Here is a 110,748-nt window from a genome sequence, read left to right as displayed (position 1 = left end):
AGTTCCAGGGGATTCTGAACACCTCATCTGGCTTCTGAGGGTACTAGGCATGCACATGGTACAGAAATATACATGGAAGCAAAACAGCCATGCACACACACACACAAAAAAAAAAAAAAACAACCTGAATCCTGCTCTTCTAGAGGACCTGGTCTCAGTACCCAGCTCCAACATGGTAGTTAGAGTATTCAGCCAAGTGTCTGAAACAACAGTTGTGAGTGATCTGACACCCTCTTCTGACTTCCTCAGGCTCCTCCCTATACACATGTATATCTCTGTACACAGTTACACACACATAATATTAAAAGAACTGCTGGTGTCCAGCTTGGAGCTGGCTCCCACACTGATCTTGGCTTGTAGGGTTAAGTTCTAAAGTTGGTTGGCATTTTTCAAAAGTAGCTCATATACATCATAACTATCACTTTAATAGATGATTCGTTGTTTCTCAGCAGTTAGAGGCACATTTTCTACACCTTGAGAAGTAAGGTCATGCTGCATATGGTGGCACATGCTTACTATCCCAGTTCTCAGATGGTTAAGGCAGAAGGAGGTTCCTGAGTTTAAGGCTAGCCTGAGCTACATAGATCCAGTCTCAAAAAGATACCACCACTACTAGCAACAATGAAACTAAGATCTTGGTGTGCAAGTCAGAGTGCCTGGGCTTCTGTCTTGTCTCAAGATTGTACTGAGGTTGGAATAACATACATAGGAACCTTAGGACAGCGCCCTGCCCAGTATTCATCCAGTTGTATAAGCTGTGAGCACGCATGCTTCACAGCATCAGCATCATCAAGGGTCCCACTGTACCCTTGGCTGTTTTGGAACTCAGAAATCCCCCACCTCTGCTTACAAAGGACTGAATTAAAGGGGTGTGTTACCACACTGCACCCCACCTTCTGTTTCTTATGTAATGTATATAGGTGTTTTGCCTGTATGTGGTTGTATGTGGTACCCACTGACGCCAGAAGAGGGAATCAGATCTCCCAGAATCGAGAGTCTCAGGTCCTAGGAAGAGCAGCCAGTGGTCTTAACAGCTGAGCCATCTCTCCAGCTCCATTCTGTTACTTGAGACAGAAGGTGACAAACAAATTAGAATGAACCTTCCCCTCCCCCTCCCCTCCTCTGCTGGGCTTTCTGTACACTAGGCCAGTGTTCTATCATTAAGATTCACCTCTACCTCCAGTCACACTTTTTTACTTCCATTCCATTAAATTTTTACCATCAGCTGAGCAATGTGGCACATACCTGTGACCCCAGCTCTTGGGACTAGGTGAGTTTTGAGGTCACTCTGCGCTTCACACTGAGACCTTGAGCCCAGCATGATGCCTGTAACCCAGCAGAACCAGGGAAGGCTGAGGTCAGGCTGCTGTGTATTACAAGTTCTAAGACAGTTAATTTTCCAAATAATTAATTGTAATTGTTTTCCTCTTGCACCAATTAGAGGCCCAACAATGTTGGAAATTCTCAGTGTAAAATTGGTATAAAACATATTGTATATTTTCTCTCTCTATGTCATCCTGATTGTCCTGGAACCTGCTATGTAGACCAGGCTAGCCTCCTGAGTGCTGGGATTAAAGTGCACCACCGTGTCCAGCCTACTAGTTGTTCCCTTCTCCGAGAGCTTATAGTTTATCTTCCCTGAATGTTTGCTTCGGTCCCTCTTCTCCCTCCTTTCCTTCCTTCCTCTTCCTCCCGAAGAACTACTGCAGCTCTGCCTACTGTCTCGATGTCAACTAATGTGCACCAAGCCAAATACAAAGTCACAAGTGTTTTTCCTCAACAAATAAGAAAGAGGTCAGACCAGAGTGGGCTGTGATGGCAATCCCAGCACTTGGGAGGTAGCAGCCTGCGGAGCTCCATGAGTTTGGAGTCATTCTTGAGCCTTGTCTGCATCACAAGTTTCTGTCTCAAAAACAGTAAGATAAATAAAAGACAGAAATGTCAAAGCAGAAAAAAAATTGCGTGGAGTGATCCAGCACATGTTTTACAATAATGTTACATAGCAACACAAAGCTATGAAAACCAGAATGTCACAGCTGGTGGGTGGAGAAGACGCATAAGCTGAAACTTTCCGGGACAATGAAGATGCTGCTCTGCCCCGTGTTTACAGGACTGAACAGATACTGACCCATGGAGACTGAATACTTCCTATTGCAAATCAGTTTTAATTCAATAAAGTTCTGAGAAATGCTGTTAAGTCTTAGAAGATGCTGCTGTGAGTCACAAGTGGCTTACGCACACACACACACACACACACACACACACACACACACACACACGTACACACATCTTTTGGGCAGGACTGGTAATCCGTGGTTATAGGGTATGTATGAATCCTGGCTTCCACTTAACAACATGACAGGGAATCTCAGAGTATTTTCCGCATCTGTACCAAAGGAAAAAACAGAAAACAAAAAAACACGCAAACCTCATTGGGAACAATCCTGCTTTTGTTAATTAACTAAAGGACTAATGAAAGAGATCTTAGTCTCCAAAGCCCTAGATTGTCGGAAATTTTGTTTTGAGATACCTGTAAGAACAGGATGTTTCACCCGGAAGGTTTGGGCAGAGGAGCATCCTGGGTTTCTAAGGCAATTGTAGGAGCTTCAGATAAGAAATTTCCAATGACAGCATCCCACATTTATCTCCACACGGTAGTTTCCAAGGAAACAGTATCTGAGCCGCCTTGATAGCTCAAATCGGTTGATAATCCCTTTGCATGGGCCAGCATGCTCTGAAGAGATCAGAATACTGGATTCTAGACGACCCATACGCAGTGGGAGCACTCACCTGGCAGGCTCACCCTAAGGGCTGATCCACAGTGTGGCAGAAACCAAACCAAAACAAAGAGGTGAAGCCCACGCCTGTTTCTTTTAGGCTTAACTTCCACTCCCTCTTTTCCTCCCCAAACATAGCTTCCTTTTTCTGTGTGACTGGTATTAGGCGACACAGCCCATGGTCCGTGCAGTGTGTGGTTTCCCTTGCAGAAATGAATGTAACTTTGTCAGATCGACAGTCGACTTCATTAGGCGCACATTATTGTGGAGATCACTGTGCGTTAAAAAATAAAAAATGTTTCCAACGCATGGCAGCTAAACAGTACTTAAGAAATGATCGAGTTTAGGGCTGTCTGTGGTGGGAGTATAGCTCAGTTGGTAAATTGTTTGCCTTGCAAGAATAAGGATCAGAATTTGATCCTCAGCGCCCTCATTTCAAAAGCCTGACAGATACATATAACCCTGGAGCTGGTGAGGCAGAAACAGGCAGATCCCTGGTGCTGATTATCGAACCAGTCCAGCTTACTCAGCAAATTTCGGGTCAGCGGAAAAAGATCCTTACTCAGAAAAAAAAAAAAAAAAAAAAATTGCAAAGAGGGCAGAGGCTAGGGAGATCTCCATTATGTTGCTAAAGTGCTGTTCAAAGCATAAAAGTTGGGTGTGGCCCAATTCCCTTCAATCTCAGTGCAGGGAGACAGGATCCCTGGGGCTCAGTGGCCAGCTAGTTTAGCCTGAATTGGTGATTCCAGGTTCAGAGAGAGTCCCTGTCTCAAAAAAGATAGAGTGATCGAGGAAGCCCCCTGACAAGCAAATCTTTAAAACATAAAACATTAAAACGTGAAATAATCAAAATTTCACATTAGAAATCCCAAGTCAATAATCAGCATTCTCGTACAGTGTCAGGTTTTTTTTTTGTTTTGTTTTGTTTTTTGTTTGTTTGTTTGTTTTGGTGTTTTGAGGCAGGGTTTCTCTGCATAGTCTTGCCTGCCTTAGAACTCTTTCTATAGACCAGGCTAGCCTTTAACTCAGAGATTGTCTCTGCGTCCTGAGTGCTGGAACTAAAGGCATGTGCCCCCACTGCCACCGGCATCGGGCTGCCACCACCACTTAGCTACTGTCAGATTTCTTTGTTTTGCTTTGAGAATGATAAAAGGAAGTACCCAGTTACATGTTAAAATTATTTTTCTTTCTTTTGTAGGCAAGTGCTATACTTCTGAGGTTATATGTCAGTTCTTTTTTCTTTGAGACAGTTTTAGACAGTTCAGACTAGTTTTGACTTTGCCCCATGACCAAAGATAACTTGGAGAGTTTCTGGTCTTCCTCCTGCCTCCTCTACCTCAGGAGTGTTAAGATTGCAGGCATGCTTCACCAAGCCTGTTGTTTGTTCTAAAGTTAACTTCATTATTTATGTGAGTATTTGCCTACGTGTATATCTGTGCACCACCAGTGTGCCTGGCACTCTCGAAGCTCGCTGTGGATCCTCTGAAATTAGAGTTAGAGATAGTTGTGAGCCACCATGTGGATGCTGGGAATTGAACCTGGGTCCTCTTCGAGAGTTGGCCTGGAACTCACTGTTTAGCTCAGGCCCACTAGGAACTTGTATCTTTCTTGCCTCCCTGAGATCTGAGATTACAGGTGTGCAGCATTGAGCCCAGCTGAAAGCACGTATTCTCTTAGCATGGGAAATCATGCATAACCATGCAAAAATGATGACCGTAAGTAGACTTTTTTAATAGCCTGTAAGCTGAGCTACAGGAAGTCACAGGATGAGGTCAGTGTCACGGTCTTTTGCAGCTAAGTTAGGAAAGACTGGTTTTCTTCTTTTTCTTTTTTAATTCTCTCCTCTTCCTCCTGTGTGTGTGTCTATGTGTGTTGCCTATGTGCCTATTTTGCTTATGTATTTATCTGTGCACTATGTGCTTACCTGGTGCCCTCAGAGGCCAGAAGAGGGCATCAGATCCCCTACAACTAGAGTTACAGACTATTGTAAACCTTTTTGTGGGTGCTGGGAAGTTAACCTGGAGCCCTCAGGAAGAGCAGCCAGTGGTGTTAACCACGGAGCCATCTCTCCAGCCCCGGGAAAGTTGCTTTATCTGAATTCTTTACCTCTTGTTCTAGGATCTTGTCAGGAACTTGTGCTCTGCAGATCTCTGGTTCTGTCCTTATCCTCATTATTCTGAATCTTGTTCAGAATGCTCTCCATAGAGCTGAGGCTCCACAAGACTGATTCTCAACAAGTAGGTAACGTCTCGGATGAGGATATTGCAGGAGGACCTTGGGACATCTAGACCTATGTCAGCTGCTCCATCCCACTGTGAGACAAGGTCTAAGCTTGGAACCATATCCTAAATGTATTCATAAGATAAGTATTTATTGAATATTCAGTATTTGCAAGGGGCAGTTGTGTTTCTGTGAGAGATACACAGATGAAACCACTTTTAACTTTATATGGATGAGGGAAGCAGTAATTGTATTTTTAATTTCTGGGAGAAAATGACTTTCACCGAGTTTCACTTTAAATAGCATCAAATATTAAAAAAAAAAATTAAGTCTGTTTTACAGGTTTAAAAAAAAAAGTACAATTTAGGGCCCTAGGGAGATGACTCAGTGGTTAGACAACTTGCCTTGCAAGAGTGACGTAAGGAGGTTGGATTCTCAGAAATGTCCATCCACCTGTCATTCCAGCCTGTGACAGTAGAGACAGGATCCCCACAGGAAATTCTGGGCTTGACAACAAACTCTGCCTCAACGACTAAGGTAGAAGAGAGAGTAAGGGTGATTCCTGACATCAGTTTTTGACTTTCACACACAGGAATACACAGTGATGTGGAAAGTTAAGAGTTCTTTGGAGAGTCAGTTGTGCTGGATAGTGTTTCGCTGGAGCAAACATGTGAAGGGGTGTTTTCCTGAGGTGGACACATGTGAAAGACTAAGGCAGACTTGGGAAGGAACGTTCCACAGGAGAGTGTTCTGGTAAAGCAAACATCATGAAAAGACACATGATGGATTCCTTGCTAACAACATGCATGTACTGGTCCACCTTACATGCATAGTTGAGCTGCATTTGTTGGGACTCAGAGGACTCCAGCTGATTGGATGCTGAGGCAAGGCGTGTGGAGGACGCTTAATGTTCGGTGAGTATAAATAGGACTCCACCGAGTGATGGAGACGGATTGGCTTGCTGGTACGGCTAGCTGTGTAATGAGCTGTGGGTCTCGAAACTTCGATGATCTTCATGTCCCTCAGAGAGGCACAGCCGAGAGCTTCTCCTGGCACTCCTCCTGGTCCCTCCTGCTGACTGGAGCCAAAGCTGAGGCCTGGCTGACTCTGCTAGGTCACGCCACTGCTGCTGATTCCTGTTTGAACTGGACTGCTGGTGTATCCTTGAAGTGTTTGTGAATGGATCAAGCGGCTGCTGCCTGCCCCTGGTGGGTGGTAGGCTACAAGAGACGTTAAAGCGTTTAAGAACCATCATTAAAAATGAGATTTGAAAAAAATTAAAGTTATACACACGTGTACCCAGAGGAATAAACAAGTGCAACCACCAGGTGGCTGCTGGGATTTGAACTCAGGATTTCCAGAAGAGCAGTCAGTGCTCTCAACCAATGAGCCCTATCTTCAGCCCGAGGGAAGAATTTTTAAAGGGGGAAACTGCAAAGAGACCTTGAGCTTTCCCATAGGCAAGTCAGAAGCTGTTTTGCTCTGCCTAGATTAAGTAGTCAAGATGACCTGGATACCCGCATAAGCAGGTTACAAAAGACAGAAACAAAACAAAACAAACAAACAAATGAGCAAAACAGTCAAACTGTAACAAGTAAATACATGGTCATGGCTTTACTTTTCTGTGTGTGTGTGTGTGTGTGTGTGTGTGTGTGTGTGTGTGTGTGTTAGTTAGGGTTTCTATTGCTGCAAGGAAACACCATGACCAAAAACAAGTTGGAAGGAGTTTGTTTATACACCAAAGAAGTCAGGAAAAGAACTCAAATGGGGCAGAAACCTGGAGCTCATGCAGAGGCCGTGGAGGGTGGAGGAGTACTGCTTTTGGCTCGCTTTTCCATGACTTGCTCAGCCTGCCTTCTTATAGAACTGAGAACCATCAGCCTAGGGATGGCTCCACCCATTGTGGGCTGGGCCCTCTCCCACTGATCACTAATTGAGAAAAATGCCTTATGGCTGAATCTCATGGAGTCATTTCCCCACCAGAGGCTCCTTCCTCTCTGATGACTCTAGCTTGTGTCCAGCCAGCATAGTGGCTTATTGAGTCAGGGTCATTGGGAACTTATCTTCCAGAACTTGGAGTCATCGATAAATGGCTAGTGAGTACCAAGATGGAAGCCTAGTATAAAATAAAGGGGTTTTGGTTTTTTTTTTTTTTTTTTAGGAATTATTTATTTTGTGTATATGAGTACACTGCAGCTGCTGTCTTCAGAGACACACCAGAAGAGAGCACTGAATCCCATTACAGATGGTTGTGAGCCACCATGTGGTTGCTGGGAATTGAACTCAGGACCTCTGGAAGAGCAGTCAGTGCTCCTAACCACTGAGCCATCTCTCTAGCCCAAAATGGAGGGTTTTAAATTTTATTTATTTATTTATTTAGTCATCACACCAGCATTTGGGAGGCAGAGGCAGCTGGATCTCTGTGAGTTCCAGGCCAGCCAGGGCTACATAGTGAGACTCTGTCTTGAAAAACAATAACAACTACAAAAAAAATTTTTTTAAAAAGACTTAAAAGTACTATCCTACTGTATAATCAGCCTATTTGTGGAACCTACCCTTAAGAGACTAAAATATAAATTACAGAACACAAAAACCAACCTACCTTATTTGCCCTATATGTAGATTTTCCACATAATCCACTTTTACAGCCTAAATTAATACGTAGCTGCAATCCTACGTGCCCTCCCATGCTCTTGACATAGAGTGATTCATGTGTGTTGTGACAATCATCAGCTGAAAACAGAAGAGGCCAAAACCGGCCTTTGAAAGTGAGAATCACCATAAATTGTGGCAGAGGCATTTGGACAAAGTGTCTGTTATTCCTTCTCCCAGTCTTTTGGGACTGTTCAGAGAGACAGGGCAGCAGACCTTTGTGACAGACAATGGAAGACACAGGGAGGGTGAAGTTGAGGATTCAGCTTCAGCTGCTCATTCTTGGCTAAAGGACACAAAGAGGAAGTGTTTGATTTCTGTCCTTAATGTGACATCAGTATATTATTAGTGACTCAGAGTTTAGTAATGCATTCGAACTGACACATTTTAGGCCCTCATGTGAGGAATCTAATCTGTTAAAGCTGTGCAATAAAACTTAGGCGATATTAGGTTTGTGTGTGTGTGGTTGTTGTTGTATGTGAATGGTGCATGCACATATATATGCAAGTGCTTGAGCCTGTGTGTGCCCACTCAGACGATGGAGAATTTCTTCTTCTCTTTCTCTTTGCATTGCTGCATTGATACAGGCTCTCTCACTGATCTTTGGCTAAGCTGGCTGAGTAGTGAACTTTGGAGACCCACGTCTATCTGTTCCCTAATGTCTGTTTGCAGGCCAGTGCAATGATGTCCACCGGTTTTTTTTTTTTATATTTACTCATTTTATGTATGAGTGTTTTTTGCTTATATGTATGTATATGCACCACGTGTATGCTTGGTGCCTGAAGAGGCAGGAAAAGGAAAGCAGATCTTAGAGTTACAGTCGGTTGTGAACCAAACCTAAGTGTTCTGGGAACCAGTCAAACTCAGGTCATCTGCAAGGATCTCACTCTTTTTTTTAAAAAAAGATTTATCTATTTATTATATACAAGTACACTGTAGCTGTCTTCAGACACACCAGAAGAGGGCATCAGATCTCATTACAGATGGTTGTGAGCCACCATGTGGTTCCTGGGAATTGAACTCAGGACCTTGAAAGGGAAGTCAGTGCTCTTAACCAGTGAGCCATCTCTCTATCCCCAAGGCAGAGTTTCTCTGTCCTTGAAATATTGGGGTGTGAAGTGCTGTTCGAAGAATGTAAATATCATATTTGTGCCCTGGGGATCAGAGATAATTTTTTTCTTGCAACTTTCTCAATAACCTTTTAAATCAGAAAACCTCTTCTTCCCTCTCACACAACGGGAGTCAGGCAGTCATCTGCCATAGGAGGGGGGATTTGATGTAGGAGAGGTTGGAGAAGGCAGCCCAGTTTTCATAGGTGTGGTGCACATTTCAAATTGGTGGGCTGGCAATCAAATGCGATCTAGCTGGCAACAAATCTCATGACTGAATTCCGCAGGAAGGGAATGCTTTTTATTTGGTTGGTGTGTGTGTGTTTTCCGAGACAGGGTTTCTTTGTGCAATCTTGGCTGTCCTGGAACTCACCCTTTACTCCAGGCTGGCCTCAAAGGAAGGAAATGTTATTGACAATGATCCAGAATCCCTTAAGTGGGTAAGCACGGAGTACACCGCGCTGGCGGTTCCTTTCAGCAGTAACTTGTTCTTGTTAGAAATTCAGTTGAACAGTTTTCACCATCGAACTGTGTCGGGACAGCTACAGTTGTACTGGTCCAATCCCATGTTCCTGCATTCTCCTCCGTTTTGACATGGGTTGCAGGGTGGCTGAGCAGCAGGATGTGGGAGCGGCAGGATACTGACGAGAGTGTTGGCGGCAGGCAGTTCGTTGAGTGCGGAACGCGCCGTCTGTAGGCGGCTGGCTGAAGAAGTCAGGTTCTGCATTGGCTACACAGCTGGAGGACTCCGGTCTAGCGAGAACGTTCACTGTCAGCAGTTTGAAAACTCCCAAAAGACCTGCCTACCTCCACTTCCAGCAGTACCCACGCCCAGCGGGATGGGTCGCGGTTGCGCATACGCGCCGTAATGGGCGTGGTCACTGCGCGCGCAGTCCAGGGTCCCTTTCCCCGCCCTCTCTCTTCCCGGTTTTCCTCTCAGCTGCTGGGCCCGGTCAGTGGCAGCTTCCGGTAGGAGCGCCGTGAAGCGCGACCCCGGTGTCTGCTCACTGTCCTGTCCTACGATCCCTTAGACATGTATCGGAACCCCGGGCCGTCGGGGCCTCAGCCCCGGGACTTCAACAACATCATCCAGACATGCAGTGGCAACATCCAGCGGATCAGCCAAGCCAGTGAGCGAGGGGACCTAGCTGGGAGCGGGGGGTGCGGCCTGAGGGACAGGCCTGGGTGAAGCTGCCAAGACGCGGAGCCCGGTCAGGGCCTCATCTACAGTCACACCTGAGGCCGCCGCGAGCCTCCACTCCGGACGCGGCGAGCTGCCTTCCCCGGGTCGGTCAGGCTTTGGCCCTTTAGGTCCACACCCCTGTCTTCGGCTTTGTGAATTCACGGTGTTGGGGGTCAACAGAGCCGACAGCCCGAGAGTTGGAGGGAGTGTGTGTCTTCTCCAGGACTCTGCAGTCTTGACTTGGTGCAGTGGTCAGCCGAGTTTTTCCCGTCATCGTCGTCTCCCCACCCACCTTGTTTTCCTCGGTTAGGATCAGAGGTTGCTTACTGGTTGCGATTTTAGGTTCACATTCTGTTCAGCGGTTGGGTCCTCGGACATCAGCAACTTTCAATTAAGGGAAGTGGAGAATGAGTGCGTTTGGGTGACTTAATACACTGTGCTTCCTGTAATTAATCTGGAAATCAGTCAATGACTGGTATTTAAGGGATGGGAGGACTCCTGTTTTATGGTAGAGAATGCACTGGGAACATTGTAGTTTAGGTTGTTTTTTGTAGCAGAGGAGTTTTTCAAAAATTCAAGGATGAAGATTTCATTTTCTGCCTTTGTTGAGCCACTTTTGGCCACAACTACATACTAAGTAAGAGATGCAGAGTTGGTACAAGTCAGTTTGTAACTAACTGCTTTCCTTGAAACTCCCTTCTCATCATTGAAGTCTAAGGTTGTAGCTAGAGTCAAATACAGGCTGTTTTTGGGCATCAGAATCGGCCCAGAGCCTTGTAAACAGAACGACAGAAGCAGTTTTACTTTAAAAGTGGTGACAACCATCTGTGTTGTTTATTATTGTGTTTTTGTGAATTTACCTATACTCTGTTAATAGGTAGAGTCAGTTCTGACTTACAATTATAGCCTAAAATTTAAAGCATAAGCTATCTCTGTTCTGGAACTCACCCTGTAGACCAGGCTGGCTTCAAAATTAGAAATCCACCTGCCTCTGCCTCCCAAGTGCTGGGATTAGCGATGTGCACCACCACACCCAGCTTGTCACTTGGTTTTAAATCTAAATGTATACTGTAGAATTTGAGGGGTAGATGGTTTCAGGTGGGAAGGGTTAGGCCTGGGTATTTGGAGGTAGGAAGGATATTCAGCTTGTTAACCCAGATATTAAAAACACAATAATACTGCTGATGACTAGATAGTATGGTATTTTCTGTCCCAGTTTCCTTTTGTTAAGGAGCTGTAATACAGGTTAAATCAGAAAATTCTTATTCAAGGGGCTGGCAAGATGGCTCAGGTAAAGTGCTTTCTGTGTAGGCCTGACAACCTGATTTGAGCCCCAAAACCCAGATGAATGTGGAAGGAGCAAACTAACTCCACAGAGCTGTACTCTGCCCTGCACACACTCATTCATACGTGTTCCCTGGCACACACAATGTGTGTTTACATTAGTTTATGTGTATATTCCACATATCGTACACACAATAATAAAAAAAATTAAAGAAAATTTTGTATTAGGCATTGGTGGGGCATGCCTTTAATTCCAGCACTTGAGAGACAGAGGCAGGTAGATCTCCGAGTTTCAGAGGCTAGCCTAGTTTACAGAGTTCCAGGACAGCCAGGACTACACAGAGAGACCTTGCCTTGAACAACCAGAAAGGGGGAAGAAAGGAAGAAAAACGAAAGGAAGAAAGAAAGAAAAAATGTGTTTTTTCTTCTTAAAAAAGATTTATTTACTTTATGTATATAGTACACTGTAACTGTCTTCAGACACATCAGAAGAAGGCATCAGATTCCATTACAGATGGTTGTGAGCCACCATGTGATTGCTCGAAATAGAACTCAGGACCTCTGGAAGAGCAGTCAGTGCTCTTAACCAGTGAGCATCTCTCCAACTCAAAATTGTATTTTTTCAAGACTGAAGTTTTCTCATTGAGACTAACCTAATTTGAATGTCTATATATGGAATATTTCATATTTGAGTATTAAGTTTTATAGTAAGCAAGGAACTGATACAGATTCTTTTAACCACAAATCTGTGTTTACTTAAGTCAAAATTAGAATTAAGACTGAGCATAGTGGTACACAATAGCATTTGAGAGGCTGAAGCAGGAAGATTAGCATGATTTTGAGGCAAACCTAGATTACCTAGTGTGTTCAAGGCGATCCTGGGCCACGTCATGAGTCTCTTTTCAAAAGGAAAAAGGGAAGGAGGAACAGAGGAGTTTAAAAACCAAAGCCTAAGTATGATGAGTCAGGTCTGTAATCTTGGCTCTCAGGAGATCAAGGCAAGACAGTTTCTATGAGTTCAAAGTCAGTCTGAGCTATAGAGTGAATCTTAAAGCAAAACAACAAAACAAGGTGGTGGTGGGGAATAGGAGTCCTTGGTGATAGATACTGATTTAGCTGTTGATTAGGCATTGGACTCAAGGGGATTCTTAGAGTCAATAATTAATAATGTTACTAGCTATTGTTTAAGTACACAGTGTGCTAGGCTATATGAAAAGTACTTTACATGTAATATTTTAATTTGTAACAATCCTGTTGAGTAATTACAAATATTCCCAGTTTGAGTTAGAAAACAGATTGAGAAAAGTTAAAGAATTGCCTAGCTAGGGCTTAGAGATTAAGAGCACTGATTGTTCTTCCAGAGGTCCTGAGTTCAAATCCCAGCAACCACATGGTGGCTCACAACCATCTATAATGTTATCGGATGCCCTTTTCGGCTGTGTCTGAAGACAGTACATTCACACACACACACACACACACACACACACACACACACACACACAATTAAATTAAAAAAAGAAAGAATTATCTAGCTGAAAGTGTGTGTGTGTTTTTCCTCATAATATGCTCATCTTCCCTGCTAGATCGTTAGTTCGTTTAAGGTAGGAAACATGGTTCGTTCATCTTTATTTTTCTACTGTTTACCTCAGTCCCAAGCATCTGATGAGTTCTTTCATTCAGGATTCAACAAGCATTCTTTCGGCACTGAAGTTCACTGGTGATGAGCAGAGAACAGTTGCTGTGTGGCACTGTGTGGATGTTTGCATGCATTTACAATAATACCAAATAATAGGAGGTGGTGCAAAGGAAAGGGATCATGCCAAGTGCATCGAGGGAAGGGAGAAGGGATGCATTATCATTCCCTGGTGAGGAAAGCCTCTCTGAGGAGGTGACTTATTTTTTCCAAGACAGGGTTCTCTGTGTAGCCCTGGTTGTTCTGGAACTCACTCTGTAGACCAGGCTGTCCTCAAACTCAGAGATCCACCTCCCACTGCCTTCTGAATGTTGTTGGGATTAAAGGTCTGCACCACCACTGCCAGGGTAGGATGATGTTTGAATGAACAGATACCAGAAAGGAGGGAGCTTTGTGAGTGGTGGAGAAAGGCCCTGTGTGCTGAAGGCAAATGCAAGGACTTTTGCATGACAGAGAATAGCAAGGAGGCAGATGTGGCTGGATTAAAGGTAGGGAGCAAAGTAGGAAAAGATACCAGAGATGTAGCCGGAGGTGAGGACACATGAAGCTTACTAATTGTATTCAGTTAATTTGAGTGAATGTGGTCTCTCTGTCATTTTGTTTGTTTGGCTTGTTTCAGACTTGGTGTCTCTGTAGCCCTGGCTGTCCTGGAACTTGCTCTGTATATCAGGCTAGCTTCAGACTCCACCTCCTGAGTGCTTTTTTTTTTTTTTTTTTTTTTTTGAGACAGGCTATGTAGTCCTGGCTGGCCTGCACCTGGCTGTGGGCTGTGAGACCAGGCTGGTCTAGAACTCACAGAGACCCACCTGCCTTGCCTCCAGAGTGGTGGGACTAAAGGATTGTGCCACCACACCAGGCTCTACATTATTTGCTGAAAAACTAAGAAACCTTTGAGCTTTTAAGTGTTTGTGAACTAAGTTTGGATCTTCCCTTGGCTTCTTGCTAGTTTTGTAATGTTTCTGTGAATTTGCCTTTATCTCTCCTGTTTCCTTGTCTGTGGTCATACTTATTTCATAGGGTTCTGAGAACTAACTGAAATAATTTGTGTGAAGTGTTAAAACAGTGCCTGCTACAAAGTGGGCTCCTGTAATCCTCACCCTTGGAAAGTGGAGGCGGGAGGCCGAAGTTCAAGACCAGCCTCAGCTACATAGCAAGTTTGAGACCAGCTTGGCTATGGGAGACCCTGCCTTAAAAAGACAAACAGTGCCTGCCACTTACTGAGTGAATACATAAAACATGTTATCTGTCATTTGGTTCTTTTTTCTTAAGCATAACAAGACAATTTTTTTTCTCACAGTTTAATATCTACTTATTCTATATCCCTTAATCAAGCCAAGCTTTTTGACCTTGTCCCTAGAGCAGTACTAGTTTGGTGGGATGAAGAACCATTTGTGGTACATTTCTCTTTAGGTAGTGCCTGGCACCGCAGTGGGTGTGTTGGCATTCAGTATGTACTTAATTGATTTTTATCATTGCTAAGTACATTCTTCCTAGTCTTGAGTTTGATAATAATAGATGTCCTTAGTTGAGTGATTTATGTGGTAGATGGCATTCTAAACTTAGCCCATATCATCTCTTTTCATCCTTACATCAACCAAACGAAGTTTCCCTTGTTACTCCCATTTCTCAGGTGAGGGAACAGGACAGAAAACTGCCATCATTTACTCTAGATCACTCAGCTAGGAAGTGCTGGAACCAGGAGTCAAGCATAGGCAGTCATGTGGTCCTGCTTCTTCCACCCCTGTGACTCTGTCCCTTGAGACGCACAGTCAGTAGGATCAGCACGTGGAGTTCAAGGCCAGCCTGGGCTAAGTTGCAAGTCCTGGGATATTGTAGCCTACATAGATAGTTCCAGGATATTCGGGGCTACATATCTTTCAGAGTTCAGAGTCTGTGCTCTTAACAGCCACATGTGCTGCCTGCCACTCTTGTACAAAGTGGAAGATTACATCTGTAGTTGTTAGTACACAGGCTTACTGTTCTGTTTAGTGACTGGATTTTTGGTGTGTCTGTGTCTGTCTACAAGGTCTCATGTAGCCCAGTCTAGCCTTTAATTCCTGACTTTCTCGTCTCTGTCTCTCAAGTGTTGGGATTGTTGATATGTACTATCACTCCTGACAAACGGTTTTCCAGAAGTTAAATCCCAGCCTTCAAGAGGCTGAGGCAAGAGGATCAGGAGTTTGAGTCTAGCCCATCAGGAAATGGAAATTACTTTCTCAATTTATAGAGACCCTATCTTTATAATGGAGGTTGGGAATGTAGCTCAGTCTCAATAAATGTGTGATACATAAATACATATCTATGATGTGTATGGTAGATAGTTTTTACAATTTCTATGTAACATCATAGTATAAGCCTAATTTTGTGTGTAGAACATTGAATTGAATTCATTTTCATGATCAGTACTAAGACCTTGTTTGGTCTAGATAGTTTTTTAGGTTTGTGGATTTCCTTTATCTTATTTATTTATTTATTTATTTATTTATTTATTTATTTATAGTTCTTTTGTTTTTTGTTTTGGTTTTGTTTGAGACAGGTTTTCACTATGTATTCTTGATTGGCTGGAAACTCAAGAGTTTTGCCTGCCTCTGCCTTTTAATTGCTGTGATTAAAAAGGCATGTGCCACCACACATGGCCTTGTTTTATGTTTTAGTGCAAGTAATGCTTCTTACATTAAATATGTTTGCATATGAGTGTTTGCCTGTGTAATATGTATGCCTGGTACCTTATAGGTCAGAAGATGGGAGTCAGCTGGAACTGGAGTTACAGATGGTTGTGACTAGACATGTGTGTGCTAGGAACCAAATCCAGGTCCTCTGCAAGAACAGCATGTTTTTAGTGGATTGAATTAGAGCATTAGATTGTCTCAACGAGAATTTTTGTTATCCATCAGTGTGATAGAAAATTCAATGTGATTAAATAGGTTTGAACTGTAGTTCATGGGGACATTTGGATTTTGCCGATATCTGCTAAAAGTGGATAAGAAAGAAGTGTTTAAGGTAGAATTATTCTTGGTGTTGATGTTAGCAATAATGTATAATAACTGATTTACTTCATATTTTTTTAAAAAGAGTTTTAGCCAGGACACACTTTTAAAAATGGGAGGGCAAATGAAAAGTTTAAACCAAATGTAAAGTTTCTAATATTAGGTAGCATTTTATAGGAGGTACTCAATTGTCTTTATGTAAGATATTTTTAATTTTTTATTTTATGTGTATAAGCATTTGCCTGTATGTATATATACCGTACCTGAAGAGACCAAAGAATGTAGTGTGTTGGATCCCCCTAGAACTAGAGTTTTAAGACAGTTGTGAATTGTCATGGAGGTGTTGGGAATTGAACCTGAGTCCTCTGAAGAGCAGCAAATGCTATACTTTACTGAGCCATCTCTCCAGTCCATATCCAGAGTATTTTACCAAGGGTGGAGATATAGTTCAGTGGTAGAGCATATGCCTAGCATGTGTGAGATCCTTGGTTCACTCCCCAGATGTTCTACACATGCAAAATCATATTACAAAATGTATGTGTGGACCTACTTCTTGTGCTGGGGATTGAGCCCAGGACTTTACATATATGGTAGGCAAGCATCTACCACTAAACCATATCCCTAACAGTAACCTGTCAATCAAAAGGGCTGAAGAGATAGCTCATTTGAGGATCTGAGTTTGGTCTTCAGAACCCAGATGTGGTACTTGAAATGCCAGGGAGACTGAGACAATTGAATCCTTGGAGATCAAAGGCAAGCCAAGGTGTATGGTACTTAAGGGATGACACCCAGGGTTGTCAACTGGGCCACACACTCCTATTCCATTCTCACCCCCAAAATAAAACTTTCATTTGCTAGAGTTCTTAGAAAAGGAGTGTTCAGGTTTATAGACTTGGCTCAGGGGTTAAAAGGATCTAGGTTTAATTTCCAGAACTCAGATGGTGGCTCACAACCACCTGTGACTCTAGTTCCAAGAGACTGATGTGTTCCTCTGGTCTCCTCAGGCACTAAGCACACATCTTCCAAATGAATAATTTTGATATTTTAAGCACATTCAAGTGAAAATAAATGTCTGTGTAAATGTTTCTGTTTTGTGCTTTAATTTTGGGAAGGTTGCAGCTCTTGGGTGTAAGAGACCCACGCCAATGGTCTCTAGTCATTAGTCACAGTTCCTCATGCAGTGCTTACAGAAAGCAGTGTGCAAGCCTTAGTGTCAAGTAAGTGAAAGACCCTGTCATCCTTTTGCATTGGATTTTAGGGCATCTGATGAATCTGGATGGAAACTTAATAGGAAGATATTTCAGTGTTCAGAAATATAGAGTCAACGAAGGCTACATTCATTCTGGTGCTTAGTAAGCAAATGGCTCCACAAAGTCCTCAACCTGACTTCCCCGAACTCCTTAACTAGGAATTCCATGATATTTCAACAAAGGAAACCAGATAGATTGGGGGTGGGGGGCAGTTCTATGTCACTTGTAAGTACACAAAAACCAACTGATTATTGACTGTTTCTATTTCTCAGATCTCGACAGCTTCCTAGAATATTTAATGCTTTGATGGTAATGAATAGCTAGCTACATACCTTGATACACCTTTAGATATTCTCAGTTTACCCTTTTCCCCTTCGCATAAAACAGTTTCTCTGTGTAGCCCTGGCTGACCTGGAACTCACTCTGTAGACCAGACTGGCCTCAAACTCAGAGACCCACCTGCCTCTGCCTCCCTAGTGCTGGGATCAAGGTGTGTGCCACCATGGCCTGGCACCAGCTTACTTTCAGAACAGTTTCATTCCGTAGTCCAGGTTGGCCTTGAGGTTCAGATCTCCCCCATCCTCCTGAGTGCTGGCTGGCATGTGTATGCTGCTGTACATGGCTGCCTGTCTTTTTATTCATTTAGCTTTATTTATATGGTCTTTTGAGACATTCTTGTTTGTGTAGCCATGGCTGTCTTGGAACTCACTATGTAGACTACTCTGGCCTTCAACACACAAAGATTGGCCTGCCTTTGTCTCCAAGTGTTGGTATTAAGGAAGGCATGTGTCTCTACGCCCAGTTTACACCTTGCATTTATTTATAAGATTAAGAAAGTCACACTGAGACTATCTCTGAGGCACACATTCGGGTTACAGAGAAACTCCGTGATTACCCACCATGCTTCTGGGACTGGGGTGTTTGATTGTAATTGACTTTGGGACTCAGCAGTGTGGGAGGACTTGGATATCATTTAGTATTCAGCAGTAGCAATGTTTAATGAAAGGGCTGGGGATGTAACTCCGCTGACTCAGTACCTGCCGAACACACACAAATCCTTAGGTTTACTCTCTAGTACCACAAAAGTTGAGTGTGATAACCCATGCCTGAGATCACCCTAGTGTTCCAGAAGTAGAGGCAAGAAGATCAGAAATTCAAAGCCATCCTCAGTTATATAGGGAGACTGATCTTGGCTAAGTGGAACCCTGTCTCAGTAACTACAAGATTTAATTGGAAACATTGAAAACTCCACACATGTAGTAAGCCTTCAATAAACAGTTAAATCTGGATATAATCACCAAGTTCCGTACATGTGTTAATGGTTAAGTATGGCTAAGATGTTAAGTCTTTTTATTTCTAATTTACCTTGACTCACATCTTTTGCATTAACATGAATGCTGAGCTGGAGAGATGGCTCAGCGGTTAAGAGTCTTCCAGAGGTCCTGAGTTCAATTCCCAGCAACCACATAGTAGCTCACAACCATTTTAATGGGATCCAAGGTCCTCTTCTGGTGTGTCTAAAGACAGCTACAGTGTATTCATCATATATAAAATGAGATCTTTAAATAAATAAAAAAATGAATGCCATAAAGTTGAAGGGAAGAGGCTGACTCAGTCAGAATCCTGGCACCCACTGAGTGCCTGGCACTCTGCTGGACTCGAGTGAGTACAGAGGCATATATATTCCCAGAAATGAGAGGGTGCTGGGGAAAGGAGCAGGTTTGAATCAGGCTATCAGTCTATCTGGAGTTAGGTTAAGGTAGTGTCAGATAAACAGGGTGGGGCAAAGTGGAACCCTGGGAAATCAGACCAGCCCTGTGTGACTGCATTCTATTTCCTTTAAGACTTGGCTCTTGGAGAGCAACACTATGTGACTCAAAGCATCTACTTTTGGAACCAGCCCTGAGTTTGAATTCTAGTTATGGCATAACTCATCCGTGCCTTGCCATTTAATTAAAACCTCATTATAATTGCACAAGGTCCTCTATAACCTGACTTCCCACTACCTCTTTGGCCAGTACTTATCTTTTGCTCACTCAGCTCTAGCACCCTGGCCGTAACACACTATTGGAGCTCCTTTTGAGGACTTTGCCCTAGTTAATCACTCTCTTTGCCAGGACTACCCCCTCCCCATAAGTGCATTGCTCTGCCCTGTGTTTTCTTTAGGTCTGTGCTTGTTTATCTGGCCACTCATGTGAGTGAGTACCCTCTGCCTGCTCCTTCACCTGCACTTTAGTTTATTTCCTTTGATAGGATTGTTATCGCCTGATGTGTTTTTATTATCCACCCTTGAGAATGTAAACTTCCTGAAGCAAGTGCCAGCTAATATATAGGACAACTTGGAGTAAGCACTGTTCTCTGAATGAACAAGTCAGGCCTGTCACTCTTGAGCTGCTTTTGCTCACATGAAGCAGGGGCATGCTGATGCTTTATAGCATTGGTTAAGGTCAAACAGGAGCATGCCAAGTAACTAGCCCAGTGTCTGCAAAATAAAAGCCCAGTGTTCATGTCTGCTCCTCCTCTCTTTTTGAAACAGAGTTTCATGTGACTGAGGATGGAAGTTGTTTCCTTCTCCTATGTGGGTTTGTTTCTGGGTTCAAACTCAGATGTCAGACTTTACAGCAGATATCTTTATCCACTAAGCTGTCCAACTAGACCCAGAACGATAGATTTTTAAACTTCAAACTTGTAGTAAGTGGACATCCATTTTGCTTAGCTCTGGAAGCACTGCATGTCTATTACCTGTAGACAACAGCACTGGCTTCTTCACTTGCTTAACTAAGCCTGTTCTTCTGTAGTCTGATAGCATAGATGACGCTTTGACATTAATCCAGAGGGAACAGGAAAGGTGCTTGCTCACTGAGGAGCTACCTTTGTTTGTGCTATGTTATCTGTAGAAATTCTGTTGCAGCTTGAAAATATTTCATTTGTTTTCACCCTCCTCCACAAGATAAGTGAGAGTAGAGAAGGAACCAAAGGCTGTGCTCCATCAGCTAAAAACCAGCCTGGCAGTGGTGGCGTAGGCCTTTAATCCCAGTACTAGGGAGGCAGGATCTGTGTGTTCAAGGCCAGCCTGGTCTACCACGTAAGTCCTAGAACAGCCAGGGCTACACAGAGAAAAACTAAAACTAAAACAATAAATAAAATTAGTTGTAAACACTACTTCATGTGGACAAACTAAGAATAGTCTATTAATGAGTTCTGTTCTTTAGGTATCATGAGTTTGCTTGTGTGAGGTCCTGGGTTCAATTCATAAGGAGACAAGACAGACAGACACAGGCACACACACACATACATATGCATAATATACAACTATATCCACCAACTTGGTAAATCTTCCCCCCACCTTTTATGACAACCTAGGAAAGAAAATAGGAAGCAAGGCAAGAGGAAATCAAGGGTTAGGGTTAGGGTTAGGGGTCTCTGTGTTGCAGAAACTAGTGCAGAACAAGTTTTATCACAGGGATAGGAAGGTTCCAGGCAGAGCACTATTAACAAGTTCCCTACTGAGAGGCCTAGACCCCTATGGGCAAGGGGTTAAATGTCAAGGATTTGAACATGAGCATTCCCAGGTGACCAGATAGCTAGGGAAAAGAAAGAGCTGAATAAAGCTGTGTATTTGGCTGTAATGCCATATGAGCAAAGAACACACTCCACTGGAGTCTGTATGCCTGGGATTGGGTTTTTAACTGTGTTACTTTTTGTATGTACATACATAAGATGCATGTATTGCCTCACATATCCATTTCAGACCATTGCTATGAAAGTTAGAAGATGTGTGCACATTTTAGTAGAGTACTTGATACTAGAAGTGCTTAATCCATGTCCACCTGTTACTGAAAATAAATGTGCATTGTCTTTCTAAAAGCATTTGCCATAGAAAAACTAGTTTGTATTGGTGGATAAATTTTGTTGTTGTTTTTGAGACAGGATTTCCTGTATTCCAGACCAGCTTTGAATTTGCTATTTTTCCAAGGATAACTTTGAACTTAATGGCATGCACCACCCTGTTTTTTTTTTTTTATGTAGTGCTCAACACAGAACTTCATGCATGCTAGGCAAGATCCCTACCAATTAAGCTGTATCCCTAACCCCCATGGATTAAGATTGCTTGTTAAAAGCTGGTATAGTGACTCTCACTTTAATGTCAAGGAAAATGTGACTAAAAAAAGAGAATCAGTTGTTCTCCCACTAGACCATTTATTCTTTCCCTCGTGATCCCTTTGGGTCACTGAGAATAATTTTTTTTTTTAATTTATGGCTGGAAATCCAACTAGATTAAATTGTCAGGAGTCTAACTTATAAGATGGAGACTCTGTCTCAGAAAAAATAGTCAAGATATTGTTGCAGATGTTGTAGCTTTGAGACTTTCCCAAAGGTGATGAATGCTTCCTTGCCTTTTTATGCTACTGGGATGGAGCCCCAGGCCTTGGGTATTTGCACTGCCAGTTTCCTGCCTTCCCATTCCCAAAAGGGTAAAATATTTAGTGTTGTAAACATCTAGAAGAATTATTTAGTTCTTTGGAGAAGATAACCAAAACCACCTTCAGTTTAATGAACCTTGCAAAAGCACTGTGGAGGAATGTGTTTGTCAAGATTCTGGTTTTAACATGGTTCCTGTTAGTTGCACATGCATAGGGTATGGGTTGACCAGTGCTCTGCAGAATAGGATGTGCATGATGAATGTGTTTGTTTTTTTTTTTTTTTTTTAAATAAATCTTTCCCCCTTTTTTCTAGCTGCTCAGATAAAGAATTTGATGAGCCAACTTGGAACGAAGCAGGACTCAAGCAAACTCCAGGAAAATTTGTGAGTAGCTTCCCCAGAAGGTTGAGTTCTATGAGGGCCCTTTGAAGACATGGGCTTTCCTCAGGGCAGTGAGGTCAGAGTGGGAGAGATGATGGTTAGGTGGTAATAGCTGGACCTGGAAAAGGGGAGCAAAGTATATTAATGGGTCCAGATTTCTGCTGCCTTGAACTGTTTCTTTTCTTGGTCTGGTTTGCAGAGTAGTTTAGAGAAGCAGAGAAGGAACTCTCTCTACTCTTCAAGTGCCTCAAGGAGCTGTCTCAGTATAACCCTGTGTTGATCTTTCTGTTGACACAGGACTCCTGATGACTTTAGTCTACTTGGATTTCCAACTCTGAATAAGAAAAAAAAATTACTCTCAGTGACCCAAAGGGACCATGAGGGAGAGAATGAATGGTTTGGTGGGAGAACAACTTTTTTTTTTTAAATCACATTTTTCTTGACTTTATTTTTGTTGTAAAAGTTCTATTCTTGCTGTGTGTGGTGGCTCACACCTTTAAACCCAGCACTGGGAGGCAGAGGCAGACAGATCTCTGTGTTTGAGGTCAACCTGGTCTACAGAGAGTTCCAGGACAGCCAGACTACAGAGAGGAACCTTGCTTCAAACAAACAAACAAAAACTCCCAACAAAACAAAACAAAAAAAAAAAATTCTTAGGGGTGGAGAAATAGTTCAGAGGTTAAGAGCACTGGTTGTTCTTCCTGAAGACTGAGGTTTAATTCCCAGCATGGACTTGGGTGCTTCACAACCGTTGATAGCTCTATTTCTGTGGGGTCTAGCTCTCTTTTCTGGCCTCTGTGGGCACTGCACATGTTTGTGCACTGTTGCAGTAAAAATTGTATCTTTGGTGCCAGAAAAATGGCTCAGCAAATAAAAGTGTTTGGAGCCCACATGGTAGAAGGAGAGCTCTAAGTCTAGAAAGTTGTTCTGTAATGGCAGCATATTTCATGTGCATCCTGGTACACCTGTGTCCAAATACATCATGGGACACCTGTACACACACACAAACACACACACACACCCCAAATAAAATGTAATTTTTTCTTAAAGTTCTGTTCTTTATCTCCGATGGGCTCAAACTCACAGAGATCCACCTGCCTCTGCTGGGATTAAAGGCAGTCGCCACCATAGCCCAGCTCTGTTCTTCATCTCTGAAGTCTGTTGAGCAGCATTGTTTGTTTCCTCTAGATGTCCTGAAATGAGCAAGTAACTGTTAGCACAAGGAACTATTCTAAGGAGAGGTGACATGTCTGCATGTTAGAGTTTCTAGGATGCTCTGGCTCCTGATTGGCTCCTCTTGTTATCTCTCTGCTTTTCTAATCTTAGAAGCCTGCTTGCAGTGAAAAAACAGTGTGGTGTTTTTTGTTCTAGGCACTAAGACTGCTGCAACAATAGACCATAGACCGAGTAGTTTATAAACAATCACCATTTTATTTTTCACAGTTTCTAAGGCTGAGAAGTTGAATGAAGATCAAGGCTTTGACAGATATAGTGTCTGATGAAGGCCCTCTTTTTCATAGAGAATGTTTGGTCTTTGTTTTTCTTTTGAAATGGTTTCACTCTAAAGCCTTGGCTGCCCTGGAACTTACTATGTAAACCAGACTAGCCTGGAACTTCTAGAGATCTGTCTGCTTCTGCTTTCCAATTATAGGGATTAAAGGCATTCACCATCACACTAGCCAGATGATACTTTTATTATCGTGTCCTTGGTGGAATGTATTCTTGTAAGGCCCATCACAGGCTAGTAATTTTCTAATCCCACCTCCTAATATCATCACTTGGGCTAGGAGCTCAACATGAATTCAGACCACCACATATGGCTTCTCTGTCACCCCAAAAAACCTTTGTAGAAATTGCTGAAGAGGAGAGGAAGCCATCACCCAGCTTCTTTATATGTGGTTTTTGGTTGTTACTGTTTAAGGTGCTAGAGACTGAATCTAGTATCTTGTACAAGAGGTAAGTGCTCAAAACAGCATAGGGCCCAGATGCCAGGCATAATGATGAAGGGAGTGGACAGCAAAGGAAAAATCTGCACAAAGAACCAGGTTTTAAGCAGGAGCTTGGGATGGATCTTTGGAGCTTTTTCCTAGGTATGTAGGAAGCTATGCTTTTAATAGTTTCATCTAACCACCCTAGTCAGTGGGACTGTTATAGGTGCTGACCATGCACAACTCCTGGGAATTCAGTAAGAATTTTAGAGTGAGCTCAGTGTGTTAAAGTCATCAAGTTTGGGTGTAGGTAGTAATTACTCTTCTGTTTCTATCAGAATACAGACATGCATTTCTTCCCTAATAGTTGAAATTCCTGGTCTGTGCTTCCTTCAGCAGGTTTCATTGAGTGAGCATCTTTCTGCTCAGTGGAACTGCTTCAGTAATGGTGAAGGCCTTTCAGTGGGCTTGTGAGCACAGCACTGAAGCTATTCTTCTAATGGCTCTTCGTTCCTTGTGTGGAATTCCTGAGCACAAAGTAATGCTAAGAGAGCTCTGAAGAAGCCACAGCATGCTGACACCTGTCTTTTCTCTCCTAGGCAGCAGTTACAGCACTCCACAAATCAGCTTGCCAAGGAAACAAATGAGTTGCTGAAGGAATTAGGGTCCTTGCCCCTACCCTTGTCTGCGTCAGAGCAGGTTGGTATATTTTGGTTTGTTTATTATCTAGAAAAGGACTTTGTTCTGGTGGAGTGGTAATATATGGAACAAAAGCTAATAGGCTTTCTTGATAGACATTCTCTAACACTTAATTTTCTTACCACATTCCCCAGTTTCATTTCTGTTGCTGTGATAAAATACCACAACAAAAAAAACAACGTAGAGGAGAATTGACAATTCTAGACGATAATCTGTTATTGTGGGAAAATGAAGGTACAGGAACTTGAGCAACTAGTCACATCTCATCCACATTCAAGAGGAGAAAAATGTGTGCTTGTTCTGTTTTCACTTGCTGTGCTTAGCTCCAGTTTTCTACTTTTTTTAATAAAAGTATTTTTATGTATGTGAGTACACTGTCGCTGTCTTCAGATACAGCAGGAGAGGGCATTGGATCCCATTACAGATGATTGTAAGCCACCATGTGGTTAGTGGGAATTGAACTCAGGACTTTTGGAAGAGCAGTCAGTGCTCTTAACCAATGAGCCATTTCTCTAGCCTCCAGTTTTCTACTCTAATACAGTTCATGATCTCCTACCTAGGGAATGGTGTTGCCTGCAGTGGACTGGATTCTTCCACACTATTCACTTTAGTTAAGACAATCTCCTATAGACATGTTGACAGACCAACCCGATGTAAACAATCACTCATTGAGTCTCTCTTCCCATACAATTATAGGTTGTGTAAAGATGACCATTAAACTACCCATACAGAGAGACAGTATGACTATTATGGCAGTAATGTCTGTACCAGGTATAGCAAAGTGCATGGCATCCATCATGTACTGTGCGTGTGATGGCTACTGCTATTATTAATAACACATTACAATGTATTTAGCCAAGAAGGAATCTCAGTGTTTGCATCTCTAGGCTTTGGTATCAGCTGGGTTTGCAGACTGGGTCTCTAGTTTGTTTTATGCCTCATATTTATACATTTTGACTAAATAGCTTTCATATTTTGCAGTCCCTTTTGTAGCTCAGGTCATCCATAGGTCTTAAGATAAAGGGATGCTTAGGGAAGACTTCTTTTCCAGCTGGAGATGTTCTGTCATTGAGTGCCTACCTGGCCTGTATACAGGGTTTGTTCCCTAGCATTTTAGTACGTGTGTCCTCTGGTTATTTCTGTGTAGATGCTTTGGTCCTTACTCCTGCTGATACTTCAGTGATAGGCCTGTTCTCCTTCCATCCATTTTCTTCACCTTCCTTCTAGACCATCCCTTTCTTTCTCCTAGCTGTGCACTGAAGGAGTACACATTTGCCAATAGCTTTTATAGTGATGACAAAGGACTCTAATGGCCTGATGCAGGCAAAGTCTTATAAGTGCTTGAGAATGAAATATTAGCCCCAGCAAAGTATAAATAGAAAGTTAGGTCTGCTACCAAAACCTTTGTCTGCTGTGTTCTGAAGCCAAAGACATATTTTTGGATTGTGCATGCTATTGTTCCCTCCATTAGCCTCAGTCTTTAAGGACACAAAATAGATGCAAACATGCTCTCCTCAGTGAAATACAATTCTGTTCCTGTCCTGTTGTGCTGACTTCCTTTGCCTTTCCATATCTAATCTGGCTCAGCCCCATTGCTCATCTTACCGGCGCCCTATATGTTATGCCAGTGGCTCTTAGGCTGTGGGTTGTGATCTCCTTGGGAGTCACATGACCCTTTCACAGGGGTCACATATCAGATATCCTGAATATCCAGATATTTACATTGCAATTCATAGCTAGCAAAATTAGAGTTATGAAGTAGCAATGAAAATACTTTTATGGTTGGGGGTCACCACAATATGAGGAACTGTGTTAAAGGGTTGTAGCATTAGGAAGGGTGAGAATTACTGTGTTAAACCAAATGCTTTGCTTTCTGTTTCCCATGCATACATTCTGTTAGTAGATCGCTCAGCTGCTGACTACTGTGGCCTTTATTTCACCTGTGGTGTCCAAGATGAGTTTCAGCCCTCTTCCCTGATTCTTTCTCAAAGTTGGCATACCCCAGAGTTCTTCCCTCAGCCTCTCTTCCCAGGAGCCTCGCCTGTTTACTGGTGTCAGTGTCATCGTGATGATGGCATCCAGAGGGTTCCCAAACTTATCTCATTGTGCTGCCAGCTACTGTTACCTTGTTTAGCTCTTCTCTCAGACTTACCTGTGGTGCTGGGAATGGAATCCAGAGCCATGCACATGCTAGATACCTGATCTGCTACTGCACTGTGTCTCCAGCTCTTGCTCTCCCCTCTTGAATATATTACCTTCCTGTAAAGTACAGTAATAATGGCCTTATTCTGAGTTTCTCATTCAAACCTATGAAATAAGTTGAATGAATATATATATATCCTTATAGAAATAACTGACAAATAAGAACTAGACACTTATAGCTCATAGAGCACTTAGCTGGTCCATGCAAGGTCTTTGGTTCCAGCCCCAGCATAGGGGAAAAAATGTGCCTTTGATTTGTCCTAAAGAAAAAAATTTGAAGGTAAATGTAAATTACTAATTGTTACAATGAGACTCACTTTAACTTTACTGAGACTCAGGTTAACTTTACTTATAGAGATTTAAAACTGACAATAATGGAAGGACTTTTTACATAAAATGTAGTAAATACAAGTTTATAAAATAAATTCAATTATTAAAATTTCTAATTTTAAAGAGTATAGTAATGTAGAAAGTATGATTTATTTTAAAAATGGCATTTTGGGGCCAAGGGATACTCAGTGTGTTTTCTTGATATGTATATATAAGGCCATGTGTTTGACCCAGTGAGTAATTTTTATTTGTTTATTTGTTGGTTGGTCTTTCTGTGTAGCTCTGGCAGCACTAGAACTCTATCTGTAGACCAGGCTGGCTTCAAACTCACAGAAATCCACCTGCCTCTGCCTCCCAAGTGTTGAGATCAAAGGCGTGCTGCCTGCCATGCCCAGCTTCAGCAACTTTAGACAGCAAGGTTAGGGGTGACGTTCTTTCCTTCCTGCAACAGTCCTCCTGTCTTTGCCTAGAGTGCTGGAATTACAGCCCACAGAATTTTCTTTTGGGGGTTGTTTGTTTAAGACAAAGTTTCACTGTGTGTCTCTGGCTGGCCTAGGACTGACTTTACCAGGCTGGCCCCCAGGTGCTGGGATCAAAGGCCTGCATCACTGTGTCCAGCCTGTTAAAATCTTTTCAATGCAAAGATTAAAATCCCAGAAAGAAGAAAAATTTTCTCACCTAAAGTGGCTTTCAGTGTTGCTGTCACCTCCCCGGGTTTGAAGTCTGAGTCATTCTGACTGTACCCTCTTCTTCCATCTCTAGTCACCAAGTCATAATGTTTCTTATACTCCTTTTTGTTACCCAATTACTGCCATTATGTCCTCCTACCTATTAAACCTAGATTGTAGCAGTAATTTTTTTTTATTTCTCATTCTAGCTAGCAAATGTGACAGCCTAGTTTCTCTACATTAGTAGGTTGTCCTCACCAGGCAGTGTCCCCCATCAGTTGCTGTTGGTCCGTTCCTCAGGGGTGACCTTGTGTGCACGTTTGACTTTTAGAACGCCTCCTTTAAAGGTTTTTTTTTGACGATTTATTAGTTTATGTATGTGACTACTGTTGCTTTGTGTGTATTCTTCAGACACACCAGAAGAGGGCATCAGATCCCATTACAGATGGTTGTGAGCCACCATGTGGTTGCTGGGAATTGAACTCAGGACCTCTGGAAGAGCAGCCAGTGCTCTTAACCACTGAGCCCCTCCTTTTTTTTAAGTTATGATATTTTTCAGTTTTATGACATAGGAAAATAAGCTATTCACAAAAATACAGTATTGGCTGGGCAGAGGAGCACATGGCTTTAATCCCAGCATTTAGGAGGCATAGGCAGGTGAGTGTCTATGAATTCAAGGACAGCCTGGTTTTACAGACCAAGTTCCAGGACAGCCAGGGATGCACAGAAACACCCTGTCTCCACAAACCGTTAAAGAAGAAGTGGAAGAGGAAGAAGAGGAGGAAGAACAGGAGGAGAAGAACAATACAGTATTTAAGTCAGATGTGTAGCCCAGAGAGTGGTCTCAATTTATAGTTAAGTAGTGTAGTGAAGATAACTAAAGGTAAATAAAGTCGGGTTTTTTTTTTTTTTAAGTTTTTTGAGATTTTTAAAACTTTAAAAAGAAAAGCTGTAAAGGAAAATAATGGTAATTTTCAGGAAAACTAATAACAGTATAGAAAAGTGGTTTTAATTCCCCCTCCCCCTGCAAAAAGCCCTGAAAAACAAAAAAGAAACTAGATGCTCTGAGCTCAAAGGCTTTACTATGCATTTGGATTGTCCAGGGACCAAATATTTCAAATTGCAATTCCTTTTGAGTATTGTAAATGCCACCTAGTTCCCAGGTTCAACAGTGTGCTTCAACCTGGTCTGTAGGATAAACTGGGAATTTGATTCAGGAAAGAACAAACGCAGCATTAAGCGGGGGGAGGGGGTATTTTATATTAACTTTTGTACTATGAAATCTCTTAAGTATATAATCAGTATCATATATAATGCTTTTAATCAGTATTAACCCAAATGATTCTGAGTTCACTTGCGATTTCAAGTTTCTGCTTACTTTCTTCAGCGCCAGCAGAAGCTTCAGAAGGAGCGGCTCATGAATGACTTCTCGTCGGCCTTAAACAATTTCCAGGTTGTGCAGAGAAGGGTATCTGAGAAGGAAAAAGAAAGCATCGCGAGAGCGAGAGCTGGATCTCGTCTTTCTGTAAGTTCACTCCCAAGAGAAGGACCAGCCAGAGGGTGCACCCCAGCACGTTCCCTTTCTCCAGCAGATAACATGCTGTATGTTCTCGTCCAAACTGAAAGGCAGACTTACTTTCTCCCATTTTATACTTGTTTCTTACTCAAGACAGATTGCCAGAGTGTTGTCTTATAGATCTGGTCAGAGTGGAGGGATGTCACTCCTTAGAACTGTGGCTAAGGCAGCTCTTGTTTTGTGTATCTCTGGCATGTTTTTGGATAATAGCAATGACAGCCATCTGTTTTTTAGGCAGAAGACAGGCAAAGAGAAGAACAGCTCGTCTCATTTGACAGGTAAAAGTCACTCGGGATAGTCACTGTGAATCCACACCTTTGTGGATTTTTTTTTTTCTTATGTTTATGGAGGTTTGCTTGCATGTAATTCTGTTTAGCATGCATATGCCCAGTGCCGACAAAGACCAGAATAGAGCTTTGAGTCCCTTAAAATTGGAGTTTTAGATAGTTGTGAGCTACCATGTAGGTGCTAGGAGTCAAACCTGGGTCCTCTCTAAGAGCAAGTAGTGCTCTTGATTATTGAACCATCTCTCCAGTCTCTTTGTGACTATTTTTACTTAAAAATTTAAAAAAAAAAAAAAAGATCAGGGCTGGTTGTAGTGGCACTTGCCTTTAATCCCAGCGCTTGATAAGCAGAGACAAGAGGATCTCTGAGAATTCAAGGTCAGCCTGGTTTACATAGTGAATTCTAGGACAGTAGGACAGCGAGAGCCACATAGTGAGAACTTAACTCAGGGAAAAACTAGAAATAAGATCTGGAGATGAGCCAAACGTGGTAATGCATACCTGTAACCCTAGCACCGTGTGGGATGAGGCAGGAGGATCAAGAGGATTGGAGGTAGCCTAGGCTACTTAGCTTGTCTGTCACATAAGTAAGTAATGAATAACTAGAGTTGGAGAGATGACTCAGTGGTTAAGAATAATGGCTGCTTTTGCAGAGGAACAGGTTCCGTTCCCAATACTCACATGGTGGCTCACAGTTGTCTGTAGTCTGGTCCAAGAGGATTCAGTGCCGTCTTCTGGCTACCAGGTGCCATGCCTGCTCTATTTTTTTTTTAATTTAGTAGATAGTACATTTTTCTCCTAAGTGTACTCACAACTATCTAAAACTACAGTTTCAAGGGATCCAAAGCTCTTCTGGCCTCTGTGGGCACCAGGTATATACATGGTGCACAGAATTACCTGGAAAAAAAAAATCAAGTTGCAAACATTTTATTAGGTTTTAGTTTGGTTTTCTCTTAAGTGGAGTCTATCCCAAAGCATAGTGTCAAGGAAATTCCAGATGTGGTTCTGGTAGATGAGTCGGTGAAACCCTATTTGGTGGCTTAGTGTATTTTTCTTCCTTCATTTAGTGGGCCTGGCACCAGCCCTGCTATACTCTGAGAGTTTCCTGGAGAGCCAGGTCTGTGTAATTCATTGAGTTAAACCTCTGGATATTTTCCTTTTCTAGCAAGTCCTAGCAAGACTGCAAACAACAACAAAGACCAAGGCAAAGAGGTCTATCCTTTATAATCACGCCTCGTCTCAGTTTTACTTTCTTTATGTCACATCTTTGCCTCCGGATGGGAAATACAGCCACAGGGATTTTGTACTGATAGCAGAAGAGTTGGTTCCTGAGTAACATCACCTAGGTTCTGCTGTTAGTAGAGGTGTAGTTTTGTCTCCTCATACATTAGAGAGAAGGAATCAACTGAGTGCTTATCTCCCTGTAGCCATGAGGAGTGGAACCAGATGCAGAGTCAGGAGGAAGAGGCAGCCATCACTGAGCAAGACCTGGAACTTATTAAAGAGAGGGAAACGGCGATTCGGCAGCTGGAGGTGAGAGGCAGGCTATGGCCTTTGTTTGGCTCAGGTGTCTGCAGATATTAGGGGATTTTCTTTCACCAGATTAATATGAAAAGGGCTGAATTGAGTCTTTCATATGATCTCCAGGAGAGAAGCTTGCATGGAAAACAGGAAGGCAGGCAATACTGTGTTGATTCCTAGAACCTTCCCTCTCAGTGGCCATCTCCAGGTTAAGCAGGGCTGTGTGGAACCACAGAAGGCAGGCTCTAGTCTGCACAGCCCAGCAGAAGGCAGATGCTTACCGTTTAGGCAGGCAGGCATGGTTATTGAGGCAGTAGCTGAAAGTTTACATCTGATCCACAAGTTGAAGGCAGAGAGAGAGTGAAACTGAGTCTGGCTTGGACTTTTGGAACTTAAAAACCTACCCCTAGTAGCCTCTCTAACAAGGCCACACCTCCTAATCCTTCCTAATCCTTCCTGAATGGCCCACCACCTGGGACAATACTTAACCAAACCCCACCATATGAGCATACATTTAACAGGTGCCAGTCCACTGTTCTTTCACCTGATTTATATTAAGCTATGGCTTATTAAATATGAAAGTAAAAACCTGAACATAGAGAATCTTAGCTCCATTATTGCTGTGAATACCATGCAGTTGAGCCTAACAATCTGGGAAGTTATTAAACTTTTTCAATCAGAACAGGATGTCCTTTGACCCTGCCAACTGTTCTCAATCACTGAAGCTGTTTGTCAGTTGGAAGCTGTTTATAAGGCATCATCCACGTGACACAGGATCTAGTAGTTTCCTGGGGAACCATCTCCTTGGTTGTTTGTCTTCCATGTGTTCCCCATGCTGCACAGTCCTATAGAAGCCATTTAAATTACCAGTCAGAAGTCCTAGTAGTCACTGGCACTGGTCTGCTCTACCTGGATCTGTCACACTGAGCAGGTGTCCACACAGCACTCCAGCTTCTGCTGATACCGTTCAGGCTTCAGTGAGCTTACTAATTCCCAGGCAACATGTGCAATTAATATTGCTCAATGAATGGGATTCATGACTTTTCTTTTACAGTATTAGGAAGGCAATAGATAGTTTTCTATTTATGGAGAAACCGTTAAAGCACATGTGATTGTTAATCTTTACAGAAGGAAAGGAAAAAAATCTTCTAACGTGTTGCTTAATGTGAGCTAATTGATTGTTTTTAATCTCCCTTAGGCTGACATTTTGGATGTCAATCAGATATTTAAGGATTTAGCTATGATGATCCATGACCAAGGTGATCTGATTGGTATGTACTATTAATGCATCTAACCTTAGGGTGAGTACAAAGAACTCAGTAAGATGGGTCACTATAAACTTAATTTAGGAATATATTTTTTTAATTACTGAATTCATTTTCTTATACAGTCAACTGTTGAGATTAAAGAGGGTGGTTTGTAGTGAGCCCTGTTCACTATTATAGCCTGCAAGTCTGTTAGAGAAAGAGCTGTACCGCTCCAGACTCTTGCGGGATTGTGCGTTAGTCACTTTTTTTAAAAGCTTTTAATGTGGAAGTGATCTCAAATTTATAAAAAGCTGCAAAATAAAAACAGTATAAGGAATATTTTATATATCTCTACCCAGAATTTTCTTAGTTAATAACATTTTGCCCCATTTACCTTGTGATGTACCCCTGTGTGTGTAGATACATAAATATGTGCTCTGCACACACACACACACACACACACACACACACACACACACACACACACACACACACACACCCCAGTCGTTTTTCTTGAACCCTATATAGGTGAATTGCATAATTATAACCCCGTGCTATTAAATATGTCAGTATTTCTGAAGAATGGTGTTCTCTTACCATGTTAGAAACTTGTAGCTGGGAATGATAGTGATGCTTGTAACCTCCCGCTCATGTAGAGTCGTGAGTTTCAGGAGTTCAGGCCACCATCAGCTACATGGCATGTTGTTGAGGCCATCTTAGACTACATGAGACCCTATCTCAAAAAACTAAATGAAGTAAATTTTTGATCTCATGGCTGGCTGGTTTGGATGGTAATGGTGAACCTAAGGCCTGTGCCATCAAATCTGTTCAGAGGGGCTGGATAGATGGCACAGCAGCTAAGAACAGTGGCTGCTCTTCCAAAAGACTATGCTTTGATTCCCAGCACCTACACACCAACTCACAACCATTTGTAACTCTAGTTCTAAGGGATCCAACACCCTCCAGGGATGTACATGGTATACAGACATATATGCAGACAAAACATCCATATGCTTTTAAAAAAAAGAAAGAAAATTTGCTTGTTCTTTTCGGTGTTGAAATACCTGAATTGCTGAAATGTGCACTGCATTTTTTACAGATAGCATAGAAGCCAATGTGGAAAGCTCAGAGGTGCATGTGGAAAGAGCCACTGATCAGCTACAAAGAGCTGCTTACTATCAGGTAAAAGCCAATATCAAAGAAAGTCACTCAATGCTTAGACTCAGCGGACCTCTAGGCTGTGCTGACACATTGCTGGCAGCTGCAGTCTGTTGCCTGAGTTTAAACTGGAAGCCAGCAGTCATAATTTGCAGCTCTAGTCCATTTTTAGCATTTATCTTTGCAGCCAGATCTCCAACAATGACCAATCCTGAATAACTTACACAGAAGTTGTGTGGCCGTAAAGCTAATGTCATGAGCTAGCTTGATGCCTATAATCTAGCATGATGCTAACCTTATATCCTAAATGGAGGGACTGTTGGGAGAATAAGAGCTGCAGTGAGAGCAGAGCTTGGGAGACACTGTGTGCTGACAGTTGACTCAGAGCACGGTGGCTTAGAATCTGCTATGCTGGCTCATTGGGGATAGGCCTTAATTAATCATCATGGAGCTGTGCCCAGAAGGTGATGCTTCTGGCTTTATGACTTAAAAAAAAATTATTTATATATATATATTATTTATATATAATATATATATATATATTTTATATATATATATATATATAATATATATATATACACTGTAGCTGTCTTCAGACACATCAGAAGAGAGCATCAGATCCTGTTGCAGGTGGTTGTGAGCCACCATGTGGTTTCTGGAAATTGAACTCAGGACCTCTGGAAGAACAGCAGTCAGTGCTCTTAACCACTAAGCCATCTCAACAGCCCCAGCTTTAAGACTTTTATGAGTCTTTTTTGTTTGGTTTGGTTGAGACAGGTTCTCACTGTGTAGTCCTAGCTCACTTGGACTTTGTAGAGCAGGCTGGCTTGGAACTCATAGAGATTCTCCTGCCTCTGCCCCCATGTGCTGAAATTAAAGGCATGTGGCACAATACCCTACTCTTCTTCTGAGTCTATAACTCAGGTTTTAGGTATTAAAAATGATGTCCTCATTTGATGTTGCATGGCTTTTTAGAAGTAACTAGCATTTTAGTCATTTTCTGGATTCCTAGAGTAGCTGTATTTTACCTGGGAACACACATGGGCAAGTTGAGTTCTTGAAAACCTGATGATTTTAGTTTACTTCAGTAAAAGAGTAATTACGTCTACCCAATGTTGTAGTGTGTGGGAGCTAAGAGATGTTAATGAGATTATAGCAGAAAAGGAGAGTTCGAGGTAAATGCTAAGGAGAAGAACATCAAATGTACAGTATGATCCAGTTATTCCAAACAGGAATATGTAGAGATGAGAGAGTAGGAGGAGCCTGGCATGCTAGCATGGGTCTTTAGCCCAGCATTCAGGAGGCCAAGGTAGTGGATCTCTAGAGAGAGCTAACCTGAACTAGAGAGAGAGATCCAGGCCAGCCAAGGCTGCAGAGTGAGACCTTATTTCAAACAAACAAGAGAACAGAAAGAAATAGAATCTTATGTTAACAGTCTCATCTATGGAGGGTTATTATCTTTCTACTGCTTATATATTTTACAATGAACATACAGTCTGAGATAGAAGTGAGTTATTAAAATACATGCATAAAAATAAAATAAGTTAAATTAAAGAATAAAAATAAATTAAAATAAAATAAATACATACATAAGGGCCTCTGGAGAAAGCTCAGTGGTTAGAGCAAACAGAGCCCTGGAATCCAAATCCTTAGCTTCCATGGGTGGATGTGGCAGCTGCTTGTAATTCCAGCCATGGAGGTAGAAGCTGGATTTGAACAAGATTCAAGAACAAAGTGGCTAATGTGAGACAAGTCATATCAGCAAACAACACGTAGAACAAAGGCACAGCTCCTTTGCAAACTTGCATTTGGGAACGGTGACACTTGCAGTACTACTTAGAACTGGCAACTTGAGATTTTTGAGATGTTTGTGGGCTGGAGAGATTGCTCAGTGGTTAGAGCACTGGCTGCCCTTCCAGAGGTCCTGAGTTCATATCCCACAACACCACATGGTGGCTCACAACCATCTGTAATGGGGTCTGATGCTCTTAGGTGTACATGCAGATAAAGCACTCATATACATTAAATAATAAATAAATCCTTTAAAAAAAGATGTTTGCATCTTTGTGGGTGGTAAGAGTTAATTGTAGGCTGGGGATGGCACTCAGAAACGGGGTGCTTACCTAGCGTGCATGAAGACCTGTGTTAAATCTCAGCAGTGAAATATAAGGATGTTCAGAATGATAAGGAGTCAGATTATGATGCACTCTGAATCTTGGTATAAACATGTTTACTTGTTTCATGAGTGTTTTTAAATATTTCTTTCCTCAGAAAAAGTCTCGCAAGAAGATGTGTATCCTCGTGCTTGTCCTCTCAGTGATTGTTACGGTCTTGGTAGTGGTTATCTGGGTTGCTTCTAAATGAAGTGTGGTTGCCTCAGAGCCATCCAAGGGCAAGTGCTTAATGGAGTCTTGCCAGAACAGACTGACCACAGAAGAGAGTGTGTACCAGAGTGTCCCGTGATAATTTAGCTAGAAACTAACTATTAACTAGTCCTTGGAATTAGTGACCATGGAGACAAGTATTTATCAATTTATGCATATATTCTATTCATTTCTCAAATAACAAATTAACTTATGTGTATTTTTCTTTCTCTTGTATTTTGATTGCCCTTTATTGCAAGTGTTTATTGACAGTTCCATTGTGGATATTCTTTTTGACAGGTGACACTACATCATAATATTGTCTTTTTGTATATATACAAACTTCACCTTTTTATGAGTATCTGAGATAAATTTCCTTCTGGAGCCAGCCTATTAGAATCTGAGAAACTGTACAATATTGCCAGCAGTTTTTATTATTTAACATTTTGCTTTGAGTTTCTGAGGGGTCTGTTCTCTGTCTTGCAAGATTTTGGCACTATATATATAACTGGCGAGTAAGAACATTGTACCCGTGACTTCAGATGAAATGAGAAAAGCCTGTCAGAATGGGCCCATTGCCAGGGTGTGTGGGACAGTCTGGGTTTGAGTTAAATTGACTTTATCGTCTGTTGGTGTCCATCCTAGCCCACTAAGCCATCTCACTCCTGTTTTAAAGAGGATCAGTTCATTGCCGTTGTTAAAATCAATCAGGTCTCTCTCCCCCCCGTCTACATAGAATGGGAGAATTAGGTACAGCATGATTTTGGAAAGCAAATAAGGATTGTTTGGGTTGGTTCCATCTTGTTCACTTGTGGCTTTCATTCTGGTGAATGATAAATGTTGCTCTCGAAGCTGATCTCCACCCTTGTAGGGGTTGCCTGGCTTTGATCGCAAGATTCTGAAATATAGACTGAAGTGGGGTTTAAAACCCAGTCTGTGAACCTACCGATAAAGCAAAGCAAAGGTTCATTTTGTAAATAATACTGGTTTAATGATGTTAGACTTAGCCTAATTTATGAACAAGAGATCAAACTGTGTGTAGTTTTAGATAAAAACAGTTTTAATAAATGGTTTCCTCCTTGTATATAAATGTTGTCTACCGCCCTTTTTCACTGGCCTACAACAGTCCGAGAGCGTGTGATTGGTTTAGGCTCTCGGATAAATGTGAATTGAGGCCGTAAATGTCAGCTCATCCTTCGCTGAATTAGAAGATCTGGCTACTGTGGCTGTATTTATGCTTGTTTCTTCTATTGCTCATAATGTCACTTAATCTTGTTCCACACTAATGTGATCAGTAGAGAAACAAATGCATAAGTTTCCCTGCACTGTTGCTCCACCCACCTACTCAACACAATAAACATTTCAAAGCTTTTGTACTTATTTCATGAGTTAACATCCTAATGACATAGCTCCATCAGGTATGTGCCATGAAAAAGACAGCTGCAAGAAGACTGGAGAGCAGGTAAGGTTTGGCTTAGGGATGGAAAAGGCATTGCTGCCTTTCTTTGAAAAGCAGGACAGAGAAAAACTGTCGTTTGCACACATTTCTAATCCTAGAACCTGAGAAGACAAGACAGGCGGGTTGGCTCAAGGCCAGACTGGGATACATGAAAGGTTTGAGATCAGACTCTGTTTTTAAGAGAAAGATGGAGAGGAAGAAAAGACAGCTGGCTGCATGCCACAGTGGCCCACATTGAGACTTCAGAGAGAAGCCCTGGTTCTCAGTCATAGTTGGGCTTGCATACGTCATTGGTGACAGTTCAAGAAATAAAAAATGGGGGGGGGGAACCTGTTGTGTCAAGCTATTGGGAACAATACAGTGGCTGTGACTGCGTGATACTATGGTGGCCGTCACAATGGCCATGAATAAGCAGGAACTTGGTCTGGAGTTGTACCAGTTTTCAGGAAGCTCTAATAAACCTATTCCTAGAACCTGCTTTGTACTTGATTGTCTTTGGAGGCACTATGGTCTGGGACAGTGGCTCTTGCCTTCATATTAGAAAGGTTTTTAAAATATGCTGAAGCCATGGTTTCCCTACTCAGAGATTCAACTTTCATTAGTCTGGTGTATTTCCTGGACATAAGAATCAGTTAAAGCTCCACATGCGTGCTGTGTGTGCATCTGCAGCTAAGAACTTTGTTTACAAGTCGAAAACGAGACTGAAATACAAAAGACCTGAGGAACCCTAGTCTACCAGTGACTTGCTGAGGGTATTTGAACAAGTTGCTTAGCTCATAAGCCCCATGATTTCTCATTTGCTTACATGCATCTATCTGTCTATCTTGTTTAAAATTCCTAGCAGATATCTAGTCTGAACATACAAATTGTAAATATGTTTCTGTATTCCTTTTAACTTTGCATCTCATATTCAGCATCCTATATTGACATTAAAAAGTTCTAGAAGCGCTAGGTACTTTTTGAAAAGAAAAAATAGATTTGAAAATTTTATTTTTCTGCATATGAATGTTTTGCCTACATATATGACCATGTACCATGTGCATGCCTGGTGCCCTCAGAATTCAGAGCAGAAGTCAGATCCCTACAACTGATATTAGAGATGATTGTGAGCCACCATGTGGGTACTGGGAACTTAGTCTTATTCTCTACACAAGCTACAAATACTCTCAACTGCTGAGCTGTCTTTTCAGCCCCTCTAACAGTCTCTTAACATGGATATGTGCTGTGTAGAGTTAATAAGAATATTCTGCCCACTTCATCAGTAATGTTTTACAATAAGAACTTAATACATATTAGATTGTTGCTCTTAGATCATTTGTGTTTTTGTGTTCATACCCACATGCACATGTCTTTTTATTTCAATAAGGAGTACTTTCCCACAAAGTATGCAGTCTGTAACATTTGAACTAAACATATACCTCAAAGTGAAATCACCAGGCAGGAATAGTAATACCTCAGGAAGTAGAGAGAGGTAGATGTCCATGAATTCAAGGCTGTCCTGGACTATATAGCAAGTTCCAGGCCAGCCAGGGCTACATAGTATGACCTTGCTTTGTTTTGGCTTGTTTTTGTTTTGTGTTGTTATTTGTTTTCAAAAGAAGGAAGAAAGGAAAATAAAAAATTATCATTCAGTCGGCAAAATAAAACACTAAACCCCTCATATTCCATTATTTGGCTACATTTGTATTTTCTGTTCAGAGACTATCTTAGTCATGAGAGTGAAACTTTTGCTTTTGGTCACTTAAGGACAGACTACAGAACTCATGTCACCCCATAGTCCATTCTGTTTCCCAGGGTTGGGAGCCCCTGCTTTCTCCCATGATCTCCAGACATGGGTGTTTAGCTCTAAGCTTCAAAGGATTCTTTCCAATATTGCATTCTAGCACTACAAAGTATAAATACTTTAAAATCTCCATCTAACTATAGTTTAGAAGGTGTGTGTGTGCGTGCGCGTGCGTGTGTGTGCATGCACACCTGTGGCCCAAAGAGGTGAGACTAGAGAGCATCAGGTCCCCTGAAGGTGGAGTTACAGATTTAAAGATTTATTTATTTATTTATTTATTTATTTATTTATTTATTTATTTATTTATTTATTTATTATATGAACACGCTGTAGCTGTCATCAGACACACCAGAAGAGGGCATCAGATCCCATTACAGATGGTTGTAAGCCACCATGTGGTTGCTGGGATTTGAACTCAGGGCCTCTGGTAGAGCACTCAGTGCTCTTAACCACTGAGCCATCTCTCCAGCCCAGAGTTACAGATTTAAAAAGCATTTAATTTTCAAAGAATAAACAGGTTGGTCATGGTTGCACTTGTGAGCCAGAGGCAGGTGGATCAGACCTTTGATGCCAAGCCTGATAGAACAAGAGGAATAGATGCTCAATGATACAAGTTTTAGAGTTGGATTATGACTAAAGACATTTTTTTACCTGTGGAGAAATGAGAATAATGCTTTAGTAAGGTTTTGTTTTGTATTTTTAATTGTATCTGAGAGAACATTCTTTCCAAATTTTTGTATGGGAGGAACTGAGGGAAGTGCATACATATGTGTATGTGTACATACACATATGTGTAGAGTTATATGCTACATATAACAACAACCTTGGGTATTGTTCCTCGGGTGTCTGGTTTTTTTTGTTTGTTTGTTTGGTTGGTTGGTTGGATTTTGGTTTTTAAGACAGGGTCTCTTGCAGGCTTATTTTGCCAGACAGGTGAGACTAGCTGGCCAGTGAGCTTCAATGGCTTTGCCTTTCTCTCTTTTCACGCCCCCCCCCATAATTTATTGATTTGTGTGTGTGTGTGTATGTGTGTGTGTGAATTTTATATATACCCCAACCAATCCCACTAATTTTCCAGTTCTTCCATGTTTGCTCTCTACCCTTATAACCTCCCCAAAAAGGAAGTAGAAAATGAAAAAATTAAAAAATGAGAAAAGTCTTGTCATGTAAACTGTGGTGTGTCACACAGTGTACCCCTTTGTCCAAACAATAATCCTTGCATCGAGTGATTTGTTTTGAGGCCTCTGGCTTTTGCTACGCTATCATCCTCACTGGGACTCCTCTCCAGTAACCTATTGTTGCCCAAACCATGGAGATCCTGCAGCTTTGGTTCTGCAGGACCAGCCCCTTCACATACTCCAGCAGCTCATAGATGGGGTAGGTGTTGGGGTGGGCCAGCTCAGTGCCCTGGATCTGTCTGCCTTCTGTTCAGACTGACATTAACCATCATTCCTAGCTTTTTACTTGGGTTTCAGGGCCCTAAACTTAGGCCCTTAGTCTTGCAAGACGAGTGCTTTATTGGCTGAACCATCACTTCAGCTCCCACCCACCTTTGTGTTGGTGGTGGAGAACAAACCTGAGACTATGCATGTCATGCACAAGGACCTGGATTCTGGATCAAAACCTTTGTGCTACAAAACCGATTTTTTAAATATTAAAATGAGAAGATGGAGCTTGGGCTATGGCTCAGTGGTAAACTGCTTAGTCAACATAGAAGAATCCCTGAATTCAGCCCCAAGCACTGGCAGAAGGTGGTGGCAGGTGCAACTTCATTTGTAGCTCTTAGTTGGCAGAATAAAAATTGACACACCTATTACACCTCCCCACACATACACATGCCCAAAGGTTCAAGGCAGGAATGATAGCTTGAAATAGGGATTTAAAGGCTTGAGGTATGGTGCATGTAGATCTCCTTTGTGGAATATTTCAGTCTTTAGTGCCAGTAAGCTACTGTGCTAGATTTTCTTACATTTAGTATGCCTGGAAGGCTATCTGGGAGATTTATTGCAGCCTTTTTCTATCTTTTATTTTTATTTTACATGTATTTTTGCCTTCATGCAGGTCTATACACCACATGCATGCTTGGTGCTGAGGAGTTTTAGAAGAGGGTGTTGGAGTTCCTGGAAGTAGAGTTACAGATGGTTATAAGCAGCTATGTAGGTGCTGGGAATCAAACCCAGGTCTTCTGCAAGAGCAAGTGTTCTTTATGGCTTAGCCATTTATTATGTTTATTTGGAAAGGTCATGCATATGTCACAGAATGTATGTAGGATTCAGGACAACTTGCAGGAGTCCTTTCTCCTTCCACTGTCTATCTGGTTCTAGGGATTGAACTAGGCTGTCAGGGTTGGAAGCAGACACCTTTTACCTGCATAGAGCCATCTTGTCAAGAAGCTAAGACAGGTAACCTGCCCATGACCACACAGCTCGTAAGGATGGTCATCTTGAGTGTTTATACCACCATTATCCAGTATATACAGTGTGTGCAATAGTGATAGAAGCCGCCCTCACCACATCTTCAGACTGCTTCCTCTAAGACAAATCTAGATAAACAGCAATTTTTATTTAAATTTTCACCACCATTGTTCCCCTCACATCACCTTGTGCACTTTTTATCTGTCACCCTGCTAAATGAAGCACTCTGCTTATAATGTCTAGCCATATGTCTTGGTCAGGGTTTTACTGTTGTTAGCAGACACCATAACCAAGTCAACTTTAATCAGGGCTGGCTTACAGGTTCAGAGGTTCAGTCCATTGTCATCAAGGCAGGAACATAGCAGCATCACTGTAGACATGGTACAGGAGGAGCTGAGAGTTCTACATCTTCTGAAGGCTGCTAGGATGAGGGTCTTAAGCCCACTCCCACAGTGACACCCCCACTCCAAGGCCACACTTCCAAATAGTGCCACTTCCTGGGCCAAACATTCAAACCACTACATTCCATTCCCTGGCCCTCATAGGCTTGTTCAAACATGAGCCAGTGGTGGGCCTTACCTAAACATAGCATAATGCAAAATACATTTAGTCCAACTTCAATGGTTTTTATAGTTTATAGCAGTCTTAACAATGTTAAAAATCTAAAATTCAAACTGTTCTGAGATTCAGCCAATCACTTAACTGTAATCTCCAAAGCAAGACAGGAAACCAGCCATCTTCTGCCTCCACCTCCAGAGTTCTGGAATTAAGGCATGTGCCACCACTACCAGGTTTTGTTTTTTTTTTTTTTTAACTTTTTTAAAGGTTTATTTATTTTAAGTATAAAAATACAGTGTAGCTGTCTTCAGACACACAAGAAGAGGGCATCAGATCCCTTTACAGATGGTTGTGAGCCACCTTGTGGTTGCTGGGAATTGAACTCAGGATCTCAAGAAGAGCAGTTAGTGCTCTTAACTGCTGAGCTATTTCTCTAGCCCCCTTTAACTTATTTTTAAAAGTTCCTTCAATTTTAAAGAAATCTGTCAGAATCTTAAAATATTAATGCCTTGAGAGTCTAGTCTAGAGATGTCTGTCAGAGACTTAAGAAATTAGCTTCTCTTTGACCAGATACCATGACAGCTAACCTAACAGTCTTTATTTCAGAAAGTTAACTGTATTGCTGTCCTCCAGTTTGCTGGTCTACACTAACACCATTGGCACCTAAACAGAATACTTTGCTCTGTAAGGGCCTTGTTGAGTCTAAAGGGTTGACAGAACAGAATCTGTGTTTGGAAAGGATGAGGGTGTGGCAGTGGCGTAGAGAATCGTAGGCTAAGAATACTCCTCTTGGATTTCTTGTGGAGACCACAGATGAGACGTTGAAAGTTGAACTTCAAGATTTTATGCAGTCATTGATAGCTCAGAATAACCTTAGCACTACCTAGTGGCTGAAAGGGAATTCAAAACTCAAAATCCCTCACCAGTTGCCAGATAAAGTTACCAGGTACCTTTATAAGTGTGTGTGGTGCTGTGGAATGTACTGCCTTGCATAAGGTAGGCAAGCATCCTGCCCCTTAACCAACTACACTCAGTCAAAAGTGTTTGATTTTTGTAGAGCTTGGAGAGATACCTCAGCAGTTAAGAGCACTTGTTGGTTTTGCATTTGACCTAGGTTTGGTTCCTACCACCCACATGGCAGATCATAACTGTCCGTATGTAATTCTAGTTCCTGGGAACCTGACACCCTCTTCTGTCCTCTGAGCATGCCAGACATGCATGTGATCCACATGCATACAAGATAGCCTAAACTCACCTGCCTCTGCCTCCAGGGTGCTGTGATTAATGGTATCTGCCACAACATTTTAAACAATCTTTACAAATCTTTTGCAACTCTTTGATTACTTTTCAGAAAAATATCCTGTGCTCCAAAAAGGGAGTCATGGGATCATTTCCTTAAAGTCAAAATAGAACTGGTTGGGGATTTAGCTCAGTGGTAGAGCACTTTGCCAAGGCCCTGGGTTCAGTCCTCAGCTCCGGAAAGAAAAATAAATTGATTGACTGCACTAGAATTGGGACCCCCCCCCCATTGGCTTGGTCCTTGGGCTCACAAAGCCAAATAGGGGACATTAATAGTCCTTTTGTATATTATCTTATTTTACTTGTTGAGACAAGATCTCTTTTTATAGCCCTGACTACCTTGGAACTCAACTATGTAGATTAGGCTGACCTGGAGCTCACAGAGATCCTTTTGCTTCTGCTTTCCACAGTCCTCAATAAAAGGTATGCATCACTGGATGAGGCTTGATATTTTGTCTCATTGACACAGGGTTTTCTGTAATCCAGGCTGGCATCGGGCTGGCTATGGAGATGACAGTAACCTTGAACTTCTGGCCCTGCTATCTCTACTTCCTGAGTTCTGTCATCACATCCACTTTTACACAGGTCTCCATACTGAATATAGCTTTGTGCATTCTGGGCAAATATTCTTCCAACAGAGCTACATTCCCAGCCCTTACTAAATCATTTGATAAATGACTGGATGAGTTGCTACTCTCTTTGGATAAACTGTGCTTTGAAGGCCAGAGGAAGTTGATAACTTAAAAATCTGGCTTAAGTAGAGTTTTACTTCTGAGAACAAGCTGATGACCAAGGCCACTCTTATCAGGACAGCATTTAATTGGGGCTGATTTATAGGTTCAGTTCATTATCATCAAGGCAGGAACATGGCAGCATACAGGCAGGCATGGTGAAGGTAGAGCTGAGAATTCTACATCTTCACCGAAAAACCAATAGGGGAAGACTGACTTCCAGGCAGCTAGGATGCAATTCTTAAAACCCATGCTCACAGTGACACACCTTTTCCAACAAATCCACACCTCCAAATAGTGCCACTCCCTGAGCCAAGCATATTCAAACTATGACAGGTCCCATTGCCGTTCCGTCCTAAAACCAGGTGATTGTTTATTGTTTATTTTGCCGTGTTGTAGGACTTGGTGTTACATTCCTTTAATCTTAGATCTCAGGAAGCAGAGGCAGTTTGGATTTCAGTCATGTGCTGCCACACCCTTCAATAATTTAATAAAATACTGAGAATTCATCATTCCAGATTTTTGTAAAAGTGCAAAAGGGACCATCAGCTGCATACTAAGTAATGGTATGTTGTCAGAAACGTATGAGACTAGTAGAACTTGGCTTTTGGCTTTATACAGACTCAGGTTTGAATCCCACTCCTTGTAAGGTGAAGCTGGATAACTCACTCTGAGCCTTTCTTCTGGAATCAGTTTGCTTGAGTTTTGGAAATACTGAGTGAAATGATCCATATAAAATACATACTTTCCAGTAAGCACTCAATAGGAAAACCATTACAACCAGCAAACTAATGGCTTAGAGGAAGATGTCAACTCTAACGCTTCCTTGTGCAGGACAGTCACTATGACCCACTTAGAAAAATCCTAAGGGGCCATTTATTAAACATTTGAGAGTTGGTGAAGTCAGTAAAAAATTAGACGGCCTTTTCTGTTTGAGTCTGTGCCTTGGTGCATTTTGTCCAAAGTTTTCAAAAGCAGACTACATGATTTCTGACAGATTTCTAATCTATAGAAGCCCCCAAACCTCAGAAAATAAGTGGTTCTGGGGACTTGAACCAGTGATCTCATTCGCGCATGCTGAACACACTACCATTAAGCAATATACTCTAGACTTGGATTACAAAGGACAAATGAGTAAGGATTCTGCTTTCGGATGCAGCTTTCTGAAGGAAGGCTGGAAGAAAAGAATGAGCAATCACTTCTTTAGTGATCACTTGATTATCCCTATATGAAGCGAGAGAGATTGATGTGCTGGGAGTTAATACAGATAACAGAGCTCAAGAGTTTCTGGAGAACAGAGAGAGAAACCCACACCTCGCTACAAACCACTTCTGACCCCGTGATCAAGGAGAACCCCCCCCCCCCCCGCACCTCTCTCCAGCAAACACTGCAGACTTCAAAATCAACCCCTAACCCCCTCCACCAGAGGCGCTTCCAGGCGAGCGTCCTTGCGTTACGCTACGCACGCATGCGCCGCGCACAGGCTGCTGGGATGCCGCCTCTTCCCTCCCGACCTCCCAGTTTCCCGGCGTGCTTCAGGCCCGCCAAATGGGAGGGGGAGACGCAAGATGGCGGCAGCCGTGAACTCCGGCTCCAGCCTCCCGCTGTTCGACTGCCCGACTTGGTGAGAGATGGGTTTTCTGGGGCTGCAGCAGCCTGGCGTGAGTTTACCAGGGCAGAAAGGGAGGTTGTATGTTTTCTTCTTGCTTTTTTATGCGGTGAGACGAGCGGCTCAAAAAGAATCTGAAATGATTGAGGGAAAACTGTCCGCTGTGAGGGGCTGGGCGACGTGTGGAGGAACCTGGAGCTGGGGCCCAGGCTCTGAGGAAACCCGAGGTTTGGGGGCTCGAAGGCATTCAGTTTAGACAGCGCTTGGGAGGTCAGCCGCTCACCGGGGTGCTTCAGGCCCTGGCCCCTAACTTGCCCTAACTCATAATTCAGTGCTTGATGCTCTCAGGGAGCATCATACCTTCCCCGGGTGTTGAACGTCCCGAGCGCGCACCACGAGCTAGCTTCCCTACCCCAGCCCAACCTGATGCTGCATCCCTCCGTGGCTGCTGCATCCTCCAAGCTGACTAGGAGCTCTTTGAGGGCAGGGATGGCGCGGAACTATTCCCCTTGTTCTCTGACCAGACCAGCACGAAGCCCCGGTACAAAAGACACCAGAAGTTGTTAGCATACATCATTTTCATCCCCTGGGAAGTTCATAGGAGTAGTAAGATGGTTTACGCGTTGAGTGGGGTGCAAGATGAATAAATACGAATTGCTTTGCACGAGGATGCATTCGTGTTAGAGCCCTTTCTGCTGTTGCGGTTCTTCCCCGGTTGTTACCATGTTACTTCTCAGGCTTCTGTTACATTGAGATCTTCAAGGGCAAAATCCCTTGCATCATTTTGAGCTCCGAGGCCCGAGTCCATCACATGATAGGATATTCAGAAAAAAATATTTTGGTTTTAATATTCATTTAAACTTGTTTCTCGAAGAAAATGGGCTTTTGTTCAATGCACTGTCCTTTTAGTTACTGCCATATAAATATTGGAGCAGAATTGTGAGATAACGCCCAGGAAACAAATGAATGTTTGGCTGTTTCCTGGATTTCTTTATACTTTTAACATATCCATGTGCTTCAGCCTATACTTTTTTTAATTTTTTTTTTTTTTAATCTACACTGTTCCCTTGTTGCACTTAACCAAATTTAGGCCAGTCAAATGTAAAGACTCTTTGAGATCACCTGTCATAACCTCAGAATCTGGTGCATACCAGGAATTGTGTCAGGTGATTTGACACTCTTAACAGTCCCTTGAATGATAAAGTGTAGAGAAAAGTTTGATGAGTTCCAATTTTTCAGAAAGACCTGTTCAGGATACCACCACACCTCTATTCGTTTGGAACTTCGTTTTGTGGGTATAATTTTGGTTTGCACTAGTTTCTTAATCACATTTTCTCTGATTTGGTACCAAGAGTTCGTCTAGATAGTGGTTTTTGTTTATTTTGTGATGAGAATAATATTGATCAGTCCCCAAACAAGTAGTTTTTGTTATTTGACTGTTTTAACATTTATTTCTTTTGAGGCATGATCTCCATATGTAATTCTAGCTGGTCTGGAACTCGTTATACAAACTGGGATGGCCTTGAACTTGCACTGACCCCTCTGATGGGGATTCACATGTGCAATTCTGTACCCAGCAAAACAATGGGCTTATTCCTTTTTTATATCAGGAGTAGTAAATCTTAGATTAAAACCTCAGGTTAGACTAAGCATGGTGACATATACCTCAGTGTAGTCTAGCACAGGGAAGTTGGAGGTGGGAGACTGTCTCCAAAACCAAGCAAGAAGGAAAAACCTACCAGGGACAGGGCATTGAGCTGCATTGTCTCTGAAGGGCATAACCAGTGTCAAAATGCAGGAGTTTTGGGGGGTCTGCTCTAAATACAGACCCACAGAAATCTCCTCTGGAACAGTAGAATCACTTAGGAAGAAAATGTCAAATGTAGAAAGAAGCTCTAACAGTGAAGTATGAAATGTTGGTTGAATATAAACTAACTCTAGGCTGGTAAGAGAGCCTCAGTGTTGGTGGGACAGGGATGGTAAAAACAGTCATCCTGAAAACTACCATTCTCACTCTTCTCTTTCAGGGCAGGTAAACCACCACCCGGCTTACATCTGGATGTAGTGAAAGGAGACAAGCTAATTGAGGTACTAAAGGTTTTGCGCCATGACTCACTTTCCCGCCCTCTCCTTTGCTTTGTTTTCCCCGCAATGTTGCTTTTTTCATCTGTTTGTTTTTTAAGACAGGGTAAGCCCTGGGTATCCTGAGCTCCCTGTATAGAGCAGTCTGGCCTTGAACTCAACAAAGATTGATTGCCTCTGCCTCCAGTGCTATAAATAAAGGCATGGGCTATCAAGCCCTTCTTGACCGTTTTTTTTTTTTTTTGGGGGGGGGGTCCTTGGTGAAAAGCTCATAGGGACTGGGGATGTAGCTCTGTACTGTAGTGGCTGCCTAGCATTCCAGAACCCTTTTGGATTCATTCTCCAGGATGCAGCACTCCCTTGGTTACTCAGCTTCTCATTACTCCTCTCCCCTTACAAAGGAAGATATTTTTAACAGGTCATAGGCCCAAGGCACCCACACAAACTGGAAACCCACTAATTTGGAATTTGTAGTTCATATTTACTACAGAAGGTTATGATATAGATTGAGTTTAACATTTAAGCTGCTTCTGTTAGATTCGGGATTAGTTCCTTCAGAGTAGTATGGTCAGGAGGGGCACTTGTCAAAAATGAAAATTGCAGGAGCCTGATATAGCTGTGTCCTGAGAGGCTGTGCCAGAGCCTAACAAATAGAGAGGCAGATGCTCACAGCCAACCATTGGACTGAGAATGGGGTCCTCAATGGAGGAGTTAGAGAAAGAACTAAAGGAGCTGAAGAGATTTGCAACCCCATAAAGGAACAACAATATCAGCCAACCAGACCTGCCAGAGCTCCCAGGACTAAACCACCCAGCTGGATATGTAGCAGAGGATGGTCTTGTTGGGCATCAGTGGGAGGAGAGGCCCTTGGTCCTGTCAAGGCTCGATGCCCTGTGTAGGGAAGTGCCAAGGCAGGGAGGTGGGAGGGAGTGGGTGGGAAGGTAGGGGGGCACTTTCATAGAAGCAGGGGTAGGGGAGGTGGGATAGGGACTTTCTAGAGGGGAAACTGGGAAAGGGGATAACGTTGAAAATATAAATAAAAAATATCCAATAAGAGGGGAAATTATATAAAAATTATATAATTGCAGTTAAGTATTATAAAGTAAAAGTTTAATGAAATTCCAGTTACTACAGAAAGTTTCTAGAGTCACATCAGATTTTAGAGTACAGTAACTAGGTATTTTTTTGTTGGAGTAGTTTAAAGATAGGGTCTTAATCTGTAGTCCTGGTTGGCCTGGAACCCAGCGATCCACGGGCTGGATGTCTTTTTATTTTTGAGATAGATTTCCACTCCAGCCCATATTGGTCTTGAACTCACTATGTAGCCCTAGCTGGTTTCTGACTGATAATTCTATCCCGTCTCCCCAAGTGCTGGAATTGTGTGAGTTACCATATCAAGCTTACTTATATTAAAATATATAATTATTTACAAAAAAAAAAAAAAAAGAATAAACTGGGCTGGAGAGATGGCTCAGTGGTTAAGTGCACTGACTACTCTTCCAGAGGTCCTGAGTTCAAATCCCAGCAACCACATGGTGGCTCACACCCATCTGTAATGAGATCTGTTGCCTTCTTCTGGTGTGTCTGAAGACAGCTACAATGTACTTATATAGTAAAAAAAAAAATAAGTCTTAAAAAAAAAAAAAGAACAAACCCACTGATTTCATAGTTAGAAATTGAGTTCAAAGCTCTATTATTGAGTGTAATTATTTTTTCTTGGTGCAATTAAAAAACATGACATTTTACATGTGGCAGCTTGAAAAGTAAGGGGTGGCGGCAGAAGAAATGTACAGTCTCACTTACACAGTCCAAAATGCAAATGATTATTCAAGGAAATAATTAAAAATAACCCGAAACCTTATAGATAGAAACTTTGTTGTTGCTACATAGAATAGTGTGAAATTTGAAGACTTCTAGAGATGTACTTTGTGGACTAGGGAGATGTTTCAACATGTGGAAGGCTTGCTGCAGTCCTGACAGCTTTACAGGATCCCTGGAAACCGTGTAAACAAGGAAGACAGGAACCAACTACACAGTTGCCCCTTGGCCTGTACTGTCTGTTTCCTCCAGTATACACAGACGCAAGGCAAGATAATAATAGCAAGCTAAGTTAAATATGAAATCTATTTTGTTACTAGAATTTAGTAAATCTTTCAATTTGCAACAAGAGTAAATAAAGAAGCCCAGTGATAATATCACATTCCTTTATAGAAGATGTATCTTTCCAGAGTCCCTCTACCGTAATCAGCATCCTCTGGTTCCTGTCTCCGTCTGCTGCTGTTCTTGTATCTCAGTTTTCCTGCATAATGCTCAGTTGCACAACGTTGTCAAGTTATAATTTGTAGATGGTACTATCTGGCTCTTAAAGGAGTAGGCCTGAGATATGCGTCTGGTGTGTGTGTGGGGGGGGGGTGTTTGTATTTATTTTGCCATGCTAGGGATCAGACAAGGGTCTCATGCATTCTAGTTAGTGGGCTCAGCTATAGCCCTTGGTGTATTTATTTTAGGGATTTAGGTTTGAACAGCACTTGATACTAACCGAGCTATCTATATCCTCGTCTTGTTTAAAGGCTTGTGATATGTTGTGATAGTTGGGTTGCAGAAGTGCGATATTAAACTAAAAGCCATGAGTCTTTTAGGCCCAGTGTGTAAAGACACACTCTGAGTTATAACTCAGAGGCACATTTGGATAGTGATCAGCCATAGCTAGCCAAAAGTCATAGCCTTAGGAACCAGAAAGAACAAGGGACAATTCATTCACTTTTTATTATATCTCCTTAATTCTAAGAGGTATTATTTTTCATTTAAATAACCTCTTAACATTTCTATGCTTGGTGCTATTGATGGTGAATGTGTGCCTGTAACATGAGAGTCCTCCTCTATTTCCTCAACGCAATCTCTGACACATCGTTTGCACTCTAGAATGGTTGCCTGTGATGCACTGTGCTTATTAGCAAAAAAGTCTGTGAGGACGCCATCTTTATAAAGAAAAATAGGAGTGGAAAGTGTGGTGAGATGAACCTGCATGGGTGCTTCCTTAGGAGACAGCGCTGTGCTTCAGAGCCCGCCACTAATCTTAAACCTATGTTTGTCTTAATAATTGGGGGTTTTGTTCTGTCTTTTGAGACAAGGTCTCATCATGTAGTTCTCACTATGTGGAGATCAGGCTGTTTCACACGCACAGGCTTGATCTGCCTGAGTGCTCAGTGAGTTCCCCGTCACCATTTTGCCGTAGGGTCTTTAGACGATCGATGAGGCCTTGAATTCAGTGTCCCTCCTGCCTCAGCCTCCAAAGTGCTTGGGTTTTAGGCAGCAACTACTGTACTGGCTTCCCATGACTTATTAGTAACACAAATCTTGTTTTAGTTTGTTTTTGGGGTTGAGGGGGGAAGCTGTGTTTTTGAGACAAGGTCCTAGAAGCTCTCCTCTGGCTGCCATGCTTCTGCTTCCTGAAGGCTGGGGTTACAGGTGTACACAGCCACTGCCTACCCAATCCATGTTTTAAGTGTAACATTGGGGTGGCGTGGCCCTGAAGTGCGCTGTAGCACCCACAGGTGTGTGCTGTCAGGCAGCAGCCCACAGACTGACCCCAGTCACTTGAAGTGATTGAATCCTAAAGCTAAGCTTGGCAGGGCTCAAAGCTTTAATGGGGTGGGAGCAGGGATAAGAATATGAATATTTAATTCAAAATATTCCTACACGGTTTATGTTTTAGTACACGTGGGTTATGAAATTACATAATGTGGTTAAAAATGCTCAAACTCGGGGTCTGCAGAGATGGGTTAGCAGTTGAGAGCCCTTCCTACTCTTCCAGAGGACCTGAGTTTAGTTTCTTGCACCCAGGTTGGGCCCCTTTCAACCACCTGTATCCAGGGGATCAGATGCCTTCTTCTGGCCTCTACAGGTACCATAACATACAGTGCACACAAACACAAAAAATTTAAACTTTCATTTTTTTAAGACTAGGTACCACTATGTAGCTCTGACCTGGACCTCACTCTACAGACTTCTGTAGTCTTAAAACTCAGAGATCTGCCTGCCTCTGTCTTTACTCTCCTAGAAGTAAAGGCATTTTACATTGTCACTGGTTCTTTCTAAATGCTCAGATTTAAAATCTTGTGCTACTTGCATGAAATCTCAGCACCTAGGCGGTAGATGCAGGAGGGCCAGAAGTTCAAGGTCATCCCAGGCTCTATAGCAAGTTTGAGGCTAACCTGGAACATATAAAGTCTTGTTTTTAAAAAGAAATCTAAACTGTGAGATCACATACATTTGAAGTGTATATATTTACTTTAAAGAATTTATTACAGCATGGGGGGTGGCATGTCTCCATATTATATCTACAAATGGAAGGGATGCCAACCCTAGGGGATTGTCCTCACCAGCGGTACAGTGTAAAGCTCATGGCCAGTGAGTGGCAGGTAAGTGCACAGCAGTTGCTGCTTCTAACAGTGCATGAGATGTGAGGACACTGGTGTGTGTACCCTGAGTGGGAGCCTCTTCCTTGGCACTGCCTGCTGGGAGTTCAGGGGCATGGGGGCGTGGCTCTTGCTTTCCAGCTGTATACTGACTTCACTTTTGTGCTAGCATTTCTTGGAAGTTTGTTTTGTTGGTGGTGTTGCTGGTGGTAGTGGGTGCGTGCATGCGTGTGTAAAACCCAGGCTAACCTTGAACTTGACATCATCTTGCCTTAACATATGAAGTTCCTTTTTTATTTTTACTTTATTAAAAAATCTATTTATTTATTATATGTAAGTACACTGTAGCTGTCTTCAGACACACCAGAAGAGGGCATCAGATCTCATTACAGATGGTTGTGAGCCACCATGTGGTTGCTGGGAGTTGAACTCAGGACCTCTGGAAGAGCAGTCAGTGCTCCTAACCACTGAGCCATCTCTCTAGCCCTATTTTTACTTTTTTAAAGACAGGGTTTCTCTGTTCTTGCTGTCCAGAACCTTGTAGGCCAGACTGGCCTCGAACTCATGGATCTACCTGCCTGGGATTAAAGACGTGCACCACAATGCTTGGCTTGAAGTTCTAAGACAGTAGTGCCATCATTCCTGGTTTCTTAGGGAACCTAGGCTGAAATGTGAACTAAAGCCTACCTTGTATTTAAAGGGAAAAGACAGCATGTTAAATGGGGTCCTCGGGTGCTAGACCACTAACATTGGCTAGAATTAGGAAAGTGTTAATAACCATTCCCCTAGTACCCTTCATCTGTTGACTATGGCTTGTAAGTGTCTATGACAACAGAAATGTTTTATAGAGCATGATTCAGCTCAAAGAATAAGCTTTCTTCTTCTGCCCCTACTCACTTGCTAATCAGTCAAATAATCTTTTAAGGTTTTTTTTTTTGTTTTGTTTTGTTTTTGTTTTTTACTTTATGTCTGAGTGTTTTGTCTACATTTTATGTGCACTGTGTGCATGTCTGACAGAGGCCAGAAGTACCATCCCCGAAGCTGGAGTTTCAGACAGTTATGGTGGGTTCTGGGGGACAGAACCCAGGTTGTCTGTAAAAGCATCCTGTGCTCTTAACCCCTGTGCCATCTCTCTAGCCCTCTTTCTTTTTCCTTTGAGATGGGGCCTTACTATGTAGCCCTTGACTATTACTAGAACTCACCATGTAGACCATGCTGTCCTCCAATTCTGAGACCCCCATCTCCACTTCTGCCTCCTGAATGCTGGAATTAAAGGTATTCAGCTATCATTCCATCCCTTAGAATTCTTATTTCAGCAAGGTATAGGGGCCGTGCCTTCAATCCCAACACTTAGGAGGCAGAGGCAGGGGGAACCTCTGTGAGTTTAAGGCTAGCCTAGTCTATATAGAGTTCCAGGCCAGCTAGAGTTACATTTAAAAAAAGAAAAAGAAGATTATAAGAATTCTTATCTCAAAGGGAGAGGCTACTTACATCTGATAGAATTAAAAACAGGTCTTGTTTTTGTTTTGTTTAGTTTTTCCTGTCAGCCCTGTACAGTCGGAGATAATATTTAGAGTGATGAATTGTAAGAAGTGTTAGCTTAGTAATTTGCAGTTCAGGTACATACAGGTGGGCCATACATAGAGGTTCTTGAGGTAAGTATACAGAGGCTTGAAGGAGACTTAGAAATGCAAAGTCAGTTCTTCCCTGCTCGGTAGCCCAGGTCCCAGTTCTTCAGCTGACAGTCTATTGTCCTGGGGAAGATTTCAGTGGCGTGCATGGAACTGGGTGATGTCACCTAGGAGCCAGGAGTGCACTCATGGATTAGCTATTAGCCTTCGATAGAAGTAGGAGGAACGCATGCAGGCTGTTTATGAGCTAGTGCATATCACATGTGAAAGATGTTCCCAATTGGGATCTTAGGATGGTCAGAAGCTTGTGTGGGAAAGACTGGGACAGTTTGCTGGGGAAAGTACCTTCACTGATCTTATTAGACCCTAGAATTTAAAAGACTGTCAGACCTTTTAGCTATTCAGGACCTTCTACTTACATGATTGAAGTTTTTACTAAGCTTGCTTGCAGTGAAAGTGAAGCAATATTTAATCTCATTTATTTAGAAGCTGATTATTGATGAGAAGAAGTATTACTTATTTGGGAGGAACCCTGACCTGTGTGACTTTACCATCGACCACCAATCTTGCTCTCGGGTCCACGCGGCACTGGTGTACCACAAGCACCTGAAGAGAGTTTTCTTGATAGATCTCAACAGCAGTAAGTACCCAGCTCCTGCCATGTCCTGTCATCCACAGGGATGGAAGTGTTGTTTGGGCTCTTGGTTTGGGGAACTTGTTTTTTTTTTTTTTAATCATCTCATCTTTATTTCTGAGATTCTTTTATTCTCCTGAAATAGTTGACTAAGGAGAAAGGTAGTCTGGGGGATTCTTCTGGGAGACCTTTGTATACAGGGAATGAAAATGGCGTGAAGGAGCTCGGAGTTCTGATGTTCAGGTCCTCGTAAGGCCAGGTGAGCCAGTTTAAGCTGAAGTCATGAATAGAGTCATTAATAGGCAGCAATACAAGATATTTACAAAATGCTTGTTTTGAGCAACGTTTATTATTTGCAATAGGTTGTTTATCCCAGATACACTTTACTTTAACTGAATTACAATTTAATCTCATAAGCCTGCCTAAAATAATTACAGAAATGCAGACTGGACCGTGGACTGCTACAGTTTACTTGTCTGCTAGGATAAAGAGAGTAAAATACGCAGTCCTATCTCCTCTGCTCTCTATTAGGCCCTCCCTTCACTGCAGCACACACAGATGTACAGCTCGCATTGGCCTGGTTACGGGCAGACTCAGTGAGCCTTGTCGCACTGGACTTATCTCTTCTTCCCATTTCATAACATGCAGAGATGTTGACACGGAAACTCAAAATCCCTAGTAGGATTTTGGCTTGCCTTGGCATTGACATTGCATCTGTGTTGGCCTGTCTCTGCGGTCCTGGGGAAAAGCTAAAGCATAATGCCACCAGACCAGCACTTTTCATGGTCCTTAGAGTTGGAACTGGAGAGGGCAGACCACAGTTGATGTTTGCCTCGTGCCTTGGAGATCATGGCTTCTGCTAGGTTGGAGCCATTTCTGTTGGACCCAGAGTGGATCCAAGCCTTCCTGGCGGCAGAGAACAGGCAATCCTGTTTGTGTGGAGATCAGCAGATCTAAGGTCTGTGACACATCCACTGAAGACATTCAGAGCTTCCTTGCTTTGACATAAGACAGGATGAAGTGGACCCAGTGGCATATTTATCTTTTAAGTTTTTGGGTTTTTTTTTTTTTTTTTTTGTTTGTTTGTTTGTTTGTTTTTTCTGCATACATAGGGAACACAGGTTTATATTCCCAGCCTCAGGAGGATGAGGGATTGAGTTCAGTCAGTCTGGGTAACATTGTTTGACTCCAAACTGGTTACATAGTAAGTTGAAAGCCAGGCCTAACTATATAGTGAAACCCTGACTCAAAAACCAAGGTGCTGGGTTGTAGCTCAATGGTAGGCTGCTTGTCTAGGAACCCTCGTACTGTTAAAAAAATAATAATAATACAAGAAGGGTGCTTGTGTTTATGATCCTGAATATGACATTATTATCAGTAAAAGCTGACAATCAGAAAGGCAAACTTGATGTGCTGTGGGAGCTGACTGACTTCCTGTGAGGGTCAGAGGCTATCCTTTCCCTGGAGCCCTGGCTGTTCCTGCTCCGGTCTCCCTTACACTTCTGACTTGCTTTCCCAGCACATGGCACTTTCTTGGGTCATATTCGACTGGAACCTCACAAGCCTCAACAGATTCCCATCGATTCTACAGTCTCATTCGGCGCATCCACGAGGGCCTACACGCTGCGAGAGAAGCCTCAGACGCTGCCATCAGCGGTGAAAGGAGATGAGAAGATGGGCGGGGAGGACGATGAACTCAAGGGCTTGTTGGGACTTCCCGAAGAGGAGACGGAGCTGGATGTAATTCTATGTCATTGTCTCTTGGGCCCCTTGCTTTTGCGGTGTGGAACGTTCTTCCTAACTAGAAATGACAGTGCTATAGCATAACAGGTCCTCTGAAGAGCAGCCAGTGCTCTTACTTGCTGAACCATCTCTGCAGCCCGTTTTCTCTATTCTTCATGACTGCATTGCGCTTCACTGTTCAGCGTGACCACGACTGACCACATTTCCTGCTTTCCATCATTCAGCTGTGCCAGAGAGTCTCTGACAATATAACTTCTTTTCTTACTTTATTTTTACGATTTATTTATTTTAGGTATGTGAGTACACTGTAGCTGTCTTCAGACACACCAGAAGAGGTCACAGATCTCATTACAGATGGTTGTGAGCCACCATGTGGTTGCTGGGATTTGAACTCAGGACCTCTGGAAGAGCAGTCAGTGCTCTTAACCACTGAGCCATCTCTCCAGCCTCATAACTTTCATATTATAGTAGGTATTAGATATTCTCATTAGCTATGATCTAGTGCTATGTGTGGGAGACTGCATAGATCTCTGAGATTCTATATATTTTGTTATCTGTGGGAGTCCTTGAAAGTACACAGACACACACAGACGCATAGACACATACCTTGGATACCCACTGAACACTACTGTCCATCCTCACAGAAAGCTCTATTGAAAAACACTAGCTTACCAAGCCAACATCTTCGTCCATTTACCTTTTGGGTACTGACCAGAAAGCCCAGAGATCTTTAAACTAGGCTTCTTTGGGGCTGGAGAGGTGGCTCAGTGGTTAAGTTCACAGGCTGCTGTTCCAGAGAGGTCCCTGGTTCTCCCACATGGAAGTGGGGGTAATTTTAAAGGCTACTGAGAAGCAGTCAGCTGTTGTTCTCTTGAGGAGCAGCTTCACATCTAAAGACCTTGGTGGTCACTGTGTGTCCCCTCAAGGCTCTTGTGCTTCCCTGTCTTTCAGATCAGTGTTAGTTCCTCTCTGGGTTTTTGGAATATCTCAAGCTGCAGTGCAGGTTGGAATAAGTCCAGTGGAAAGAAGCAGGAAGCAATGCCAAGGCAACATGAATCATGAGATGTACGGACGGCAGTTGTGAATGGAACTGGGGCCGGATGTAGGACAGAGAGTCTGCCAAAAATTAATTGCAGTGCCAGTGTCCTTAGGAGTTTCAAAGGGGACAGTCAGGTGTGGTGTCTTATTGTGATCTCAGCACTGCAGACACTGAGGCAGGAGGATTTGTCTAAATTGAAACCAGTCTAGTCTGCATAGATCCTGTCTGTCTTTGCCCCACACACATGCACACACCACACATACGTTCACATGGACACACACAGGAGCACACACATATACACATATCCTACACAGAAAGGGAGAGAGACCAACCGACCGACCAGGGTGGTTTTAAGACCAGCTGCTAAGAAGCATTCATTCAGTTACCGTTCCCATCTATCTTGCTGCTTTAGAATAAATCTTAGCATTCTTCCCAGTTAATTCTCCTTTACTTCTTGGAGTAGAGTCATGATAGTGTTCCTCCAAACCAGGAAAGTCAGCAGCCATTCCCTCATTTCAAGGGCTGTTCTCACTCACAGCCTTTCACCTCCTTTTATGGCCAATGAGGATGTTCTATGTTCTCTCTATTAATAGTTTTAATTAGGACAGTATGAGTCCTCTGAATACAAACGGCTGTCTTGCTGGCCGTGGGAGATCAGAGTAAGCCCCAAACGTCTTTTCCTCCATTAGTTAGTATTTTCTCCATAAAACTCCCTATGTGCTAATTCTGGTCCTTTCTGTGTGAACTTCGGCTTAGAACCTGACAGAGTTCAACACTGCCCACAACAAGCGGATTTCGACCCTCACTATTGAGGAAGGAAATCTGGACATTCAGAGACCAAAGAGGAAGAGGAAGAACTCGAGGGTGACCTTCAGTGAGGATGATGAGATCATTAACCCAGGTGAGAGGGAACACTTCCTGGATCTCGGGAGCAAACAGTTCTGAGCCACTAGGCCAGCCTGTGGAAGGGTGTTTGCGAACTTGGGTCGCTGTGATTGTGTATTTAAAAGCTCTGATAGATGGTTACCCAGAGTGGCAGCACATGCTTAGTGTGTACAGATGCTGTGAGAATAACATTCAAGTTCTATGAAAGATCTCCACTGACAGCCAGGCCATGGTAGGCTGTGGGGCAGGGGGGTTTACTTAATTTTTAAAAAAGCATGGACCATCAAGGGTTTGTAGAAACCAATTAAATGCAATTTAAAACTTGCATTAAGAGAAGGTCGGGGATAGTCACCTGAGTTATCATTGTGCAGAGTAGAACGCCCCCAGGTGTGTTATGCAGTCTCAGCCATGTATAGAGTCCTGGGGCGAAGCACAGCTCCAACAGGCCAAAGCCAGAGCCTGTGGGTACCAGGGAGTTAGCCTGCAGAAAACAGAACAGCAAGTCGGGGACTTGGAAGAGATGGAAGCAGGTCCCTTACCTACCTTGATGTTGCTCCCTTCAGATGAAGCCAGATTTCCTCTGGGGTTGTAGTGCACGTCACAAGCCCCTCAAGTCAGAGCTGGAAACGTGAAGCCCTGGCTCTGAGGCCTAAATCTAATGAGCAAACAGGAGTATGTGGTTGTGGCCGCCTGTCACTTTATCACTGGGATGGTGATGTCTGCCGTTAGACCTGCCTTGCTCTGTTCCTCGTGTACTCGGTGCTGTTGAACTGGTCCCCACCTCATGGAGCTGTTGGGAAGGCTTAGCATTAGCTGTATTTTCCTGTTTGAATGAGCTCATTGTTGGATGTTTGGTTTGATGATCCCATATCCTCCCGACCCTGCTCTTGTCTCTGCAGAGGATGTGGATCCGTCTGTTGGTCGCTTCCGGAACATGGTGCAGACTGCAGTGGTTCCAGTCAAGGTAGGAAGGAAGCACCTTTTGAGAACATTTGAGATGTCATATAGTCTGGTCTCCAAACCCCACTTTAGGGATATAACTCAGTTTTAGTATATACATTATATGCTGTGTAGGAGCTAGGAACTGTGTCAGTGCTCTGTCTGAACCTGGGTCCTGTGGAGGAGCAGCCATTTCTCTCTCTCAATTGCTAAGCCAGCCCTCTTCTCCTATTTCTCATTCCCCTCACCTGTGTCTCAGAAACCAGGGAGTACTGCAAAGGGACTTCAGGTGGCCAACCAGAATGCAGTGTACTAACCACTTATTCTAGAAGTGTAGTTAACTTTACTAAGGGTTCAGAGGGCTACCTACCTTTTGTCTTCTCTGCTGGCTCAGAATAAAAGAAGTATTGACATATGGCTTTTGCCATGTTCTCTTTAAAAGTTATTGTTATGCCTATTTAAAGATTTATTTTCTTGTTTTGTGTATAATTGTTTCCCTGCACGTATGTATGTACATATGTATGTATGTATATATGTGTACGCATGGTGTGTCTGCCTAGTGCCTTCAGATGTCAGAAGAGGGTGTCTGATCCCTTAGAGCTGGAGTTACATACAGATTGTTGTGAATTGCTCTGTGGGTACTGGGAACTGAACCTGAGTCCTTTACAAAGCAACAGGCACTTTTAACTCCTGAGCTCTTTCCTCACCATGCTCTTACCTTATGCACAGGGGTGGCACATACCGAGGTCCTGTCTAGATCCTGGGTCAGGTATCTTTAGGAATGGAGAGATTACCAGAATGTCCTGACTCCCTGGTGGGTAGAACTTGCACATGTGCACACATGATAAATACATTTTTAGATGCAACAACAGAGTCTCGGACAGAGCAGCTCCTTCCCAAGGTGGTGTGCAGTGTGCAAGGTAGAGTGGGAGATGATTTTCTGCTGGATTGTGTAATCCTGATGCTGTCCTCCCAGAGAGAGTTCCTTTCTCTCCATTCTTCTGTGATGTTCTGTTGTTAGCATACAAAGATAGCAAGTAGCTTTATGTCAGTGGTACTGTGGCATCATATATGCATGCATACTAAAACATGACAGTTCGTGTGTATAGCTTTTTTATAGTTTTAACATGGGTGCATCTGCTTAGCCACCACCACTCTGGCGAGACAGGGCACTCCTCACTCAACCCTTGAAAACCAGCTTCCTCCCATTCAGCTCAGGCCACCAGGAACCCATGTTTTTGACATACATATGATTATTTAAATCATTGTTTAAATGTTAGAAACATTTGTTGTTTAAAAATTGGGTACTCAAAGCCAGGCAGGTGTGGTGGCCCACACCTTTAGAAGGTAGAGATGGATCTCTGAGTCCAAGGCCAGCCTGGTGCACATGAATTCCACAGCATCCAGAGATGTGTAGAGAGACCCTGCCTCAAAAAAAGCCACAGCATGGAGCCTAGCTGTGTTAGTGGTGCATGCATATAGCTCCTAGCTAGTTAGAAGGTAGAGACAAAGGATTACTGTGATTCAGAAGTTCAAGGCTATAGTTGGTGAACATCAAGGTGACTTCCTGGATATAGAGACCACGTACCTGAGGAGTGAAGCGGCCTAGTCAGAGGTCAGACCTGAGGAGCAGTGAGGCCGTGCCCGTGGATGGCCTCTACACTACAGTGAGCCTCCGCTTTTCATTTTAAATCTTCAAAAGCCATGCTTTTAATCCCAGGACTTGAAAAGCAGGCAAATGAGTTTGAGGCCAGCCTGGTTTGCAGGACAGCCGAGGCTGTGTTAGACTTTCTTAAAGAGCCGTTGTTCAGGTGGCATATGACCCAAAGGTTTCAGAAATGGGCTTGGCTGCACAGTAGGACTTTCCTCAAATGTTAGCTTTCTGCAGCTAGGATGGAAAGACACCCGGCCTCATCTCATGTGTTCTTTCTGTTTTCTCCTTCCCTGTGGCAAACCACAGAAGAAGCGGATGGAGGGCTCTGGCTCTCTGGGCCTGGAGGAATCAGGGAGCCGGCGCATGCAGAACTTTGCCTTCAGTGGAGGACTATACGGGGGCCTGCCCCCCACACACAGTGAAACAGGCTCCCAACCGCATGGCATTCATGGGACAGCGCTCATTGGTGGCTTGCCCATGCCATACCCGAACCTCGCCCCTGATGTGGACTTGACTCCTGTTGTACCGTCAGCAGTGACCATAAATCCCACACCAAACCCCGCAGTCTATAACCCTGAAGCTGTAAATGAGCCCAAGAAGAAGAAATATGCGAAGGAGGCTTGGCCGGGCAAGAAGCCCACACCTTCCTTACTAATTTGATATTTTTGGTTATGGAGAGGGTGGGGAGGGGTAGGGAGGGGTGGAGGGGCTACAAGGGGAGCTACTGAACTAGGGAGAAAACTTTCCATGTGTGCAGTATCGTCTTTCAGAAAGTCTCCTAAGGTCCTAACCATGGAATACTGAGACTAGGGGTGGGGCTAAAGTACCATTGAAGACCTGAGTCAGAACACTTGACAGGTAGAGAAAGGCTCCCGGGCCCTTCTGAGCAGACTGTCCTGGCCCTCTCCCTGTGCCACCTACTAGGACCATTTATGTGAAGACTCACAGGTGGAATCTAGAGCTATAGAGAGAGAGAGGGTGGGAGCCTCGTTTTATTCCCGTTCCTTCCCTTCCTTCTGAGACCCAGGTAACAAAGCGGCTACTGTGGGTGCCAGGTTAGTTGACACTGTTTATTTAAACAGCAGGGTAAACGAATGCCCTCTTGTGCCCGTGGTTTCTCTGCCTGTCTGGTGGCATGAGGCCATTTTGAGTTCCCTTCGTCTGAAGCCAGGATCACAGGACAGGCTAATGGGTTTGGACAGTATTGTTGGCCTTTACCTACTTTCAGTTCCAGTGCGGCCTCCCTGTGGCCTCACTGTTCATGTGTGCCGTGGGGCAGTTCCTGGTTACAAACAGAAAGACTACTTTGCAAGGATCAGGTGTGTGTTAGGAGAATATGCTCAGCCGTTGGTTTGGAGGCTCCCCTGACATCCCCACCCCCATTTAGAGTTCTGGTTATTCAGATCTCCAGAATAGACCCGGCTGACAGGAGACAAGGTAGGAACCATTGTACAAGCTTTGTACAGATTTGTACATTTGTGTAATAGGCCTTTTCTGCTTTAAGTGTAGCTTTTTACCTGTAACCTTTATTACATTGTAAATTAAATGTAACTTTTGTCATTTGGGTACAGTCTTGAGTCTTGTTGCCAGGGGACACTTGTCAGACCCAGGATAGTTGTCCTGAGAATTGGTGCCCTGACCCCCATTAATTACCACAAATAAAATTAGCCCCTGAAAAATACAAAAATTATCACTGGATATTCTGATCCCCATCCTGAATCCCCAGGGTTGAGGGCTGAAGAGGTTGCCCTTTCTGAGGTGTGGGCACATTAAGTCTGGTGTGTCCTGGCGTCTCATTCACTGTGCAGACACATGGCTTTCTAGGAAGGGACCAAATTCCAGTCACACAGGTGAACTCAACATTTGGGGATTGAAGACGGTAGGGCCAGGGGCTCAGCATCATCCTTGGTTGCATAACAAACTCATGCAAAGTTAAGAGGATTAGCAACATCTAGAGAGTGGAGATCTGTAACCATGGAACAAAAGATTGGCTTCACCAGTTGATACAGGTAAGTCCTCATCTTGTGAAGATCCCTTCTTCGAAGCAAAGTCTTATGATCTGCAGCCATCCACTGAGGTTCTTCTACATCCTATGGAGCCATTTATAGCTCTTGGGCTTTTCTAAGGAGAATCTGACTTAAATTAACTTGTCTATGAGCACCATGGGGAAGTGAAATCTGAGTACAGGTCTATGTGGCTGCTTGGGCAAGGGAAGTCTTGCTGCCCCTCCAGTACGCCTGGCTGGGTCTCAATTTTCTCTCCTGTTTTGAAGTTGAAAAATATGTAGTGCCTTAAATCCCCCTACTCAGGAGGCAGAGGCAGGAGGATCTCAGAGTTTGTGGTCAGCCCGGTCTACCAAGGACAGTCAGGGTTACACAGAAACCCTGACTCAAAGATGAATGAATGTAAACTGTAGTGGGTTTGGCTAAAGAAGTGTGGGGTTAAAAGCACTTGCTGCTCTGGCAGAGAACCTCAGTTCTGTTTTCATGGAGCGGCTTACAACTTAATTGTAATTCCAGGGAATCGAATTCCCACTTGACTACAGAGGCACCCATACAGAATCATACATGTAACATTTTTAAAGAAGGATCCAGGTGTTGTCTCTGTGAAGTGCCTGCCACACAAGTACAAGAATCTGAAGGCTTAGTGAGAGTCTGTCTCAAGTTGGAGAGTAGTGAAGGAATGTGTGTGCACCCCATGGGAATGCACACACTCAAAAAATGCTTAAGTTACAGCAGGGTGTGATGGTGCATGCCTGTAATTCCAGTGCTTGAGAGGTGGAGTCAGGAGGATCATGAGCTAGAAAGGAATGGCCGTGCTAAACTCCTGTCTAAACTGGAATTCTGTTAGAGGACTAGATGAGCTCAGCAAGCCCCGTCGAGACCTAGAAAGTCAGCGTGGTTTTCGGACGACGCTGTAGCCGAGCACTGAAGAATTGTGCCCAGAAGAGGACCAGGGTTTTCCAGGCAGAGGGACCTCTGTGAGAGCCGTTGGATGGGCAGTCTCTGGAGGAGAGCAGAGGCCACACCACACGCTTTGCTGGAGAAGGATCTCTAGTTTAAAAATTCAGCTGGATACGGTGGCTCACACCTGTGATTTCAACATAGGGGTCTGAGTTGGGAGGATTTCAAGTTCCAGGCTAACCTTGGCTACTTAGCAAGACTGCCTCAAAAGGGGAGGGGGCACTCAGTGGGTAAGGTACTGCTGCCCAAGCCTCGTGGTGGGAGTTCAGTCCCTGAAATCTGCACACAGCTGTCCTCTGATCTCCAGTTGCTTGTAGTGCTATAAACATTCCGGGCACACATGTATGACCTAACATATCCATAGACCAGGCTTGAGAGGCAGGCAGATCTCTAAAGAGTTCAAGGCCAGCCTGATCTACGTAGTATGTTCTAGATTCCCCAAAGCTGAAACACGCATACTTCTCCCTCCCCCACCCCCTCACCCTAGCTGGCCTCAGACCTGCTCTGTATTCCAGACTGGCCTCGACCTCGGGGATCTGCCTGGCTCTGCCTCCCGAGTGCTGGGGTTGACAGCATTCACCACCCAGAAAAAGATGTACACACGTCACCTCACCCACACTGGGGACTCGCTTCCTCGGGGAGATTTCAGGTGGGGCAGTGACTAATTGTGCTACAATGATACCCTGGAAACAGGTGAGTGTGGATGGTCATGGCCTCTCCCAAATAAGGGGCAGGCAGATGTTCTAGGTCTTCCCCATGTCTGTCTGTCTAGCAAATTTATATTAATAAAAATATAAATCCAAATACTGAGGGAAAATGAAAGAATATTTTATATTGGGGGGGGGCAGGGCAGGAGGGAACAAAGAAAGTTGTGAACTCTTCCAAGGAGGGTGACACTTGCTGTTGCCAGGAAGTGAAGGAGAGGCCACTTAACTCTGCAGAAGCAATGATAGGACACTGGTTGTGAGCCCTGGCATGTGATGGGTGGGAAGGAAGGTCTAGTGTCCTGTGTCCTAAAGGGAGCTAGCTGTACTGGGGCTGGGTGCAGTTCCCGCTATCACCAGCAGGAGGGGCTCGGCAAGCGTCCAGGTTCCTAAGGCAAGTGCTAGGCAAGGACAGGGAAGAAATGGTAGGGAAGGACTCATTGTTGAGCACCCTGCAGAGCATGCTCTGTGCATTTTCCCCAGTAGCCCCAAGGGAGGACAGAAGAGTCTCCACTTTACAAATGAATCACTCAAGGCTTAGTGCCCACAGCCCAAGGTGACAGATACCACACAGGCAGTTTCTGGCTGCTGCCGCCGCCCTTTGTATTCCTAGGACGGTAGACGGTCTCGGATTTTCGTCCCCTTATTTTTTAAAAAGATTAGAGTGTTAATTATGTGTATGGTGGAGAAAGTGGTGTGTGCACACGTGCAGTACCTGCAGAATCCAGAAGAGGGCAACAGACGCCTTGGAGCTGGAGTTACTGTGTTTGGAAGAACGGAAGTGCTCTTAACTGCTGAGCCAATCTCTCCAGCCCACTTTCTGATTTTTCCCCTTATCCATTGCCTACCCATCTGTCTCCCATCTCTGGGCCTTTTGATGATGGGTGGAGCTTTCAAGCAATTAATCAACACTTGGGGCAGGTGTGGATTTGGGATGCTCTCCACTGGAACAAGGGTACTTCCAGGAAGAGCGGGTGAGATGTTTAAAATGGCCACCAAAAGAGGCTCTCCAGGTTCTCCTTGCCACACCCTGCCTGCTGCTGCAACTATGCCATGCAGGGCTGACATCCACGCCTGCCTCCTTTCTGGTTCACTCACTGCAGCATTATGTAGTGGTAAATATTTTACAAGTGGAAATTGGTTCCAGGACACCATGCCACGTTACCCCCAGCTATTCTTTGTCCCTGGCGGTCTCTCTGCCCCCTTTGCTAGCTGCGTGTCCTAGCCGCCCTCTCCGAGCTGGCTCTCTGCCCCAAACTCTGCTCACATTCCCAGCAACCGTTCCCTGTGATTATTGTGACAATTCCCACTAGCCGGACAAAATCAAAACTCTAGAAAATTGTAATTCATCGATTGGATTTATATCAATACATTCTTACTCCACAAAATAAACTAAGAGCCAACTGATATGACACAATCTGCCCACCTAGATAAAACAAGTTGTCCTATAATAATCCATCCCTTATAAGATATTCATAGCTACCTGTGGCTATGTAAAGCCACACAGAGATGGTCATCACCTTCTTCATCTTGGCTTCTCCCCTCTCTTCTCCACCTTTCCAAAACTCTGCACCTGCTTTTTCACTGCCCAATCACAGGCCTCACCTTAATCTTGTTCCTGCTCTCATCTGCAAATCAACCACAGCAGCATTATTGTCTGTGGGACCTGGAAATGTAGCTTAGTTGCTGAAGAGGTTGTTTAGATGTATGAAGCTCCATTTTCCGGTGCTGCATACACTGGGTGTGGTAGCATGTACCTTTGTGTTTTTAAAGATGTATCTAAGTATATGAACGCTCTATTTGTATGTATGCCTACATGGGAGAAAAGGACATCAAATCCCTTCATTTTAGATGGTTGTGAACCACCATGTGGTTGCTGGGAATTGAACTCAAGACCTGGAAGAGCAGTCGGTGCTCTTAACCACTGAGCCATCTCTCCAGCATCTGTAGCATATACATTTAATGATAGCTTTTGGGGAGTGAGGATATAAGAAGCAGGAGTTCAGAGCTGGAGAGATGGCTCAGAGTTTGAGAGCACTGACTGCTCTTCCAGAGGTCCTGAGTTCAAGTCCCAACAACCACATGATGGCTCACATTGAACTATGATGGGATTTGGCATGCAGGCATATATGCAGTCAGAACACTGTGGGCATAGTAAATAAATAAATCTGGAGGAGGAGTTCAAAGCAATCCTGGGCTGTGTAGTAAGTTCCAAGCCAGCCTAGTCTACATAAAACCCCATCTCAAAAGGGGTGAACATTATTCTAACAATAAACAAAGCAAAGATGTCTTGACTCTAAGTCCTTAGCAGCTATCTCAGTTCCTGCCCACTTCTCTGCTCCACTGTGCCCTCCAAATCTTCCCCCCATCCCTGTCTGTCCCCAGTCCCACTACGAATCAGCTGGTCACAACTGGGTCTCTGCTGAGAGGGCTCTGAAGGCCTCTCAGTTCCCTCAGTGGCAGGCAACCTAGTGGTCTACAAGCTCCATGTGTTCCTCGGGCCTTCAGCCATTACCTGAATCCGGCTGGCCCTCCAACCCTCAGAGCCAGGCTCCTTCCCATGCCCTGTGGATAGAACTCTCTTCAAAATGTCTAGTTGGCCTTTGGCTTTCTGTCGCTACAGGACAAAGAAAGAAGCAGCCTCCATTTCAAGGAAGCAATGTGGATTGTCTCCAACTGGTCAGAAACCATTTGCCTGTGTAACAGGGCCCCAGACCTTAGTAGGCTCTAAGACCTGAGCACAACCGGCTCCATGATGGAAGAGCGTAAAACTCGGCACAGAGACAGCACCACCTGCCAAAATGAAGATACAGTTCTGATCCATCAACACCCATGTAGTTCTTGGAAAGTCTCTAAATGGACTGACCTTGCTTTCTGACTTCTGTAGTTCGGCTTCTGGCTGACTGTTCTTGTTAACGGAAGGGTGACAACCTAGAACATGGTTTATGTGCTTTTATGTGCTTTCTCAACCCGAGAAATGCTTGCTGTAGTCCATGCTGGCTGAGAAAGACCATTGGTTTAAACCCTGTCTGAGCATTCTTCTCTGGTGATTACCCCACAACACCAGAACACAAAGGCTAGCATTCTGGTAAGATTGTTTTTGTTTGTTTGTTTTGTATATTTGACACAAGCCTGGGGAAGAGGAAACCACAACTTGAGAAGCACCATCACTCGACCGGCCCACAGGTAAGTCCGGAGCATTTTTCTTTTCTTTTAAAGATTTATTTGTTTGTTATATATGAATACACTGTCACTGTCATCAGACACACCAGAAGAGAGCATCAGAACCCATTACAGATGTTTGTGAGCCACCATGTGGTTGGGGGTTGAACTCAGGGCCTTTGGAAGAGAAATCAGTGCTCTTAACCGCTGAGCCATCTCTCCAGCCCTGGAGCATTTTTCTTGATTAACAGTTGGTGTGAGACAGCCTGGTTCATTCTGGCAGATGACACCCCTGGGCTGTATAAAAGAACAGGCTCAGCAAACTATGAGGTGGAGCATAAAGCTGCCGGGAAGTGGCGTTTCTCCCTCTCCTCTGCTACAGTTCCTGTCTGCCCTGACCTCACGCTGTGACAGACTAGGAGCTATAAGATGAAATAAACCCTTTCCCCTCAAGTTGCTTTGGTCTTAATGTTTTATCACAGTAACAGAAAAGACATGAATACCACAGCACAGCCAGTCTGACCTTGATGGTCCCCACACAAACAGGACCACTCTTTGACATCTGAACAGGCAAGACATGAACATCGTCTGTTGGGATGTACTGGAGTTGCCTTTTTGATACAAACCCTGACCAATAAGAGGAATATCCTATGTGGTAAAGCAAGACCACACGGCCAGGGACGTTCTCAAGAAAGAACTCATACAAATAAAGTCTCAACAAGCCTGTTTGCTCAAACTCCACTGGTGATGCAATTTCTACTAGCTAGCTGAACACTGTAAAAAGTAGTAGAAATTTTTTTTTTTTTTTTTTTTTTTTTTTTGTTTTAAAGATAGGGTCTCACTATGTAGGTCTGACTAGCAGAGAACTGGCTATGAAAAACAGGCTGGGGCTGGAGAGATAGATGTCTGGGCTATAGTCTGAGTTGTTGGAGTAAGTTTAAAACCCTTTAGCCAATGAGACATGTTCCTAACACTGGAGGTTTCAGTCAGTTAGTGGTGAGAGATGGCTAGTATGGGCCTTGTCTCTCTGTTATTTCGTGATTTCATGTAGATGTTTTTGTCCATGTGTGTGTATGTGTGTGTGTGTAAATATGTAAATACATATACACACACATCAGAGAGACAGAGCACCAGTATCCATGAAGCCATGTTATCAGGGGCTCAAAACTGAGCCCCAGGGCAATGGGGGAACCTTGGCCAATTTCACAAATTCACAGCTGTATTTTCAAAAGCCATGGTGGGTGGGAAGCTGTAAGGGGCAGTGAGCAGCAGCTTGCTCCACTGTGGTAGGAATGTGGCTTGCAAGCTCAGGGGTTAGGAGAATCTGGAACCTGGGGGCCTCTGGCCCAGACACTGTCATTCAGTCTAAAGGACAGCACCGGAGGAGCAGGCTCTAAAGGCACTTTGTGTTTGAGGTTCTCTGTGCCATAGGACACAGGGATGGTGGTGTGTTTACCTGGAACCCACTGCCAGGCAGCAGACACCAGCTTGCAGATGGACAGAGAGAAGCTAAAACTGAGAGAAAGAAGGATCCTGATCCTGAGTGGCATAAAGTGAAGCCCTAGGCAGGGGGCTCGGGCTCAAGGTGCAGGGGCAAGCAGAATCAGTGTCCCCCGCCGTTCCATGTCTCCCCACCCACACCAGTCAATTCTCCGATCTCCGGGTGTGTGGGTCCATATTGGTCCCCTGTAGCTCCCTGGCTCAAGTCAGTTCCTGGGTCCAAGCTCACTTGTTTCCTGGAAGATCTCTGCTCCAGGATTTTTAGGCGAGCCCAAAGTAGATGGAGGCCCAGAGCAGACAGTGACCAGACTGGAAACCCAGGTCCTCTGGAGGATCCGGGCCCCATTATTCTGGAATAGCACAGAGATTGGGGTGAAATGAATGTTGGCAAAGGGAATCTAAGGCAATGGTCACTGTCAACATGATCACACCCGGGGTGTGGAGCCCTGTGGATGCAGGACTGCGGAACACATCAGCCCTGTAGATAGGCAAAGCAGGCAGACATGTCTGTCACACCAGCCCCAACCATCCTACCCTCAGACTGTGACCAAGGCAGAAGGCAGCCTGGGTAGGATGGGCGGGTGAGTACCTAACTAAAGCCAGAGTGTGGGTTTCCTCCTAGATCTGTATTCTGCCTCCAGAATGTCTCTCCCACCCACTTCCCTCCCAGCCTGGTCCTCTATGGTCCCTCCTCTGAGCCACTCCCCAGCCTCCATCCTGCTTCTCCCAGCCTGTGGAACCACTTTTCACACCAGGACCAGTCAGTCTGTTGAGAACTCTGTGTGCTTCCCAAAGCTCCTTCTTCAAGGAAAATGGGGGTCACCCACAGCAGTTTTAAAGATGAAGGCCAAACCCTGCCTCCCATATGAAAGAATGTTCTTTCGGTTTCTTGGTTCCTGTTCCTCCCTGCCACTTGCCTTACCTCCTGTTGGTCTCCAAGCCTCCCCCTCTGCAACCCTGGTACTTCCTCTGACCAGCTTTCTCTGGTCCCCAGGCTGCAGCATCAGGAAGGCCACTTGAGTAATCTTTACACACAGAAACTGTCTTGTCCTTTGTGACCACTGTCTCCCTGGGAACTACACTTTGGTCTTTAAACAAGACCTGCCTTGGGTGCTCCTTATCCTCCTTCCCCTCTTGGTCCCTAGGTCTTACATCATCTGTAAGCTGCTCTCCCTTCCAGCCAGAAAGAGCTTCCCAGAGTCCAGCTTGGTAGTGACAACAGGACAATTCCAGGGACGGTAAACGGGAAGGTTTTTATTTTAGAGATGAGAGAACAGCTGGAGACATCTGGAAGAGTCCAGAGCAGAGAGAAAGGAGACAGGACATGGTTTATCTGTAAGGGGGTGGGGGATGAGCACTGACTGCAGCAGAGCAGAGAGTGAAGGTGGCGGGTTAGCAAAGGACTGAGGAGGAGCAGCTGAGGAGGGAAGCCTGAGAGTGGGAGGAAGCTCAGGGTCGGGTTCGAATCCCAACCATGGAAGAAGAACATCCCCCCAGTCCAAATCACTTTTTTATTTGTGTACGTGGGAAGTTTTCCCACCCCCCTTACAGTAGAGTTTGCAAGGTGGGCCTCTGACACAAAGGAGACATCCTGGTTTGTTTGTTTGTTTGTTTTAGAGTTGTATTTTATTTATGAGTACATTGTAGCTGGGAGTGAGAACAAAGTTTGTAATGCATCAAAAGATACATGGCCTACTTATGCAATATACCAGTTTGGTGAGCATAGAACAAATATTTTAAGGCCATATGGTATACTACTGGGTAGCCATTTTGTCCCCTTTGCCTGGGAGTTTTCTTTGGATCTAATTCCAGTCTCTTGTTGAGGACGAGGGGTGATATAGTCTCCTTTGTAACTACTTGCTGCTGAAATTAGGAAGCTGTTGTCAGGGCTCAGAAAGGTTATAATATTAGCCAAAGTCCGGGAGGGGATCAGGGTAATGGGGTACTCATCAGAAGCATCTCATCTGCTGATGCAGCTGAAGATACAGGGAACACTCACATTGGCTGAAGCGGACTCAAGCAGATCTTTCTGGTTTCGTAGGCCTACCTGGGGCTGGGAAGGTGTAGATCATCTTTGGGGCAGTTTGTAGTTTGTAGGTGATTTCTGGCTGGTGTCTACCAGCTGGAGTGGAAGTCTGCCAAGACAGATATGGAAGGACAGAAGCTAAGGGTCAAGAACTTAAAGGAAATGCTTATATTTGGAGCGTCCTCACCAGCAATAGGCCGTTGATTGGCAAGTGCATTTCGTTCGAGTCTGTTTGACCCATGAGAAGTGGATTCAAGTCTTAGGATGTTTTAAATTTCTTGAAGCTTATACTGTAATCTGCATTGAAATCCATAGTGAAGTTCATAGTGTGTAAAACATCTTCAGTAGATTCGTACTGTTGAGTCATAGTAAAAAAACGCCATGGCTATGGGTTAAAAGCATGAATTTTTTCTGTTCAGAGGGCTTGATGTAGATTGGACAGAGTTGTTTTGAGCATGACGAGAACCATCTTTAAGTCTATAATTAGATGACAACCAAAAGAAATTTAAAATCTTGTGACTGAGAATAGTAGTCGGTCCTTAACCAGATTGTCAGAACTTCACTGGTCAATGTTAAAACTCTGAACCTGGGCTGGAGAGATGACCACTCTTCCAGAGGTCCTGAGTTCAGTTCCCAGCAACCACATGGTGGCTCACAACCATCTGTAATGGTTTACCTGACATAGGACAAAAACTTTCCAACTCCAGAGCCAGCTTTTCAATACGACAGACCAGCATAAGACAATATTTCAACATTGCCCATACCCAGAAGACATTTGAATCCCTGCTAAACTGAATCCAATGACCAGAAAGAAGTTTTGAGCTTTAGCTATTGAAGTAGCATTGACAAGCCGAAGTGGTGGATTTGGGCCTGGGTGGGGAGTGGGGGTGGGGCGGGCGGGGCACATAGCTGATTGGGGAGGCATGCTGTGGAGGAAGGTGTCCACGTGGGCCCAGCGTGGCTGAGTGGGAGTGGCAGCGCTAGAGCTTAGTCTGGCCCCCCAAGTCTGTCTGTAACTGGAGAAAATTCACTGAGGCTTGGAAACACAAGGAATGGAGGTGGAAGAAAAGAGCCCAAAGCACAGAACAGAACTCAGGACTCGCAGTAGACTGAGGCGGTGCAATGAGGTCAACAACAGAAGAAAGACAGCCGACCGGAAGGGGCGTCCAAGGTTTACCAGCTTGGCCGAAGTGGTTTCTGTTGTTGTTGCTTTGTTTGTTTGATTTTGTTTTTTTTTTTTTTTCAAATAGGCTTGTTCTCAAATGCACAACCTAGGTGCTGGGAACCTGCCAGAGTCTTCCTAAGTGTCAGTTTAGATAGTCTGAGCCTCTCTGATTTCTGTCTCAGCTCCCAATAATGCCTGACACTTAGTTCTGGGCCTAGCCAATCTCTTGCAACTCCTTCCCCATCAAGGAAGTTCCTCAGAGGGGCTGGAGAGATGGCTCAGTAGTTAAGAGCACTGGCTGCTCTTCCAGAGGTCTTGTACTTATATATAATAAATAAATCTTTAAAAAAAAAAAAAAAGAAAAGAAAGAAAGAAAGGTCTTCAGAGTTCCTGAGTTCTGTTGTGCAGCGTAGGTGTTAAAACCATTGACAGTGAGCACTCAGGTGCCAAACTTTCTAATTTCTCAGGCCTCAGTCTCATCAGGGTGTCTTCAGAATCCTAAGATGGGTCAAGAAAACAATAAACAAAAAACAAACAAACAAAACAAAACAAAAAAAAAAAAAAACAAACAAACTGGTGGCTCTGGCTAAATTCCCAAATAAGCAGAAATAACCAGACGGGCTACAGAACATTTGATTGTTGCCCTGGACAGGGGAAATGTTGAATCTTATCAGACACCCCTTTCCATGGGCCCAGAACAGAAGCCACAGAACCAGAACAGAAACACAAACACAAACAGATGTTAAAGTTTCTGTGACTGACTAGAGGAGGCCTCAATTGAAAGACAGAAAGAAAGAAATGAAGGAAGGAAAAGAAAAAAGGTGCTAAACCAAAGTGTGTCAGAACCTTGGAATGTCTCCAAAGTGCGTATCTTCTAGAGAGCAGCTCTTTAGTCCCAGAGGGCCAAGGGGAAGGGTCTGGCTTTTGAATTTCTAAATTTGAGTCATGGCCTTTATCTCGATGGGGCCTCCAAAGATGGGAGGCGAAAGACCACTAGCTCAGATCATCATGGCAAATTAATTGAAGCAAACAAGTAATTAAAGCAAATGTTTTATTCATATATATAAGCTGCCTTCCCCTAAGTTGGGCTTCGAGAGGTCAAACTCGGATGCAAGAAAGACAAGGTTTTTATAGCTCAGGAGTAGAGAGTTTCCAAATAGGAGACTTGGTGGACAAAATAGTTTTGATTATAGGAGCAGAACATAGCATAAAGTTATTCATAACAACCTCCTGAAACAATTATTTTCAAAGCTGTTGTAACTTGGTAGTTGTAAAGGTGATGATAACAACCTTTTGAAATGAAGATAAGATTGCAGGATAATTACAAACAACTTAAAAAAAAGATTTGTTTATTTTATATATGAACACACTGTAGCTGTCAGACACACCAGAAGGGGGCATCGGATCCCATTACAGATGGTTGTGAGCCACCATGTGGTTGCTGGGATTTGAACTCAGGACCTCTGGAAGAGCAGTCAGTGCTCTTAACCACTGAGCCATCTCTCCAGCCCCTATAAACAACTTTTTGAAACAAAGACATGGTTGCCAATTCCTGGAACAGGCAATACAGAACCATTTGTAGCTAAATTTACAGGTGGGGCTGAGCCCAGTCCTTGAGAATCAGTTCTAGATAGGCACGGGCTTATTTTGTCTTTGCTATATCTTTTAAGCCTAAAATGGAGGCAGGCTTGTTAATGAAGTGGAAGAGTTGGAAGGGCTAGGCTGTTAGCATGGGACTTTGAAATGTGTTAACAGGTACTTGGGATACTGAGGGAACCTTGAGGCCAGCATAAGCTTTGATAGGCTAGAGGAACCACAGATAGCCATGTGTTCCTTTTGCCATATTTAGGTAAATGACTCTTTTTGGAAGATGAGGACCAGTTTCACAAGTGCCAGCTTTTTTCTAACCACAGAAACCCTCCTGTGGTCCAGGTGGACTCACTGGCCTGCCTTTTAAAGTTTAGGGAACTGGAGTCTCCTTTGGACCTAATGAATGGCTTTTCACCTGTGACCCCCACAGTCTCAGCCATGGATCTAGAGATCCAGGATATGCTGGAGGAGATGTAGATGAACTAAGGTTGGTTTCGACAAAACAAGGGCCTTTCGGGGAAGTAAGTGTAGTCAGGAAATAGAGAAGAGTTGTGGGAGGCATCGTGTCCTAAAAAGGGAACTTGACAGGGGCCTTCCCACATGCGTGGGCCTCTCACTGGCTGTGGGGCTCTGTTGTGAGCTGATCCTGTCCAGGCAGGATTTCTAAAGATTGCTGGGTGCAAGGTGAGCCACCAAGGGAAGATCCAAACGTACTCAGGCTGAGGCTGACTGGGACAGACCCAGCAGCGGGGAGCAGCAGGTTTCTGAGCAGATGTGCTGCCTGTGGGATGGGCCGTGGTACTGGTTGTTAAGTCTAAAGAGCCCTCATATTTGCAATGACAGTGTCCCATGTGACAGCCTGGCTGAGCTCAAGACGGACTCTGGCAGGATAGACAGCTGGACTGCTGGTGGATAGACAAGTCTGACACTCAGCCATCCTCAGACCATCTGTCAGTCAGAAAGAACCACAACTTCTCCTGTGTTCCTTCACCTCAGGCAAATGAGGAACATGCCTATTAGCACATACCTGTAATGCATCAAAGTTCCCACCCTACCCTCCTGGCTCTTCTGTAACGGTCAGAATGCAAACATGCCTGTTCCAGTTCACAGCCCCCTCCCATCTCCACCAGTTTTCTTTCTAATGGTCAAGGTTTTCCCCTTCTCCTTCTTTTTTTTTTTTTTTTTTTTTTTTTTTGGTGTTGTTGTTTTCTCTCTGCCCCTCAGAGGTGATCATAGACATAGAAGTTTTGAAATCCCCCAAATAAACCTTCTTTCTTCATACGGGTGTGACTGGTGTGACCTGGTTTGATGGTTTTGTTGTGCCTTTGTTTACTCTGGGAAATTCTAAAGGACAGAGGGAAAGGACCATCTGATTTTCAGTGTCAGTCCCATCTGTCTGCCGCTGGGGAAACTGATTCGGAGAGGGGACAGAGGCTGTTACTGAACCTAAGCATTACTTGGAACCTGGTCCCCCGGGAAAGGGGTGAGAGACGGGGCAGGTACCCAAAGTCTAGCTGCCTCAAGGGATAATCACTCTGTCCTCAGGGGAGTCACACTCAAGCACGAGGATAAGGAGTGTGGGGTGGAGGAGTGAGGGAGACTTCACATTCCAGAATCTTCCCATCCACTAGTCAGAAAACACTAGGTAGAAGAAATAGCCCAGGCCTCAGGAGCTTGCAGTGGAGTGGGAAGAGAAAACCACAGATACATGCTGGCTGAGGAGAATGTGGGAGAGAGGTCACCACACTGTGCTGGGCTGAAAGACGGGGTGTGCTCTGGATCAGAGGGTGAGGCTCAAGTTGAAAGTGACTAGGGCTGGTGTGAATTCCAGCAGAGATGATGGATAAATAAATGTCCCCTGGTGAGAGAGCAGGGCACCTGGACCTCAGGAGCTGAGAGGGCATTGCTTCTTTCTCCAAAATCACCGCCCCTACCATATCCTTCCCCCACACCCCCAAGTGAGAACAAGAAACAGGAACTTCATCTTCTCTCTAGGGAGACTTTCTATCTTGGTTTGTGGGTTTGTTTGTTTGGTTGTTTTTTTTTTCAGACGTGGTCTCATTGTGTTACACATGCTGGTGTTACACATGCTGGTGTTGCACATGCTGGCTTCAAACTTCTGGGCTTGAGGCTGAAGCTGTAATGCAATGTTACATTCCTGTCATGTTCTTACAGGGGACCCAAGTCTGGTTTGCAGCATCTGAGTCCAACAGCCTGTACTTACAGAAGAGGAGGAGAAGCCTTATGTGGACACCTGCACTTACACACACATGTCCAAACACACACACACACACACACACACAAATAAAACAAATCTTTCTTTTGTTGTTGTTAGGATCTCTCTACATAGCCCTAGCTGTCCTGGAACTGCCCTCACACTGATGAAGAGATCCACATGCCTCTACCTTCAGAGGTATGCCATAATGCCAGGCTGATTTTTAAAAAGAGGCGGGGGTGGAGGGGCTCAAGCAAGCTTTGCAAGCACTTTTTTTTTTTTTTTTTTTTTTTGAGACAGGGTTTTTCTGTTTAGTCTTGGCTGTCTCAGAACTTGTAATGTGAAACAAGCTGGCCTCGAACTCAGAGATCTACCTGCTTCTGCTCCCCAAGTGCTAGGAGGAAGGTATTTCTCTTAAAAAAAAAAAATTTTTTTTTGTTTAAGGGACTGGAGAGACTGCTCACTGGTTAAGTGGCTACTCTTCCGGAAGACCTGGGTTTGGTCACAACATCTACATGGTGGCTTATGACCATCTGTAAGTCCAGTCCCGGGGGGATCTTCTGGGTCTTTTGGGTGTGAGGCACACATGTGGTGCACAAAGTTCCAAGCCAAAAAAACAAAAAAACTCATACACACAAACAATTTGACAATTTATTTATTGTGTGCATATGTGCACGTGGGTGGCAAAGATGGCAAAGCATGAACAAAGCCAGAAAACATCTTGCAGGAGTCGGTTTTCTCCCTCCACCATGCGGGAGCCAGGAATCAAACTCCTGTGCTCAAGCCTTACCCACTGAGCCATCCGGCCAGCCAAAGGAAGCTATTTGTTTATGCACATATTTATTTATTGACTGGGGTGGGAGTGTGACAAGTGGTCAGATGACAACTCTCAAGAGTCGGTTCTGTCTTTTATCACATGGTTTCCGGGAATTCAACTCAGGCTGTTTTGTTTTTGAAAATACTGGGTTTGTTTTCTATCCGTCATCTACTACTGGCCAAGGAGACCCCACTGGAGAACCTAAATTTTCCTTTGCAAGCAGATGTCAGTTGGAGAGATAGCTCTTTGCTTAGGAATGAGACCCCTGCTGTCTTAAACCTGCAAGGCTCTTCTTGTTAATCACACAGATTCGAGGAGAAAGATCGTTGACCCAAATCACCATGGCCAAATTCACCAAAGTAGGCTTTTATTTTATTTTATTATTATTATTTTAATTCACGTAGGGACTGTCTCTCCCTAAGGTGGGGTTCAAAAGATCTGCCTTGGACATGGAGAACATCAATTTTTTAAAAATATATATATATAATTCAAAAGTAGGAGGTTTCCATATGGGGAATTTGGAGGGCAAATAGTTGGGAGGACAGAAACAGAACATAAACATAAGGAGGTGCTCATGGCAACCTCTTGAAACAGAGAGAGGGTTGCCACGTGGTCCAACTGTGAGAGCTTTTGGGCATGGGACACTTTGTTTGGGAACAGGATGAAGTTCAGTAAGTAAAACATTTATAAAACTACGTCTGAGGATGCTGTTAAGGAAAGGGTGTTCCAGGGGAGGGCCAGGGGAGAGGGAACTGGAAGCCCATGCATTGAAGGAGGTTGGTTGAGGTTGAAGTTTTGCTGGTCCCTATCTCTAGGCTCCATCTCAAACCAGTTAGATCTTGCTGGTGTGGAAACAGCATTGTCTGTGGGGGAGGCCACAGATGCCCCTCTGTAGCGGTCACGGAGCTCAAGCTGATCGGAGCTTCTGCTATGGTTTTTTGGAGATCTGTCGGGAGAGCGTCATTGATACCCAAAGGCTTCGGTCCAGCTGTTTCAGTTCAAGTCCCCAAAACAATGTCCAGAGTGGCAAGAAGAGGGATGAGTGGGTGGCCCAGTGACCCATTAGTTCCCTTTTAAAAGTCATCTAAACTTCTTTTGGGGGGCTTAGGGCTCAGTAACTGCTTCAAGGTTACAGAAAGGCAAAGAGGGTGGCAGGACCTAGGATAACAGTTGGCAAAGATACAGAAAGTAAGCCAGGAGGTCATAGTTGTATAGCTCCGTGGGGAACATAAAGAAACAAAGTTACAAGGGGAAATCTTTACACTAAGATTAACATTAGTCAATATAACATGAGGTTAAACTTAAAGTTAACACATTAAATGTAACTGTGATTCTCCATGTGCCAGGAACCAGACCTGGGACCTCTGCAAAACAACTGCTCTTAACTGAAGGGACATCTCTCCAGCGTGCCCCACCCCCACCACCCATTTTAAAAAATTCTAACACTGGAGGTGGTGGTGTATGACCATGGCCTTAATCCCAGCACTGGGGAGGCAGGGGAAAGTGGATCTGAGTTCGAGGCCAGCCTGGTCTACAGAACAGAACACAAGCAAAACAGCCACACACTTAAAAGAAGAGTAAAGGTGAAAAGGTGAAAAAAAGACAGAGGTGTGGGGTGGGGTGCATTTGCACACGTTAGATGTCTACAGAGGGCCATCAGCGCCTCTGGAGCTGGAGTTTGGGCAGTTGTGAACCCTCTGCTGTAAGTGCCTGGAACTGAACCTCAGTTCTCGGCAAGAACAGCTTTTAACAAACACTGAGCAACCTCTCCACAGCTAACTTCTTTCCTATCTCCCCCCACCCATCTCCTTTTTGATTACTTTTCGAGCCAGTGTTTCACTCTGTAGGCGTATCTGGCTAATGAGAACTCCCCCCACCCCGTGTAAACAAGGTCTGTCTCCCTCCCGAGTGCTGGGATTTAGTCACCGGACTTTGGTACAGTTTTATTAAAAAAAACTTCTTGGTTGCTATGGGGAAATACACACCTCACATAAAATTTTACATTTTTTTTTTCTCGGAGCTGAAGATTAAATCCAGGACTGCAGTGCAGGTGGCACAGAAAGTCTTCTGTGACGCATCTCTAGAACTTTTTGGTCTTTCGCAACTTCTCCCGGACTCCCCGCGGAGCCACCCTGCTCCAGGCTCAGCCACTGCATAGCCCCTGCTAATAGCTTTCCTCTGCAATCTGTCTCTGAGGCTTTGACTACAGTCAAAGGTTAGCCGGGGCTCTGGGGCTTCCGAATGTGAGTGGAATCTCATGCTGGTTGCCTGTGAGCCCCAAGACATACCCATGCTCCAAACAGATGCCCCACTGTAGGTGAAGTCTACATTTTGTTATCGACTCGTTTATCCCATGGTTGCCTCTCCTGTTGGCCACTAAGAACATAATGTGTGAATGTCTCTTTCAAATCTCTTGTTACAGATGGTCATAAACCACCATGTGGGTACGAGATCTGAACTCAGGTCCTCTGCAAGAGCAGCCACTGCTCTAACCACTTAGACTTCTCTCCAGAGTCCCTATTTCAATTCTTTTGAGCATCTAGTTGTATGAAATTGCTGAGTCATAAGTTATTCCTTTTTTTTTTTTTTTTTTTTTAATGTAGGGTTTTATTCTGCAGCCCCGGCTAACCTTGAACATCCCTGTCACAGCCTTCCAGATTCTGAGATTAGAAGTGTGTGCCGCCACCACCAGCTCAAATAGCAATCTTGATTTATTATGAAGGTACGTGTGTAGGGTGTGGGAAAAGAAGGTGCCAGTCCCATGGTGGCACATGGAAGTCAGAGGACAACTTTGTAGAGTTGATTCTTGCCTTCTACTTCTATGTAGGTTCCAGGAATCAGACTCTAGAGGATCAGATGGCAATCAGTCAGTATATTCCCAAGAACTTGGCCTAACCTTGACTTGGGGTGGTAGGATTAAGTCTGGCGAAAGCCCCTAGGGTCCTTCATTTCCCCCTTTCTCTAGGCCACCATTTCAATCTTGAAATCAAAGGTGATCTTGTTCCACAGACTCATACTGTTGTTTGAGCACCATTATTTGCACAGTGTTAAGGTGTTCCTTGATGAATGCAACTAAATGATCCGAAATGCAGGGACCAAATTTTAGGATCAAATATAGAATGATCAATGGTCCTGTTAGAGTTGAAACTAAAGTGACCCCCCCCCCTTTGCTGTAAAAACAATAGGTCTAGCCAAGGCAGCAGCTGAACTAAGACACAAAACCCCTTGGTCTGATTCAGGACCTGTAAATGCACACAGGGGGTCAATCTTAAAGAACAAGCTCACCAGGTATCCTCAGGGGGGATCAAATGCCCATCTGGTCTGCCATAGTCATGAGTAGAGTTACAAAGAAACCTTTCTTCTGGGAGGACTGCGCCCATTCATAGTTAATTGCCCGGACACTTGTTGCAAGATTAGGGGGCCCTCCATGGGTAGCCCTTATCTGTCTTGTTCTGTTTTATGGGGCCCGAGGCAGCTATTCTCTCATAATATGGGAGAATTGTATCATAGCAGAGCTCACAAGAGGTGGTAAGAGAAGGCACAGTTGAGTTTAGAACTAGAAAAGAGTTTTCTGTAAGGTTTAGAAGTGGGCAGAGCATTGTTCTTAACTACTGGGTCATCACTCCAGCCCCAAGAACATTTTAAATTTGGAAACCTCTCCCTCTTAGGAGTTTCCCTCACTTCTAACTTTTCTGTGGTAATTACTAACAAAGCCTGCTTCTGCTTTGAATAAAATAGGAGGAAGAGATGAGTCAGAGGTTAAGAGCACTTGCTGTTTTTGCAGAGGAGTATCTTCATGGTGGCTCACAGTTGCCTGTAACTCCAGTTCCAGGGCATTTGATGCCCTCTATTGACTTGTGTGGGCACCAGGCACAGCTTGATGCCTGCCACACACACTGGCGAAACATATAAGGTAAAATAAACAAATCAAAAAATAATTCATTTCAGTTTTCAACTTATTTTTATTTCATATGCATAAGCGTTTTGCCCGCATGTGTGTCTATATTAAATATGTCAGATTCCTGGAACTGGAGTTACCAACAGTTGTCAGCTGTCATGTGGGTACTGTAAATGAACCTGGGGTCCTCTGAAAGGGAAGTGTTAACCACTGGGCCATTTCTCCAGTGCCCCATTTTTTTTTTTTTTTTTTTTTTTTTTTTAAGTAAAGCTGGAAGCTGAATATGGTAGCACAGGCCTGTAATCCCATACTGAGGCAGGAGGATCATGAGCTTCCGACCAGCCTGAGCTACCAAGCTCATCTCAAAAATTATAAAATAAAATACAAATTTATTAAAAAACAATTAAAAGAATCTAAAGACAACAGGATAAAGCCTCCAAAAGTCCTGCATTCTCAGCTTCACAGTTCCCTAAACATCCCTGGGTGCAGAGCCGCCTCCCTCCCTCAGCCTTCTTTGTTTTCCCTTCCTCCTCCTCTCTTTCCTTTTTCTCCTCTTCCCCTCCTGCCCTCCTCCCCTCCTCCCCTCTTCCCCTCTGCCCTCCTCCCCTCCCCTCCTTCCTTCCTCTCTCCCTTGTGCTTCCTCACATTCTCATTCTCCCTTTCTTCCACCCCTGCACCAACGCTGTGATTCCTGGTTGTCTCCTCCGTGCCTCATGATTCTTGTTGAGCTGTTCATAGTATCGGTTAGTCTGAAAATACTCAATCCATTATGAAAAACTTTAGAAAACTTGAGAGTCTGTAGATAGCCCTTCGCCACCAGGGTTCCCAGGAGCCATGAGAACTTCTGTTTTTCTATTTACATTTTTTTTTTTTCCTCAGCCACAAAGAAGTCAATTTCCATTCCCTCTTCGTTTCTAAAACAGGAGGAACGGCATTAGGAGAAACTGCGTTCTGTTTTTAAGCTAGGCTTTCATGGTGGCCATGTTCTTTATAACCCAGGGATGACTTGAATCCAGTATGTCTTCTTCCTCAGACCTAAAGGGTAAGGGTGTGTATGTCCTAAGAGACCCCAACTACACAAGGGCACTGTGGTAGCTTGTTTGAACTTGGAGTAGTGTGGAAGAGACATCTGGGTATACCACAGCTGGGGAAGTGGGGCTGTTTTTATCTGTTCAATATCTTTCTGGCCTGAAGTAGTAAGGGGTACATGCCTGTTATTCCAGAACCTGGAAGGAGGAGGAGGCATCAAGAACATGAGGAGTCTAAGGAAGCCAGCCTCAGCTACACTGTGGGTTACATGAAATCCAGCCGCAAAAACCCAAAACAAGGCAGAGGATGTGTAGAGTGCTCACTTGGTAGAGTGCTTGCTTCGAATTCGTGAAGTCCTAATAAAGTGCGTGTGACCACACACATTTTAGATGGTGGAGGAAGGAAATTCAAGGTCACCTTCAACTACACAGTAACTTTGAGTACAATTTATGTTAGGGGATACTGTCTCTCTCACACCCCAAATCTCTAGGTATCAAATGATCAAGTCTTTATGTTAGCTCTGTTCCAAGGAGCAAAGTAAAGAAAAGAAAGGTGTGGGAACTGTCCTGGTTGTTCTTTGGTCAATTTGACCCAAGCTAGATATCTGGGAACCTCTGCTGAGAAAAAGCCCGTTGGCAAGTTCGTAGCTCATTTTCTCCACTTAGGATTGGTGTGGGTGGGCCCAGCCCATAATGTGTTGGTGGAGCCAACCCCGGGGAAGATGGTCCTGGGTTGTGTAGGAAAGCAAGCTGAGCAAAACCAGTAAGCCGCGTTCCTGTATGGTTTCTGTACCAGTCCCAGCTCCTGTAACTGTCCCAAGTTCCTGCTCGGACTACCCTCTGTGATCCCACAGTTGTAAGATGAAATAGACCCTTCCTTCCCCAAGTTGCTTTAACACAGACTCTAAGAAATTGATTCAATTTTAGAGATGAAGAGACAGGTCAGGGGGAATAAAGTCCTCACTGGAGAGCTCTGTGGGGCTCCTACCAACCCAACCCGAGGGGCGTGGTCTCTGGTAGGCGTGGCTTCCGGACTCCCCTCCACTAGCTACAGACTGGTCTGAGCCTCTCTAGTTGGGACCATGGAGCCGGTGCCACTGCAGGACTATGTGAGCGGCCTGGACCCCGCCTCCCTTCCGCGCGTGCTGCGGGTCTGCTCCGGAGTTTACTTTGAGGGTGAGTGGGGCTCTGGGTGGAAGGAGCCAGGCATGATGGGCCATGCTTGTAATCTCAACACCGGGGAGCTGAGGCAGGAGGATTGGCACGAGTTCGAGGTTAGCCTGGTCTATAAAGTGATTCCAGGTCAGTCTGGGCTACAGAGTGAGACCCTGAGGAATTTGGGGGTTGAATTCGGACGCTGCTACAAGACTTGCCCCGCGGGTGATAAGTCTTGAATTTAACACAAAGTCGTTTGAGGGGATAACATTTGAAATGTAAATAAAATAACCAATTTTTTTAAAAAAAGGAAGAAGGATTTGGAAAAAAACAACACAGAGACATTTTCTCAACTGAGGTTGTTGGTTAATTCTAACAGAAACTGGGTAGCAGCTGTTAGGCAGGGGCAACCTGAACAGCCTAGGAAACCCTGCCTCAAGCAACAAGAAAAATTATAACAATAAATGGATAAGTAAGTGGAGATCACTCGTTCATTGTGTCAGGAAGGCACTAGGGTGCTCACTATAGTTACTGAGGTTTCTTTTGTTTGGTTGGTTTTGTAGCCCAGACTGACCTCAAATTTGCAAAGAGATCCTCCTTCTGCCTCTACCTGGATTTGTTCACTTTTCCTTCTTCTTCCCCTCTTCCTCCCTCCATTCTCTTTTCTTATCTTCTCTCCTTTTCTGCAGGGATCCAACCCAGAACCCTGAGCTCTCACCGATGAGATATGTCTTTGTTCATTATTCAAATACCAGATCAGCCTTCCCAGTGCTCACTCTCTCTCCCCCCCCTTTTCCCTCCCCAGCCCTCCCCCCCTTTGCCTCCTGATCTACCTGTTCTGCTGCTGGATTCTCAGCTGGAATGGTCCTCCCCCAGGGAGCCTTCCCTGCTTTTTTGCTTGAGCATCTGCTCTTTGCCCAGGGCTTTCTCCAACTCAGAGATGGGATGGACATATCAGGACACAGCCGCCAGTTACTGACCCAATAGCAAGTGACCAGGAGCTGACTACTTGGGTAAGGGAGGGAGGAAAAGGGACGTGGGTGACCTACCAGGCCGCTCTGTGGAGGGCAGAGGAGATTGTGGAGGCAGATACTGAGATTCAGGGCTTCTCCGCCAGAGAACACCCTTCTCGAGGTGCTTGCTTCATCCTGCACCCTGGAGTGAGGGAACCGGGCTCTGCCCCAGCAGCTGCCAGCAGAGGGTTCTGAGGCTGTGGGTTGTGGACTAAGGAGGAGGGCGAGTCTCTCCAGTCCAGTGGAATCTGATGGGTCCTGAAGTAGGGCTCTGGTAGTCTGGACATTTTTTAGCCCAGAACACCCTCCCAGCCTCTCTTGCTTACCTGTGTCACAATACCTGAGTTTCCGAGTTTCCTCATCTGCTCTGACCTGGGGTGGTGGAAAGTGGAAGAACTTGGGGTGACCTGAGGACAGACGGAGGTCACAGGAGTGTCTGCAAATGAGGTTACCTGGAGGGTAGATGTTCATAGTTGCAAGATGTGAATTCCAGTTTTGGAGGTTAATACCCTGAACTTAATACCCCAAGTTTTGCCTCCTGCTACCCATCTCCCTCCTCCCACCCCCACATTACCTTTCCTGCTGCACGGGGACGGTGCCATCTTACATCCTAGGTCAGCACTCTAGCTAGTTCTTAGCTAACATCCTTAGCCTTTTTCCTCCCCCTATGTAAGACAAGTTCTTGGGGGGCTGGAGAGATAGCTCAGTGGTTAAGAGCACTGACTGCTCTTCCAGAGCTCCTGAGTTCAAATCCCAGCAACCACATGGTGGCTCACAACCATCTGGAATGGGATCTGATGCCCTCTTCTGGTGTGTCTGAAGACATAACAGTGTACTTATAAACAAATAAATAAATCTTTTTTTTAAAAAAAAAAAAGACAAGTTCTTGTGTAGCCCAGACTTCTTTAGACTAAGAGTTCTGTGGTTACAGATGTGTACCAGCACAGCTGGCCTTCTGAGCTGTTGTTTGCATTTATTTATTTACTGGTTGAGGGGACATGCGTGTCTCACAGTATGCATGTGAAGGTCACAGGATTTTTGTCTTCTTCTACCATCTGGGACTTGGGGCGTAAAGAATCTTCACCTGACAATATCTTGCTGGCTCTTTTTTGATATTTTTGAGGCTGACCTGGAACTCCCTATTTAGCCCAGATTGAGCTTGCTCTTCCTTTTTACTCGGCACTGACGAAGCTGGTACCACCCCTCTGAGCTGTCACTTTTAGGAATGAGAAACTGCTGTCGCTATTTATTTTAAAAGGGGAAACTGCTGGACGGGCCCCCGGAAGGGAAGGGCAGTCACGCATCTTCAGGGCAGTGAAGCGTCAGTAACACTGCTCAGGGCCAGGTATGAGCTCAGCTGCCGCAATGCCCTCCTCTGACCAACTGTGTGCACTTTCCTGAGGGGTTAGGGTAAGGTTTACACAGTTTCTCCTGACCCTGTAAGCAACTTTCCTCGGGCTTTCCCTGGGAGAGGGGCTCCAGGGGGCCTCAGGCTCTTGTCACCTACGGTTTCCTGTCCTCTGCTACTGGACACAGACCCTGGGCACACAGCGCTGTGAGATCTTTACTGTTTATTTTCCAGTGTTGTTCACAGCTTTAGGACTTTGCAGCAGGGAAGTGGCTGCTAAACTTGGTTGGAGGTGGCTCTCGGGTCCCCAGTCTCCTCTACTTCCCCTTAAGAGCAACTCACTAGGGCTGGAGAGATGGCTCAGTGGTTAAGAGCACTGGCTGCGCTCTTCCGGGGATGGTGCTTAGAGGCACTCAAGATGGTCCAGCGTCTGACATACCGTCGTAGGCTTTCCTACAATACAGCCTCTAACAAAACAAGGCTGTCTCGAACCCCTGGCAACAGGATTGTTTACCTTTACACCAAGAAGGTTGGGAAAGCACCTAAATCCGCATGTGGCGTGTGCCCGGGCAGACTGCGAGGGGTTCGTGCCGTGAGACCCAAAGTCCTTATGAGATTGTCTAAGACAAAGAAGCACGTCAGCAGAGCCTATGGTTGTTCCATGTGTGCCAAGTGTGTCCGTGACAGGATCAAGCGGGCTTTCCTTATTGAGGAGCAGAAAATCGTTGTGAAAGTGTTGAAGGCACAAGCACAGAGTCAGAAAGCAAAATAAATATGCAGCTTTTTTAAGTAATAAAAATCAAGACTTGATCTACGAAAAAAAAAAAAGAGCACTGGCTGCTCTTACACAGGTCCTGAGTTCAAATCCCAGCAACCACATGGTGGCTCACAACCATCTGTAATGAGATCTGATGCCCTCTTCTGGTGTGTCTGAAGACAGTCACAGTGTACTCATAATTACATGAAATAAATAAATAAATCTTAAAAAAAAAATAAGAGCAACTCACTAGATAGGCAGGCGGGTTTCTGGGGAGCTGGTAGGCAGGGCATGGGGTCATGGTTGCTGCCAATCCTGGCAACCCGAATCCAATCCCCGGGTCCCACCCCACATGCTGGAAGCAAAGAACTGACTCCCAAGTGTCCTGACTTACACACCCATGGTATTCAATATAAACATTATTTGTTTTTAAATTTTATTTATGATAGATTAGTAGCTCTGTCTTCAGACACACCAGAAGAGGGCATCAGATCCCATTCCAGATGGTTGTGAGCCACCATGTGATTGCTGGGAATTGAACTTAGGACCTCTGGAAGAGCAGTCAGTGCTCCTAACCACTGAGCCATCTCTCCAGCCCTAAACACGATTTTAAAAGCTAAACGCAACTCATTTCTTCGGGACAGGGGCTTGTAGCTCAGTTGGTACAGTGCTCCTCTATCATGCATAAAACCCTGGCTTTGATTCCCGGAACTGCAAAGAGTTTGGCTTGGTGCCTTACAGGCCGTCCCAGCCCTCTGGAGATAGAGGCAGGAGAATCAGCAATTCAAAGGAGTCCTTAGTACAAAGAGTTCCAGGCCAAGCTGAACTACAGGAGAGCCTGCTTCAATAGAGAGAGGGAGGGGAGAGGGGGTTGGGTTGTGGCTAATTGCTGCCTCATGGGTGGACTCTACCCCCAGAGGCTGCAAGGATGTTTAAAGGGACCAGCCCTCACTGGGCACTCACCAAGACATCTGGGAGAAAGGGCACCATCAGGCCTGCTGTTAGCTGAGCCAGCTGCCCTTTAGCAGGAAAAGGCAAAGAAGCCCTGATGCTCCAGTGCGGGAGGGGCTGGAGTACTTAAATGCGTCCAGTCCCCAGCACTTCGAAGTAGAAAGATAGGGCAGAAGGGACAGCTGAGCACAGTTTGTAAGGAACAGGGCACAGGCCACCCAGGCCTTTGCCAAAAGGAGAAACTGAGTCCATGTCTCCACAGGTTCCATCTATGAGCTCTTTGGGAATGAGTGTTGCCTCTCCACTGGGGACCTAATCAAGGTCACCCATGTCCACCTCCAGAAGGTTGTGTGTGATAATCCAGAGACGGGTGAGACGTTGCAGATCCAACCCAATTTCCCAGGTAAGACATGCACCTGGTGCCCGAGCATCCTGTAGGTAGGTGGGTCTCAAGCCACCTGTGGGCGGGCTTGCCACTCTCAGCAGCACGCCCGCCCCTCTGACTTTGCATACTAGGGTGACATTTGTACCATTATGTTGCCAGAAGGCCAAGGGCATCTTCAGAGGACATCCCTGAGACTGGCTTGTCCCAGCCCTCTTCTGATCACATCTGCCTCTAGGTCATCAAGTTTTGGTCCTTGTGTTTGCTCACACATTCATCCACCAAAACAGCTACTGACACCCACCCACCTGTCCTATAGGGAGCTGGATGTGTGGACTCAGGAGGAACTGGGCCCTTCTGGAGAGACAGTGAGTGAAGACCCATGAAGCAGGCACGGCTCAGAGCGGGGTGGGTCTGTAGAGGCATGAGCAAGAGGTGATCCCCAGCTAAAGGAGCACGGCACGAGCCCATTTGAGTGCCTGAGAAACCCTGGGGTTTCACATACAGCTGTTGTGGCACAGCCCTGAATCCTAGCATAGGAAAGGGAGAGACTTAAAGACCGGGAGGTCATAGCCAGCCTTAGCTTCATAGTGAGTTCGTCTAGGATGCATGGGACTCCATCTCTGAAAGGGTCAGGGGCTGAAGACGCAGCTCAGTTGGTAGGTGCTTCCTTAGAGTACACGACATTCTGGATCCTACCCCCAGCACTACATAATCCAGCTGTGGTCGCCGCACATGCCTATAATCCTAGATGGGAGGCAAGAGGAGCAGGGGTGGGTCTCATGCCTGGGAGATAACAGCAGCAGAGCTACTGCCAAGCCTGATGATCTGAGTTCAATTCCTGGCACCTACATGCTGGAAGGAGAGATTCCTACAAGTGGTCCTCTGGCTCCTATATATGTGCTGTAGCAGACACATGCATACACACACTAAATAAATGTGATTTATTTTATTTTATTGGTATAGGGTATCACTGTATAGCCTTGGTTGATCACCATGTAGATCAGGCTGGTCTCAAACTCATAATGATCTGCCATCTGAGTTCTGGGACTTAAAGGCATGCACTGCCCTGCCCGGCTTAAATGTGACTTTTTTTTTAACTTAAAGAAAAAATAGGGGCAGGAGAGATGGCTCAGTGGTTAGAAAACTGACTGCTCTTCCAGAGGTCCTGAGTTCAATTCCCAGCAACCACAAGGTGGCTCACAGCCATCTGTAATGAGATCTGATGATCCCTTCTGACCTTCGGGCATACATGCAGGCAGAATGATCTAAACATAACAAACAGATCTTAATAAAACAAAACAAAAAAATTAAAGATCTCTTTGGAGGGCTGGAGAGATGGCCCAGTGGTTAACAACACTGGCTGCTCTTCCAGAGGACTCAGGTTCAATTCCCAGCACCCACATGGCAGCTCAGAACTGTCTACTACTCAGTTTCAGGGGATCCAACACCCTCACACAGACATACATGCAGGCAAAACACCAATTCATATGAAATAAAAATATTCAAATTTTTAAAAAAAGATCTTTTTAGATTTCTTTTTTTTTAATTTTTATCTTTTAAAGAATATATATATATATATATATATATATATATATATATATATATATATATATATATATATACACTGTAGCTGTCTTCAGGCACACCAGAAGAAGGCATCAGATCCCATTACAGATGGTTATGAGCCACCATGTGGTTGCTGAGATTTGAACTCAGGACCTCTGGAAGAACAGTCAATGCTCTTAACCACTGAGCCATCTCTCCAGCCTATCTTTTTGGATTTCAATGCCAGCCTGAGATCCATGAGGCCCTATCATAGTTGGGGCCTTGCTTGGAAAACAAGCAAGCAAGCAAGCCACACAGGAAAAATAAACCCCGAGGGGTTCCGTTATTATAAAACAGGAGGTGTGTTGTTTGTGGCTAGATGTGGTGTAGGTGGCCGGCCTGATACTGGTGGCCTCAGCTTCCTCCTCTATTGAAGCCCTTTGGTTGATGTGAGCTTTGAAGAGGTAACAGAGTAGAGGAGGGGCTGACACAGAGCAGGCACATTCTGAACACACGTGTGTGCACATACAGATGCATACGAGCACATGCTTCTGGTGGGCAGCTAGACATAAACCCTTAGGCTGCACTGACACACTTTCTCTTGTGAACACATTGTGAAACCTGGGGCTGTTCAGATATTCAAATGAGGCATGTCCTACTGTGCTTTGAGGGCTCTGTTTTTTCCACAGCTCTACCCACATACACATGCAGGTCCATCACCCACACAACAGTGCACACACAAACACATAAACACATACATGACTATAGACTGCAGATGTGGTACCTCTTTCCGGATACCATTTCCCCTAAAGAACATCTGCTCGCAGAACCACTTGGGGTAGAAGTCAGGGGACTTAACTTCAATGCCATTCCATCGTCTAACTCACAGTTTAAACCCAAAGTCCGTCAACCATCCTGTGGACACTGGGGCATTGCTCCCTCCGCACAGAGCGCAAGCTCAGATAACCCACATTCTCTGCTTTCTGTTTCACTGAACTATATCCCAAGGTCCCAGACCAGTATTTCTGGAGGATGGATGCCCTTCAGTCTGAGCTCCGTGATGTTTTCTTGATTTAGATTTGGGTCGTGTCTTTTGGAACAGGATACCCATTTCCAAAAGTTGGCAATTAAGTGGGCAGCCTGGTGGCAGATCTTCTGGGAGCTTTGGGAATGTCAGGAGGCCCGTTTTTTGGTCGTGATAGAGCGATTGAAGGGTAGGGTGTCAGAGGGTCCCTGTACTCTAATTTGGGAGAAAGAGACAATGTGCTATCCCAAGATGGAGAGGCAGACTTTCGGTGTATAGGCTCAGAGCTATGGGGGAGGTATCTGAAAAAAAAAAAAAAAAAAAGATGGGTTGGCTAAGTTAAAAACAGAGGTCCAGAAGTGAGAGCTCAGGAGGTGTGTGTGTGTGTGTGTGTGTGTGTGTGTGTGTGTGTAAGAATGCTCACGGATTCTGCTCCATGTGTCTCTTGTGTCATTTACGTCCCCACAATTTGCCCACTGTCGTCCAGCCTCCATCCTTAGACCTTTTGATGCCCAGACGCAGGCACATCCTTGTCGTCTGTCCTGGGAGGGATTCTGGCTTATCTGCAGAGCCTGTCCCCTAGCCTCTCCCTCCACACTCTTCCTCCCTCTGCTGAACCCCACAGGTATCTTCAGACCCCTCACCAGCCTGCAGAGCTACGGAACCCTGGAGGAACTGGTCTCTGCCGTGCCCCAGAAGTCCACCCAGTGGCCCATTTACTTCAAGTCAACTCATAGAATTGTCACCGAGGCCAGAGTGGTGCCTGAGGATCAGCCCCTCAGACTTGAGACTGTGGAAATACATCATGGGACCCGCTATGCACGCTGTGTGCAGGTCTCAAAGGCTCAGGAGATCACCCTCCATCTGCCCCTTTCCCAGAAGGGACCCTTCTGGAGGTGCAAGCCCAGTGCTCCACAAACTCTGCTCCAAATCCTGCAGGACCCAGCGATGAAGGGCCTTACGTTTGCCTGCCCCAGCCTACCTTGGAACTCTCTGGTACTAAAGCCCCAGTATGTGCTCCAAGCCATTATGCACAGTAAGTTACCTGGGGAGGCGGGAGTGGAGTGGCTGGGAGCTGTAGTGTGGAAGATACCCCCATCTGTGCATAGGTGGGGGCGGGTGCTCCAGGTTGCTAACCCTGCAATGTAACGGAATACCGATGCCCAGTGAGACCGGAAATGTGGTATAAAAAGACATACAAAAAGGGATGAACACAGCTAAGCTCCTGCATGCTTCATCAAGGTTAGGTTCCGCACCAGCTGCATAGATGCTGTCTCAACACAAAACAATTAATTAATTAACTAAAGGGGGTGCAGCACTTGCTATGAAAATTGTCCTTCAACCTCCATATTCCCTTGACATGTGCACACACACACACACACACACGCCAATAATAATAAAGTTAAATTTTTTTAAACCAGGGGTGGGGTAGTGGCTCAGCAGGTAAAGAGACTGAGCTAAAAATCTATACAGTAAGAAGAGGATGGCGGGAAAGGAGTCAGAGCCTGTCGGGGGTCGGGGCTTCAACTGGATGATGTGTGCCAGGCCCCTGAACTGCCTTCTTCCTACAGTGCGCAGCAGCATCGTCAAGATCCCTTCTACTCTGGAGGTGGAGGTAGAAGATGTCACAGAATCCTCCCAGCACATCCACTTCTTCAAACCACTGCGGCTGAGCGAGGTGCTGGCTGGGGGAGGCCCCTTCCCTCTGTCCACGGAGATCCTGGAGGTTCCTGAGGGTCCACCCATTTTCCTCAGTCCGTGGATGAGCTTCCTACGCAAAGGCGAGAGGCTCAACATCTACGGTCCAGCCTCATCACCCTGGCGGGTTGTGGCCTCAAGCAAGAGCCGAAGAGTTCCCAGATACTTCATGCTCTCTGGGGCCTACCCGGGCAAGCTCAAGCGGAGGCCAAGGGAGTTCTCCACGGCCTATGACCTTTTGGGTGCTCTTCAGCCAGGACAGCCCCTCCGGGTGGTGGCCACAAAAGACTGTGATGGGAACGAAGAGGAGAACCCTGACTTTTCTTCCTTGGCTGTGGGTGATCGGCTGGAGGTGCTAAGGTCAGGCCAGGCCTGTGGGACCCAAGGTCAGGACATAGATGTTGTGATATGTCAGCGGCTGAATGAGCAGTCTGGGGAAGAAGAAGAGGATTTGGAGGAGGAAGAGGAGGAGGGAGAGGACAAGGAACAGATTCTGCTACCTCTCTACCTCTCGGCTAGCTTTGTGGAGGAGGTGAATGACAGCCGGCGTTACAGCCTAGCCGATCTCACTGCGCAGCATTCCCTGCCCTGTGAGGTCAAGGTGGTGGCCAAGGATTCCCGTCACCCCACTGACCCTCTGGCCTCCTTCCCTGGCCTTCGGCTGGAGGAGAAGCTCACTGAGCCCTTTCTGGTGGTAAGCCTAGACTCCCAGCCAGAGATGTGCTTCGAGATCCCTCCCAGGTGGCTGGACCTGACTGTGTTGGAGTCTGAGGAACAGCCAGGTCAGGTGGCTGGGCCGCTGTCTGTCAGTATGGTGGAGGAACTGTCTGAAGCCTTTTACTACAGCCTCCGGAAGCTGCCAGCCTCTGAGAGCCACGCCCCCCCGCCCAGGCCCCCAAAGAGCCAGGGTATCAGTAAGAAGCAGCAGAGCATACAGGGCCTGGAGGAGAGCAGTGTAAAGGTACAGACAGAGCCTCGTGGGCAGGGAGGGCTCACCTGTTACTCGGTTGGATTTGCAGTTCATTAGGTTCTCTTCTTTGTACCAGTTACTCCCACTTTGGGCCTCACTATCTGAAAAGCGGGCGTAGTTATCGGCCTTTCATGATTGGGAAAATGAAGATCGAGACTCTTGACAGGCACCTGAAGTCAGGGGTGGACATTCTGACTCCAAGTTCCTGGTGCCTTTCCTCTCTCTCACTTTCTCGCTCCGTCCAAGCGCAGCACCGTCTGTTCGTCCCTAAACGTTTGCAGTCCTTCCCCCAGAGCTCGTAGGATGACTCCTGTCCTAGTTTGATTTATGTTGCTGTGATCAAATGGCCCAAAGCCAAAGCCATGTAGAGGAAGGATTATAGTTCTCTGTAGGGAAGACAAGGAGGCAGGGGCTCGAGACAGCTGGCCAAGCCATGTTAGCAAAAAGATTGGGTGCATGCTCCTCCCTTTCTTGCTGACTTTCTTACTTTTATGGAATTCAGAGTTCAGTGTAGGAAATGGTGTCATCCGCAGGGGGCTCAGATGTCCTATACTGATTGGCAATCTCCCATGGATATACCCACAGACCTACCTGATCTACATTATTCCTCATAAACCCCTCTGTCCAAGAAATTTTAGGTCGTGCTAAGTTAGCAGTTCAAGCCTCCACAGTCCCTAAATCGTCATTTGCTGGGCTTTAATCGTATTAAAAGCTTCAGTCGTTCCACATGGCACCAGGGTCTCTCATAAGTTGGCGTTTCTGCGCCACCTCCTACCACTACTTCCCACTTCCCGCTCCAGCCATAGGAAGACTCTGGTTCGGCCTATTGTAACACGTTAGACCCGGGGCAGTGACCTTTATTCCTCCTCCAGGCTCGGGAAGAGGTGAGGCCCTGACTTCTGGGCAGAGCTGGCCCCGTTTTGTCACCTCTCTGCTATGTCTGACATTTTCCACTCACTGTCCCTCTTCCTAAGAAGAGCTGGGCAGGGTGGAAAGCAGAAATTCCACCTCTTCAAGGCCGGTGGGCGCTGCTGAATGAGCCAAGGGGAATCAAAGATGGGAGAGTGGGGTCCCGGTTTAGGTTACCTCTGAGCATCCGCCTATCTTAGTGACTAGCATGCTAGGACTTCTTCCACAAGCCCTATAGTTAGCTACTTCCTGTTTGTCTATAGCTTGCTAATTTGGTGGCTGACCCCACCTACTCTTACAGCTCGAACTCCTATGCATGCATGCACACACATACACACACAGAAGGCACCATCATTCTCTATACAGCTGAAATGAGAGAGCCAAGTCTTCTGAGCTCACACAGCTAGGAGGATGGCAAGGCTGGTTTGAACTTAGCCCTGACTACATAGCCAGTGTGAGTGAGTGATATCCAGTGTATGCTTTGGGAACTCAACAGGTACACTGTTGGGGACCTCAGAAGGCCTGAATTTAGTATCGTTTAGTCATGTGGCAGTGGACAGAATGAGTCCTTGAGCAGGTTCAGTCTCATGAGGGACTTCTGTCCATGAGAAGCCTGACCCAGAAAAGCACACAGCAAATTGTCACTGTCAGGCAACTTGGTCTCATGGGCTCAGATGATGCTTGTACCTTTACTGCTTTCTAATTTTTAAAAAAATCTTGCTCAGCCTCAAGTTGTAGAACTGCAGCAATCCTGCTCACAGCTTGAACTCAAGGCGAAGACTTTGGAAGCCCTCCCCAAGAACAAATCAAATGTGTACAGCAAGATTTCTGTCAACAGGAAAGACCACCAATCCAGTCCCCAAACACAGAATTCAGGTGAGTTTGGCCCATCAAAGCCATCCCCCATCTCTGATGGCGCTGCCCAGGGGACCCTATTGTCCCAGTTTGAGAGCCAAGTTTATAAGGGGTGGGTCAGGTGAAAAGGTCTCTCCAGTCTTTCTTTGTAGACTCCAGCCCCCAGCGATGCAAGGAGTCCAGTCCTAGTCATGTCCTCTGACAAACAGGACAGTAAGATGGCTACAGTGTACAAGGAAAGTGAATTGTGGTTCTGAGCCACCGTTCAGGGGATGGCACTGGAGGGGGGGGTAACTTGCCCGAAGACAACAATTCTGAATGACCTGGATTTTCTTTTCTTCCTCAGTGCTGAGTGTGAAATCCAAATCTTCGAGCTCGCTCCCCAAGAACTTTACCGCCGAGTCGCATCTCCTGCCTGACCCAGATATAGATGACCACGACTATGAAGAAATTTGAGCACTTTCAGAAAAACAAAATCATCTAGGTGCTGGGGAGGCCACACTTCCCAGCTGTGGCAGCGCAGGGGATTAGGTTACCAGCCAACTCTTGGAAGACCTAGGGCGAAGTCTCAAAGGACTTAGACTCTACTGGGCACGGGACCGATAGTATTCCTCTTTGGGCTCCAGGTAGGCCTTGGTGTCCAGAGAAGATATTCAAACTCTGGCTCCTCCTCTGCCCATCAGTTGTCCCACTACTAGGCACAGAGAAGAATCAAAGACCACCAGCTTCAGTATTGCCTGCCTCTCAGTGAACTCAGTCCCCTTAACTCCACTTCCTTTGTCTGCTCTGCACTTCTGCGGTCCAGGCCCCGTGCCTGGGGGTGGACAGTATTGTTGGTAGAACCCAGCTCATGACCAGTACCCAGTAAATGGGGTTGTGTGATCAAATGTGGGCATTTGCCTCCAAGAATAAAATCCTAGGTAGGACACTAGTTCTCCAAATCTATTAGAGGAACTAAGCAAGCTAATTTACAAAGGTGGAGGGACTGGAGAGACTGCTCAGTGTTTAAGAGCACTTTGCTGCTCATATAGAGGATCCAAGTTCAGTTCCTAGCACCTACATCATGTGGTTCACAACTGCCTATAACTCCAGCTTCAGGGGATCCGACGCCTGCTTCTGGACTCTGTGAGCACTCTGTTCATGTGCACAACCTGGCCTCTGCAACCCCCCACAATTAGACACAATCTAAAAATTTAACGCTGGATTTGGTGGTGCACACCTCTAATCTCTGAAGGCAAAAGCAGATGGATATGTGTAATTCCAGATAAGTCTGACCTACATATTTATTAAACAAAACCAAGAAACTAGGGAGACCCACGGTTGTGGAAATCTGGTAGGCCTTGGGTGGTTCTCTGAGACTGTTAAAAGAACGCTGTTAGGTGACTGACTACCCAAGATCATCTCATGCTAGAGCCTCAGAATAAAAACGACACATGCTTCTGTATGAGTGACATTTATTGTCTTGTCTGCATCAGACCCTTCAGAAACCACACATCCAAACCTTGAACTTTTATAGAGAAATGGCTGCCCGATTTCTAGACTAGGCAACAGGCTAATGATGGTCCAGGAGGTAGACCAGATCAGTGGTTAAGGAGAGGACTCCAAAGGCAACAGTCTGGATTTAGGTTCCCAGCACACCATGGACCAGCTGCTGATTTTAGCAATTTATTTCACTTTAGGCTTTAGTTTTGTGACATCTAAACTCTAAGGATTAACTAGATATTTGCTATTTGCAAGGCCTTTAGTTCCTGTACCTGGCATCTGTTAGTATCGTTAACCAATGTCACACAGCTGTATCTCCAGTCTCTGGTTTTCAAGCGTGTCACCTCATGGAAGTCACTGTGTTAAACACAAATAAACCCCCGATGGTTTCTTGGACTCTTAACAGGGTGGCTTAAACTGTGTTCAGAGCTGGAGATAGAGGACAAACACAAACTTTGTCCATGCAGCTTCCAAGGTTGGTCTAGGTGTGCTGGGTGAAGCGATCTATCCATCATATCCCAGATCCTGGGAAATGTGACAACCTCAAGCTAGTGAAGCCACAGAATTTAACCATGGGCCACCTAAGACAGGGAACAGATAAAAAGAGTTTACAGCTGTTGTGAGACTGCATTCAACTCGAACCAGACTCAAGACACAGCACCTATGTGTGTTCCTGTGTCTGCTCCTCTGTGGGCTGCCTGGATCTGTCCTTGCAGGTTCCCTGACCTTTATACCTTGGAATGGAGTTCTCCAAGTGATTCCTACAGGCTGTTGGCCAGTCCCAACTATGGGGACCTCATCCACCAGTTTCTACCAGCCTCTCCCCGAAGCCAGTGTTCACTGTACTGGAAGATCCAGAGACAGACCCTAAAGATGTTGACAAAGTTCCTTCCTGACTGTGAACAACCAGAGGGTGGCACCATGGTCAATCTTGGCACAGTGAATAAGCCTCAAATGGAGGGCAGAAAAGAGGGCTACCAGTTCCTATGAAGTAGGATTTCTGGGTCTGAGATGGCTCAGTGGACTGGGCTTTCTTATAGAGGGCCCACCTTAGGTTCCCAGCACCCACCCAACTGCTACAGCTCCTGGAACCCACTCTCTTCTGGCTTCTGTGGGCTCTGCACAAACACGGTATCCATACATTAGGCAGAATGCTCATACATATTAAAATGAAAGCACATTTCTGAATAGTCAAGATGCTTTAGTGTAGAGAAAGGCAACTTTCTTTTTTTAAGCTTGGAAGCCAGGCTTAAAGGAAGCAGAGACTGGGGAGGTAGCCATTGGACAAAGTGCTTGCTATACTGATGACGACCTGAGCTGGGATTCACAGCACCTACATAATAGCCAGGCCTGTGGCATATTACCTGTAACCCTAACACTGGGGGATGGGAGCCAGAAACGGGCACATCCTAGGGATTCGCTGGGCAGCTGGTCTAACTGAAACAGCAAGTTCTCAGTTCAGTGAATGGCCTTAGCTCAAGGATACCTTTGAGGGAGATATCTTGTCTCAACCAGTTGTGGTACTGCTCTCGCTCTCTCTCACACACACATAGACACACACAGTATGTTCAACAACTGCAGTTGACTTTTCCAATCAGAGTAATGGCCGTTGCTTGGGGAACCATCAGAGGATGTCCTATGACGTTAGTTTTAGTTAGGTTAGTGGGAAGGATAACTAACATGGCTGGGGCTGGCCCTTGAGCAGTGGCCTTCCAAGTGATGAATATACACCAGTGAGTTCCCTTGGAAACAGAAGATAGGTACCATCACTTTTTCTTTTGAGATACAATCTCACTATGTAGCCTTGGTTGACTTGGAACTAGCTATGTAGACAGGCTGGCTTCAAACTCCAGAGATCCATTTGCCTCTGCCTCTCTGGTGCTGGGATTAAATGTCACTACGCCAGTCTCATTTCTATTTTGAACGCTTTACAATGATTGATATATTATAGTCTAAACTTCTGTAAAAATTGCTAAATGAAATAGGGAATGTGTTTAAACATTTTACCAATGTGAAGCTTCTCCCAGCTACATTACCTTTTTTCTTTTAGGCTTATGAAATCAACTGTACTGAAACAAAACAATGAAATACTTAATACACACTAAATGCTAATTCTTACTCTAGACCTCTCTCAGCAAGCTTTCCGGCCTGCAGTCTTAATTTCCTGAGAGCAAGCTGAACACACAGTCAGGTGACAGTGGGTAGGTTTTAAGAGCATGGGTCGTATTACGTTCCAACATGCCGAGGGCCTTGTTCTGGATGCACAAATGCAACCTTTCACCCGTGCAGAACAGCAGTCCCAAGGGCTGGAGCACACAAACTCCCACAGTGCTCATCAATCGTGTGATCACCGAGAGGTATCAATAATCAGGAGTCAGGGCAGTCCACTACAAGCCTCTCCTATTGCTAGGACCTAACCAAAAGTTTGGTATCCAATAAAAGGCATTTAACAACTTGTGTTAAAGCAAATGCAGGTGTCAGGCCAGAGGCATTGAAACTTCTACAACTGGAGTTACAGTTGTAAGTGGCCTGACATGGGTGTTAGAACTGAACTCTTCCCCCTGGAAGAGCAGCAGGAGCTGTTAACCCCCGAGCCATCTCTCTAGGTCCTCTGGCCCCTTTTTGGAACCAAGGTCTCGCTATGTAGTTCTGGTTACTCAGAACCTGGTATGTAGACTGGGTTGGCCTTGGAACTGAGATCTATCTGCCTCTCTGCCTAAGTTGTGATTTGAAATCTATGGAAAGACTTCTGCACAAAACCACAATTTTGCTTTACCTGGTAATTAAAGGAAACCGGGAACCTGTGAAAGTACCCTGTCGTACAACCCACACTGGAACATGTTTTGTTTCTTTTCTCAGCCATTTCCATTGTCTAAGAATAGACCCATAACTAATAATAAAATTGGTTAGCTGAGCCTTACCTACAGCTGTGGCTTCTCAGAGGAACTGCTGTCTAGAAAACAGCCAGATGTTTAGCACCAGCAATCATGGTGAGAGCTCGCTTAGAAGCAGGCAGTACTTATTTGCATGTTCCACATCATGAAATCCACTCCCAAACCAGTTTCCATTCAAGATACTTACCTTCGACATCTGTGAGCAGATTTCCTCTACTTCAAGAACAGCCTTGAAATCTCACGACTGCCAGCACCAACATTAAAGCCCTATTCAGTGATGCCAGGGGCCGACCAGCCTCGTAGATGACAGGCAAGTGCCTCACTACTGTGAGCTGTAACTCCAGCCCAAGGTCTGTTCACAATCTTTGGTGGCAATGACACATGCTAAACACAACTACAACAAACCCCAAACCCCTGAGTACACACAGTGAAAGATGACGCCGTACACTGTACAGAGAGAAAGCACACTCCACTGAGTTGTCCTTTGACTTCCACACACAATAAGTAAATGCTAAGAATAAAGCCAACAACATATCAGAAGCTATTACAACTTAACTATTTTATCAAACATATGAACATTTATATTACAAACACTGTAACATCTCTTCCTCTCTGTCCCATGAGGCCTTCACACCAGAACCTCATGCTCACTTAACCCTACTTTCAATTGCAGGCAGACAAGGGGAAGGAAAGTGCAATTTTGAAAGTAACACCGCAGACCCAGAGTGTGACACAAATAGGCAGAAGATAGTAGGTTCTTCTTTGGCCCTTGGCCATAGTATTGTTCATCCTCACAGGAAGCCTTTCAAGAACAGAAGCTCCCAAGCATGACGTACTTCTGCCCGGCTCTCTTGGTGGTGTTCCTCTTTCAATTCTGACCATCCATCCTGGAATCCTGACTAGCTTATTAGAATTTCTTTTAAAGGAATCCCCCTGATTTACTTCCTTCTCAACTGTCCATCTCCTTTTGAACCTCTAAAAGCAAGCAACAAAACAGAGAACAATATTCCAAATGTTCCAAAAGGACTTCAGCTGAGACCTTCTACAGGAAACTTCTGTCCTAGAAGTCACTGGCTACAACCTGCAGAGCCGGGGACAAGAGATGAAAACAGGTCCAGCTGGAAATATTTCAGGTACTTCACAAACTCCAGTTACTCTGCATCTGTAGATTTAAAGTGATCATCATCCACAGTAGAATAAATGTGGCCTTCATTGCACAGAAAATCCACTGCTTGCCTGAAAGGAGAGAAAGGTGGGGGGAGATCTCCACATTAAAACCAGCGCCTTTTGAATATAGTTAAGTAAGCAAACATAACTTGTTTTTGTATTTCTTATCTTAGCTATGAGTTATTCAGTCACTTTGTTCACGGAACTCTCTTGCAGAGAAAGAACCATACAACCTAAGAACTGAGATTATCCATGCAGACCAGGGTTACCAGAGCTGCCTAGGATCCTGGCCTCAAATTTCAAAATAAAACAGGGCTTAAAATGCAAATCTAGGGGGCTGGAGAGATGGCTCAGCGGTTAAGAGCACTGACTGCTCTTCCAGAGGTCCTGAGTTCAGTTCCCAGCAACCACATGGTGGCTCACAACCATCTGTAATGAGATCTGATGTGTGTCTTAAGACAGCAACAATGTACTCATATACATAAAATAAAAAATCTTAAAAAAAAAAAAAAGCCAATCTAAGGTGCCATAAGAACCTGAAGCTACAGTCAGCTCACACATGCATGAAGGGTCCTAAGTCTCCCTTCCCTGGAGTCAGACCCCATAATCACATACGGATAAGCCTTTTACTTTCCTATGGGCAGTAGAGTAGCAGGAAGGGAAAGGTCAATCAGAAAGTGGGCGACTCCTCCAAATCCTTAGGTCCTCAGAGACAGTAGTTCAGTAACAGCCAGAAATTACAGTGATTCTGTACCTCATCGCCACAGTGACTTTGAGATGGGCATTATCTACCCCCATTTTACAGCACAGAATGGGAAACTGGCCTGCGCATTTACTCTCTACCTAGGCCTACAACTATTAAATGGGTTTGTTTCTTCTCTTTATGTAGTCGGAGCTGTTCTGGAACTTGCTATGTAAACCAGGCTGGCCTTGAACTCAAGTATCATGGGCACTAACATGTTTCATCTCACTTCACTGCAATGGAGCCAGGAGTCTGCTGCCTGAAATATAATCACATCAAAGAGTAAGGGCTGCCAGATGCCTTCAGATCCTGAACAAATCAGCAAGTGGTGCAATAGCGCCACCTGAGTGTGCTCTTCATAGCTGCTTAACTCCAACAGGCTGTAGTTGACAGCTTTCCTTGTGTGGGTCTCAGGCAGAGCGGGCTGGCTCTGAACTCCTGATCCTCCTGCTTCTATCTTTCAAGCGATGAGCTTACAGAACCAGCAAAGCCAGACCCAGCTTTACCTTTTAGACTCACTGCCCACTGTCAGAAGACTAGATATACAGATGGGTACAAGTCTCTAGGTCACAGATAGCAACACTTACTTGATTGAGGGTACAGGCATATGCTGGAGCTGGCTCCTGAGATCCTGAAAGTTCAATCCTTCAGGTCTTGGGCAAGCTTTGATCAAATTCAGCACCTAACGGTTCAAATTGAAAAAGATTTAGCAACTACTCTGGATCAGCTTACCCGAGTCACTTTGTAAGCAAAGAGGAGCTGGAAATATTCAGGAGGAGCACTTGCAGAGAACCTGGGCTTCTACCCCCTCTATCCTCCACTGGTATCAGGCACTGTGGACATACACACATGCATCTGCATAAGCAGGTAAAAGGGAGGAGGGTGTTGGTGTGAAGCAGGCTACAAGAAAACCTTACATCATTTGGGAAGAAAAAAAATATCGGTCTGCCTGTGCTTTGCATGGGTAAATAGGCAGCTTACCTGGTTTTGGACCACAGTGAGGCCATTTGCTGGCATGAAGTTATTCCCACTGAAGTTTCCTGGATCACCCATTCCTGCATTGCTGATAGATGGTCTCCCTACAGAGGGCTGAATTAAGAACAAAATCAGAACATTAGAAAAGCCACCACATCAACACTACTTCAAATAACTTACTAATAAACAGCAGGAAACAACCTAATCAATTTTCCTAGTAACTATTTATATAGGAAAGCTATAACAATGAAATTCCATGAGAAAGTAAAATAACGTCCTGAAGCATACATTCCCTGTCCCTGGAAAAGGAAGCTCTAGCACTGTGATTTCACATGCAAGCTATAATTGTTTCCTTGGGCCTCATTCAAGCAAGTATTTATTATCATGAAAGCCTGTTGGGAAAGAAGGGCTTGCCCACTAAGGGTAAGGCCGAGAGTTCAATTGACAGCACAAGGAGGCACATACACTACACCCTCTTTTAGGTCATTTCTTTCTCTGCCTGCCACTATTGGGAATATCTCAAATACTCCTCTGAATTTAGTTCTACCAAAGTCATCAGTGACTTCTCAAGTCACTGGCTGCTCAAGTCTTCATGACATCTGACCTCTTAGCAGCAGACAATCCTGACCTCTCCTCTCAAACGTGCCCCCTCCAGGCTTCTCAATACCGTATTCTCCAGTTTCCTACTTACTCAACTGCACCTTTTCAGAACCATTCATCTTTGCACAGTGCCCGATGGACAGTACGTTCTCTAAGTGTCATACCTACTATATTGAATGACAAATGAGTACACATATCCTGTGAGGTTTAAAGCAGTCTAAATAAACATTTCTCCCATTAGTAGACTGTCCAGTCAAACATCCTCTAAATGTCCATTGTTGAGATGCAAAATGCGGTTTGGCTTTGAAATTTCTGTTCAGCCATCTTGGTACTGGGTGAGAAACAACTCAAAATCCCGAGAAACATGAATGTTTCACTTAGACGAAAACAAAGCTTGGGGAGAAAATGTGTTGAGGACTAAGTGATGGCTGGGGGTGGCTCAGCAGTTAGAGCTCTTTCAGCCGACCTGAATTTGGCTCCAGATGGCACACACTGCTTGTGACCCTACCTACAGGGGATCCCTCACACCATGCCCAGATATGTCAATATAAATCGTTTGTTTTTCTCAGAAAAGGGAAAGTTGACTGCAGCTAATCACCTGGTTGTTGGATTTGCTGAGCATCATGTGTGAATTGACCACCTCCAGGATGTGTGCAGTGAACTCATTCATGTCTTCCAGAGGAATGATCTTAAAGGCTACCAAGCTCTTTTTGTTCTATTAAAGAGGAAAATGTAAGAAGAAGACAAACATTTGAGTGAATTTCTGGGCAAAACACTGGCTTTTTCCTTGGTTATATTTCTCACTATGGGGAATGCCTGTTGTGCATATGCAAATGTGGGCGCATGTACCATGGATGCACAGGAAGTTTAGAGGACAGGCTTGGTTCTCACTTCCCACCTCAAAACCGGTTGTCTTCCCACTAATTACACCCAACTAGGTAGCCCCAAAGCTTCTAGAGATTCTCTTGTCTGCTTCCCAACTCCCCAGAGTTCGTTAGAGAGGTTCTGGATAGCTACCCGGTTTCTTCTACACAGCTCCTGAGGACTTGAACTCAATAAATCAGGTCGCTAACACTTACTAACCCACCTTTTGAGACAGGGTCTCACTATGTAGCCCTGGTCATTTGGAACTCACTATGTAGACTAAAGTGGACTCAAACTCAGAAATGTATCTGCCTCTGCCTCCCGGGGATGAAGGAAAATGCCTAACTGCCACCACATATGGCTTTAATGTGTATTTTGAAATAGAGCCTAGATATTTCCTCTCAGTGAAGAGAACAAAGTATCTTCTCATTTAATATGCAGACTTGATTAGTAGTAATTACTCATTCTTCTAATGAAGATGTAAATTTAGAAAGTTTTATTATTTTTGTTTTGTTTTTCCAGACAGAACTTCTATAGCCCAGCAGTTCTGCAATTCGCTCTATCCTACAGTTCACTCTATAGCCTAGGCTGGCCTTGAACTTACAGAGATCTGCCTGTCTCTGCCTTCCTCATGCTGGGGTTAAGGGGGAACACCACCACCTGGCCTGAGAGCTTCAGGGCCTGTCTCCACCTTTTTTCTCCACAGGAGTGCTGAGGTTACACGTGTGCACTAAGAAGTCTGGCGAACCTGGCCTTAACTTTGGTTATAAGGATTCACACTGGAGTTTTCATCTGCACCAGCTGCCCAGCTCTGAAGCCACCATTTACTTGACTTTACCTGAAAAGACCTGAGGTGGCCAGCAACTTTCACATATGTTTCTGGAGGAACCACTGTGTTCTCACCACTGGCATCCTGACAAATAAAATATAAACACATCATTGTTTATTTACTCTTACTTTTTTCATAGGGTCTCCTATGTAACACAGGCTTATCGTCAAACTTAACACATAGCCAAGGAGGATTTTGAACTTTATCTTGTTTCTATTTTCCAAGTACTGGATTACAGGCCTGTAGTGTCACACACAACTTATTTGGTGCCAGAGATGGAGCTGCCTGTTATTTTGTTACTGTTATTTTATTTATTTATTTATTTATTTTGCCCCCTTACCCCTTTTTAAGGTATGAAAGAGACAGAGACAGACAGGCAGACAGAAAGAGACAGACAGGTCTTCTAAATGCAGTTCAGGTGTCTTGGAACTATGTAAACTCAGAATGGTCTAGAACTTACAGAAAAATCCTTGATTTAGTTTCCTGTTTACCAATATAATTCCCCCTACATTTTGTGTGTGCTCTCGGAAAGAGAATGAAGGTCAGAAGACATGGGGAAGTTGGTTTCCTCCTATGACATAGATTAGCATTAAGTTTAGCAGCTGAGCCATCTTCTTAGTCCTTGGTAAATTTTATGTATTATGAGTATGTCTGTGTACCAGCTGTGTTCTTGGTGCTGATAGAGTTCAGAAGAGAATGTCAAATCCACCAGAATTAGAGTTAGATTGCTCTGAGCTGCCATGTGGATGCTGGGAATTGATCTCATGTCATCTTGAAGAGCAATCGATGAAACTGCTGAGTCATTCCTTCAGTCTGCCTGGTCAATACCCTTAAATTAAATCTTTATACACATCTTTGTTCCCTTAACATAAATTTGTGGGCTTTCTCTTTTTTGAGATAGGTGTGTGTGTGTGTGTAGAGCCCTGGTGATCCTGGAACTCCCTGGCCTTGAATCCTGAGATCTACCTGCCTCTGCTTTCTGAGGGCTAGGACTAAAGGCATATATCACCAAGCCCAGAGAGGTCAATATCTTTAAACTAGTGACTTCAGTATATGAAACACACTAGAGTTTATACTCTTACTATCAGGGTTGTACAGTAGCCATTTCTTTATTCAAAAATGACAAGTCAACAAATAATTGTCTTCTAAAGATCACAAGCTTTGGGCTAAGTGCTACTCTCACTCAACTTAGAAACTGTCACTTTCGGTGCATATTAGGTCTAGCCTGTATCATTGTTGCCATTTTTTATCTGGTCTTTTATTTATTTTTTAATAATAATTTTATTTATTTATTATATATAAGTACACTGTAGCTGTTTTCAGACACACCAGAAGAGGGCATCAGATCCCATTCCAGATGGTTGTGAGCCACCATGTGGTTGCTAGGGATTAAACTCAGGACCTCTGGAAGAGCAATCAGTGCTCTTAATCGCTGAGCCACCTCTCCAGCCCTGGTTTTAGATTGTTATGTGATCAAATCTATTCAGCTCTTGCTTTATGGGTTTTTACCTTTGGTATATTGCTTATGAGTATTTACACCAAGAAAAACCTATAAAAAGCTAAAACTGAAAGAGCTGAACATCCAAAGCCCCGAAGCATCCCCACCTCGTTCCTTGAGAAGACACTTACATCCGTGTCAACCCACTGGCGAACATCCATGGGCGAGGCAGTCATGTCATCTATTTTGTAAACAATATTGGTCGGAGCCTTCTCTGCATGTCTGATTATTCCCACAATAGTGACCTAGAATAGAGGAAAATAAAGGTCTGATTTTCCTGGAAATCAAAGTAAGATCCACATGTGGACACAAACCTATGAAACTTTTGAGTTAGTCTCACTTGTTTCATGGGCCTGACAAGCCTCACACTTATGAGAATCCTCCTGCCTGCCTTCTGAGTGCCAAAATTGTAAGTGTGAGCTGCCATGCCCAGTCCAAAACCTACCTTGTTAATTATCTGAACAGAACATATTCACTAAGGAAAGTCAAGAAATAACTCTTGCAAGAGAGGCTCCAAGAAAAGAATACCTTCATACATTTAAAAAAAAAAAAAAACAACAACTTTTTGTTTGGTTTGTTTGGAGACAAGGTTTCACTGTGCAGGCCTGGCTGTCCCGGAACTATGCAGATCAGGCTGGCCTTGAACTCAGAGGTCCGTTTGCCTCTGCTTCCCCAGTGATGGGATTAAAGATGTGAGCCACCACTGCCCAGCTTTAAAAAATGCTTTTCAAGAAAACAGTTACATTACGTTGTGTGTATGTGTGCCATGATCCAGAGGTCAGAGGATATATTAGGAAGCTAGTTCTATTTCCAATGTAGAATGTGGAGACTGAACTCAGGTCATCAGCCTTGTGCAAAAGGCCCAAGCACTTTTACCCATAAAGCGTGTTACTATGTACTTTTCAACTTAGCAAGTCTTATTCCTTTTTCTTTGCTTGAATGCATATGAACGAAGGGTATGCACAAGTGAGCAGAAAGAGGTGGGATACCCTTGCAGAGACTGGAGGACATCTGGTGACTCTGTCTAGCAAAACTGGTTTTATTCCCTTGAGAAAGAGTGTCTCACTGATCCTAGAACCAGCAAGCCCCAAGGATCCTCTGGCCTCTGACCCCAGATTTGTGGTTACAGGAAGCAGGGTGACCGAGCCTGGCTTGGTACATGGATATGGACCTGATATCTGTTCCTTAGGTTTGCACAGTCATCTTTCCAACCCCTCATGTCCTATCCCTAAGTGATCCTTCTACAAGATCTTACTTACCTGTGAAACCTCAACATCCCCAATTTTGAAGACATCATCAGTCAGCGTAGCTGAAAGTAGCTGAGATATGGTACAGGGTACAATGTACTGGGCTCGGACTCTCTGAAAAGAAAAAAGTGCGCATAAAGTCAACCCAAGAGAATAACATTCATTTAATGTTTCCATGTGCCAAGCACTTTGAATATACCATGATCATAAAATTGCAAAACCAAGTTCTCCTTGCTTCAAAGATAGAGAAAACAAGGCCAGAAAGTTGACATTTGATTCATGTGCCTTTCTCTCCTAAGTGCTAGGATTTGGAGTGTATGTTACCACACACAGCAAATGCCACACTTTTGAATTCAAGTCCACACTGATCTGATGCTAGACCTCCAGGTGGATAGATGTTTGTATCATATTGTGGGCTCAGAGAGAAAAGGTCAGACTAGACAGGACAACATAGGTGAGCCTGCCTTCAGACAAACCTTCAAGAGCCCATCCCAGGGCTATGCAGTGATGGCCCATGGCTTTGATCTCTGCACTCAGGAGGCAGAGGCAGATGGACCTCTGAGTTCAAGGTAAGCCTGATCTACAGCTGGGTTCCAAGACAGCCAGATACAAAACAAAAACAAACAAACAAAAAAAACCTGTCTCAGAGAGGTAGGGATAGCAAGAGCTCATCCCAGATACAGCGAGAGCAAAGTGTTCAGGACATCACAAAGGCAACAGGGTTTTGTGAAAAAGCTTGAGAAAGGACAAGCAGCAAAGGACTTAGGAGACTCTTGATAAAATGGAAAGAGTTAGAAGTCTAGTTCTTTTAGAAGATATTTTGGCAACTAGATGGCAATCTCTGTTGAGAGTTTAGCCAAGCTGGCCATCTTTGGGCATCTTAAAGGAAAGGGAAGGAGTTTGATGTAAAAAAAAACAAAGTTTATAGGGGCTCTGAGACTTTTCCAAAACACCCCATTCTTAGAATGTGAGATCCTAAAGACACAGAAATGGTTAAAGTCAGACTCAGAGACTTTCCAGTCATCCCAAGGCTATGAAATCCTGCCTAGCAAACAAAAACAATGGTCCAGAGTAATTCTCAGAAAAAAGTAACAGAAAAAAAAAAAAAAAAAAAAAAAAAAAAAAAAAAAAAAACCACAGAATATACTGACTAATAGCCACCTGGCCTTCTAGAAAGCCCTAGATAGGGTCCTGATGCCATGTCATAGTTAGCGCTTGCTCTAATCACCCAATTCTGAGAAACAAAACAAGGACAAAACCCCACAAGGTTTTAAAATATATAAACAAGTTTCTGAAAATGTAAAAACAAAGTTTTAGTGGACAGGTCAAGCTATACTGACCAAGCTGAGTTAAGACAAAACAAAAATGACTGCTTTAGGAACAGCTCCCCTACCCCTCCCTGTACTGAATTTCAAGGAGAATGCAAATTCTCAACAACCTTACTGCCAAAGTTTCTCCCCCACTTTCCTCCCCTCTGTCTGAAAATTATACTGCTGACCAATGGTAAAATAGTAGTTCACCCCCTCACAAAAAAAAAAAAAAAAAAAAATTATATATATATAAAATGCTTTTTGAGTTCGGGATTGACTCTGCCTGTGAGTATGAGCTACCCCATGTACATGGAATAAAAAACCTCTTGTTATTACAGCAGTCTATCGTCTAATTGTGTTCTGTGGGTCAAACTCCCGAGCTGAGACTCCTTGGGGTCTTCTGCAGCGAGCAGAAGAAGAAGCATCTAGAGAAGACACTCAAATCTCCTCTCCGGCAGTCTGCCAGCAACACAACTTGTTTTATTTTTTGAGTCAGGGTATTTCTGAGATTTGAGCACTCAGGAGAGACAGGTAGTAGGCCACCACAGATTCATGATCTACACATAGCAAGTTCCAGGCCACACACAGGTGGGTAGTAAAAATTGTCTGGAAACCAAACCAAACATCACAAAAGATAAGCCTTTAATGCAACACTGTTTCTGTTTTAGCAAAAGCACTAATGTAAACAAAAGACCTCATCCTGATACATTATGGAACTAACGACCTATTTGGGAATCTCAGAAATGTTTACTGGCAATTTCAGACATCAGAACCATGTTTACTGGCAATTTCAGACATCAGAACCAGCTGAGACAGAAAAGCAGGAGAATCACTCCAGCCTTATCAACTCAAAGCCAGAGAGAGAGAGAGAGAGAGAGAGAGAGAGAGAGAGAGAGAGAGAAGGTTGGAGAGATGGCTCAATGCTTAAGAGAGGTCCTGAGTTCAAGTCCCAGCAACCACATGGTGGCTCACAACCATCTGTAATGGGATCTGATGCCCTCTTCTGGTATGTCCAGTCCCAGAGGCAGATGGATCTGAGTTCCAGAAAAACACTTGTTCATATAATGAATAAGTACGAGGCATAAAAAGCCCAGCTGATTAAGGATAATAGTGTTCTTCCTGCCAGATGTTGGAAATAACCCCAAAACTGTTCTCAACACAGTGGACTCTTGTTCTTCGGGGATTTCTGTAGTCCCAGCTGTGGCTGGGGACAACGACATTTAAGTCTGCAAAAGCACACTTCCGAGTGGTAGGACCAGGAAAGTGGAGGCCGAACAATTACCCACTTGACCATACATAAGACAAGGTAAGTAACCCGCAGCTTCCGAACCAGTTGGGGTGTGCCACCCTCCCCCACGAAAAGACGTTCCCTCCCGGACCAGTTAGAAACTTTAGGTCAGGAGGACACCAGTGAGAACCGAGCTGTCACTCTACGTACTGATTTCTTCTCCGCCTGCGACGGTGTGGGCGACCCGAAGCCACCGGGGGACTGCGTGTAGCCGCCCGCTCCGCCATACGTGGAGTTGCTGTTGAAGCTCTCGAATCCGCCTGGTGGTGAACGACAGTGATCAAGAGTCTGCGCGACGATCCCCAACACTGTACCTGGGAAACACTGTCCCCACCGCCCCAGCCACAATATCCCTTCTATCCCTCAAGAGCTGCCGCTCCGGCCTCGGGCCTCTCGCTCCCGGCCCTGCCCTCCCACGCGAGACTCGCCCACTCCTGACACCCTCGTGCGACTCTCCGCATCCCCTCCCGCAGGCCCGCCATTACTATTCCACATCTTGGTCGCAGATTTCCTGAGGAAGAGACCCAAGAAGTTCGGACACGGAAAACAAGAACACTTCAGAAATATTTGCAGCTACGGCGCGCCAGCTTAGTAGCTACTTTGCACTGGCGCCACAAACTCCTTCCCGCGAAGAGCCAGCCAATCAGCGCCCAGGACACATCTACCTTTAGCCAATCAGAACTCATGAATCCAGCCTCTTCCGGTTCCAAGGCCAAGCATAAGAAAAATGCAGGGACCCAATAAGGGATAGAAGCCTAGGCGGCCATCTTTATTGAAGGCAAATTTCCGATAGGACAGTATACAAGAAAACATCCAATCAAAGCAGTACTTCCGGGACCATCTACACGCATTCCTCACTCCCATCCCTGTCAGGTGCTTCCGTCACTTCCGCTGCTCGCTACCCGACACCACCCCTGTTCCCGCCAAACTGCCAGATTCCCTAGGAAGCTGAATCTCAGGTGCTCTAATGGAAGTCACACTTTCCGCGTTGGTGCTCAGTTGTGACACGCCATTTGCACACCTCAGAGACTCAGCAGTAGTCTCACAGGACCTCGTGGGATTACTTATTTTCTATAAGAAATTAAAATCACCAAGTATGACGATTTAATCTCAGCACTCTAGCAGGAGCGAGTTCGAGGCCTGCCTGGTCTGCATGGCAAATCCCAGGCTACCAGGGGCTACACGATGAAAGACTGCCTCAAAATAAATAGATAGATAGATCATCTCCAAGATTGTTAGCCTGCAAGAAACCTCATGGAGGCCAGCAAGATGGCTCAGCAATACAGACTGTCTGAGGTCAATCCCTGAGACCTGCATGGTGAAAGGAGAGGCTCAACTGTTAATCCCACCGAAGGAGAATA

The 110,748-nt window shown here is 44.5% G+C and overlaps 5 protein-coding genes across 8 annotated transcripts; 4 read left to right on the top strand and 1 right to left on the bottom strand.

Annotated features, from left to right (window-relative positions):
- Positions 1–9,696: 9,696 nt before the first annotated feature.
- STX12 (syntaxin 12) lies at positions 9,697–37,854 on the top strand. Its single transcript, XM_080922019.1, has 9 exons — positions 9,697–9,888; positions 21,893–21,962; positions 24,487–24,586; positions 29,174–29,311; positions 29,597–29,640; positions 31,074–31,179; positions 32,366–32,438; positions 33,514–33,596; positions 35,844–37,854. The coding sequence occupies exons 1-9, from the start codon at positions 9,792–9,794 to the stop codon at positions 35,934–35,936; spliced, it is 804 nt and encodes a 267-aa protein (XP_080778145.1). The 5' UTR covers positions 9,697–9,791; the 3' UTR covers positions 35,937–37,854.
- Positions 37,855–45,734: 7,880 nt separating this feature from the next.
- PPP1R8 (protein phosphatase 1 regulatory subunit 8) lies at positions 45,735–61,481 on the top strand. Of its 4 annotated transcripts, XM_080921966.1 has the most exons (8): positions 45,735–45,803; positions 47,816–47,876; positions 51,714–52,291; positions 54,406–54,559; positions 56,073–56,293; positions 58,092–58,236; positions 59,120–59,184; positions 61,120–61,481. In XM_080921966.1, the coding sequence occupies exons 3-8, from the start codon at positions 52,217–52,219 to the stop codon at positions 61,471–61,473; spliced, it is 1,014 nt and encodes a 337-aa protein (XP_080778092.1). In that variant the 5' UTR covers positions 45,735–45,803; positions 47,816–47,876; positions 51,714–52,216; the 3' UTR covers positions 61,474–61,481. The 4 variants fall into 4 exon arrangements, with proteins under 4 accessions (XP_080778092.1, XP_080778094.1, XP_080778091.1 ...); XM_080921968.1 differs by lacking the exon at positions 51,714–52,291 and having other exon boundaries at positions 45,736–45,803; positions 56,145–56,293; XM_080921965.1 differs by lacking the exon at positions 51,714–52,291 and having other exon boundaries at positions 45,736–45,803.
- A 21,482-nt stretch (positions 61,482–82,963) lies between these two features.
- Positions 82,964–94,947, top strand: THEMIS2 (thymocyte selection associated family member 2; the record flags this gene model as incomplete). The annotated part of the gene is made up of 6 exons (XM_080921077.1): positions 82,964–83,057; positions 87,368–87,508; positions 90,685–91,095; positions 91,631–92,718; positions 94,362–94,512; positions 94,838–94,947. The coding sequence occupies 6 exons, from the start codon at positions 82,964–82,966 to the stop codon at positions 94,945–94,947; spliced, it is 1,995 nt and encodes a 664-aa protein (XP_080777203.1).
- LOC308424172 (large ribosomal subunit protein eL34-like) lies at positions 85,802–86,214 on the top strand. The gene has a single exon (XM_080921078.1). It carries the CDS (start codon positions 85,816–85,818, stop codon positions 86,167–86,169), a length of 354 nt encoding a protein of 117 aa, XP_080777204.1. The 5' UTR covers positions 85,802–85,815; the 3' UTR covers positions 86,170–86,214.
- A 4,528-nt stretch (positions 94,948–99,475) lies between the features above and the next one.
- RPA2 (replication protein A2) lies at positions 99,476–110,010 on the bottom strand. The gene is made up of 9 exons (XM_080921083.1): positions 109,873–110,010; positions 109,538–109,647; positions 106,802–106,903; positions 105,674–105,787; positions 104,054–104,128; positions 102,950–103,066; positions 101,758–101,865; positions 101,364–101,458; positions 99,476–100,103 (listed from the first exon to the last, which is right to left on the bottom strand). Exons 1-9 carry the CDS (start codon positions 109,880–109,882, stop codon positions 100,019–100,021), a joined length of 816 nt encoding a protein of 271 aa, XP_080777209.1. The 5' UTR covers positions 109,883–110,010; the 3' UTR covers positions 99,476–100,018.
- Between the last annotated feature and the right edge of the window lie 738 nt (positions 110,011–110,748).

This window comes from Micromys minutus, assembly GCF_963924665.1.
Source record: "Micromys minutus genome assembly, chromosome: 9".
In the NCBI taxonomy this organism is placed as follows: domain Eukaryota; kingdom Metazoa; phylum Chordata; class Mammalia; order Rodentia; family Muridae; genus Micromys; species Micromys minutus.
Note: the sequence above shows the minus strand (reverse complement) of the source record. Positions and strands in the feature narration are given on the sequence as shown.

Coding starts and splice junctions, on each gene's coding strand:
- STX12 (XM_080922019.1), top strand. CDS start 9,792: ATGTATCGGAACCCCGGGCCGTCGGGGCCTCAGCCCCGGGACTTCAAC. Junction 31,180..32,365: donor CGGCGATTCGGCAGCTGGAG/GTGAGAGGCAGG, acceptor AATCTCCCTTAG/GCTGACATTTTGGATGTCAA. Junction 32,439..33,513: donor TGACCAAGGTGATCTGATTG/GTATGTACTATT, acceptor CATTTTTTACAG/ATAGCATAGAAGCCAATGTG.
- PPP1R8 (XM_080921965.1), top strand. CDS start 45,748: ATGGCGGCAGCCGTGAACTCCGGCTCCAGCCTCCCGCTGTTCGACTGC. Junction 54,560..56,072: donor CTTGATAGATCTCAACAGCA/GTAAGTACCCAG, acceptor TTGCTTTCCCAG/CACATGGCACTTTCTTGGGT. Junction 58,237..59,119: donor TGATGAGATCATTAACCCAG/GTGAGAGGGAAC, acceptor TTGTCTCTGCAG/AGGATGTGGATCCGTCTGTT.
- LOC308424172 (XM_080921078.1), top strand. CDS start 85,816: ATGGTCCAGCGTCTGACATACCGTCGTAGGCTTTCCTACAATACAGCC.
- RPA2 (XM_080921083.1), bottom strand. Junction 101,459..101,757: donor TCACTGTGGTCCAAAACCAG/GTAAGCTGCCTA, acceptor TTGAACCGTTAG/GTGCTGAATTTGATCAAAGC. Junction 100,104..101,363: donor ATGCCTGTACCCTCAATCAA/GTAAGTGTTGCT, acceptor CTCTCCTTTCAG/GCAAGCAGTGGATTTTCTGT.